We start from the raw sequence: 142,892 nt of genomic DNA, 5'->3' as shown, positions 1-142,892 counted from the left end.
AGATGAACACCTGACACAACCAGACAGAGAGGGAGGGGCGGTCAGCACACCCACCGATATGACTGTCACGTTCTGTCTGTGTTAGCTGAACCCTAATAACCTCATGGTGCTAAAAATAGCCCAACATCTTGAGTTCTACTGTAGGAACCAGGGTGTTAACGCCTGCTGAGTGCTCATTTCCTATTGCACCATGTGTTTCGTGTTTTGTGTGTGCATGTGTGACATTTTGCAGTCGCTCCTCCCTACCTGCGGTATGCTGAAGACCAGCGCCAGAGCCCAGGCCACCATGACAGGGGTATTCCAACGGGACACTGCTCCGCCTCGATAGGCTTGCAGCGGGCAGCAGATGGCATGGTGTCGGTCCACCGTCATGGCAACTATCATGTAGGAGGAGGCAAACATGCCCACAATTTGCAAGTACTTTATGGACCGGCAGAGCACGTCTGGCCCCTGGAACCTCTCCGTGATGTCCCACACCAACTGGGGAAGAACCTGAGAGGCAGTTTAGAATAAAGAAATAACTGTTTCGTCAAGTTATACTAAAAAGAAATACAGTTTGTTATGTTAGCCCTCAGACAGATGTGGAACAACTACGTTTTAGAAAGGCTGGAGGCTGGAATTACTCATTTAGTCTTGGTTTATAGGGCCTGATGGAGGCTGCATAGGCCAAAATGCGTCAGCAAGCATTATTATGTATGTGTGCCAAAAAAAAAAAAAAAAAAAAAAAAAAAATCTAATGAAATGTGAGTACTTTGTCATGCTACTTTTATTTTTAGGCACACTGTTTTTTTCCAAGTACAGCATTTTTTTGGGTTAAGTAATTCAAGTCCATTCGAGGACAGGCAAAGCGCACGTCCATCTACATTTTACAGAATTATACTGTTGACAAGGCTTAAGTCACTAACACATAATTGGGAAAATATTAATACTGACATCTTTACACTGTAGTGTGTGCATATCAAAAATGGTTAATAATAGTTTTTGCTCCTATGATGCTGCCGCCGCTACTAAAACCATGAACTGACCTGAAACAGAGCCACCACCAGGTCAGCCACACACAGGTTGACCATGAAAAGGTGCATGGGTGCGTTGTGTTTCCTCCTCCTCAGCAGCACCCACAGCACAAAGCTATTCCCCAGGGTGGTAAGGGCCAGCACCAACCCCAGCACTGCGATTTCGGCGCGGGCCAGGCCCAGGTCCCTCACCCTGGGCTGAGGCAGAGTGTGAGGTGTGGTGGCCGACACATTCTCAGCAAAGATCCCAAAGAAGGACCCCCCGCTATGAGAACTGTTGAGGGAGTTGAATTCGGAGAAGAATGAGGAGGAAGAGAGGTTGTTCCTTCCTGTGGCTGCCAGAGAGGAGAGGGCCAACCCGTCCCAGTCTGTTTCCCCGCTGATGCTTTCCATGCCTGCAAGACAAACAAAGTGTTAATTTGAGAATCCAATAAAATCGTTTGCTGTTTGTGGAGACTGAAAGTTAAAAAAAGAAGCTCTGCGCAAACGGTGACCCCTCAAAATGAGGTCACGAGACTACGTCGGATCAAATTTTACCAAGCCCTAATTTTATAAACAAACAATCCACTTGTTTAGGATTATCACAATATCAAAAGGCTTTGATTATCATGTCTGAGCTGTGCTGCAATCAAAACACTTTTTATTAAATTACTCCTACTGCCCCCACTTTGTCAGCGGGATCATTCCGGGCTTGAGGATGTACAGTTTGCCTTATCATAGCGCTGATAATCTTTGAAAAGCAAACAAACATTACATCTAAGCATATTTTTGATGATGCAAGACAACTATCACCCGAGAAAATTCTTGCTATGAATTGGCGAGATTGTTTCCTTAATTCACAGACACTCTGTTTTATGTGTAAGTTAAAAATACTTGGTGTTATTTCATTTACTTTGATCGAATGTCCAGGACAGAGACCGTATTTATCACAAGAAAATGTGTTTTGGTGCCATTTCCAAATTTTTTAATAAGTCTTCAATGTGCCTGTTTGTCCATCTGTCTACGTCTCGAGCTCTTTGACGCAAGTCCTGCCCGGTTTGTTTTCATTTTCATACTTTCTCAAGGTTGATTTGACAGCTTTTCCCTCTATCCCAAGAGTCTTAGTCCCTCACCTTCGCTCTCATAATCTCTCTTATCCCTCACTTAGCCCATACATTCCTGTTTTCCCTCTTTTTGTTCACTCTCTCTTGCTGTCTCTTACTCTCTTTCTCTGTCTCCCTCCCTCTTTCTTCTCCTATATACACTCACACTCACACACACACACACACACACACACGCACGCATTCTTCTCTTTTTGAACCACACGTTCTCTTGATCTCAATAAAATTCAAGTTTATTTTCCCACACTTATAAATAAATATCTTAAAAGAAAATATAATTGATATGAATGAAAATGACAATTTAAGAAACAGAGTCATGGGGCAGCCTTGGCCAAATAAACTACACATAGAAGACGGTCTGGGAGAAGGAAAAAAAAAAAAAAAAAAACGGGGAGGGGGATGGGGTGAGAATGATGGAAGGAGCATGGTGAGAGAGCGGCTACAGGAAAAACCCACCCAGAATAGGTGAAAGAATAGAGTTGTGGAAAGATGAAATGATAAGGCGGGGAAAGGGGATGTGGGCAAACAAAGCTTGAAGGAGGGCTGTGTGCTGCTGGTTACCATAGAGGGTGTGTGTTGATCGATACTAAAGTGGTATATCATTTAGATTAATGTGCATAGGAGTGGGCATGCGTTCATGTGTTATAATGAATGGAGGTTTGGAAATTTTCCAGTTCCCTCAAAATAGAAGCCAAAGTTAGTGATAGTGTAGTGTAATTGAGTGTGACTAAAAAGGTACAAGGGTGTTCTCACTACTCCATCGAGACTTAATGGCCAATTTGCTGGTAATCGCTTGCTTACTGCGGGGCGATCAAGATAACGCAGCAGAACATATTGTCGAGTGTTACGCCGCCGGCTTTGCCAGAGGAATGTATTTCGATGAATGCGTGACAAGCCAGGCCAGCTGGACCTCTCTAGGCTCAGCACGAAGGTAGACCGACAGGTGAAAGACAGACTGTCAAGTGACCCAGTGAATCGTTGGTTTGCTCCAAGCTCGCGCAACACTCCCATAGGTGGCAAAAACCTGCCCAAACTAAAAGCATTCCTCCAAAGCAGTGACAGTGGACGCTGATCCAAAGGTCTTGGATCAAACTTTCTAATTACGCCTCTCATTACCTGACATTTCAATTGAGGATGCAGACAAGGAGGCCTTCTCTCTTCCAGGAATCTCCTGGCCTCCTTTTGTCAGTGCCCGAGGAGCCCTGTGGCCTTCACTGTAATTATAATTCATGAGAGACTTCTTTATGCTCCTGCAGTTCTCTGCATCCCCTATGTAATTACATTATGTATATGTGCCCTTGTGACTAAACTGTGATGTTAAATCTGTGCGGCAAGTTCCTTACGACCCAATATGTGTCTGCAGATGTGGTCAAGAGTCCGCTGTTTAATGAATTGTTGATTTATTACACTGTAAAACCGCGGTCAACTCAAAATTAACCCACAGCAATAAATTAATAATGACCTAATACTATTTAATGTATTAATTAAAGGTAAAAGCTTTGGAGAAAATTCTTCGAGGATGTTCTAGGTTAAAGATTAACAACATGTAACGTCTTTCTTACAGCTTTCTTCAGTCTCCTGAACAGATTCACAAAGGTATCATAGCATCTTCTAAGTAACGTACTGGGATTTCTGTTTTAGTTCCTTGTTTTCCTATACTCCTGAAGGACCCTGAGAAATTTCTCCAAATATGTTCATGTCTCATTTGCATGGCTTGCGCATCCAAGAAATCAAGATGGATAGTCTTCAAATTGCTCAATGGCTCAACTACAGCAGACCCACACACAGCCTAAAATTTCTGGCACTGGTATATCCTTAGAGGAAATTCCTTGAACTGAAGTTACATAGAAAAGGTAAATAATGTCTGCAGACTTGCACTATATCAGTTTTAATATACTCCTGTACACTCGCAGGCTTTGAAAATACATTATGCTTTGTGCATTTCTCTTTCTCTAACAGCACATGCATTGCACAGCATTCCCAAATGTCTGAGCCACTTATTGTAAGGCACAAATTATTCTGTCTTCCTGTGCTTGATGGACTGTAGTCACTGCTCTTAGTAGTAAGTGCAGCACATTGCTTCCTCTCTTTACTTTAAAGCTGACATGCTGATTAATGACTGAGCCGATCCTTCCCTGCTTTCCTCTCCAGCACTAAATTGGTGCGAAACCACCCGTTTGTGTCCTCCTCGCCTTTCGCTCCTTTCCCCTACACCGGGCTATGTGAGCTGTGCCGCAGGGATGATCAAAACAGGTAGTTAAAGCACACAGGAAAACTTTACACCAGCCCGTAACATCTTTTATCATTTGCTGTTCACACATGTTTTGGTCATTCCCTCCAACACACTGCGTCATGCGCCAACTATGAAATCCAACCAGTCCCTGTATCTAATATTTATAACATTGTTTACCTACAAAACTCTTACAAAGACAAAAAAAAAAATTCCTTGGACAAATGAAACAGTTATTATTTTGTTTGAACAATGTGATTGATTATTTAGTTATCTGATTGTTTGCTCAATATGATTGATGATTCGAGAAAACTATCTTGGAATTGGAACGAAGCGAACATTGATCATGAATGTGATGTGATAATTTTTTTTTAATGTCTTTCAAGTACATTTCTGGCAATTTTGCTTCATTATCCGATATATCCAATATATTTCCAAAAAGCTTACAACATCAAATTTGGCAACGTGGTCTCACACAGCTTTGTGAAGAGTATGAACCAAGAGATACAGATTTTATGAACATGAAGTTCCTCTGCCACAAGAAGACAAACAATAGTAGGAATTGAATGTGTATTTTTTTTTTTTTTTTTTTACCTTGTGTTTATGCAAAGAGGTTGTTAAACTGAAGTTCAGGCTACTAAAACAACATAAGTTGAAAACCGTGGTTACGATTAGGCAACCAGAACAATTTGTAAAGGTTACTGTGAGGTTTTGCTTGTGGTTAAATTAAAAAAAAACAAAAAAAAAACTTGGCTAAAGCTGAGAATACTGTAGAAAATTTCCTTTCCTTTCAGCCCACTACTTCAAAACTGAAGGTAACAGTAGCTGCCCACTGCCTCTCCAACCCCCATGCCCTTATTTTCCACTGCATCGTTTCAATGTCAGACTACTGCCTGTTTCTAGTCGCCTCTCCTCAAACTTCTCCTTTCCTGCTGGGGGAATGGTTTCTCACAGTTTCTGTTCATGAAGCACGTTAATGGTGTTTTTTTTAGATCTTGTCCTCATTTCACAAAATTTTGTGAGCCCAGGCTGAATCTGATCACTTTCAGACTGAGGTGTGGCTGTCCATAAGTGCATGTCCGGACTGATGGACCTGGACCTGGCAGGGCAGGGTTAATCAGTGGCTTACATGAAACGGTGGTGACAGCAGCAGCGGCAGACAAACAGGTGATTAAGGGCTGGATGCAAATTCTGGAAAAATAATCCAAACCTAATTAAAGACCCATCACTGTCCTGCCTGTCTGCATGTCAGTCCCTTGATTAGTTCCTTTTGACCAGGTCTGACCCAGCCCTGATTAACGAGGACCTCCTTGTCCTCATAACCAACCCAACGTGCACTCCAACAATCTAATTTCTAATTTCTCCCTTTGCCGATCTGTTTTTTCCTCTTTTCTCATTTCCCCCTTACCTGTTATTTGCCTCCGATTTTTCACATCCACCCACCCACTCTTTTCTCCCCTTCCATCTTAACCACTCCACCATCTTCTCTGTCATTTAGGATTAAAACTGCAGAAGACACAGTTACTGATGTGCATGCAATTTTTTTTTTCTAATTGCAATTATCACCGTCATTGATTCATTCTGGCAGCAGGAAACAGGATCAGGATGGTCCTATCCAATCAGATTCCTAGCTGACTGAAGATAAACATATGAATCAAGCATGAGATAGACCATATAATATAGCCAAGCTCTGGTGCTCTATGCTGCTTCTCTTGGTATGGCAAGAGACTTTATTTACATAGCGATCAATAGAGCATTATTCAATAAAAGCCTGGGTGAGTCATGTGGTGCCACATGCTGTGCTGTGGACTTGTGCAGCACTTTATCTGCATGCCTAAGTAGATATGACCACTTGATAGACCCTTTCTTCTTCAAACCTCCTACACAGACACGTTAAATTAGATCGCCATCCACACACTGTCACTGACCATAAATTCACCATGTGAATGAATCGATTCAATATCAAATGGATACGCTGCATATATTTATCTCCGTCAATTTGTGCAGATGTGGAGGCACCTGCTGTACTCATTGAAAGTCAGATTTGCAGGTTTCTATGCATGAGCTACAAACTGTAGCATTCATTGATTTATTTGTCCCTTTCTCTGTGCGTCACTCCAGCCCCCGCTATATGCAGCCCATGTGAGTGGTAAAAGGTAAACACTTTGTTCTTTTGCCGTCTTGCCCAAAGAACACATTAAATGTTAATCATGTGGGACCACACCTCATTGCACACACTGATACAGTCATTACTCACACACATTTCAATACCACTCATGTCTGCTGCTGATTCAGTTTTGCACCCAAAGACCTTGCATTGAGACACAAAGTTTTTTCCTGCAGACAGATACTCAGACAGACAGACACTCGGATTTGAGTTGAAAAAAGGTCCAACTCTTCTTATCTGTGCTGATAGCGTCCGTTCACGAGCCCATTGACTGTTTTTCTTGTTATGTATCATTAACCAGCACACTGTCAACCAGCACGTGCTCTAATCTGAATTAGTCTGTGCTTTTCATGAATGAAGCTGTCCCCTTTGGATACGGTCAGAGCCACGCTACACATCAGCTAAATGAATCCCCGTTAGACACCACACTAAATAGAGCGTGAAGATGATGATGATGATGATTATGATTGCAATGGCGATCACTTTCCCTGATGGCAGCTCCAATCAAGGAAGCAATTTTAGGCATATCGAGCGTTGGGCCAAATCGAAAAAGAAGGAAAGTGTGTGGTCAATGGAAAATAAGGAAACAAAAACATTAAAAAAGAAAAGCACTTTGTATCAAGCTGCTCTGAATGAGAGTAATGATGATTCCATGCAGTGATTTGTTGATTGAATTGTCATACACTGCTGACATTTGCTTCAACGGTGTAGCTATTACACTAGTGGAAACTGACAAGCCAAACTGCTAAACCACATTACTACGGCAGGAATGCAGGCTTTCCATGAGAAGTGATGCCTCTGTTACTACAGCGATTAATCACTTCCTCATGTGTACGCTCGTATTCCTTGTATTTATACCTTGTTGTGTTTGAATATTTTACAAGTTAAGTTTTTTTTTTATTTCTTTAGTCATCAGCAAACAATCAGCTTTGAAGGTCTGGAATAGTGTGTACCATAAACACATGGACGGTCTATTAGTGCAGATTATATGGGAACACAAGTCTCCTTATTGCCATCTAAACAGCTTTAATTGGCTGTATAAAATGCGGGCAGAACATGCACATGCCCAGGCAGACAGGTGCACACACACGTGCGCACACACACACACACACACACACAAACAAACACACAGAGCTCACACAAAAGAAGAGCACTCCAAGTTGTGTACATACCTCCTTCCCCCATCATCTCTCACCTTGCCGTCAGTGCATGGTAAGCTTTTCCTCACGTGTGTCTTGTTCTCTAGGTGTGCCTTTCTCTCTTCTTCGTGACTGGGACAAAGCGGGAGAGCCACCACCATTACACCCCATTAACATTACATGCAAGAGCAGATCGCATTAACCACTTAGCACTTCCCTCAAGCAGTTCTTCTTCTTCTTCTTTTCCTTCTTCTTTTTTTTTTTTTTTTGAAGAAGAAGAAGTTCAAAGTTCTAGCACTGCATGCATTTTAAACTTTACAGTGCCATAAAAAAATCATTTACCAGTCTGTCCTGACGTATATATGTTTACCTAGATTTATATATGTTGAAACAGGACACAGATGCTAGGTAAGTGGCTTACATATACAAATATGACATTGCAAAATGCCCCATGCCTTATATTTGCCAATATATTAAATGTGATATTTGTAAATTTGAAATAAACAAATGACTGAATACAGAAAAAATACAAATTATAAAAGGGCACCACAGCGGCAACAATACTAATTTTCTTTTCATGCTGGCAAGAGAATTAGTCAAATTTTTCCAAAATGTGCAATATACTAAACATTTACACAATACATAGATTTACTTAAATCATATCTGCATTTTTCCTGAAGATCTGATCTGTTATACTTTTCATTTCAAAAGTTTTTAAATAATAATGTACGCCTTTACAGAGAAGAGGGATCCCTGTTTATTCCTTTTGATGTCATTTTTTTTTTTTTTTTTAACTTTCCATCATTACAAATAGATTTTTACCATAGGAAAAACAAGATCATGCAACTGTCACTATAATTACTGCAATAAAAATAAGAATTTAAAATAATGTGACCCTGATTATGAATCAATTTCTCTGTAAATTCTGACAAGATGGGATTAAGAAGAAGATAATGAGAAGCAGACGTAGGAATACATTCAGTGCATAGCTTCATTGGCAGATTTGTGTGTGTTTTTTTAACTTATGTGGTCAAATTGAGAGATTTCAGGGACAATGACCCAGATTGGTCTGTAAACAAGTCTAGCCAAACACAATTTGTGCTACTTTCAGTGCCTTCAGGAACACTACAAACATGCTCAATGATGCTAAAAACAGAATAAATGAATTAGATAAAATCAAATTATTATTATTATTTTTATTATTATTACTATTATTGTTGTTATTATTATTATTATCATTATTATTATTAGCATCAGCAGCAGCAAATAATGACCACACGCTGAATGAAAGCCACTTACTGAATTATATGAGCCTCCACAGTGGTGCAACAACGAGGTGTCAGATTCCCCCCAAAACATTTACATCCTCAGATCTGTCAAAGCCTCTCTGCTCAGTGTGCTTGTCAGACTCAGTTGACTTCTGAATGACTGCACAGCAGATAAAAATGTCGATCTGGCTGTGCCAAACCCAGGGGGGGCTTTTCTTGTCAGTGTGAGAAAGAAGTTCTGCGCAAGTCCTGAGTGTGCCTTGTGATGGTATGTCCTTTGCAGTGTAGTAGTTCACAAGTGTATGTCAGAGAAATCCATTTCATAGCCATGTGTGTGTCCCGGCTCCCTGTGCGTCATGTCAGGGCTCTTGCATTGCGCTGTGTCTCCAGTACCAACAGAAATGAATTTGAGCTCCGTCTGCTCTTACCGCCCCCTCCTTCCCCCTCTATCCCCTCCTCCTGGGTCAACTAGCCTGTCCTCTAGGACTGAGGGCGGAGCATGCAGACAGGAGTGGAGGGAGGGTGTATGGCTGTTATACATACCTATGAAGTGTAAGAGCAGGGAGAGAGAGAGAGAGAGAGAGAGAGGAGAGAGAGAGAGGAGAGAGAGATCTAGCTGTCATAGAAAAGCATGATGAAGCCTGTGTGTCTGCATGTGCACGTGTGTATGTTTGTGTGCATGCATATGTGTATGTGTTTGTGTGTGTGAGAGAGAGAGAGAAAGAGAGAGGGGTAGCGCCACCTCCCCTCATTGTAATGATTTATGCCTTGTATGTGTCACTGATACATCCCCTTGTGTTTTTATTCAATGCTCTCCGCTGTTTTGCGCCCTCTCGCCCGCCTTGGATCTCCTTTGTAGGTGAACATGAAAAAAAAAAAAAAACAAGTGATCTCTCTGGACTTCCTGTTGTCCTCTTGCCCTTCCACCTATCGAGGGATGGGCTATTGGCTGACTCAGCCTGGTCAACAGCAGTTCATGCCCTTGCAGAGCACATCAAGGAGTGAAGGTCAGCGCAAAAAAAAAAAAAAGAAAAAAGAAAAAAAGAAAAAAGAAAATCCCTGTCTCTCCATTTCAAGTCAGGATTCACAAGTCAAATCATCAGGATTCACACAAACACAGAAATGATGCTAGTGCACATGCGAGCTACGAATGATGTATGAATGCATTTGGAAATTTCTCACTCACAAACTACGCCTGAACACACACACACATCCAGGTGCACGGCAAGTGATTTTTTCAAATTTAACAAGAGAGATGATGGCAGGTAAATTATGATGCTTCCTCTCCCCTTTTTCCTGAAAAATTGTGTTTAACAAGGCAAAGGCTTTTCAGTAATATTGCCATTAATTAAATCCTTAGTACGGTTCCCATGCTCAGATGGGCCCAGGACAGGCATACACCCATACACACCCACTCAAACAGAGCCTGCTATACCCATGGGCTGTGTTCTGTCTGTCTAGTCCGAGGCCACTGATCCCTGCCCAGTGGAGAATGAGACTTGTCCCATGATGTCAGAAAGCCTGGCTGCCTTCCTCCAGCGGTTCTGCCAGGTCCACATCAGATGTCGCCCTCAATCGAGCCATTCTGTCCCGCCGCTGGGAAGGTGGGGCCCGAGCTCCCTGAGAATCACTGTAATGTGATTATCCTGGTTCCGCTGGTCCTAGAGGACATTTCGAAACAAAGCACTATAGAGGAGTGTAATTAATCCACAATCCGCCTTCTCGCTTAAACGGCTGCACATGACAACAGATGAGCAAGAGAAGGAGGGAGGGAAGGAGGGAGATATTGGGCTAGATGGAGACGGTAGTCATTAGATTGAAAATGAATGCATAACAGGGCAAACCTTGGATGGGTGACAGAGGGAGAATTAATATATTGCTCTTATTAGGTGTGAGTTGCCAGGTAATCAAAACACAGCCTGGTGAAAAAAAATGTCACCTTGTGCAACCTGTTTGATTCAGGTCATGGCACAGCACATTTAATTATCGTTTCCTGTCAACAGGTAGAGCAAGTCTTATGCACCGTGATCACACGCAAAACTGCAGTAAAGTGGGAAAAAATGTTGAAAGCATTAAACATCTCAATCCATCAAAAGCATCTCCTCTGAGATTTCTGGCTGGACATTCTCCCACATGTTGGGGCTTATTTCCAGCTCCTAGTATCATGGCCCAAAATAAAAATGACAGCTGTTTTCCTTTGAGAGGGAGTCTCTTTTGGAAAGACCTTTCAACTACTCCTCAGGAACCTCCTCATTCTAAAGGGTGTGCTGACAATTTGACAAATCTAACATCATTGCATGTGGTCAGTCATGGATCCTCTCGGAGGGAGAGGACAGTGACAGATATGGACAACAATGAACAAAATCCAAAATCAGTCACTCAGTCAAGCTTGTTTTTCAGTCCAAAGTCTTCCTCTCCAGAAACTGTTGGGGTCCACAAACACAGTTCAGCCTCCAAACACAGTTTGTGTTCACTCAGTGGGTCAAAAAGTCCACAAGAGGAATTTGTCTTTCTGTATGACAGGCTGAAGTAGGACATGGGCCTTGAGGTGAGAGATGTATGGGGCAGGGAACAACACCTGGTCTGACAGAGTTGGCACTGCAATGGTGAGGAACATCTGAGAGAATCATTAGCTGTCAACTATCCCATAAATCACAAAGACAGATGAGGAATTTTGGTTCCATTGTGTGCAAATCCATTCTAGTTGGCTAAATAAATAAGAAGAGATACTGCGGGAGATGATCCTGACAATAAAATGCAATTTTATTTGTATCAAAGGCCCAATGACTGTCATCATTCAGCACAGCTTGTTTTCCACAGCTTATTTTGCTTGCATTTATCACTTCTGTCATCACCCATCACAAATACTCCATCGTCTTCAAAGCCACTGAAACTGGGTGAAAACGTGAAGAGTCGGTGCCTTGCTCAAACACAGTTTTGAGAACAACAGGAGGCTGTTGGGATCACATATATGATCTATTAGTAAAACAAATGTCTTTGTAAACAAAAGGCAGCCCTGAGGCTGAAAAGTGCAGACGTCATGAATATGTATCTCATTTGCTTTATGTTCATTTAAAAAGATGGATTGTCCATGAGATAATCTGTTTATGAAATTTCAAAGCATTAAGCCTGGAGCGGCAAATTCATTCATCATACCAAGCCCTGCATATGGTCACAGTATGATAGCCATAGACACTTTTCACAGTGAAATACAGCTATTATCTCTGAGTGCTTTGTCATGCTAATGGATGTAGAAGACATAGATGAATAAAGTCGGAGGAAGACCTGTGATTTTCACCACCAAGCTGTACTGATGGAAGGACAGATCTGATGATCCACTGTCGTCCAGAAATACAGATGGATCACACAAAAGACAGGGAGTTACTCGCACACCACTGCTGCAGAAATGTGACCCACGGCTTCGTCCAACTATATTTTTTAAAGATTAAATCACTCATTTTTGTATGTGTGTGGATGCGTGGGGAAGAGAGAGGAGAAGGATTGGAATGTGAGAGAAAGGAAGGAAGAGAAAAAATGTGCCTGTGTGCATGTATTTCATATATATTGCTGCTTACAGTGTGCACGTGAGTGTGTGCCTACCACACGGGGGTCCGGAGAACAAGCCTCTTCCTTCAGATGACTTTTTCGGGCAATGGCTGTCCCTGTCAAGAATTGCTTCCTCCCTATTTTATTCTTGCAACCATCATCTGTTTCTTCTTCTTCTTCTCATCTTTGTGCCCCTTCGCATGGTTTATTGTTGTGTTTATTCTCAGGCTGCCAGAGCCCCCCTACCGCCAGATGACAATGATGGATTTTCTATGTGCACAGCAAACATACAAAAGGCTCAGATAAGGGGAGGATAAACAACAAAGTAAATATATCGACAGAACGACAAAGAGGAGACAACAAAAAGAACCAGGTAGAGAGAGACGCACAAGGCAGAGCAAATAATAAACTGAGGAAAATCAGTGCAAAACAGCCCCTAAGACAATTAAGGAAATAATGATCACAGTTTTTTTTTTTTTTTTTTTACTCAGCATTGAGATGTTTTTGAAATCTTTTGCATTGTTCGGCTGACGACTACCCTCTTTGAGGACGTGTGACATTGAACCAACAATTGAGGGCGACTGCAGCAAAAACAAACACTGCCTGGCAATCTTTTCTTTCCTCCTCTCTTCTGCACAGGGTATCTGTCCATCACTACCCCCCACACCCCACCCCTCCTGCATCTTCTCCATGGCAAACACAGTGAGAACAGGAAAAACGAGATGGGCTCTAATTCAAGCGTGAAAGATAGATGGAAGTCAGTGGACACATAAACAAAAAAAAAAGAAAAAAAAAAGTTAGATATCTGCATCCTCGAAAAGGAAAAACAGACGCCACAGGGAGAAAAAATTAAAAGGATTAAGCGGGGAGGAAGAGAGTCGTGTAGAGGGGAGGGGGAATACTATCTGTCATTGTTTAGTGAACAGAAAACGTAGAGCAGGCAGAACAGAGATATCAGCCTGGAATAACGAGTGTGGCTCAGGAGCATTTTGCCCGTGGAGTGATGAGCGTGATCATCCAGAAAAAAAAACAGAGTGTAAGCAAAACGTGATGGCAGCGGGAAGCCGTGTGGCCCTTGTGTGTACACAGTGCGTGGACTCGAGTGGGCCGTGTGGCGCGGGTTTCCGTACAGATGGAAGTTTGTTTAAAGTAGCTTGAGTGTGAGAAGTGAGTATGCAGATGGAGATGCAGATGTTGTGGGGCTGTTGTGAATAGGACTCTGTGCGCTTTGGGGGTCTCTGGGCTAAACTGGCAGCGACAAACCTGTTTCTTCCACTCACTCAATGTCAGCCAACACCCCCTACCGCATCTGGATGCACTACTTACAGTGTGTGTGTGTGTGTGTTTGTGCGTGTGAGCTTGTGGAAAAAGGGATGCTTACTTTATCCATGGGGGGAGGTTGAGAGGGGGTGAAGTTTTTTGATAAAAATAATATGTGTGACAAAATACTATGATGAATGAAGCATTGGGGGAATACAACGTTGCCTCGGCCAACAAATCATATTCTCCAAATGTAAGAAAATATGTTTTTTTGGTACAGACCCCAGCAAAAATCACATCATTATTATTGTAATAGTTTTTTTTTAAAATGAAAATGAAAATTATGATGTGAAAGCAATCATTGGAAAAAAAAAAAAAGACTTGTGCTCCACCAAAAATGTTGAGTCATGCAGCCAAAATCCAAAAAGACATCAGGAGGAGACGAAGAAGGTGCAACGATCTGCTTAAAAGTTAAACAACAACAACAAACTTTTATTAAAATCTACAAAATTCCATCGCACGTCATGGCGTTTCAATTTTAACAGTGAAAATGATCATGCCCACTGAAATTGCGAGTCATGTCACAATCACAATATCTGTCAAAATAATTGCGATATGAATTTTTTATGATTTCATTCGGCCTTAGTCTCCGTATGTGTATGCATTTGCATGTGTATGAATGAATGCATCAGTTTAAACAAAGCTTAACCAATCTGTAGTGTTTACACATCTGTGTGTGTGTGCGTGTGTGTGTGTGTGTGCGCGTGTGTGTGTGTGTGTGTGTGGTGTGTAGATATCTTTGTGTGTGTCTCATAATGTCACAAGTGAAGAACACAAGGAGAATTGAGTGAGCAGCTGAGAGAAACACCAGACGAGCTGCAGCTATTTGTTTAAATGGATTTGTCTGATCCCGTTACATCCTTCTGTAAGTCTGAAGAGATGGACGAAGTGGTAAAATGCTGCAGAAACAGAAGAGATGGATGAATAGTTAGGGCTGGGAAATTAAAAAAAAAAAAAATACACCAACAATAGAGGTGTATCAATCTCACTTCGTACATAAGGGCAGTCAAACAAACAGAAAGCCCGAGCAAAGCAAATGAGCTAGCAGGAACATTACCACAATGTTGACAGAGAAAACCAAACCTTCCCTCAACCCATTCTAATATATGGCAGCAACATAAACACTATCATGGCAATGTAAATGCAAGCTGGAGGTCATCTATAGTAAGCAGTTTTATTCGCAGTTTGCTGCGGGTACACACGGGCTTGAGGGTGCTGTGCTTTGTCTCAAAGTGAGCTGATGTTTATGTCACATCAAGACCCCAATGTCCCATATGGGAGGGGACTGTTCAAATTCAAGGTGCGTGCATGTCTGTCGGTGCACATGTGTGTATTTGCATGCACAGAAAGTATGTGCATGAGAACAGACGCCTGTGCCGTTGCGTGTGTCTTTCCTGTCTACATACCCGCTTATCATATACAGACCGCGTGTAGGAGAGTGCTGACGTCATTGCGTTAATGATGATTATGGTGATGATGTTTGTTTATCTGCAGAGGTGGAAAAAAGGTGGACAGGCTTGAATGAGCACAGTGTCAGGGGCTGCAGAAAGCCGAGCGTGAGCCAGGAAGAGAGAGGGAGCGAGGAAGACGGAAACTGGGGAAGAGGGGTGAATAGTTCTCTGTTTTGGGGAGTGGGAGAAAAGAGAGAGTTTCTTATAGCATGTTTACATGTCAGTGTAGTTCTTCATCTGATTGATTGTATCTGTGAGTGTGTGTGTGTGTGTGTGTATGTGTGTGTAGTAGTAGTGTAGTGGAAATCTGCAGTGTGATCGCTACTTTCTCAGTCCATGGCTGCCAGGTTTATCAGTGTGAATGTGAGTGTATCTGTGCGTGCGTATACATGCTTGTTTGTTAGGCTCGGTGTGCAAGTGTGAGTGCGTGCATAACCTGCACATGCATATATACACGTGTGCATGAATGTGTGTGTGTGTGTTGCTTGTGACTTTCAGTCTCTGAGTGTGTTTCCACCTTGAATGAAAAGGTTTCCTCTTGCAGTAATTTAAGTCGGACCATTATGCCTCTATGTGCTAAGTGTCACGCTATGTTGTGTTATGGTTGAACGCACTTTCATTTAGTAACTCACTGGACACTTTTAGTAATGTCTGGCTATGAAAAATGTCAGAGTGTGCTTATAGGCTTGCTCCTCTGCTTCTCACTATTCCACCATTGTGATTTATCATGGCGTAAACCTACAAACCACCTCCATGTGGCAGGTAGTGTAAATCCCAGCTTGGCGCGTCTCTGTCTTGGACTGGCAGATGCTGGTGGAGGTGTATTTCATAAGAGAATGAGGCAAATCTGATGTACTTAACGGAAATTAGGTAGGAAGCCACAGGTAATAACTCCAATTACCCAACTATATTTACAGCTGAGAAAAGTGGAGTCAGTGTTTTGTTGCTATGCTTAGTCTGTTTTCCTGCACTGCACTCAACATTGCAATGCAATCATCCACTGCACCAAATACACTTAATCAGTGACGTGCTGATATGAGGATGTTATCAGTAAATAGCACATCACCAGCAGAAACTTTCCAGTCCACTTTGAGGTATGCTTCAATGTGGGAATAACTGCTGTGAGTCCTAAAAGCTGATCTGAGCATTTCCTGGGTTTAAGCCGGCAAGAATCTGGCTGAATCAGGCTGGTTCTCATTACTTAGAAAGCAAAGATGGGGCGAAAAGAGCGAGCAGAGGGTTTCAGGGATGGATGGACTGAGGGAGAAGAGGAGAGCTGGAAAGATTCTCGTGGGCTACATACAGTAGAGTATATAATGGTGAATAGACAGGGTGTCTACTTTTTGTTTTTGCCTTGAGGAAGATTTTGTTTGACCATATTGTGGAAAATTGTGGACAATTTTGTAGGAAAAGTGACAAGGATGATCAAAAAGGAGAAAGAGACACAAGCACACATGCACATACATGCACACACACCTAGAAAGAGCGTGTTTAGGACGATTACACTAATATCCTGTTACAGTCAATGAAACATTAAGTGTGTCAGTCAGTGTGTCATAGTGCTTGTAAGGTGTCAGGTTAGTGCCCTTTGCGGAAACGCCCTCCTCAGCGGTGACAGCAGTGTGTGTGTAGGTACGTGCATATGTGATGATGTGTGTCCATGCGTGCCTACCTGTTTTGTTTTGTACAATCAAGCCTTCTCGCGTGTAAAATGAGTCTTAAAAGCCGATCAGTCTCACAGTGAAGGAACGCTCAGTGGCCAGGGGTGCTAATCTGATAGAGTAACTTTGTTAGACCTTGTCCAGGCACATACGCATTTAGCTCTTTTAAAGCATGGTAATTTTGTTTGGGCTAAACACAGTTATTAGCAGCATGATCAATTGTCAGTGACCTTTGGCAATCAGATAGTCCTGGTCCATATCAAGCGAGTCTGATGATGCCAATCTCTGCGCATAATACCACCGTGTTTGTTGTGTTCCCATAGCCTCTCAGAGAGCCTGACCCTACATTTCCCAGGGAGAGGGGATAGATAAGTCTGGGGAAAGGCTTTTCTGGCACCATCATGACCACTCTCAGGCCATATAATCCCTTGGTGTACCAATATTGTGTTCCCTCTCTCCAGGGAGAGAGGTGTCACTTGCAGCTAGGAGTTGGGATGTTGGAACGAGCTGTTTTGTCTCTTGCAGGACGGCGTAACGGACCTTGCATAAGCCGGGGTGTGCTGGCAACCCAACATGGCAGTGAGAGTCGTCTCCATCTGTAACCGCTCAGCACTGGGCTCCTGTGTTTATGGTGACAAGGATATGACAGGGCAGTAATGAAGCTGTGTCAACCGGCCAAATGCAGTGGATGTCGAGTCCCAGTGAGTGATGGCGGATTAGCTCTTCTCTCTTCCACTTCCTCCCCGTTGAGAGGATCTCAGAGCTGTGTTGACTCTTTGAGGTAGTCCACACATAGAGCATTACTGTAAGAAGCTGAACAATATTACTTTACTGTAGAATTTTACTGTATTAGGCAGTGGATTCATTTGCTCGGCGCATAGCAAACCATGAGCGGGTGGCCCTTGTACTGCATAGCTTCTCAACGGATGTTCTCAGTACAATAGGTCATATACTGTAGAGTAACATAAACAATCTATGCCGGCTCATAGGGTCATATGCTAGTCATCATGCAAACAATTAGCTTGAGCAGTTCCATGGAGACAAGCTTAGATCGTGTCACTTTATTGTTTTTAAACATTTTGCAAGATCGAAGACATGCTGAGGCAATGGGCGATGACAAAGTAAAGCCAAAGGCCTTCATTAACTTTTCATGGGAATTTAATGAGTGTAAATAATGAAAAGACCAACAGGGGGTAGAAAGACAACAAGAAAGAAACAAATTTAGAATGCAGTCTTTGTGTTTTGAAGCCCATGTCTTCTTTTACGAGTCATTTAGTGGAAAGGGGATTATGGCTGATTTCTGTATTGTATTTCCATGGAAAATTAACTGGTGATGCATGAGCTGACAGGGAGCGACAGCGTCACAACCTGGGTCCTATGATAGTTCTGACTCCCTGCCATTCTCTGTCACTCCACACTCAGTTTCCCTCTACTAAATTCCACCTGTTTCCTGGACTCTCTGGTGTTTTTTTTTTTTTGTTTTTTTTTTCTCAGCACTGTCTCTTCCTGACAAAACAAAACAAAAAATCCTCTCTGGGGAAACATAGGAAACCAAACCTTGTCTGTGGTATCTTTCTATTATTGTAAGTAATGGTCATTTAGCAGAGATGCACAAGGACAATGTGGTGGAGACGTTTGTCTGTGGTTAGCATGAAATAGCCAAAACACACAGTGTAAAAATCTGTGCTGCTCAAGTGCAACCTGAGATCAAACTGTGAACACTTTTTTCTTCAAGAATGCAATGATTGCTTGTCAACATTATAGCATGACGTCATGGCGTAATCTTTGGCTTATGTGTTAAATGGAAAAATGGGGCCATATGGTGAACACACATCTTCAGCTGAGCCCTGTACCGTGTTTGTGTAAGATTAGGCAATAGAGTGATAGGAAGCCATGGATAAGGCTGGTGGAACTGCTTTGAAGTGAGGCAAGGGAAGGGGCCAGGCAGGTATGTGCATTTTGAGGGGGTGCTGAAAGAAAAAAGCAGCTCAGCAGCGGTGAAAGAATGTGAAAAAAATGTACTATGAGTGGAGAAACTTCGCCATCACCCTCCAAGCCAAGAAGAACACTTGAGTCTTGAGGTTATGAATGCTGAGACTCACATGATTTATAAAAACAGATTTGTTTATCAGTTTATACCAGAGACATAAGGGCAAAACATGTCAAGAGTCTTCACTGGGCCTATTATCTCCCCCTCATTCCCTCGTGATTCCTTCAAAAGCTGGAAAGAAAAGTAGGACTCCATATTAGTTGAAATTACCCATCCCGAAACATGTCTTATGTGATAAAACCTAATAATGGGACTTCAGCTGAAAACCAAAAAATCAGCTGAACTGTTTAGCAGTTTCTGGAGTTATCCAAAGTCTGTTTCGGAGGAGCTTTGCATAGATGGAGTCACGAAAGAGAAGATGGAGGCCAGAGCATTGCTACACCCTCTTTTTCTGTCTTCTGTGTGTCCAGTGGCTTTGTCTTCAGAGCAGGGTCACAGCAGCTCTGTTACCACCTTGGCAATGGTAATGTTATTTATATAGCACATTTCATTACAAGTAAGTTCACTGTGCTTTATATTGAAGGCAAAATATAAAAATATAGTCATAAAGATGAGAACATAGATAATATAATAACATTACACGGTATAAGGATATAACCATGACTAAAGTGCAGAAAGTGGATCAGTGATGAATGCGCCCAGTGCACATCACATATACCATAAAACAATTAAAAACATGAAAACATCATCACTTGCTTGCTGCTCGGCATTAGACCCCTCGGCTGGCTCATCAGCAGTGTTGAACTCACCACTCACCCATTCGTCTCACAGCTGAACATTAGTGAACTCTTCTTTTCATTAGTGCAATTCTGATGCAACTTTTTAAAAAAATGTTTGCATTTTACTATTTGTTTTGTTCAGATTTTAAGGCATGTAACATCAGCATGATCAGCCACTGAAGTGATCATTTTGATTATTTCAAGTTTTGTTAAAACACCGTGAACATCAAACCCTCAGAAAGCCTTTATGAAGAGCCACTGAGACAAGAATCCTGCAGCATTGTCACAGTGAGGGGAGAAACGTAATCAAAGCTGTGTTTTCTGGTGGATTTGCAGAAATCTGGTTTCATAAAAACACACTTTACCTGGGGAGACTGGGGAGAGTAATGCAGACATGCAAGAGGGTGGGCTGGGGGTTCAGATAGAAATCAGGAGCTAGACACAGGAAAACATGAGAAAGAAAAAAAAAGGAATGAATAGAGAGAGAAATGGATATGCTTAAAGTTGCAGGCAGCTACCGTTAAGTAAAAGGCAAAGGAGATGGAAAAGGTCTGGACTTCTGCTCAGCTTTTTATCAACCACCTCACATTTCTCATTTTGGTAGTTTCAGAGGGATTGCATGGATCTTTTAGTGTGACATATTTACTTTCTTAATGGCAGTCTAGACATGCCGCTGGCAACAGGTAGGAGATAGTCCTGGCCAGGTCCAGCAGAAGCTCGCTCCCTGTGTACACAGAACTGAGTCACTGGACGTGGATGGGACCGGAGAGCAGACATTTATCAGATCACACTACATCAATGTTGCTGGGAAATATGCTCTGCTGTGGCAACTAATAGAATATACTGTGTTGGGATTGGAGTTGTGTGGTGGAGAGGTAGAAAGTGGGGGGTTGCCGAGATGGCAAAGTGCCAAGACACTCCAATTTCGGGGGAGTGAAGTTGTAATGACATCAGGGCAGTGTAATGCAGGTTGTCATGAGCGCAGCATGCTCGCCTTGATGTAATGAAGCTCTGGCACTGCCCCCTGAACTCACAGCAAGGGCACAGGAGGTAAAACATTTAATAGCAGGGGGTGGGAGAAACAGAGAGAGAGGGAGTGAGAGAGGGAGAACAGGAGACATATTGGCAAGGATGGAAGAATGGGTTCACATGGAACAAACAGCCCATCAATATCCAATCAATCACTGCTGTTTCCTTCTCTCCCTCCCTTCCTTTCTCTCTGGCCTGACTATACATCTGGCCAAAGTGCTGCGCTGTTTGACCCGAACTGATCCTCTCTGATGAGAAACTATATATCGACATCCTCAGTAGACGCAGCGAGCAAAACAAGCCTACCAATCTATCATAAATATAAAACCAAACAGAAATAGTGCACAGCCAGGCTCTCCTCACCCGGATCTGCCAAGAGTCCTCACACACGGCCCACTGCCCCCTCCCCATGCAACATTTTACCACTTTGGCCCTCTGACAGGGCAGAATACCAGGGCAGGGCATGTGAAGGGCTCTGCTCGTGTAGCACACATGCAGGTGGGATCAATTTCCCTGCCTGGGGCAAAGAACATGGCTCTGCTGGGAGCATATGCTTACACGCACACACAGATATGGCACACATGTATACATGCAAGCTTACATGGATATACATACACGCATGGGCACACATGCATGCATGCACATACACACACTCTTTACCTCTGCCTGGAGTCTCAGATCTCTTCTTGGGATCATACAGGGGCACTATGCGCACTTAGAAGGTAAGTGCTGGCGAAAAAAAAAATGATACATTGTTCTATGCATGCAAGCCTTTTTTTAAATATTGTTTTGAGTTCGGTGTGTCCTTGCAGCTACAAAGAGGTTCAGTGTCCCTGAGCAAGGCACTGAAACACTCCCAGGTCAAGGAATGTTGTCCTGAAGCTGACCCAGAACTCTGTCCTCACGGAGGGGGTGGCAAGCAAAAAGAAAATTTCCCTACAGGGATCAATAAAGAATAATCTTAATCTTAGAGGGGCTGCGGTGTTAAGAGGGATTTCGTGACTCACACAGAATCTCACTAGGTGGTATCCCTCTCTGATACACCATTAAGACCCAGCCCTCTGTAAAGGCTCTGTCTGCAGCTCTAGATAAAGAGGCAGACAGGAGTCTGATGCTCTGTGGGATCCATTCCTCTCATTATGAAAGGGAAGTGCTGAAATGTTGCTTCAGCTAAGCTACCCCTCAAACTCTTCCCCTCTGGTATTCAATCTACATCAACTATCTATCATCCTACTCTTCCTCCCCCTCTTACCAAACCATACCACCCTGCTCTACCTCAATCAGCCCAATGAGTCTTTTCCATCCTTGCCTCCCCCCCACTCATCTTCTCCCTTCTTCTGCTTTCTGCATCTACTCTGCCAGCCACTAATCTCTCCCTACTACTCCTAGGTAATTCTTCTCTGATTAGGCCTGTCACTGCTAAGGAGGACACTCAAAATTTGGTGAAAAACAGGCCAGGAAGACACACAGATCCCTAAAGAGACAGGCTGGGCTAAGTAATGGAGAGAATAGCTGACTGGTGACGTAGCTTAATGTAGCAAAGCCATTGCTGTGGGGGAAAATGTCCCATTAACAGAGAGCAGGGCTGGCTGACTGGATGCAGCTGTGCTTGGCAGAGACTGATCAGATGCATGTTGATCGATCACTATCACCTGCACTGTGCTGCGTAGTGGAAGAGTTGAGCTAATCAGCATGAGAGTGCTTGCACACATGTTCGCACACATAAGAAGTGGAAATTAGCCATGATATTTTGGGTTATACCGGATAAGTAGTGTGTGTGTGTGTGTGTGTGTGCGTGTGTGTGTGTGTGTGTTGAGAGGGGAATGGAGAAAGAGAGAAATCTGGGGAAATGAGTTGGAGCAAACCCAAAGTTGTGGCAGAGTTATGACAGCTAAGAAAACCACATGTTTAATATCAATCTCATACATTGTGGCTCACATCAATCCCTTCAATTAGCATTCATCATGGAAAGAAGGTTGGAAGACACGAAACATGGTGTTTCAGAGAGACATGAAAGGGCAATAAGAGGAAGAGGGATTTGGGAAAGTGAGGGAAAGAGGAAATACAGGTGGCGAGAGGGAGAAAAAGACATCTAAGCCACAGGGAGGCAGCCAGCAGCCACGTCTAGTGAGTGAGAAATAAATACAGGAACACCCAGCAGCCACATTATTAGGTCCACCTGTACAATCTAATGCAGTTCAGTGCAACAGCTCTGCCAATGTGAGAATGTGAGAATGTGTAAATTATATTAAGTTTTATTACTGAGGTTGTAGTTTGCAGAACTCTTGTACTGCACTATATGCACCTAATAATGTGGCCACTGAGTGTGTATGTGTGTATAATATTAGGAATGCCTGCTACTCTGGTGAAAAGGAATGATCAGGCAAAGGTAATAAGAGGTCATAGGTATCAACTAGCAGTGGATCAGGCATAGAGACTGCTGCATCCACAGTTTTGGACGTGGGTCCAGGTAAGGACTTGGGTCCAAAGTTAATAATTTGCCCGCTCCAGAGCCATTTGCAGTGCTTTCTAAAACTGTTGGCCTGAATCTGTGGTGGAGCTCCACATGTGCAGCTCAGTGCAGGCAGCACAGCAGGTTGATGCACTCAGCCTCTATAGGGGATAAAACAGGGGAGTGAATCATGACCCTTAGGTCAGGTAGATGGTGGAATCTTGCTAAATCTCCTTCTCTGCACAAACTTGTTGCAGAGCTCTGGCCATCTGACTCACGGCCTGGCTCCAGAGGAGGCTCGGGGGGATGGAGCTAAGGAGGAGCAGGGAGATAGAGAGGTGAGGGGTGACAAGAGGACGAGGGAAAGAGTGTGTGGCTCACTGTACAGTGATTAGAAGTGATGTGAGGAGTCAGGCGTCAGGGGTGTATGGTGAGGCAAACAAGCTGGGCAGGGTTGGGTTATGAGAAAAAGCTGGCCCTTAGAGGGGATCTCTTTCTGAAAATGCAGTGAAACTGACTGATTTTAAATAGTGTGGGGATGTACATGAGCCAACTTGGTGTCTCTTTGGAGTGAAAAGTCGAAACGAATGGAGAGGGAGTAGGACAGTTAAGACAGCCAAACTGTCAGACGCCAAGATACACACCTGAGTAACTCCCTGCACATTTCATACTGTGCACCACACACTTGTTGATTCCCCAGGACCACTAAATCTAAAAAGAAAAATAAAATAAAATAAAATAACGAACCCATTTCTCCACTCAATATGCAAATGGTCAAACAAAGGGAACAGCTCGTAACTTTCCCACAGATTCAGAGGCATAATGAACTGGCCAGTGTCATTACAATGGGACATGTCCCTGTGACCGCAACCCCTATCGGAACAAGAGAGGCGGACTGGGATTATTTGTACAGTATATGTGAGCAGGAGGTCACTGTTGAATGATGCAGTACGATGACGACAATCTGTTCCTCCTCCTGCGCCTGCGGGCTCAAAGAACAAGCCATGTTTGGACTATATGATATTCAGTTGACCGATTCTGACCATTTAGTTGATTTTGTGTAATAATGCTGAAAATGAATCTCCTCTGGTAGGACAATGAAGAATCTATCCATCCGTTTATCCATCTATCCTAATAATCAGGAACTGGAATGTATGACTTTGTTTTATACCGAGGATGATTTTGACAGAGAACAAAGAAAAGCATTTCAGTTTCACCTTGTGCTAAGACAACATTACTCTGAGGCCATCACTGGAAGATGACATGAGGGAAAAAAACAAAAACAACAATTATCTTAAAGTGATGTTCCATATTATGTGAAAAACGCTGTGCCAAAGATTCTTGCATCCTCAATTTCCCTGAAACTTCTCACACTAGTCAGTGCTGCAGTAGTATTTATATACTTGGTGAACCACAGTGATTATATTGTGCAATTTTCCCTTGTCAAACGGCACGTAATGGGACACACATGCAACTGTATTGCAGTTGGAGTGCCGGAGCATCAGCTGTGGGAGGTGTTGTTGCCACCTAGTGATTAAATGTAAAACAGCACTTTGTCATCCACCATGTCACACATGTTGATGAAGTGTGAAATTGCAAGATAAATGGATCAATGAGCTTTATTTTATTTATAGCAAAATAATCCTTATCCTCGACAGAAGGCCAAAAAAAGAGCTTGCTTCTTCGACAAAGCTGCAGAGAATCAGGATTAGCCCAAACTGATTTAAAGTGTAAGTTTGGTTTTATAAACTCCTTGTGGTAACTGTTTGTACACTGGATGTGAAATTTTGTTTTTTTATAGCCTCTTCAAAATATTAAATCCATTAAAGTTTAATGTATTAAAGAGGCTAATGTAAACTAATTAGTTTGAGAACTACAGCCCAAAAGAGAGGTTTAAATTAAGTTTAGCTACAGAAAAGAGTCACCCAAAATGAGTCAGATAATTGCTTTATTGATATTTGTGGTGCATATACCCACAGCTCTGATAAAATCAGCCATTTCATATCAAGATTTAAGAGCTCATGTCAGGCACGACTGAACCAAGGAGATAATAGTATATCCCTAGGATCAGAGCCATACTCAGGCCAAATGATCATCAACATAATCATGGTACCAGCATAAGCTCTGTTACTGTGCACCTGCTCCAATATACAGTATAAGTGAAGAAGCTACATAATCCCTGCCAATGTACAGTTGATATAATGTGAACATACAGGACAGCACAATATGTAACAAGCAAGTTGATGCTTAAATTACAGTATGACCCAAAAAACAAACAAACAAACAAAAAACAAAACCCAAAGCATTAAACTTAAAATGTACAATTGGATTGATTAAAAAGGCTGTAACACATAATCCTAAAACTTGAAATGATCAGATGATATTCCACTCAACACTGGGCCATGGACTGAGAAAATTCAACACGATGACTTTGTACAAATAATATATTATCTCCATGTTGGCATTTTCAAAAAGATATTTCATAACTGTTCATTTCTTGGTATTTAGGGCACAGCAAGATGTCTTTTTCATATTTTAAGACCGTTTGGCAACAGAGATTTAAACCGTGATCAGTTTTAGGCACTCGTGACTTAAGAGTCTTTTGCCCAAAATATAGTGGAAGTGATCAAAAGTAAACCGTGTTTAAATGAATACAGTATAAGTTATCATGTATGTTGAACACAGGCTTGAATAAAAGGCTGTTTGGTAGTGAACTGGTCAGTAAGCTGTGCCAACACAAAAAGGAACCGTTTCAATGTCATTTGACAGGAACCATCACCGTGGAGACAGACATGCATACAGACACCTGTTCAAACACACACATACACCTGTGATGTGGGTGTGTGTATGTGTTGTCCTCATCAGTGGTTTACAGCTCCGCAGTGAGCTGCCCCTTACTCTGGATGATCCTCATGACAGACTGGACCACTTCTAATGTGGTGCCCTGCCCCCCGATGTCGGCCGTGTGCAACTGCAAGAAAAGAAGAACGCTTACACCAAATGTACAGAAATTAAAGTCTGACAAATACCAAATGTGGATTTCAGGTTGGTGTACATGTTTGCCGTCCAACCCCTTCAACCTGATGTAGAGGCTGTGTTTCCTTCTCATCACATTACTACCTCAGCCTCCACATCCAAGGTTAACGTGTAATCGTTTTTCAGTGAGGCACAGTTTGTACTGTGTTTTCCTTGTCGCCAAGCACCATGCACCATGTGCCAGTAAAATGTTGCTTTCGTGGATAACTACAAAAATCAGTCACAGTCAGGGTGGCCAGTCGGTGTGGCAGATCAACCCTAATACTCGCTTTTTGAGACACGTGAACAACTTAATTACACACAGTCTTTGTTCTTTGCCTATTCTCAATTGTCCCTGCTCACCACTGTATAATCTCTACAACAGCAAACCAGGCCAATCAAAGTAATGCCTCTTCACCAAAGTGGCTGTTGTTTAGCTTCCTGTAAGACTGCTCTAAACAAAGAGGTAATAACTACACCTCTGTAGGCTTTTCCTCCTATTTTCCCACTGCCTGGAACGACAGCTACCATTATGTTACTATGAATTTAGCATTGTTCCCATGTGGGCACACAGGGCTTGTGTCAGGCAACTAAAAATAAAAATAAAAACTACGATTTCAACAGAAACAAACATCCACCGTATAAATGAACGAGCAAGTTTTAAATGACAACATTAAATCTCCTCACATAGCAACTAATTATGTGCATAAAATAGCACTGAAAACAGGTGGGGTGGCATATTTCTATGAAATATATATTAATTAACTTGGCCAATATAAATTATTCATGACAGATAAATATTTTGTTTACCAAGCAATGGCAGGTGAGCCAAAAAATGATTTCACACTGTACTTTCATAAACACACTGCGATCTAAGACAACTCAATTATATGCTATTTAAAATTGATGATCATGATTTGTGCTATTTATTTTCACTTGTGTGGGGGCTTTATAGTCTTAAAACTTATGCATTCAATCCATTTTCCAATGAGAGTAAAATAATAGCTATCACACACCATCTCTCAAACACGCTGCCGAAGCAAGTACCAGTCCACTGCTTTCAAGCTGAACAGACCAACTTTTTAAATTGAGCTCAGGGACTCTAATTAATGCCATGCCATACAGTGCAATATCAGATATCACACAGTGCAGCACTTCATAAAAACTTTTTTCCCTTAAGAAGACACAATACTACTCTTGTCAGTGTATTGTGATGCTCTTCAGGAAACGTGCCAGGCCTGCCGTCCAGGGCCTCTGAGCCCACGTCAGACAACAATGCCCAGTCAGCTGCATGGCACTCAGGTGGCTTAGGGCTATGGGTGATAAGGAAAGAAAACTTACCCTTGTTTCATTCATGGTGGTGAGGACTGCGTTCCGGATCAAACTGGCATAGTCGTAAAGCCTGAGGGCACATAGAAGAAACAGCTCAGATAAAGTCATTATAATGTGGGAGAATTAAACAGTTAAAGATCACCGCGCTCACACCTTCACATCTTAAACCACATCACAGAACTAAAAATTAAGAGGAGAAATATTCTGGCTGGGAGAGCTTACTTGAGGTGGTCCAGCATCATGCAGCTGGCCAGCAGCATGGCCGTGGGGTTAGCAATGTTCCTGTCGGCAATACTCTTCCCTGTGTTCCTTGTGGCCTGAGAAATGAAGAGAAACAGGAACAGAGTAGGAGAAACAAGACCAAGATTTAATAACACTGCCATGATGTATGAAGTCTTCATGGAAAAAAAAAAATGCACCATAAATTCCAAACCATAAATCGCCCACCACTCACTGTTTCAAAGACGGCATAGTCCCGACCATAGTTGGCCCCAGGCACCAGGCCAGGCCCTCCCACCAAGCCAGCACACACGTTGCTCACCACATTCCCGTAGAGATTGGGCATCACCATCACGTCAAACTGCTCTGGCTTGGATACCAGCTATGAAACAAACAGGGTGATAAGTGAAACATTCGAAGGAACATTTAAAAACTCCTCATAGTTGCATGATGACTCAAAACTGTTTCTTTAAATAGTAGACCGTCACCTGCATGGTGGTGTTGTCCACTATCATGCTATCGAACGTGATGTCTGGGTAGCCGGCGGCCACTTCTTTGCAGCACTGCAGGAACAAACCGTCACCAAGCTTCCTTTTGGTTGGGGAGAACAAACCACATTCAACATATCAGTTACTACGCAACTCAAAACATGACACATGACTGAGGAACTAAGAGACAGCCAGGACACGGCGGATAACCACAGACAAACTCACATGATGTTGGCCTTGTGAACAGCAGTGACCCTGCGGCGACCCTTGTCCCTGGCCAATCGGAAGGCATAGTCAGCGATCCTGAGTGAGTTGTTCCTGGTGATGATCTTGAGGCTTTCCACTACTCCCGATACGCTCTAAAGGAGAAAACAAGGAGACACGAGGAGGGTTGATTGACAAATGACAACCAACTATATTTAACGCTATAAACAAACACTGCTCCCGTAAAATAGTTGTGGCATACACAAGGACTCAGAGTAAAACTCAGTCAACACAGTCAACATGCTTTCAACATTAATCCTGGAATAAATAAAGAAAACACCCTTTATAAATGATGCTAAACATCAATATGCCACGCATTATTAACTGAGCTTAATAGAATTCAAGCTGGCGTCCAAGTGCAATGTCATCCAGTAGGAGGTGGTTGATGGTGTGAATAAGGTAGTAACATGGTTATGTGCTGTACATGAAGAAGAAACACAGGGCTGACAGCCAAAATGCAGAGTATAATTTAGCACTATGATCTGATTTGTTCATAAATACAATAATTTAGGGTAAACATTAGTCTTGGTGTATTTTTAACAGTGTGTGGATAGTGCCTTGTCCCCATTTCAAAAGGAGAATAAGAGGAGGACTGGAATCCAGGGGGAAAGAAAGACAGAGTGGTAAAGGTTTTTAGGGCACGAGTGTAAGTGTGTCCATGCAGACTGTAAAATCGATCTTTTGGTCTGTCTGACCTCATGCTCCAGACTGCTGTACTCCCCCTCTGTGTTCTCCCTGATGATCATGATGTCAATGTTCTTGTGTCGAGTCTGGACTCCAGGCAGGGACTGGCAGTGCATCACATTGGCATACAGGTCTAAACTGGTGCTGTGGACAGACACAGGTGCGTGCGCGCACACACACACACACACACACACACACACACGCACACACAAACACAAGAGGGAAAGAGCAAACACAAGAGAGAGAGAGAGATGTTTTATTAATTTTACTTGTTTGTGTATGTAACAAACTGTCATTGTAATATAACTTTGTCAGTAACGTAACCTCAATATTCAGGCCAATTAAGTTTATTTGAATTGAGCTATGATAGCAAAAGTGACGCCAGCCATTTGTCAACAAGGAGCCTTTATCCCAGGATGTTTGCCAAATGCTATTTAATTAAAACTCTTACCGAAGGAGATTATTTCTGGATTTGACAGAAGGCGGCATGGTGTGGTTGGTCTCGATGTTTCCTACCAGGATGGTTAAACAGTGTCACAGTTAAACAACGGAATCAGGTCTCATTTTTAACACAGACAGCCTACATTCTGCTCACAAATCTGACAACTGTTTTGCTCAAGGCTTTGAAGCCAACACGGAAACATTTTTACTCACCTTTTAGAGCAACTCCATTGCGACGGATGGCAGTGATGGCATTATTGATATCATCCAAAGTGTCCAAGGCAGAGTTGACATGCACCACCTCAAAGTCCACGGGTACACAACTGAACCTGTGGCATAATCCCACACCACAAAATCAGGAACCTACACTTTTGAAAATTATTTAACTAAAAGGCACGAATGCTAGTAGACGGTAGACGTGACTAACCTGAAAACCTCTCTGACATGATTAAGCAACTCTGGGCCAATTCCATCTCCAGGTATGAGGGTCACAGTGTGCCTGCCTCCATACTTTGCAGGAGGGGGCTGAAACATTGACAGATAAGACATTATTTACTTCAATCAACTTGAAAAAGAAGAAAATCAGTAATTAAGGGTGTCCAAGGGAAGTGTGAACAAGTTAGCGACATGGTTGTGTGGGGTGTAAGGTGGTATGCTGTTGACCATGCTCGAGTCGGCTACTTACAATGTTTTCTCCCTGTTGTTGAAGGTGGTCAGCAGGGAAAGTAGAAGAAGGAAAGTCAGTTTGATAGTTGGCAGGGAAAAGGACACCATAAATGGAAAAAAAGGAACAAATATCTGGATACCACCTAGAAGGGCTGGGCCATAAATAAGTCAAAGAGAGTAAAATGAGGGAAATACTGAACCCAATAGAGCACAAACCAACCCAGGGTTTAGTCATGCAGAATGGAAATGAACAGCTGTGTGGCAGAGGTGTCATGATGTCACTGAGCAGCTGTGATTTATTTGGCATAACTGGTACCATTTCATCCTTGGCATTGTCACTTTATCACACTGAGGGGTGAGAGGAGATGCATAGCCTTAGCTAAATACAAGCCTGTCAAATGAACACAACTAACGTGTCACCTCGTAACTCTGACAGCATTTTTTTTTTATCCTCGTTTATAGAGTATATATTGCTGCTGCTATTTATTTATCATCTGTTTATACTGTGAATTTGGACATTGCCCACATCTATGCACATTGTATACATCGATGCACACTGGTTTTATTGGTTTTTTGCACATTGTTTTTTTTTTGCACATTGGTACTTAGATCCTTAGATCTCGAGGGTCATCTTTATTCTTTATTTTTGATTTACTTATTCTTTATTTTTGATTTACTTAATCTTGTACTCTGTGGATACTGCTGGAAACTGTGAATTTCCTTCGGGATGAATAAAGTATCTAACTAACTAACATTCAAACACAGAGAGATGATCTGATTTACTTACAGTGTGTGAGGACTTCTCTCTGTAACTTGTCACCGATGGTCCAAACACCTGGAAAAATAAATAAATAAGAAAACAAGCCGCGTTGTCTTAAAGCCTCTTGAGACTAATGTTACGGTGAAAACGTTATGAAAACATAGTGACCTAGAGGGAAAAGATTTGATAGAGGTTTTTGCTAGCTAGCTAACTCAACTGTTTAGTTCACCAAATGACCTTGTGTTCAGGTAAAAAAAAAAACAATCCTGGAGTTTATTTTGAAACCTCACAACAACGTTTAAAGCCACTGTCCAGGCAGCTTGTCATCTCTTACTTTAGCCGCATGTTGCAGTCGTCCGCCCCAGAAAGGTTTAATGATTTTGGACATGGAGAGCACAGCACTGGGAGCGGCCATCTTGATGTGATACAGGATGTATACTGGCCGCGTGCACGCCACAGAGATTTTGAGCTCGTGCGAGAGCGGAGATATTTTTCCTTTTCATTTTTTTATGCAATATGTGTGTTATTTTAATATTTATGACCCAGTTGAATCGTTAAGGAGCAAGTGAGTGGCGTAAATGCAAATGTTATATTTTCATTAAAAAAAAAAAAAAAAAAAAAAATCAATATTCGTGTGCTCTCAGTGCGCAGACTCAATACATGACGTCATCGCTGCTGTTGAGGGGGACGGGGCCCGCCTTGGCGTTAATCCGGAAGATTAACAGAAAAAAAAACTGATTTCTTCCATGCGTATCGAAACGGGGACGATACAAACCATGTCTACGGTCGACTAAGAGTTGGACTGAGCCTGTCTTCCCATGGAAAGCTGATTGGTACCAGGCGCGGATCGATGAGGAAACAGCGGAAGAAATAAAGTCCCGGTTGGCAAGAGCAACGGCTCTTCATTACCGTTTAGTACGAGGGAAGTTGAGTGAACAATCACCTGCAGACTTGACAGCAGCGGTAGGTACGATTTGTCACTTCTTGTACCGAAGCATGTACAGGCAAAGTGCAGAAGGATTTAACCACAGTCATCCTTCGTGGCCTTGTCGCCAGTGAAATGGTTTCCTTCCCTCCGCTTCAATCCCCGACAGGCGTCATCTTCATGCAGAGCCACAGTCAGTGTTGCACGGCCAGTTTGTAAAAAAAAAAAAAAAAACTGTCACAAGAAAAACTTGTTTTAATCACTTCTCTCCAACTCCGCACAGGACTGCCAGCCGGTGAATCATGAGATTAACAGGTTGGTTAACATATTACTAAGTTTATCATGACATCAAACACCCAAGCAACGATGTGGACAATATGGAAAATTGAAACTTGGATTTTAATGCCAAATATCTCGATCGCAGTGTGATATACCATATGGCTATGGGATCACAAAAAAAATGGGTTCACTCTATTTTTAAGTGTTCCAAAAGTGAAGTTTAATCATTCTTTAAAAAACAAACAAACAAACAAACAAAAAACAAACAAACAAACAGTATACTAATATCAAATGTAGGTATAAAAATGCAGTTACTTCACAAAGTATTTTATTGATCAGAACAGACCAATCACTGTCTTTGCCTGCACTGAAATAAATAATAATAATAAAAAAAAAAATCAAACATTTTGCTGCAGTTTCTGCCCTGACACAATGCTTCAACAGTAGTTCAAATGCAACAACAGTGAAAATTGAGCCGCCTTCAAAAAACAGTATAATAATACCAACTGGATGTAGAAAATGCATTTACTTCACAAAGCATTTTATTGATGAGAAGGCTGACGCTAATCCTAAATTTGATATCGTCCATATTGTTCCCCTTTGAGATATTAATATTGCACATGTTCATATGAAGATAACAGTATGGTAAAGATATATTGTTCAGCGCTACACTCTAGTAGGACCGTATGTGGGCCATTTACAACCAGACGTGTGTTTTTCCTTGACAGGGCCACTGCGAGTGGTGGCTGTGCTGCTGCTGGTGGGGCTCACCTGGGTGTTGGCAAACACCATATTCGGAGGGGACAGCGGTTCATCTGTGCGACAGTTCTTCACTGGTACTGGGCATATTACTGTTGCATTGTGAAATCAGTTTGATGTAGCATATCGCTGGTATGTTCATTGATCAATCTGAATGTGAACCGCATCTTTGTTATTCTTTTTGTAGGTGCAAGCGAAGAGCCAACACCTGGTAAGTGGAAGAACCAATATGTGGTGATAGCGCTCCGTTGTCTTTATTTTTTATACAGGTACCGAAACACAGTTGTTTGGGATCATCTTCACTTTTATCATGGTTTACTAATCTAATGTATCATGTGTTCCACCAGAGCCCCGTCCTCGGAGATATAAATGTGGCCTTTCAGCTCCCTGTCCGCAGAAACACCTGGCTTTCCGCTTGGTGTCTGGTGCTGCCAATGTCATCGGTCCCAAAATCTGCCTGGAGGACAAGATGTGAGAATCAGTGCTCATTATTCAACGTTCATCTGCATCTTTGTCTCCCCTGCTGTCTCTGCTTTTTTTTTTTTTTTTTTTTTTTTTTTTTTGTTTGGTTTCACACACCATTCTTTCTTTCTCCATGCTGTCAAAAACAGGCTTCAAGTCTGTCTGGGGAGCTGAATGCAAGTATTCTCTGTCTGTCCCTCATCTCTTTGGTTCTGGCTTCAGTCTTGGTCCTTTGATATTTGTTGATACCCCTTCAGTGTGAGTGTGTAGATTAACTTCCCTGTGCGGTCTTTAAGTTCTTATGTTCTCCAGGTTGCTGCTTAACACTCTCATGTCTCTGTCTTGTAGGTTGGTGAGCAGTGTGAAGAACAATGTAGGCAGAGGAATCAACATCGCTTTGGTAAATGGTAAGAATGTCAGTCCCCACTCTTTGAGAGATTGATGCTTATTCGTGTGGTAACTGTAAAGGAATCACACATGTTGGCTTGCACACTTTTTATTATTTATATTCTGTACATACCTTTGCTCATCTGTAATATGATACATGTCATATATATATAACTCTATACTGTAGAAACTCCATTCAAATGTCTAAAATCCCAGTATGACATGGTTATCATGATGACATGTATAGTCTGAGTTATGAAATACATGGAAGTTAATAGACAGCAGCCAATTTGACATGAAGTTTTAGGGTAAGTTAGGCTAAGCTCTGTTACACCTAAATGGACCTGAACCTTAAATACTGTCATCAGTAACACCTGTGTTTATCCTACTATTTCATGTCAAATGCTGCTGTGATAAAGGTCCTATTGTATTTGTAAGTCAGCAGTTGTATACAGGAGAAACTCCACCCGTATATTTTAATACCCATTATAACATGCCGATTAAACATGCACGCTCTCATTGTGATGACATGTATAGTTTGAGTTATGAAAACAAGGAAGTCAGTGAAGCCTCATCTACTCCCATTGTACTCCCATCTGCTCCATTCATCTTTCTAAATGCTCAGTGTGACATGCTGATCAAACATGCACACCCTCATAACAATAAATAAACGCAAAACCGAACTAATCAGCTTGTCAGTCACATACAGTCACATGAATTGTCTTTAGGAAATGCTCGTTTTCTAGTTGATTTTGTTGTTTTGACACCTGACTGGTGGTTTTCTGTTCCCCAGGAGTGACCGGCGAGCTCTTGGACACTAAGTCCTTTGATATGTGGGCAGGAGGTAATCGAAACAAGCAGCTTATTTGATGCACACATTTCACATCTGGCACACATGACTCAGTCATAAGAAGCCATAAACGTAGTACTTATTTCATCTGCTTTTCATTCTCAGATGTTTCTGACTTGCTGAAGTTCCTCCGGCCGCTTCATGAGGGAACACTCGTGTTTGTGGCTTCCTTTGATGATGCTGCCACAAAGTAAGAATCCATTATCTGCTTTCAGCTCCACTCCAACACTCCTCTCTCCTTTATAGACATATCACAGCAATTTACTCAGATCCATTTTCAGCTTCTGGGATGGACTTCTGGATAATCTTTAAATGTTAATATTGCACTCTTGACACAGAGAAGCTAACCATAATCTCTGCCAGGTGGCAGTCTGGAGGAGATCATGCGTTTGGCTGTGTGTGTGTCATCATTCATGCTCTAGCTCACTTGATCATTGCTTTTCGTCTCTGTCTCTGTCTTGGTTGCGGTGATTCAAAACCTTTGCAGAATCTGTTTCATACCACCATTGAGTGGTAACTCCTCAGCTGGTTTTTCACCCGAAGTCCAAGCAACAGAGAAGGGGCGATATGCAAGTGGTGCTTCTATATTTTCCCTTGATCGTACAGTCGTAACTGTGCACAAGAAATATTGATAGGCTGATAGGCCCAGTTGTAGGCTGCTGAGTCTAATGATGCCTCCCACAAGAGTCTATGACAAACGCCCCACCAGGCTCTAAAACAAGCAGTTTATGAGCTAAGAGAGGGGGCGTGGCGAACTCACAGCAGTGAAAAAGGAGCAGTGCCTCTTGCAATGCTCAATGACAAACAGTTAATGTGTTATGAAAAGGGGGTGTGGCTGAGTTCAGTGATGCCTCCTAAATGTGCTTAAGGCAACTGGTTCATGACTTATGAAAGGGGATATGTGTGTAGGTGATGTGTGTGTGTATGTATGTGCATGTTTCGACAAAGTTTGCCTATGTTATGTTATGCACTCAACCCACTAATGTGAGGATGTCAGCTGATGAAGCTGGTTGCACATGTAACCATTGAAATAATTACTTGAACACATTTATTATTTGCATAATAAACATGTAGCTGTCAGTAGTCTGATATGTTAAACATCATCTGAAAAAAAAATCTGTTGAGATGTCTGTAAATGTAGGTCAGGCAATGGAAAAAAGTGTAGGAACCCTGGGATGAGACTGCTCAACATTTCTGAATAGGCAGCAAGAAAGAAGCAAGATTTGTTAGCAACTCTAAATTTTACATTTAACTGCAACTATTGATGTTCATTTGTTATTGAAAATGGCCAATGCCCTCCTTGAAACAAAATCAGCATCATCAAGACTGCCTGCGTCTCTCAAATGCCTTTTGGCTGGAAAATGTCAAGGGGGTGTAAAGTGGCTAAATCTCCAGGAGAAAAGACTAGAAAGTTCAATTCACATCTTGCTGAAGCCTAAGATTAGACTGTGGAGAAGCAGTAAGCACCAGCACTTCCTGACTGGGACTCACAACTTCAGTGCAACAGTGGATCAGACACTTGTAATACAGTTTGTGTTCAGCACAGTTTTAAACTGATAAATGTGTTAACCTGTATGCTGCTTGTTCAGAACAGCCTATCACACTACATGAACATCAACTCTGTGCTTTATCCTCATTATCATGGCAGGTTGAACGAGGAGGCTCGGCGGCTATTTGAAGAGCTTGGTAGCACGGCAGTGAAGGAGCTGGCCTTTAGAGACAGCTGGGTGTTTGTCGGGGCCAAGGGCATCGAGAATAAGAGCCCTTTTGAGCAGGTACATTGCCATTACTGATGCTGGTCACATGCTGGCAGTATGATTCATATACACAGATACTTACCTTCCAGGGTAGCAATCACATTGGTTGATTATTTTGAGACATAGTATTATTATTGTTGTTATTCATCAGTGGTAGTATTCAGTATTCATCCAGCAGACTGTATACAAGTCGCTAACAGATGGTGAGAACCTTATTTGAGGAGTGAGAACTCTGTTTATTCTGTTGACACCGAATGTTAATTCTCTTTTTATGTGTCTGTGCCTGTAAGCGTATGAAGAACAGCAAGAGCAGTAACAAGTATGAAGGTTGGCCTGAATCTCTGGAGATGGATGGCTGTATTCCCCTGCGCGCACCCCTGGAGGGTTAGTCAAGTCTGGCACTTCTTTATAAGCAAGCAGTACCTGGAGCTGAAGCAGTGGACCTGGATGACTGTTATAAAGCCAAGTAACTGTTGGATGATTGAAGCCATCCTAGACCTCGGCCAGCGATTTAGACTTTATTTCTCCTTTCCTGGCTGCATACAACATCATCTTGGGATTTGATATATTTAAAGAATGCTGGAACTTGTAATAAAGGATTTGTACACAAAGCCTGTGGAACGGTCCTGAGCTGAAGCGATGCTGGTGTGTAGTAACACGGACAATTTGTGTGGGGGATGGAAGGGAGACTTCAGTGGCCAAATGTTTGATGACCAAAATGCAATAGCGACTAGAGAATGAATAGAGCTGCAGTAGGTGTCCCAAAGTCATTGTAGAAAAACAAATGTTTTAACCTTCTGCAGGTCCGCTACTAGTGTTTCAGCTGCCCGTGCTCGAGCACAAGTGATATGAAACATAAAGTGTTTCTATGTTATTTGGCAGACAAGAGAGGACTCACTGCTTTCTCGCCAAGGCTATTGGAAACCTATATCAGATCTGCAGAAAAAAATATATTTGAGGTACTACAATAAAATAAATGTCCTACTAAGCAAGTGCTCTAATGAAGATCTTGTCTAGTGTGGTGATTTTATATTTATATGCATTAATATATTGTCATTTTGGATTATATACTTCATTGATATTGTTATACTTGGTGTTAGCTGCCATTGTTTCCTTAGAACTTGATGCAAAGCAGTCATTGCTTGACCCAATGTTTACAGAGTGACTCATTACACAGTTGAAACAGGATTGGCCTCGGACGTACTAAATCAATTAAGCTATTTATTTTGATGCATTCAGTGAAAGCACAACACTAGTGTCAGTGTGTGGGTTGTCTGTAACACCGCCCATGCTTTTAATGGTGTCTCAGGCCTATAATCATTTTTCCATTTATTCACTGATTGTTTTTTTTTTTTTTGTTTTTTTTAAGATACAGCCCTCGTGTTTTTGAATATGTAATATTTCCACTTTTGAATGTATCCATACGGCGTCTTGCAAGCCTAACTTGTAGGAAATGTTTTGTCTATTTTAGCTACCTTTGTTTTGGTTTGTCGATATGATCATGTTATCTTAAACTTACAAGTTTCCTCATTAAAATACCACATTTTTTTTAATCGTGATGATAAAAATGTTCATCAATAAAGAGTAATATCTTGACTGTGTTAGTTGTCTAAATATCTAAACATTTTGATTCCCATCAATCCCAAGTCAACTGCAATCTCTGAGGAAATTCACCAGGGGGCGACAGCAGTCAGTGTTATATCACAGGTTATTCAGTTCAAACTGCTCAAGGCATTTGCATCTGTAGGTTTATGACACGATGGGGGTAAAGGCTGCGGACTGAGTACTAACGATTTCTACAGTGATCTGAAAATGACAGCGTAGTTGTATGTGACTCGTTTAATTAGTATAATATGAGAATAATCACAGACACATTAAAAGTAATTTAAGCATTTCATTGAAATGTGTTATGCGCCTTCAAGTGCTGCCGGACATATCTCCACTCAGAGTTCACGAACCAATCGAGTGCAAAAAAGGAATGGGGAATCAAAAATATATTTGATACACGAATTGCTAATAAGTAATGGACTTTACTGAAGGACAAGTGACCCAAACCACGGAAACCATATCAAATACTGATGTTGAATGTCAATCCATCCGTCCATTAGGCTGTTGATCTGTATTTATTGAAAAAAAAAATGGCGTGTTTATATTTTCACTCCCTGTTTACATTTTAGTTGTCAGGTATCACAACTTTTGGCTCATCAATTATTTAAAACATCCATTTCATGCCTGATGGACATTTTCACCTCTTCACTGTGTTGCACAAAGCAGCGCTTTAATTATAAAGTAAAACAACATCTGCCATCAGACAACATTATGTCCTCTCAAACCATTTCAGGATTCTTATCATTTAAGTGTAATGTAATTTTACATAAACATATCCTACTCTATAGATATTTTGCAGATATATTTCATCATACATATAGTCTATGCAAAGTCTCAAAGGTGAAGGGTCTATAGATATTCTATTGATTAGTATATTTTATTTTATTACTATTATAGGGTATGCATGGATTTTTTTTCTTTTTGACATTTTTTTATTGATCCACTGTTTTATATATATATATATATATATATATATATATATATATATATATATATATATATATATATATATATATATATATATATATATATATATTTCTTCTTGAGAGGTATATTTTGTGTAGTGTACCATTGTCCCTGTGCAGTGTGTGGACAACCTGCTGCTGCAACACAAGAATTCCCCAATTATGGATCAATAAAGTACATTTGTCTGTCTGTTAGTCATTACCACCAGTCTGAACTTGAAATTAGGAATTTACGAGGAGGATTTTAAGGCAGCATCACAGTGACTCCGTGTTGCTGCCCCCTTGTGGCGGAGTCAGACCCGGTTTTGTTCGTCCTCGGGATGATGAGCCCTGTGGCAAGTGTATTCAGCATTCGGGGGGGGAAACGGCAAGCGCTTTCAGTACACTAGGACCACCAAATGGCCGTGTGAGTCGTACGTTTGTAAATGCTGTAAATAATTTATTATCATTAATATGATTCAAATTCGAGTGTAACTTAATGGCCAGGTGCACAAGTTTGAGTCGAGTAACCGTTGAGCGAGTGGAAAAATCTGTACACCAACGGCAAGCATCGTCTGAACTGGAGCACGTAACGTTCAGGCTACACCAAGTGCTTTCTGACAGACCAAGGCTCGACGACTCCAGCGAGATTTTCAAGGCGACAACACCACGACAAGCATGTGAAATGTAAAAAAAAAAAAAAAAAAAGAAAGAAAAATACAAGAACGCGCGTTTTTTTTTTAAAAGAAGCTCTTTGTACATGTATTTTTTAGGTGTAATATAATTTTTGTACGTAAAGCCCGATGTAAATCTTGTAATAACCTTTTGAATCGTCTTGTAAATAGCTAACGGAAAGAAAAAAAAAAAATACTCGGTCCCAGTGAGTTATGCTAGCCATCTAGGCTGACCAGTTGTTTTGTAATATATCTCGACCGACGACATGTGATGCTACGTTTGGGTGAGTAATGTTTGTTTTTATGCACAATTACAGCGCAACGACTAATTTGCTTGATATTACGGTGGAATAGCAGTGGTCTTGTTCTCACTGACACAATATCATTATGTTGTCCAGTCTGTTTAAGCAGCAACGTTACAAGCTTTCTGACCAGGCAACGTACTGTGAACGTCTCTCTGTGTTTACCCAGACTACACTTGCATCAACGTTGCATCTATTAAATAATATTATTGTTTTTTTTATGTAATATACGCTAACAGCAGTTATGTCAAGTGTAGATGGGCGGACTGACTGACAGGTCGTCAAACACCAAGTAGCCTATTTAGCCCGTCATTTGCGTGATTTGGCAGTTTGTCAAATGCCAGTGCTCCCCCGGCTCTGTGAGGCTGGGGGGGTTTGGGGTATTTTGATATGTGAAGGTGTCAGTCAGTATGAATTAGTTATCTCATGCCCTGCTGATTGTACCGTCTTTCTTCCACCGCTTGGCGTTTCTAAAGTCAGCTGAGCTGCCAGTTAGCCAATGGCTGAACATGGCCCATGCGTGCTCATCCACACAACACAGGGTTGTATATGCCGTGGCTATAAATAACATAAATTAATTGCATTTAGTTTTACAGCCAATGAGTATCGCACGACCAATCAGATCTTCACTTAATTCCCCGGGTCCCTCCCTCTGCATTATGCACGGTGTGTTTCAGAGAATCCAAAGCACATTAACAAAATCAAGCCTCCCCCTCCCATTTCTCCTGTTCTCAGTGCATCCTCAAGTACAGGTTATTGAATTAATGACACATAATAGACACATAATAGAATTAATGACACATAATGGCAGGCTCAGGCTTGCACAGCCGTGCCCTGTCTGCACCAGGAATAAAAGTAGTCAAATGTCACAATGAAAAAAAAAAGAAAGAAGGGGAAAAAGTCAAGTTAAAGTCCTGCATTTAAAAATTTACCAAGGGTTAGGTGACACTAGGTGTAACTATTCCGTATGAATGGGTATTCTTACTTTTAACAGTGCATCATTGCAATTTATTATGTTTTGCATGTGAAACATTCTAAACATTACTGTGCAAAGGAGAATGAAAAATGCAACATTTCCCTCTAATATAAAAGTGTAAAGCCTCACAAAATGGAAATGTTCAATTAAACTGCCAGTGTCTCAAATCTGTACATAAGTACAATATTGTAGCAAACGCATTTTGTTACTTTCCACCTCTGCCCTCTTCAGCCTCATCGGCACTGTCAAAACATTGCCTCTGATCGGCATGTTTTGACTGTCCCAATGGGAGAGATAATGGTGTGCTCACATTATGGAGGCTACTGCTTATTGTGAAAATGCTGCTAAACCTTGGAAATGATCTCAAGAGCAGAAACACTTTACTGAGCACTGATCTGCATCAGCACTGCGCTATCAACTCATGAACATTAAGCGGTGATCAGCCCAAGGATTTGACCATTTGAAGCAATAAAAAGGGCTCAGCTGTTGAGATGAGCTCCAGGAGCAGTAAGCCAGTAGTAAGGCGTTACTCTGATTAATCATTGGCTGATTAAGGAGTCCTCTCTCACCTGGATTAGATGGATCATTTAGTGAGAGACAGCTCTGCTAGCTTAGGGGAATGAAAAGGAATAGAAAGAGAGGGTTAGATAACACATATTCCTCTTTCTCTCTCTCTCTCTCCCTCTCTCTCACTCAATGAACAGTACTCTGTGTGTGCTACCTACACTCCACTCTCCCATGCTTGACCTGGATAGGACAAAAGTACTTGTTGTGTTTTCAGCCTTGAGTTGCCCTAATGGGAAGAGAACAATCGTTGTGTGTGATTCTAGTAGCCAGTATTTGATATTTTTCATCACATTTCAAAATGCCGCCTAGGCCAAAGATGCAAGGGAAGCAGTGCGGTCTGAATCAGATTATTTAATAATTTATTAGGAGAGTTAATCTTATATATTCAATGAGCTGCACCATGTTTTTCTATTAACTTGGGTCTCATTATCTTTCTCTTGTTCAGATACACATACTCTGTTTTCAGAACAAAGTGCAAACTTTTGATGGAAGACGTCACTTGTCACGTCAGTGTGATTTTTGAGATGTGATGATCAAGACCTGAGCCCACATTATTATGAGCCCACATTGCTGTGTACCCACACTTGGCCTGGAAATGTCTGTTTCACATCTATTTTGGAAATACTTTATTTAAATCTGTGCCTTCGTTAGTGATTCTGTTCTTCCCCATCTGCTTAGCACTCAGCATATATGCCATGACTAGACTGTAACAAGGCTGTGTGACCGCAATCTGAACCTGACTGCCTCCAAGTTTCATATGGTAGACCTGACAGTGCAGACTCAAGTCTGGTCTTTGAAGGTGTACACCTGCCACTTGATTTATCCTGGCATGACTGGATGACCGAATATGCACTCTCTGAACAAATGCAGCCTGTGTTTTTACTTGCCTGTGTGGTAAACAGTTGGACTACCTAATTCAAATGCACATATGCCATCTGTTTGAATTGTTAACACTTGACACTGATCCATTAGACATTTGGCCACCACCTCTCAGGCCTTGAGCCACCTCTACCCCGTCCCTTCAGTCCATCAGTCTCCTTCATCTCCTCTTTAAAAGTCTGTGGGACAAATGCCAAACTGAGAATGGAGCAGGTAACTCAAACTATTGTTTTAATCATGCATGGAGAAGTTGCTGTTACAGACAGGTATCGCAGGGCAGAATTTAATCTGTATAATGGCATAACCAAATATATCTCAACAGCCTGTGGACCAGTAGCACACCTGCATTTTGTCACTTGCGAGATGCTCCACCAGTATTCTTCCTGGCAGTAGTGATTGATACCTGAAAATTCAGACTGTCATAACAGTGCATAGTCTCCTGAGACTTTATAAACTGTTTTATTTTGGCCTGTAGACAGCGTGTGGCTGTGGTTTGGGGGTGTGCTCATGACAAATGAAGAGAGAGCGGGGCTTTAACTGGCTTACAGCAAACAGTCGCTCCTCAGTCTAGTGTCCCTGGGCCTTCTGCTCCCAGTCATGCAGTGCCACTGGACATACCAGTGGAAACTATTCCTATGCTAATGTAATCATCTCATGTATTCAACCTATTACAACAACTGAAAGCATTCTCTTCCCTCCATCTCTCTCCTCTTCTCCCCATGCACAACTGTAGTTGTTTTTGTTCAAGCAGAAATTTAGCTATAGTCACTGCTTTCATTCACACAAACATTGGCACATATTTTATCAGGCAAAATCCCCCACCCCAACCCCTTTTTTGTCTGTGCCACCCCCCTCTCTTTATCTCTCTCTTGTTCTCTTTCACACACACATTTTTCCCACCCCTTCTACTAGGCGGCCCCCCTCGTTCCATCTCTCCTTCACCATCCCTTTCTCTCTCCGCTCCCTGTTTCAAACTTTGGTGTCCGCTTGCTCCAACTAACTACAATCCCTTCCTGTCCCCCCAGCCACTTTTTATTCACACTTTTCAACTACATGTCCCCCTCAAACGCCACTGTCTGTCTAGCGACTCACACACACACACACACACACACACACACACACACACACACACACACACAGACAAACACACACATGCATGCACACACATACACATGCATGTGTGTGCGCACATACACACACACAGTCCCCTGGCTCTTCCTTTGTCTGCCTGCCTAATTCTCCAGCGGCTGTTCGGTCCCAGGGGATTAATGTGTGTATCCCCATGAAGTGAGGGATGAAAAAAGTGCAGGAGGCAGAAAGGGTTCGATGTGTTTGTTATGTTTGGAGTGTAGAGACTTTGCAGGACATGGGAGACTATGTGTGCGCTTATGATGAAAATGTAAATTATGTAGGGCTTTTTTTCCCACCAGTCACTAAAGTTTGAAGTCAGACAGCACAAAGTTTTAGTGAAAATAAATTTGAGCTTCATTGGTTTTGGGGGATAGAAATCACAGCTTTAGGAGTGCTGAAGCAAAGGTGTCACAGAGATTTTGCCTGTGCATTTCAGAAATGATTAGGCAGCTGCAGGTGTTCCACCCAATGTTAGAGAGGCCTGGAGGGCAGGCAGAGTGCAGCATGTCAGATGTTCAATTCTCATGTAGTGCTGCTAGAGAAATGAATGGACAATGATTCTGACATGTGAACTTGATGTCGGCTTCATGCTGGTTTCGTTTTGCTGCCGAAGCAAGCTGTCATCGTTTCAGCTGTTGGGTTGGTTTTGTTATCCTTAACTCTTATGCCCTTATGTGGTTTACCACGTTTGCCCACATGGGCAGTTGTTTGGTCATTTGGCTGGTGTCAGGAAATTCCTTTTGGCATTCTTTCATTGAAAGGGGACATGGGGTTTGGGTGCGAGTGAGGGTTTGCTTGTGGTGTGTTTGTGTGTGTGTGTGTGTGTGTATGTGTGTGTGTGTGTGTGTGTGTGTGTGTGTGCGTGTGTGTGTGTGTTTGTGTGTGTGTGTGTGTGTGTGTGTGTGTGTGTGTATGTATGTGTGTGAAAAACAGAAAGAGAGAGATAGTAAAAGAGAGAGAGAACTTGTATTTTTGAGGATCTATTAGCTTATACCTGTAGTAGTTTGTTGGTATGTATCTGATGTGTGCAAGTGTGTATGTGGGTGTGTGGTAGTTCTGTGGCGTGTGTGTGTGTGTGTGTGTGTGTGTGTGTGTGTGTGTGTGTTTGTGTGTGTATGTTTGGAAGGGAGACTGGGAGGGTGTGAGAGACAGCGATGAGGCTGAATGTGTTTGATGTACTGTGATAACTCTGTCCGGTATGTGGCTGTCATGGGAACTCCTTGCCCTGGGGACAGTAGCAAATAAGCTCTTGTTTAAAGGAGAACTTCCCTCCCTTTATCGCCTGTTGTTTTTCCCCCCTTGTCCCCCCACATCCTGTTAGCCTTTACCTTTTTAGACTCACTTTATGTCCCCTCTGGGTACCCCAACTCAGATCCTGCCCCCATAGCTCTGCCCATTATCTATTCAAATGAAAACAAAGACCACAAACTTGTGTGACAGGTATTCTCAGGTCATTTGCTGTTGCTTAACAGGAAACCATTAGCTGATGCATATTGCTTCTGTTGCTGCGACAGCACTTATGGCAGTGATTTCATATTTTATTTTGCTGGGATAAGGCTTGCAAAGTGTAGTGGAAGGCTACTTGCTTAATGCTTATTATAGGCAAGGCAGGCTTTATTTATATGGCATATTTACACCAACAAGTTTCATAATGGCAAAGTACAAGTGCTTTACACAAAGCTAAAAAACAAAAACAAAAAAAAGCTGTTGCTTCACCATACTGTGTCTTTCTAAGTCCATGTGTGTCTGTATCTTGGGAATGTTACAAAACTGGAATCCTTTCTTCTCATTCAGGCCCCTCCTAGCAGTTGGTCTAATATCGACCTATTGTGTTTCTAATTTGAATGACAGTTATTGGCATTGCGTGTCAGATTCTTTTGGTTTATGTCTGGAGAGAGACTGCGCTTGACATGAGTGTCAAGCGAGTGACCACATTATTAAAGAGATAAAAGCTGCTGTGAGCAGGATTCATGTGGGCTTTGCTCATTAGACCTGAAGAAAAAGTTTAGACCTGCTGCTGTGACTTTGAGTGAGCTGGTTTGGCAGCTCACTTGGCAGAGTGGGTGTCCATATAGTATGAAATTCACTCAGTGAAATCGAACATGTGCTGTGAATTGTGGGGAGGGAAGCAGTATGAAGCAAGTTTGCGGGCAGCAAAGAAAAGCCAAATAAGTTGATGCAAATTTAACTTACTAATTATCTGTCACAAGAACTAGAGATAAAATGATGTAAAAATTCAAAATCACAGTTATCGTGACCGACTATGTGGCTTTATGTGCACCAACTGTGTTTAAGGACATTAATTTGTTCAGCAACTAAATTAAACCATCAAATCAAATCAGCAGTTTATCTTTTACTTAATGATTATGTTTAACTGATATTTTTGAATCTATCAAATCTTGGAATCTATTAATGGTGTTATGGCTGCTTCCAGAGAGACCAAGAAGCAGCGACTTTTCTCGACACATACCATTAACATCACTGTGCATTCAGTTGTAAAGTAGTATGTAAAGCAAGTTAATATCCTAACCTGGCCTCCACCTAATGTATTGCTCCTCATTTACAGCACCATTATGCTCACAGAGACAGCCACATTCCCCCAGTGCAGCATTCAATGTTAGCATGTTTTAACACACTCTCTTCCGGTAAGGTAAAATGCTTCATTATAAATGGTGACACTGAACTTTATTGCATCCATAATTGTTAACTGAACTTTGTCTCTCAGATTTTGGCCCCTGAGTAATTTCAGCGGCAGGCACTGATGCAGTCACTCAGAGATTATTGGTTGTCATAATGAGAGAGACGAGATATAAGACCGAGGGACAGATGGAGAGTGATAGAGGAAAACGGAAGATAAAGATGTCACCTGACAGACTCTCACCAGTTCACCAGTTCGCACACACAAACACACACGCACACAGGTAAGTTACAGCATCACAGGGTGACAGTGGAAACCTGCTGTGGGCTTCTTCACCTTTTGCTATAAGAGGAAAATGCTGAGGGCCAATTAGAATCCAGTGTCCCTACAATCAAAGACTTGCGGAATGGATGTGCTGAGCAACAGTGTGGACAAACACCATTGCAACTTTAATTTGTGAGCCCTGTGTTGCACATCTATGACATTCACTCCAGTAGCATCCAACAATCCCTTTGCTTATGAATTATTTACACTGAACTGCCCCATAGTGCATCATTCATATTTAATGGTCAGGATCACATACTCCTAACTGCAGCTTTCCATTGACTAATGGAGCCATTGAACACAACTTGAGTTACAAGACTCTCATAAACATGTGTTTGATGATTGATAAAATCATGTCACTCTCAAGTGGGCTGAATGAGTATTCTGTCAGAGCTCTTTGGTTTAAACAACAAGGTTTAGCCCAAGAAAGCCCAAGAAGCTCTTTTGATTTTTATTAGCAGATATAATGGTTACTCCCCTCAATGGGTTTTAGAATTCTTGCCACATATGGGTACCAGTGGGACTGCCAGTGCTCACTGCTCAGTGTGAATTAACACGGTCCAATTAATCACCCTACAGGTCTTCTTTGGCCACCATTACTGAAAAAAACATTTATGGGCATTTCTACTTTCTGAGGTTTTACCCTGTATCTGATTTGTGGAAACTTTCATGTGCAAGTATGAGTTTTTAAACAGGATTTGTTAAAAGCAGACTCTTTGTTATAAAATTTATTGTACACTGAACATTATTCAATGTTAACAGCATTTTGCTGCTTGGTGTGCTTAATTGCAAGAAATCCAATTTTCAAAGCTATTAAGTTTGCAGACAATCAACACTTCACATCAAGTAGACTCAAGGGAAATGTCTATTAGCATAAAGCAGCAATGACTGGCCTTACAGAAATGTTCAGGGCAATCAGTTATAAGACTTCTTGTCTGAGGAATATTTCAACATTTTCCCATTATGAATAATGTCCAATGTGATTGTTATTTTACACATTGACTAGGCTGTTCAGACAAGTTGCCTTCAAAAAAAAAAGTTCTATGAGGGATCACAAACTTTCCTTTGATGCTGGTCCATTTTGCACCTCAAAAGCACAGTGGACACTAACTTTTCTATTGCAGCACATCACACCAAATACAAATAATCTCATTCTACTGTTCTTCTTAAAAGAGTTGAATATGACAACATGACAACTTCCTGCTTAGTAATGTCTTGTTTTGTCTTGTTTTATTTTCTTGCAGGATTTACTTGAAGATATTGACACACCATTTTGCAAGAGGAGGCCACAGCTATTCTTACAGTTGAAAAAACCCTGACTTTAGTGTGTGTATGTGAGAATTGGATGAAGTGTGGTTTGCTTCAGTTAGTATTGAGCCTAAGTGGACTATGTAGGAAATGGAGAAGAAGAAACTGAGGACAGAAACTAGTCTCAGACAGCTCTGGTCCCTTCCTTGTGTGGTTCTGTAAAACATCCAAGGAAAGGAGAGACAGAGGGACAAGAGAGGCAGAGGGATCACCAGTTTGGCTGAGATCGGCCCTAAGTCGCCTGCAGCACTGGAAGAACATCCTGACTGACTAGAAGGGGTGAGAGGGAGACCACAGAAAGAGAGAGAGACGGGGACTGACGGAGAATCAGAGGTTCGGAGGAGGAGGAGGAGGAGGAGGGGTAGGAGGAGTGGGAAAGGCCATTCCCTATGGCAACTGACCCTGGAGAACCCACAGGCACGGAGGACTCCTCGGATAAACCTGATGGACAGAGGGAGGAGGAGACGGAGCGGGAGGGCAGGGCCGGCCCAGAGAGGGAGAGGACACGCAGCACCCCCTCCGACTTCCCCTCCTCCCAGACTCAGGCGAGGAGAGCGGCAGAAGGAGAGGAAGGAGGACCCCGAGGAGGGGGAGGAGGCAGGGAGGCAGGTAAGGAGGGCGAGGAGAACCCAATTAGGCTGATGTCGTTCTCCACGCCCTCCTCACCAGCTGCTCACGGCCACAGCAAGCTGAGGAGGGAGAAGCGCTTCTTCAGGAAGAGTGTGGAGATTTGTGAGGAGGAGGACGAGGTGGAGGAACCGCCAGAGGCTCCCCACAGCGCCCCCCACCTGGAGTTGCGTTCCTCAGACTCAGTCTTCACCAGCAGTGTCCCGCAGCAGGGTGTTGCCTCAGCCTGTGCTGCCCTGGGCCACGACCCATCCTGCCCTAGCTCCAGCCAGGAGCCGGGCAAGGATGTCCCTACCTCCACATCCACCCAGAGGGGCAAGGAGAGGGACCGTGAGCAAGAGGAGGAGGCAGAGATGAAGGCTGTGGCCACCTCTCCGGGAGGCAGGTTCCTCAAATTTGACATTGAATTGGGCAGAGGAGCCTTCAAGACTGTGTACAAAGGCCTGGACACAGAGACCTGGGTGGAGGTAGCCTGGTGTGAACTTCAGGTGAGATTAAGTGTTCTGTAGTTGTGTTCACACCACAATGTCAAGCATCCATCCATCCATTCATTCATGCATTTCGATACCTGCTTAATCATTGGGGTTGGAGCCTGTCATACCATGCACTGGGCAAAAGGCAGGGAAGCACCCTGGACACGTTGCTACAATGTCAAACACATCTCTAAATGCTGCATTATGTTGCATTAGCTACTAAATAAATCTAAAATGGTCTTATGAATTGCAATCGCAGAGTATGTGTAACAGTTCTGACAGCTGAATAAAGCATCATCAGAAATATTTCATTTCAATAAATAGCTTTATTTCTAATCAACCTGCTGGGGAAATCTGTAAGCCCAGTGCTGCTTTTCTGAGGTGAACATTAGATGTGTCCCAGGAGCTCTCTCCATTCTGTGGAAATCTCAGCATGTTGTGTTCTTGCTATTCATACTGTGAGACTGCGGTTCAGTAGAGACTGGGTTGAAAAGGAGGACCATGTCTTGTTGTTGAGTGACAGCATACAGTGAGAAAGTAGGCTTTTCTAGGATTGTTATGAATAACGGAATCATGTGCTGTCAGAGCAAAATGTTGTTATAGGCTATCCTATTAGAAACAGCCTGAAGCCTGAATTATGAATCCATATGACACTTAAGGACTGTTCACTGGTAGAAGTAAATACGGACAGTATTATTTACAGTGTTGTGGCATAGTAAATGATGCAGGGGCTCTTAACAGTTGTTGACAAGTATCATCTTTAAGGGTCCGTTAAGTTTAGGTGTCTTCTGCTTAGTGGCAAGTTTAAATTATGTTCTCTCCCATAATGGTTAAATTATCCTACCGCCAACTTCAGAGCTGCCATCAGTCAATGGCTGCTCTTAAGTTGCTTTATTAAACAAGCTACCTATCAAGTAGTCACACGTAATCACAAGCCTTTTAAATGAGAGGTTAATGTGAGGTTAACGTTGTGTCACTAATTAGGCTTGTCTAAACGTGCACTGTGGTTGTAGGCTAGGCTACATGTCATAGCAAACACATAGGTCTATTCGTATCTACTGTGTAATGTAGTCTTGCAGAGCTGAGGTATGAAATAGCAATAAAAGGGAGGGTCTGAAAAGAATACATTTTATGAACACAGAACACTAAATCACACTGTAGCCACTGTAGATGTAATGACAGCAAACATTATACTTTGACACTGTGGTGAGAGGAAAGTTTAATGAAGGCTTGCTTTGAGAGTAATGTCCAAGTCTTTATATAGCCAGCTTAATTTATTGTGTTGAGAAGCAATGGGGGACATTGTCAGATGATGTGAATTGAACATGTGGTGGGAGACACACTTGTGGAGGAGAGAAGAAATGCATCTCCCTGACTCATGGCCCCACAATAGAGAGCAGTGTTGTGGTTAGCCAGCTGATTTGACTGCTAGCTTTGTGTGAGAAAAGTCAGTCATGTGTTTGGTTTGGACCTAATTCCAAAACAAGAGCCTTGACTAATCCTTGTGATCAGGCTCGGCCTATTGGACTAACAAGCAGTGACCATACCCCTGTCACTTTCCCTGGTTTTACTCCAGCAGCTAGTAAATCAGCCTCACATCAGCAGCTTGGCTCTGCCAAATATCACTAACTAAACCAGCCATACCTTCTGCTCATACCTTCATTAAAGGCAACAATCCCAGCTAAATGCCCAGTGAGCACTCTCTCTCACTGGGCTTTTATAAGTGCTCTACTGAGCTTGTACAAGTAGCCTGTCTCAATTTTGATAGCCATGGTATCATACAAATGCTTTGCCACCAGACAGATTTTTCACAGCACCACTTAAGGCACCACATTATACTTATGTCATGGTATAGGAGAGTGAACATAAATTAACTGATAAAACCTTTCTTGAAAATGAAAATCTACTAGGCTTAACATTATTAGCTTGGCGTTCCTATGGTGAATCTGTGATCTTTAGTTTGGTCTCCACAAATGCAATTGGACAAATTAAATCTCATGGAGGAAGGTGGATTTTAGGATTTAGAAACAATATGTGCATATTCTACCCTGTAAGTAGATTTCACTGTGTAAACAGGAGTGCTGTTTCTGAGACCAAAACAGACTGAGAGACTGAGAGATACACAAAGAAAGAAACCAGGGGCCGGACAAAAAAGAGCAACAGTGAAAGAAAGAGTGTGGAGAGAAACAGAGTGTGTGAGAAAGAGAGGAGAGACACAGAAGAGTTGATGATGAGAGGGAGAGAGAGACAGAGTGAGAGAATGATGAGCCAAACAGAGGATTACCATGGCATCCCTCCCAGAGAGCAGCCGTGTGGCTAATGCTAAGTTACCACATGCAGGGAGACACAGACACACACCCACATAGATAGACACATGCACACAAATTCATACACACAGGCACACACACACACACACACACACACACACACACACACACACACATACACACACACACACACACACACACACACACACACACACACACACACACACACACACACATACACGCGCGCACACACACACACACACACGTCTGGTCACATGTCAATAGATGGAACCAGTAGCACAGCGATGTTGTAATACAGTCTAGTCACTCAGGTCTGGTGATCTGTCCTATTTCCTCCAGCTTACAAATGTCTATTCTCAATGTCCAGGCAAAGTGGTATTAGGATGGACAATGGTGATTGGAATGATGATGATGAGATGTGATTGGCTCGTCGTAGTGATGATAGACTTGATAAAGCCATTAATTTGTCCTCCTGTGGCTAGAAGCACTGATTGACAATCTTCAGTAATCCAGTGCAATGTGAGTATATCATCATTCAGGATAAACACAATAATATTTTTTACACTGAATTTGTGAACTGGCAATATAGGCAAATGTGAGAAGAAATTTACTGTTTTCGCACTAGAGTGTTTTTGTCTCATAGCTCATTGACCCAGCCCAACTACATGGTTTGGATGTATGCCCACTGCATTAAAATGTCATCATTTCAAGCTGATAGTATTGCATTACATCACCACCTGGTGATTTTAGTGTGCAAACAACAGCCACCTCTGATTAAACTACAGGTACCAATAATCAAACAACAGCCACAGATAATAATTAGTGTTTGTATAATTGTGTCATATTGGTATAAAGTGATGGCAACATCATGGGATGGCCGTAAACAAACTATGTGGAAGTGCAAACACGCTTTCAGTTCACAAGCATTGATTAGGATGTATTGCTATACAACCTTTGATGCCATGATGCACTTGCTTTCCCCACTATCCTGGGAGACTGCTGCCCGAGAGCACCTAGTTTTTCTCCTCCTGCGCCTACAAAGAGGGGGAAGCCACTGTGGCATAGGGGATTAGCTGTCCAAATGCAGCTTGAAAAAGTGGGCAATAAAAGTTCACAATGTGGACACCCTCTCTCCTCTTTCCTCTCCCTTCCCTGAGAATTCCATGCCTTAAAGGGCAAGGCTATATATCCTCCTTGCCATCACTTGAGACTTAACTTTTGCCATCTATCACCTGACTATGTGTGTTTGTATGTCTCATGTGCATCTATGTGAGTATTAAATTTCTGTGTGAGTGTGTGTGTGTTTGTGTGTGTGTGTGTGTGCTGTTGCTCTCTGTTCACCTCTGCTACTGTATGTGTCTGTCTCTCCCTCCCTCTCTCTCTCTCTCTCCCAACCTCACCCTCCCTTTCTCCCACTCTCCACCCATGGCTCTTTGTCTGTGCGAGTGAGTATACAGAGTGATCCAGGGAGTTAATTACAGTGGGTGCCTGTCAGGCTGGAACAAAAACCCTGCACAGACAGCACAACTCGGGCGGCAGAAACCAGACTGGTTCAACCCAGTCCTCCCAGACTGGCCCAGCTCTGATCAGCTCAGCCCTACTCACAGGATTAGCAATATGCCATGATACTACCTCAAAGATTTGGCGATTTAATGTGTCCTCCTATTAAGAGGTTCCGGCGCTCTCAGATTCGTCAGTATTTATATTTGTAGATAAATGTTAGTTTAAGAATTTACCTGCTATAAACACTTTGCTGTGTTTCCTAAAAGACAAGGGCATCTAACATGGGCTACATTAGCAGTGGGGCTCAGTCTGTAGCCACTGTGGGGGGCAGTGGAGACCCCTTATTAGATTATAGCCAGGATTTGACACGATAATCCAGCCATTCATAAGGTATATAGATAAGTGGTTGGGAACAAATAAATATATGTCATACCAGAGATATAAGCTTGTTAATCTACCTGTCCTTTGATAGGAACAATTACTGTATGCTCTGATGAAGGTCATGTGGACCACAAGCTCAGCAATATGCATTTTTTTCCCCATCATACTCTTCAGCCCAGTGTAACAAGCAGCTACAATATGGGGAGATACTGGAAATTGTTTTTTTCTGGCCAGGAATGACCAGTTAGGTTAGGCTAATAGCAAACCAAAGACAAGCTATTGACAAGTGACTAAAATTAGTAGCAGAACATTGAATGGGCCACAGCAGAGCTGATTAGCCTGGGATACAATCAATTCAACCAAAATGACCAGACGTTCAACTAGGGCAGTGACAGATGTCCAGTATTCCTCATGCTGTCCTTAATACGTTGTTCTAACCACAAAGTGCAAGTCTTAATTGTATAGTGTGATTGTAATTAGGCACATCTGAAACACACAAGATTAGGTTGTTATGATGTGCGATTATCTAAAGTGATTTAAATCAACAGCTATTCAAGGTTGAAGGAGGAGCTCTCTTAATATACATGAAAGCAGGAAGAAAAGTATTCTTGCACTTTAATGAAAACATCAGTCACATGTTGTTACATATTTGGCATGCAGCCAGTTATGGCTCTAAAATGAATGAGAGGAATGTTTTAAATCATAATATGAAACAAGGCGCAAATGCATAATGAAAGATTTTACTCTTAATTATTGATCAGTATCGATCAGTTTTGATAAGTGGAGCAACCAGACCTGAGGTGTTGTGGATTATCTCAGCCTTCCATATTTTCCAACTGGGTAACTATACATTGCAGGGACTTACCAGTCTTTAACACTGCACAACACAAACACTTTTAAAATGCAGTGGGGCTTCAGCAAAAAACCTATGTATACATGGCTCACCTAAACAGGCACTGACTACAGTCAGCCATGATGGTTAGTGAACTTGGCCCACTGGCCTGGAGTGCTAATCCAGGGTCAGAGCCTGCCCTTTTCCAGCAGTCCATCTTGTTAGTCTGAGCTGTCATAGCTTACAGTAATCTAATCCAACCTCACAGCCACCTTGCATTTCCAAACACTGAAACACTTACTCCTACAGGGCCACACTAAGGCTCACTCTTACATATACATATATACACCTGTATCCCCCCCCCAACACACGCACGCACACACGCACACACACACACACACACACACACACACACACCCTTCCACCCACCAGATGTGAATGTTAGTGAAAATAAAGGTGGCCAGTTTAGTGTTGTGACATGATATTAATGTTTGCCAAGGAGAAGGCTCACGTGTCTGGGCCTCCTTGACCTCTGCTTCTTACTATCTACCAAATGTGCCTTGTAAGCCATATCCTGTCCGTTTCTCCTGGTGTTTTATGAAGCTACTTAACCCACAGTCTGACCTTCTGCTCCGCCAGGTGTCTGTTCCAAAACAGTCTCATGGTGTATGGCCAGCGTCAGTTGCTTTTAGGTCTTACTTGGTTTACCTAGTTGCTTACATCCCTGCCAGAGAGGCAGACATGTCACAAACACATTACATTACCAAACTAACAGAATGTATACTGTAGAAGAGCCAAGGGTACATCTGCTGTTGTGTAATGTCTTCGTCTCAAGTTCTTTTTGGGACCTGCATTGTTTACTGCCAAAGCTATTTATTCCGATGACTGCCCAAAAGGGCCATGACACAACCAACTGCTCTCATTAACAGCTCTGAGTCATTAGCCTAAATTAACACACATGTATTCATGTGTTATTATTATTTGTCACTTAAGCTTTTAGGTTTGCATGCTAGTGCAGTGAATGGTCTCATTCCATGTGTTTTATTCTACTTAAAACTAGCACATTGACTTAAAGGGACTGCAGAGAGGGAGAGAGACTAAGCTGGTCACAATGGAGCTCTTTCATGGCCTCACTAGCCCCCCTTTTCTCAGTTTCTGTCTCTTTGTTACTCTTGCTTTCTCCTTTCCATTTATCTGATGGTCAAGAGCCTGTTTTGTCCATTTTTTTTTGTCTGTGCTGGTTCCTTTTCATTTGATTGGACAGTTCCCTTTTTGTGATATGCTACTAGGGCTAATGCACAATAGCCTACAATACCTGATTACTGCCTTTGTTTTAAAGTGTTTCTTAAGGATTGCCATATTTGTTTACATTTTATCACATCTATGCCTAAGTGAGACCTCTTTTCTCTTTCATTATAACAGTAATTAACATATTTGGGTGTGTTTAGCAGCTTTGTGAATGGAAAGTGGTTTGTGACTTATTCATGATGCACTTAAGGAACACATGTTGCCTTTCATTTGAAGAACAGATGCTTTTTGTTATTATCTCCGCCAGGTGGCAGCCTGGAGGGTATCATGTGTTTAGTTGTGTGTCTCTCTGTGTGTCTGCAGCTGATCTTGCAAACTACTTGGCCTATTAGACTAATTGTTTTGTGCCCAGTTATGACTGTATGATGAAGAACCTCTCTTGGTTGCGGTGATTCAAAACCTATGAAAATATTTTGTTCTCAATATGTCCGGCACTTGTTGACAGTAATCTATTAACAAGTGGCAGTTAAAATAGATTAAATAGCCTGATGTTTCACAACTGTAAAAAATAACGTATAAAACAGCTGTCTCTCAGTGGGGTGTGGTTGGGTGTGTGTGTGTGTGTGTGTGTGTGTGTGTGAGAGAGAGAGAGAGAGAGAAAGAGAGGGAGAGGCCTTAGTAGTGATTTTGAATGTTGCAATTTTAATTCATACTCTTGTTGAAACACAGGTTCTGTGGAATGCCATATGACCTCTGGCAAAGAACTAGAATGAACATGGCTACTAGGTTCCTGAGGTCGTTTAAAGTGTGTAATAAAGTGAAACAGATACAGAAAGAATGTGAGAGCTAAACCTTAGCTTTTGGAGTTTTACAGTATATTTTCGATAGGCTTCTCTACCGTATCAAACAGTCATTTATTTGTAATTTCAAAAGTGTTTGACAGTCCAGTTTGCTGCTGAGTCTCTCCCAGGTTTTGGTCAGCACATAAGGTAAACTGTAGGTTGCATATCTGCACTCTACTGAGTACACTCTTTCAGTTGTGCTCGTATTTGTGTAATATTTGCTTGTTTGTGTGTGTGTGGGTGTGTGGGTGGGTGGGTGTGTGAGCCTGTCTAGACACAAATACAATCACTAACTCTGTCTGACCTTTGCTGACCTTAAGGTTGTCTGATGTGACACTCAGAAGGAGACACAATAGACATTGTGGAGGAGAGCAGACAGAGACTCACAGGCAAGCACTCTGTCTCATACAGAGCCAGACAGTCAACCAAAATGATGCTCTGACTGAGTGACACAGAGGACAGATGCACCCAAATAGAAGCAATACTCCCTGACAAACACAAATGCGCTAGAATGGAGACAAATGTAGACATAGGCAGAAGTAGAAGCAGGCAGCACTGAAAGGTAAGCATGCAAAGACAAACCTGAACTTAAACAGGTGCACATTTACATACAAACGTGTACATGCACATACATAGAATGTTAGGTAGATGTTGTAAAAGGAATGAAATGGAGAGGGCAGGACAAGGCCAGGCAGCTTATTTTTAGCCTTAATAGTGCAACGAAGAGCAGTCTTCTTGTTGATGCTATGTCTCTGTTCCAGGGAATACAAGGAAGTTAGGGGAGGGGTGGGGAGATGGCCTCCACCAGTACTTCCAGAAAAGGACATTGAACTAGTATAGACAGATCACAAAAGATCCCAGAAAAGATAGAAGCTGAGAGAAAGAGAAGCTGAGACAGAAAAATATAGCGTGGGAGAAAAAGACGAGGGGGAAGAGATAAAAGTAAACTGCGTTATATTAAAATCACATTATTCACACTGAAACATCTACAACACACCACCTCCCCTTGGACAGATTGTATAAACCAAAAGCTTAACATCAATTGAATCGATCAGTGGAAAGCCAGTGTTATGATGACTGCTATTTATAGGGAGTCCTGCTTGTGACACAGCAAAGGCTTGTGTCTTGCTCTTTCACAGGTATTAAGGTTGAAATGTTGTGTTTCTACGAGGAGCACGGCCATACATTATGTGATATTTTGCATTTGTTTGCTTTGTATAAATGGCCTTGTTAAAAGTTAGCTGTTGTATTAATGCAAGCCCATGGCCATGGCTTGTTAAAGTGTGTTTTCTACTCAGAGTGTTCAGTGACATTGAATAATGAATGTCAAGTCACAAAGTCAACAAAGGTCAAAAGACCACAGTCCTGAAATACATTATTATTTGTGCACATGACAACAGCAAATAACAGCTGTTCAGCTGTTACATGTGACATGATTAAAAAGGGCTTAAACCAAAAGAATCCAGTCACGATTTCCCTGACTGTAAAAATCTCATTTTGCTTTGAATATCAGCATAATGTATGGTGTTTTAATTGAAGATAAAATGGAATATTCTATGAACCCATTAATTGTATTTGGTAATTGTCATTTGTATTTAATATTCATAGCATCCATATCTATCTATCGATCTATTAATCTATATATAATCTATATATATATATATATATATATATATATATATATATATGTATATATATATATATATATAGAGAGAGAGAGAGAGAGAGAGAGAGAGAATAGATAGTTCTCCTTTTTCTACTGCTGAACATAATAACTGCTCTGCATTAACTATTTCTATGAGCTCTCAGTGAGGTATGGTGTTTTAATTGAAGATAAAATGGAATATTCTATGAACCCATTAATTGTATTTGGTAATTGTCATTTGTATTTAATATTCATAGCATCCATATCTATTTATCTATCTATCTATCTATCTATCTGTGTGTGTGTGTGTGTGTGTGTGTGTGTGTGTGTGTGTGTTAATATGTCTGTTTTGTTTGAAAACAGCAGAAAATGATGATGAGAGCTGTGTGGACAGGGTAGATAGTTCTCCTTTTTCTACTGTTGAACATAATAACTGCTCTGCATTAACTATTTCCATGAGCTCTCAGGGAGGCTTAAGTCTTCTTATGAATAGACTGTTTACCAGTGTTTAGCGGAAGGATTTGTCAATGGCCGCTTCTGCTCCTGTGCACTGCTGTCAGTGAGTGGGATTTCTGCAGCATCCATACCATCCGCCATACTGTGGCTGTGTGGCAGATGCGGCAGAAATGTGTTTTATAAAGCTTAGCTTGGGTGTTGTCTCAGCACTGCTGTAACTGTGTTTTGCTAGCACCATCTAGTGGTTGTAGATGTAGTACACAGTCATGAGTATGAAGTGTCAGGTTGCCTGGTGATGTGAGAGCTCCCAAGGGAGTTTTGTGCGGTCTGTCACTGACAGCCTACTATTGTAGCCATTGTTGTATTCATCTTGCCCATGACCTTGTTCATCTTATTGAAATGAATCAGGAAGATGCGATATGTATTCTCTTGAGTACTGTCACAAATACACATTTCAGTGTTTGATATTTCAATTTCAGTGGAGGCTTGCTGTTTGAGTGCCTTCATCCCACAGTTCATAGATGTGAATGTGAGTGTGTTTGTGTACATGTTAGCCCTGTGATGGACTGGTGAACTGTGTAAGGTGTTTCCCTGCTGTTTGCCCAGTGCAGATAGGAAAAAAAATGAATGAATGAATGTTTGATGTTTGGATTAACCAGCCACTAATAACTCTGGGGACACAAATGTATGCATGCAAACCATGTAACTCTCCCCTCAGGACCGCAAATTGACTAAGGCAGAACAGCAACGCTTCAAGGAAGAGGCAGAGATGCTCAAGGGGCTCCAGCACCCCAACATTGTCCGCTTCTATGATTCCTGGGAGTCTGTGCTCCGTGGCAAGAAGTGCATTGTACTGGTCACTGAACTCATGACCTCAGGAACACTCAAAACGTAAGCACACCCTCTGCATATCTATTGCTCCCCGTTCTCATGACATACTTTTAGGGCACAGATTGTTTACATTTTACTGTAATGAGGTACTTCACCCCTTTAAAAATAAAGTTGATTACTGAATACAAAGCTGATTACTGAAGATATAGCACAACTACAGGTATAGCACAATGTAATTTAGTTGAATATCTTCTCTGAGTGATGTCATTTGTAGCAAACTGGTCCCATAGATAGACAAAAGTCAGTTCAATTAATCTAAAACAGTTTTCCTCATATGTCATAATGAAAAATAGGAGCAGTACTTAAACTGCATCACCTACTGGAACTTATACTGCAATACAGCTGGAGAAAAAAAAATACAGGAAAACCTGCACCTTTTGCATTAATTATTGTTCACTGATATAATTCCTATTTTAAAAATATAACTTTTCAGTTAATAGTTTGTTCTATCCAATTAGAGGAACTGAAATCAAAATAAAGTGTTACTCTTAATTATCTAGTGAATTGAAATTGGTTGTAGAAATAAATTCATAAATTCATTATGATTATTACAATGTAATATTCTGAGTATTCTGAATGTCATGAGATTGAAGTGAAACGACAGGTCAGATTGTCAATTACCCTTCAAGTGAAGTGGCAGGTGACATTAACATGATGCATTAAAAGTTATATAGAATTTATATAATTGTTGGGACCCTTATATAGTTATTTTTGGTGATCTTACCCATCTGGTTCCTATATTATGTTTGTCATTGTCTGACTAAAATGTGCCTCTGTGTTAGACCACAAAATCATGCTTTTGCTGTCTCCATACAGTTACCTGAAGCGCTTTAAGGTGATGAAACCCAAAGTCCTGAGGAGCTGGTGTAGGCAGATCCTGAAGGGCCTTCACTTCCTCCATACCAGGACCCCTCCAATAGTCCACCGGGACCTCAAGTGTGACAATATCTTCATCACAGGACCTACAGGTTCAGTCAAGATAGGAGACCTGGGACTGGCCACACTTATGAGGACATCCTTTGCCAAGAGTGTCATAGGTGAGCTACATAAATACATAAATACATTTGAGAACAACACAAAGCATTATGAAGTTACAGCAGCAAACTGAGTCAGTGCTTCTAAATGCACATTGCACTGGACTCAGCACTGGTCTGATGTTCAGCCACAAGTTTCACAAGCAGCAGCCAAGGAGCATAGATTAGTATTGATGCAGTAACTCTAAAATCCATGTGGACAGCACTTACTGTAAATACAGTGTACAGAAAGCGAACCAAAGCAATTCACTATGAGTACCATTTTGTTCAATAAAGTGCAGGGAGCAGGAGCAGTGTTTACCAGGAAGGTCAGAGGTCTATATTGATTTTATTGATTTAGAAGGTTAAGTTCTCTATGTTATACCACAGTATATAAACTATAAACTGTAAACATTGATAGTGGTAATGTAGATTTTATTTATTTATTTTACTGGGATGCATTTGTGTGTTTTCAACAGGAACTCCAGAGTTCATGGCTCCAGAGATGTATGAAGAGCACTATGATGAGTCTGTGGATGTCTATGCCTTTGGGATGTGCATGCTGGAAATGGCTACTTCAGAATACCCTTACTCTGAGTGCCAGAATGCTGCTCAAATCTATCGCAAAGTCACAAGTGTGAGTCTCTTTGGCTGCATGGAAATCTGTGTTCTACAGGTGTAACGATTCACTCAGTTCACGATTCCATTTGACTCGCAGTGCAGGGTTCACAATTTGATATTCTCATGATTTTTGAACAAAAATATGATTGAAAAGATTATTATTATTATTATTATTATTATTATTAGTAGTAGTAGTAGTAGTAGTAGTATTTTATTTAAACAAATGGTAGACCCCTGCTGTAGAGAACTTGAACGGAGGTATAAAATTGTAAACAAACTGTGTTGTAACAGTTTTACAACATCATTAAAAAAATCAACTAAGTGATATCTTAAATCACAAACAATGTAAAATCACAGATGGGGCATCCTTAATCTCCAGGTGCTTTCCAGATCAGTGTTTCTTAGAGTCGATCTTGCTGAATACTGTGATCTTCAATTAAAAGCCAAGTCAATCACATCAAAACAGTTAGGCATTAAGCTAGAGGTGCCCACACTTTTTTGGCTTGTGAGCCACTTTACAAATGACCAGCTCAACATGATCTGCCAACCCCCCAAAAATAACCTATTGCTGAAAATACATAAAAAATGTACCTTGCATTTCTACATTTCTGCATGGACCCTCCACAGCACAATATATTTCAATACATGCAGGGTCCCTACCTTGTTCCGATGACTTGAACTGAATGGAGTCAGCTATCAGCTTCAGTGTAACGTGCACTGTAAGTTGTGCACGTTCCTTCCCTCGCTTCTCTGGTCGACCGGTCGATAGCGATCAATGTATTGGGCACCATGCTATTAACTAACCTATTTTAACCTCCGCTTATTGACATATTATGTCAGCTTCTGACACTTGTTACAGCTCTCCCCCGTTCTGCCTGCGGGAGAAAAGCAGCACCTTCCTGTTGCTGCTGCATTGATATAGCCGCTGTGAGGAGTTACCGGTTTGTTGTTTGTTAAACTGTGCACATAAGGAATTCAAGGTAGATGCCTTATTCTCCCTTAATACTGATCAGTGCTTGCATTCATTAGTACATCTTGCAGTTTGCATTGTTTTGCCATTACATAGTTTTGTCAGATGGTTTAATAAACTTAATTTAGCTCTCTACAATGTGCATTATGACATTTGACGATTCATATCACCACATTTTTGCATTGTGAAATAACATGACATGATATATTGTTACACCCCTACTGTGTACTGTTTTTATGTCAGAAATAAGTACAGATTGTGAAGCAGTGGTTCTCAACCTTTTTAGGGTCAAGGACCCTCAGATTGATACATATTAGGCTGTGGTAGTTTTTCCATAACTGTCTATGCTGTACATTGACAGATTAACAGTGAGGAGTGTAAAACATCTGAACTGAATAGTCACTCTTATACATTCTCTCATTGGGCTAACTTCTAGACAATGAAATAATAGCAAAATTAAAATATTCCCCATTTTCCCACATTTTTACCCTGGAACCCCTTCAGGGATCCCTGTGGGTCCCCACAATTCAGGTTGAGAACCAATGGTGTGGAATCTCAGTGCATTTGAGGCAATAGCTTTCAGCCCCAGTTAGTTATCAGTTTATTTAAATGAGTCTCAGCAGCCTGGCTCTGTAAGTGATCCACTGCCTTCATCTCTTCTGTACAACAATGTTATTTTGCTACAAAGCTTGATTGTAAATAGTAAGAATCTTACTTTTACCATATTATGCATCATTGTGCATTATGATAAATTATCTATAAATCTACTGTGTGGTCTGTGTTGTCTTAGTGAGAAAAAGTGAGTAAGATTTACCTACTGCACACTATATCACAGCAGTCCACGCATATTAATAGTTAGACCAATAAACCCTGTGTAGCATCATCAACTCATTTGCATAAGATGAGGATTATGGGACTTAAAACTGCAGCTGTGATGTAATTAAATTTTCATAATACAGCTTTTACATCACATTGCTAATTGCAGTATATAATCGTCAATAAAGAACAGAGTTGATTTGTACATGCGACTTTCTAAGACACAGGGACATAGAATGAAGTGCCTCAGTTGCAGTGGGCTTAGCTGAGTTTGGCTTCAGAGGCCATGGTAAAAATGCCTTAAATAATGATATATTATGTCTGTTGTTGTTCCCTCACCTTAATCTCAATTTTCTGGTTTGTTAAAATGCCAGTCCAAAAGATCTTTTTTCCTTCTTTCTGTGCAGGGTATAAAACCAGCCAGCTTTGATAAAGTCAATGACCCAGAGATTAAAGAGATCATCGAGGGCTGCATTCGTCAGAACAAGAGCCAGAGGTAAGCAATTTTTGCTCTCATAACATGACGCATGACATTGTCTCATGCAAGACTGCTCATAAAACTTCATGGTGCCTCTGTTTTCTGTTTTCTGTTTCTTTTTTTTTTTTTTTTTTTTTTGATAGACTCTCCATCCGAGACCTCCTTACCCATGCATTCTTTGGAGAGGACACAGGGGTGCGCGTGGAGCTGGCAGAGGAGGACACTGGCTTACAGGACTGTCTAGCTCTACGGATTTGGGTGGAGGAGCCCAAGAAGCTGAAGGGCAAGCACAAGGACAATGAGGCCATTGAGTTCAGCTATGACCTGGAGAATGATAGTGCTGAGGAGGTGGCTCTGGAGATGGTGAGACACAGGGCCAGTTGAGTCCTGACTAGCAGAAAGGGGTTCTTGAATACTGCGTTGGGATAAGGTAGATTGAGAAAAGGTTTTCAAGCATAAGACCCTAAAGGATAGTAGAGAGAAAGAAATCCCACAGCTCATTTATCAGGCATTCCGAGCTAGTTTCTCATAACCCACATTCCCTCCTGCCTTTAATTTATCAACCACCTATTTCTGTCTTTCTTTCTCCCCTGCTCTCTCTGTTCCTCTCTCTTTCACTCTCTATCTGCTTCTTATCACAGGTGAAGTCAGGCTTCTTCCATGAGAGTGATGCAAAGGTGGTGGGCAAATCCATCCGGGACCGAGTTAATCAGATCAAGAAGTCGCGTGAGCGTCGTCAACAGCAGCTGCTCCAACAGCAGGGTTTTGAGGAGAGAGGGGACTCCACCCTCACCTCCTACACCTGTTCCCATCCATCCTGCCCCTCCTCTTTGGGGCCAGGGGCAGCAGGGCAGACCGGAGGAGGAGGGCAGGAGCCTGAGGAGCTGCCAGAGGCAGATCAGCATGTCACGCAGCAGCATATTCTCAGCACGACAACCCTCAACCTGCCAGGTAGAGAAAGCTCCTTTATCACATGTTACATAAGCCAGAAGATTAGAGGAGATTAATACTGTCATTGAATAGGACATGATCATTACATCCTAAATCAGGAGTTCATATGTGGCGTTTTGCCTGCTCCTGTGTGTCTTGGGGCAGTTCTATTGGAGTTGAAGTTCAGAACCTCATTCTATCTTTCATTTACATTGATCAGTTTCCTACTGGTTAACACAGCTGTTAGTCAAGTACCATGTAATATACTCCAAGCAGTTGGTACACTCATACTTCAGTAATTTCTCATCCCGACCGACCATAAGAGAACAGGGGATGTTATTCATATTATATCGTCTTCCCAACTCATTTTAGAATGGGGGGGGGGCTTTTTAAGCTGGACTGGTTGGCCAACTCTGTCTTAAATGATGAGGAGGAATGAACCTAAAATCAATCCAGACATTAAATATTGTGACTTCAACAAATTTATAGTGTTGAGTTTTTTTCACGATCCTGATTTAATTTGTCGGTTTGTCTTTCTTTCAGAGCGTGAGAGCATTGGGTCAGCTAGCTGTGAATCTTATGCAAGTGGACAGAGCCAGGCATACTCTCAGCAAGGGGAATCATATACCCACCCCCAAACTATTCTCCAGTCTGCTGTGTCTGTAAGTCTAAATATTTCTATTTTGGCCATAAAATACATCACAGTGATTCACTGACCGTTGGAATTCATTTTATTGTTAAATCATGTTTTTTTCTTTTCTATATTCTTGCGCTGCAGGGTACTACGGCTGTGGGTCACCCCCAAATGCTCCCTATTGGTCAGAGTGGCGGTGGTCTTAATGTGCCTCAGAGTGGTGGTATCTCGAGCACGTCTGTAGGCCAAAGTGGAGGGGCACCTGTTGGTCCAACGTTTATTCAGCCCAGTCCCATGGCAACACAGGTCTCACCAAATGTACCTCAACCATTTTCCCAGGTGAGTAGACCCATTCAGCTGATATTAGTAACTTGTATTAAAATCAGAGGCATACAAGACACTTTATCTAGAGCTAATACATTACTACTACTTGAACTAGAATTGAGGTCACACTGCCTTTCTACATTTTGTTTTTCCCCCTTCAAGTAACTATCTTACCAAACTACAAATCGTCCTCGTAATCCTCTCAGAGTGATTGTGTGATTTAATACTGCATAAAATGAAATGTGTTGATTATTAATGCCCCTTGCCAAAGCTTACTCTTACCTTATTTTTCTGCTACTGTCTTTCCCTCTTCTTTCAACATCCCACATCATTCTGTCATAATCACTGAAGACACAGCCCTACCATTCAGATGGATCACAAATTGCCACTCCCCATGGGTCAATGGCCCCCTCACAATCATACATACCCCCAGTTTCTCCACAAGCACCCATTAATGTCCTCACTGCGCCACTCTCAATTAGTGATCCTGCTGGACTAGTGGGGACCATTGTGCCCCTCGCTCAGCAGAGCCAACCCACTGCCACTCCCATACAGCTCACTGACATCATCCCCCAGACAGCACCCCAGCAAACACAGCATGTCATGATCCCTCAGCAAACTATTGTTCAACAACAACAGATTGGGTTGGAACCGCAGACCAACACCCTGCAGCAGCAGCAGCAAATGGAGGCTCAGGCCGCTCTGCTCCAACAGCAACAAGCTAATGCCATTCCGCAGCCCCAGGCTACATCGGCTACCATACAGCCACCGATTGAACAGAATCAACAGAACCTTTCAACTACGGCTGTCCAGCAACATCCACCTGAGCCTCAGAAGCAGATCTATGTACAGCAGCCCATACTGCATGTCCAGCCACATTCTCAGCAGACAGTTTTACCAACACAAACAGGTATGGAGCAGCAAGCCATGTCATTACCACAGCCAGGGGAAAACCCTCAGACTCTTAAACAGCAACCACAAATGGATCCTCTTGAGCAGACTGTGATCCAACAACAACAACAACAACATCATCAACTACAACTACAGCAACAACAACAACTGCAGCAGCAGCAAGCTCTATTACGACAACAACAGCAGCAGCAGCAACAACAACAACAACAACAACAGTTGGAGCAGCAGCAACAAGCTTTACTGCTTGAGCAACAACAGGCGTATATCCAACAGCAGCTTGACCAGCAGCAGCAAAAAGTGCTGCTTCAACAGCAGCAACAACAGGTCCAATTACAACTGGAGCAACAACAAGCACTCATGCAAAAGCAAATTTTGGATCAGCAGCAACAGCAAACTCTTCTGCAACACCAACAGCAACAGGAGCAGCAGCAGCAACAAGCTCTTCTACAACAGCAACAACAGGAGAAACACACATTTCTACAGCAACAATTGGAGCAACAACAACAACAACAGACTCTTCTACAGAAACATCAGCAACTGGAGCAACAGCAGCAGACCCAGTTGCATCAACAAATTGAACAACAGCAGTCTGGAGTACAAAAACAGCCACAGATGCCACAGCAAATTGAACAACAGCAGCAACAAGTTGTGCTGCAACAGCAGACCCAGTTACAACAGAAGATGGAACAATTGCAGCAGCAAGTCTTACTCCAGCAACAAATGGAACAACAACAACAGCAAGCACTATTACAACAACATTTACAACAGCAAGTTATTTTACAACAGCAGCAACAGCAAGCTCTTCTACAGAAACAGCAACAAGAGCAGCAGCAAGCCCAACTCAAGCAGCAACTGGAACAGCAGCAGCAACAAGCTTTGATGCAGCAACAGTTGGATCATCAACGCCAACAACAAGCACTGTTACAGCAACAACAAGCAGAGAGACTGCACCAACAGGCCCTGATACAGCAGCAACAGATTCAAGAGCAACAGCAGCAACAAGCAGCCATAATTCAACTTCAGCAAACTGAGAAACAAGAGACTGTCCCTATTCTACAAAGCAACAGTGAGCAGCAGGCATTGATTCCACAGCAATCAGCTGATACACAGACGGTGTGTATCCCACAGCTAAACACTGCTCAGTTTCCTCCTCACACCACTCTCAATCAGCAGCAAGTGGTAGAGCAACAGCAGCAAGGACCACCAGTCCAACAACAGCAAGCCTACATCACCCAGCCACAGCATCACATCTCTGTAATGGAATCTCACATCCCAATTGGAGTTCCAGCCAGCTCGGAGGTGATTCAGCTGCAAACTCAAATTTCCTCCCAGGCCCAGGTGCCAGTGGCCATTCCTACCACGCAGATCCCTATCCAGACACCTGCTGTGATCCAGGCCCAAGTCTTTACCCAGCATGGTCAAAGTGAAGCTTATCCCCAAAGCCAAGGCCAGATCCCAGTTCAACTCACAGGCCCACCTGCAGCCCCAGTAGCTCAGACTGTGATTGAGGCCCAAGTACCTCCTCAAGTGGCCACCATCCTGGGACAGACACAACCCATCCAAACCCAACAAGTTCCTTTACAGACCACTCATCCGATCCCTGTTGCTCCCACACAGAGCCAAGTGGCTTCTCAGCCATTAATCCAGAGCCAGCCCCTGTGCCCAATTAATCAGGCTCAGCCACCACAGGGGCAGAACCCAAATGTTGACACTCAGATGGTGGGCCAGCAGAGTCAAGCCCATGTCCAACCTCCAGCTGTGATTGCTTCAATTCCCTGTCAGATTCAACATGAAGCGCCAGTTCAACAGAGTGCTCAAATACAAGGCTTGTTACAGTCCCAGCTCCAGCCACAGAACCAAGTCCAGCCTCATAGCCAAGTGTGTGCCCAGGCTGCTTCTGGCCTTTTGGCTCCCCAGTATGTCCCAACACCTCAACCCACCCACCAAATCATGCCGTCAGTACAACCTGATGTCACCCACATTACCCAGCAGCAGCAACAGCCTCCAATACTGCAGTATCAGCAGATGATTCTGTCTCCTGGCTCCGTTGGGACTGTTGGACCTATCACAGCTGCTCCTAGCTCAGTAGCTGACCCAGGAACCTTCACCCCTGCCTCTCATCCTATGCAGCAGACCAGACAAGCCTATGTTCAGGGCCAAACAACGCTACAGACAGTTGTCCAGGCCCAGCAGCAGCCCACAGGAAGCACAGCGGCACCTTCGGTCATTCAGTCAAGCTCCCAGCCTCCTGTGCCTCAGCCTGTTGAGCAATACCAGCAACAGCTGCAGCAGCTTTCACAAGTGCAACAAGTAATAGCACCACCTCCACAGCAACAGCCACCTCTACAGACCCCGCTACCAGCACAGACCGCCCCAGCTACCATTCAGAAACCACATCTTATCCAGCAGACTTTGATACCCCTTGATGACAGTCAGCTACCCCCTCAATGTCAGATTGCTCCACATCTGGTGCCCCAACCTTCTGCACAGATAGTCCCCAGTAATGTGGTCCAGTCTCAGACGCAGCCCAAAGTCCTGCCCCTCTATAGTCAGGTAGTGGCAGGCCCACCTCCATCCCCTCAGCACCACACCAAGCAGATGCTGCCAGCTCACACACACACACAGACCAATGTCCAGGCCCAAACACACACCCAGACACAGACACATGCTCAGACACAGGCTCACTCTCACACTCAGACACACACTGAGACACCTGTAACTGAACAGCCTGTGCTGCCCCATGCTGTCTTTCCTGCCCAACAAATGCCCCCTAGCCCCTCTCATACCTCCTGCCCCCCAGCATCACTAGCATCTCTTTCATCCCTACAATCCTTCCATCCTGCTGCTGGCCCTGCTCCAGAGCTGCCCACATCCCCACCAGAGGCTCAGATAACCTTACCAGGGCAGGCTGACTCTGTACCCACCTCCCCTCCTCCTGTCACCACTCTACAGTCGCTTGAATCTAATGCCCCCTTGCTGCCCCAAACCTCGCTGCAAGACTGTGAGCCTCCCCTGCTGGGTATTGCTCAGGTACAGGAAGCACACACCATTGGGATAGAAGTCTTTTGAGAAGACATGTTAGCTATAATGATAATTTATTTCATTTCGCTGGAATGCCAGTGGATAAAAGTGAATAATGGCAAAGTATTTATTTAAAAAAAAAAGTTTTGTGTTGAATCACTGTACAGTATGTTTTCAAAAGTGTATATTGTTACTAATTGTAAGATTCTGTGTTGCTCTGTTGTTACTTAAATTGTATCATATAGCTAATGGTTTGATTTATGTGTTGTTTCCTTATACCTGTTTGTGTTCTGTCTGTGTTCATGTGACTTTACAGGACAGTTCAAATCTGTTCAGCGCAGAACGTCATTCTTCGTCAGGGTATGCCTTATATTACCACTCTCTGGTCTTAGCTCTGATTCAGAGTTGACACAATTGTTTATAAACCTATGTCCATAAGGCAAGACAAAAGCTATATGAGACAAGATACTTGTATTCTGACTCATGCCATGCAGGCACATAGGTTCCCAGGTTTCTGATATAATCAGTTACTGTGGATTTGTGCACTGAGTGTGACAGTCACCTTTCCTTTTAACAGAGCCATTTTCCTTTAATTTTGAGAAATTGAAAATTATATTTCCAATTATATGATAGCCTTTTTATGGATAGTATTGTCTGGACTTACATCATTGCATTGCTCTCTTGTTAGGCTTATAATAGACATATCTTTGTTTTTTATTCAATTTGATTTTAGTAGCAAGTGCTATCATTTAGGAACAGCTTGAGGCCTAAGAGGCTTCCCGTTCTGAACATAGTATTAGTTTTGCTGAATAAAATGAAGCTGTTGTCTTTGAAGTTAATATTGAATGCAAGCCTAATCAAAAATACACAGTGGCTGCTGTACCTACGCCGCCTTTACTCCAGAGGAGACATAACGATGATATGATAGAAAACAACAAATGTTCCAAGTCAGAGCCCTGGAGATTTTGGGGAGCACCTTTTTGAGGAAACTGCTTGAAAGATGAGATGAGGAGCTTTATTGCATAAGATTGAAGTCAGAATGCCAACTAGCATATTTTTGAAGATAGTATCTTGCTACCTGTGCTTATCTTAACTCTGAATATGAGCCCCCATGATGGTAAACAGTCTCTCATATTATACAGTGAGCAGTGTTTACCAAATAGCCATATGTACTAAATTTTTTGTATACAGGCAGGATTTCTGTGGGTCCTTAAAAATACTTAAATGCAATAATCTCAATTCAAGGCATAGAAAAGTCTTTAAATATCTTAAATACGTATTTCTTAGGTCTTAAAAACAGACTGGATGATGAAGTTACTTTTATCCTTTCAGATTTTTTTTTTTTTTTTTTGATGTAACTGATTTGTTACCCACTAGTATGACTTGCAGTTTGCATTGTGTTGCCGTTTGTTTTGTCAGTGTTGTTGTATTTATTTTCTTGTTTTTTTTTTTTGGCTGTCTCTGGCAAGACTGTGATGTGGATGGACCAATGGCATGAGCACACAGAGTGTAGGCAGTGCTCGTGGGAGTAGTAGTACCATGTAGTATCACATTGAAATGCTTTAATTATTACAGTTGCCTCTGTAAACTACAGTGATGTTTTGTTGTTGTTGTTTTTGTTGTTTTTAAAGAAAATGCCACCTGCCAGTGTGGCTAATAATAGTGATGGTGTTGCACACCACTGCTGAATTCTGCTTGCATTTGGGGTGTGGGCGGGTGTTAATGTCAAGCCTTGCTTCCCAACATTAATTCTAAGCAGCTTATAATACATAATTAAAACTACTAATGTCATCAAAGTAGTTATTTAAGTAAAAATACAATCATTTATTTTCTTATCAATTGAATAGTGGGATTTTATGCAAATAACTACATAGATGACAATAACGAAGTGAAGAGACAACACTTAGAATTTTGAGTGGTTTACACTGATTTTGGGATGGTGCAAATCAGAAAAACAAAAAGCTGCTGAGAAAAGCCATGAGTTATCTATCCACACCTATGTCGCAATATTGTTTCATGCCAGTTTTCTTTATTCTGCATACTTTGGCCCACATGGCTGTGAAATAGGTCTTAAATTGCATTCTAAGTGGACGTAAAAAGGTCTTAAAGTCTAAAATTAACTTGGTGGACCCTGCAGGAACCCTGTTAGGTCATGGTGTTTTTTTGAGCAACTATGAATCGGTGAACAGCACAAGATCTTTCTGTTACTACATGATCTCTACACTACCACCCTAGTGGCCAGTTTACCATTGTTACGTCTTTTACTTGTCCCCTAGGTCTGCTCCAGCCAATGGAGAAGATGCTCTGCAGCTCTTGGCCAATGGGAAACTCGAGAAACTGAAGTCTCAGAGGAGACCATCCTGTCAGAGGCCTGAGAAAGCTTCACACCAGTTTCAACTGAGCATGCTCCAGGTGTGATAAACACAGTGAATCATGTTACTAAATGCATGTTTGTACATGTAACAATAGTTATACTTTGAACAGGCTAAATTTCTAATGTTCTTTCTTGTACTTCACAGGTTTCCAGCAGTGGGGACAATATGGTAGAATGCCAGCTGGAGACCCATAGCAACAAGATGGTGACATTCAAGTTTGACATTGAGGGGGATGCACCTGAGGACATTGCAGATTACATGGTAGAATACTCATATGCAGAGTAACATTCTGCATTATTTATTCAAAAACAACTACTCTATCACTATATCACTACTACATTTTAGTAAATGCTCTTTGGTCACATTTTGTTCATAGGTGGAGGAGGACTTTGTCCTTGAGTTGGAAAAAGAGAAATTTGTTGAGGAGTTGAGAGCCATTGTAAAGAAAGCCCAAGAAATTCTTCAAACACATTCACAGGTCTGCTGCTTTGTAGATGTAACACCTATCCCCTTCTCTTTCATCTTATTTTATTGTATTTGATATAGGTGTACTTGTATATGAACATGAATATTTTTTTCTCTGCTAGACTGGATCTATTGACCAGTTACATGTGAGCACTCCAACTGGCTCTGCAAGTGAGTTTACGTAGCTCTATCTCTGTGTAATGCTCAGAAGAAACAAAATGTGTCACTAGAGTGTGAAATTACTCAGTCTTTCCTTGCCATATCTGCCAATTATCCTTGTGCTTATCTAGTGGACTCAGTGCCCCAGTCCTCTCCAGTTGGTCGTTGGCGTTTCTTCATTAACCAGACCATCCGCCACAGAGATTCTCAGTCCAACCAGGGAGCTGCCACACCACCACCCATTGGCGAAACAAGGGTACCTCAGTCCCCTAAAACAGACAAAGGTAAGATCTTCCCAAATGATCTTTAATGCCATGTCTAATTAACATGTCTTTGAGTGGACAGCATAACAGAAACTAACATTGTGTCCCTTTCTTTGGCGGCTGTAGAAGGTGAGGGATTCCAGAGATCAGAGTCCTTGACTGGAATGGCCTCTCCTTCCTGCCCTACCTTATCTGCCACCTCTCCTCCTGTCTCCACTGTCTCAGCCCCGGCCTCTATGTCCCCCCCGGTCACTGCTGCCCCTGCTCCTGACACCACTGCCTCTGACAGTGTCTCTGCACCAGCTTCCACTCTTATAGCCTCTGTCCCTGCTGCTGTCTCTGCTGGACTTGAACTGCCAGCCCTCATCTCAGCTTCTGTTGACCAAATCCCAAGTGTCCCTTCATCCATGACCACTCTAGCAACTGCTGCAGTAAACCTTCCCACCCTGGCCACTGCCCTTACTGCTGTGTCTCCCATCACTACTGTCGGTCTGTCTGATGTCCTCACATCTCCCGGGACTAGTGGTAGCTCTAATGTAGGTCAAAGCATAGGGGATGCAGGTCTAACTGCTCTTGGACAGTGTGTGGCAGCAGGGGAACACTCTTCCACCTCTGTTCATTCCCCTCCTCCTGCTGCTACAGTGACCTCTCCCTTGGTCAGCCATGTTGGCCTGGAGCAGCAACAGACACTGGCGCAGATGGCCAGACAAGCTCCATCACAACCACAGGCACAGTTACACCCAACATTACAGCAGCAGGTTCCACCAACTCAACATCAACTACAGACAGCGAAGCTGGAACAAGTACCACTGGCACAACAAATTCAGCAGGTGCCACCACCCCAAGAACCACAACCGCAGCAGCAAGTGTTCCAAGAACAAATTCAGCTGCAGCAGGAGCAAGCACTGCAGCAATCCCTCCAGCAGTTACAACAACAGCAACTAATTCAGCAACAAATACCACTTCAACAACAGCCAACTGAGGTGCAGATGTTGCCTCACTCAGGTCAAACAGAGTTGCTACAGCAATCTGTGCCTCTCCAACAGTCTCTGCCACCAGCAGAAGTGCTGTCAGTGCCCCTGCAGCAGACCCAACAAATGCCTGTCCAACAGCAAGCACCACAATATAATCCTCAGTTATTGCAACAGCCTCAACTACAACAGTTACAGCAACAAGCTGTGGTACCACAAGCGGCTGGAGTGCCTCAGCAGCAGGCCCATATTGACCAGCAACAGCAGAAACAGTTAGGGCTGCAACAGACAATACACTTACAGCAACAGCAAATACTACAACAGCAGCAACAGTTGTTTATGAGTGCTGCGGCTTTAAAGCCAGATAAAACTCAAATGCTCCCCCTGTCAATCAGTCAACAATTTGTTCCACAGCAGGCATCACTAAACCTTAGCCTTGCCCCACAGCAACAGATTCAACAACAACAAACTCAAATCTCATTAGAGCAGACCCAACAACGTATACAGTCACAGCAATTGCTTCAACAAATTCAGCATCAACAGGAGGTGGTTAAAACCATGGAGACACCTCAGAAACAGCAACAAATTCCACTGCAGAAACAGTCCTCGTTCCAGCAGTCAGAGTCAGAACTGTCTACAGGAGAGGCCAGTGTCACAGAGGACACCGGCAGCCACTCTGCCCCACTGCACCCTTCCTCTGACTCCTCCCTGCCCCCTCTCCCCCTGGGTGCCCCTGAAACCTCCTTACCCCCTCTCACCCTTACAATGACACCATCCCCTGCTCAGCCTTCCTCAGTAGCCGAGTCAGACAGTGAGGGGCCCCCCAAAATTGAATTTGTAGACAATCGTATGAAGACGCTGGATGAGAAGCTGAGGAACCTGTTGTATCAGGAGTACAGCAGTGGAGCAGTGCTGGCTGGGGGTGCTGCTGCAACCTCCACTGCAGCCCCTGCCACAGCATCAGCAGCCTCCACGTCGGCAGGAGGGGACGAGTCATCTGAGCCACACTCGCTCCACCCCTTGTCTTTCCCACCACCTGCCTCCTCCTCAGACACCTCCCCACACTCCTCATCCTCCACTACTTCCTCTACCACCTCCCGTTCCTCCTCCACCTCCCCTGACCTTGAGGGGGATAGAGGAGGAGAAGAGGCTTTCTCAGAGGTGCCTGCCTCTGCTGAATTGGGCCCAGTGGAGCAGCAGCCTGCTCCGTCTCTCCCTTCTACCTCCACCTCCTCCATCCCCCCGAACTCCCTCTTGCCTCCCAATCAGGATGACTCTGTTGTGCCCCACCACCCACCAGTGCCAGGAGAACCAACTATTCTTGTGAGTGAATGCTACTGATTTAATTGCTAATAAATTTTATTAAAATATTGCATTTCACTCTATTGGATGTATTTACTATTTACAAACGCTGTGAATTTCCATCGCTGGATAAATGTTTCTCCTGTGATATTTGTCATGTTTCTGCGTCGCTCTTCTTTTCTGAGTGCCTCAACTCTATGTAGCCACTGGCAACAGTCACTGTGGCTTATTCCCTCTCCCTTCACCCCTATTTCTAGGCTGTTCCCCCACACTCTGACACCAGTACCGCAGGTGATGCATCGTGGCCCCCCAATCAGCTCCCGATCCCCCTCCGGCACGGACAGCAGCAGCACAATGCAGGAGGTGGATATTTTGGCCTAAACCTGACATGTCCTAGTATCAGAAATCCTGTTAGCAAGAAATCCTGGACTCGCAAATTCAAAAACTGGGCGTGCAAACTGCGCCACTCCGCCAGCTTGTTCAAGAAGCCCAGAGTCCAGCAAGGTAGCGTCTTCTTAGCGAGCGAGCGCGAGAGAGAATGGGGTGTTGGGGCATGGTCTTGAACCTAATGTCTAATCCTAGTGTTAACATAGAAACATAACTTTCTGAACTGACAGGAATTAATAGCTGTTAATGTTAAAAGATATTAATGTTTATGGCTAAATGATTTTGTTTTTGTATATTGTAATGTGACTGTAGTCCCTGTGTAATGTCAATGTCGATATCACTACATGCATTATTGTTTTTTAAATTTTTTGATTTTGCTGGTTGCTTTTTACTACATTTAATTTTCTTGGCAATCTTTCTTTTTGCATGGGTTACTCACCCAGGGTCACGAAAAGTGGAGAATAGAGAAGGGTGGGAGAGTGTAGAAAGAGGTTGGCATCAGAAGTGATGCCCATCCCAGTGCAGATGAGCTCTGGAGTAAAGTCCAGCTGTGCCCAGGACATGTCCCTTCATAAGACCCTTCCCCAGGCCACAGGCACTGCCATCAGCAACCATCTCACCCTACCTTCACCTGCTGGCACAGAGTAGACAGCACCATGCACCTCAGCATGACGGCTCATTATTACAGACTCACGTCAGTACACTGATGAGATAGATGCTCAGTCGTTGTGTGATCAGTTGTCACTCAGAGCACAACTATGCTTTGTATGACACTGCATCAGTGTATACAGCACTGCTCCATGAGACCTTCATAATATACTGAAAATGCAACACTATTTTTGAAAGCTGTTTGTTCCATTTACACAATCTGTATGTGACATCCAGATCATGATGAAGGTCATAATTTCTACTATATATTCTGCACATTTTCCAGGTCTTACAAGTTACTCTTTTGGACCTGGCTAGGGTGTTTGTAAGGGTTTTGTAAAGCTTTATCATTTTGTTTTACTGAGCTAACCTTCTTGCATGTGTTTATGTTTATGTTTATGTTTATGTGTGTATCAGTAGTTGAGATCCCTGTAAGGACATTTCTACTAGAGCATATGCATGGACATATGTGTGTTATGTTCAACATGTGTGTCTACATAGTATTGGATCATTATCTGTAAGTAGCACCCATACCAGGCTGCACATTTCCAAGTTGACCTTAAATGGTGCAGCAAAGCCCATATACATACTATACTTATGTAGTGCTCTTAAATTTCAACACACATTGAACAGTGTGGATCTGAGTACAGATTTCAAATGTGATGTTAGGCTCTGTTATCTGGTATATGAGTAGGATAATGGTGAGTCAGTGAGATGTGAGTGGATGTGTGGGTGGGTGGGGGTACATTTTTATAAACATTGTCATTCCATAATATGCTTTTTCTATTTAATTGCTATAATTTTGTGTTTAATTAAACAAGTATTTACCACCCCTCCCCACACCCCTATAACACATTTGTTTTAAGCATGTGCTTTGCTGTCGTAATGACTAAAAATTCATTATTGAATTTATTACTTCTAATGTAGAAAAATATTACTGCAATAATTTTCATTATAATTTTTATGTACTCTCATAGCCCTGCATGAAAGATATATAAGTCACAAGGTTGTTGAGAATATTGGTGGGTTATTTTTAACACTGTGTTTTTGTGTCTATGTGTCTGTGTGTGTCTGTGTGCTTTCATTTGTTTTCCATATGTCCCTCTGGAATTTACATTTTTCTGTGTCTGTGCCTCTGTCTGTGTGTATCTTGCCATTTATGTGTGCCTTATACCTGTGTCTCTGTGTTCTTGTCTTTGGGTCCATGTCTCTCCCGTATTTGTTTTTCATCCCCCATCTCTTTATCAGATGGTCACTCCAGCAATCAGGCTGTGAGAGAGGAGAAGGAGGCTGCCCCCTTAAATCCACCTCAGTCACGCAAAGGACGATTTCAGGTAGGGACAGTACTTAGAATTTTGTCCTTTCACTCACTATTTTAAACCTTTGAAACAGTTGACTAATGGCTCCCACCTCCTCTGCCATCAGGTTACTCCAGTGCCTCAGCTTCCTGACTCCTCTCCTCCCAAAGGGGCACCCTCAGGTGAGGGAAGTGGTCACAGGAAAGTGGGGCGCTTTTCTGTGACCCAGGCTGAAACTAGGAAAGAGGATAGGCTGACTGACAGTTCCCCAGTGTCTCCTGATTTGGAGAGGGAGAGGAGGAGAACTCGAGGGAAGGAAGGAGAGAAAGATGAGGGCAAGAGGACCCCAGCATTGTCCCATCCATCCCGAGGCCATGGGCACAGTCACTCACCCCTGGGCAGCAGTGATGATGATGAAAGCGAGCTCGAAGATGAAGACCTTAGGAGAGAACTTCACAAACTCCGAGAGAAGTGAGATGAGGGGAAAAATTAAACAGTATCCTCCAAATTGTTTGCCCCAGACTGTTTCAGATTTCCTTTTAACTCTTAACTTTTATTCTGTTACCTGTCTACATATTAAATGTCCCCTTTGTATTCTGAAATTGTTATTTCTTATCATTAATTTTATGCTTTGCCAAACTGCCAAAATCCTTATCCTTGCCCTCTCTGCCATATTCTGTATCTCCCTCTCCATAGGCATATCAAAGAGGTGGTTTCTCTTCAGGCCCAGCAGAACAGAGAGCTACAGGAACTATACAGACAGCTACGTTCCCTCAAAGACCACAGGCAGACTCTGCCTCTCCCACTCCCACGAACTCCTCCTCTTCCCACAGCACCTCCAGCCCTCTCCCCTCGGAGGCCCCGCCCCGCCAAAGTCAAGCTTCGGCCCCGGCCTCACTCTCACATGGACAACAACGGAGTTGCACATCCTGGTAACTTTTTCTCAGTTCTCTCTGTCCATCTATCAGTCTCTCTTGCTCTCTTTCTCGCTGTCTCCCTCTCTCTCTCTCTCTCTCTCTCTCTCTTTCTGTGTGTGTGTGTGTGTGTGTGTGTGTGTGTGTGTGTGTGTGTGTGTGTGTGTACCTGGTATTGCTAATGTTGTGGGGACATAAATCTGTTTACACAGTCACGTTGTGGGGACTCGCCTCCCTTATGGGGACAAAAAGCAAGTCCCCATAAGGGAGCACCATTAATTTTAGACTGAAGACTTGATTTAAAGCTAAGATAACTTTAGGGTTAGGTTAAGGTTAGGGTTAGGGTTAGGGTTAGGCAGGTAGTGGTTAGGGTTAAGGTTAGGATAAATCTCCAGGAAATGAATGTAAGTCAATGTAATGTCCCCAGAAGTGATGGAAACCAACATGTGTGTGTGTGTGTGTGTGTGTGTGTGTAACTGCTTTGTTGTGGCTCTCCTCCAGGGATTCAGCAGTCCAGTAGTTTTTCAGGGGGTGAACAGAGTAGACTGCCTTTGTACTGCAACCCAGAGCACTGCACCTCCCTGTCCACTAGAAGAGGTGGGGTTTATCACTCATGCATGGACTCAAGCCAACACATAGTCAGTGATGATAAGTAGAATGAATTGTACCTTCATTTCTCTACAGATCACAGTCCTCCCAGAAAGAGCACATTCACAGATGAATTACACAAACTGGTTGATGACTGGACTAAGGAGACAGTGGGCCCTGCTCCTCCCAAGCCCTCACTTAATCAGATCAAGCAGATTCAGCAGGTGCAAGATTTGGGAGGCTGGAGCCAGCCAGCTGAGGTACATTTGTACACTGTGCACTTCATGCACTGTTTTTCAAACAACATATCCCTATCATACAGTATAAAAACAATACAGATTGGTGATAAACTGGTAATATGATCAAAGGTATTGTGATTATTTCATCATACTCATAACTGTATTCCATGCAGGTGGCTCCACCTGGTTGGTTTCCGGTGGCCCCAATGAATCCCCAGACATCCCCCACTCCTGCCAGCCTGCCTGTGGCAGCCCAGTCTCATTACACATCAGGGGGGAGCTTGACCACCCTGCGCTCTCCGGGACCACCACCACAAACACATATAGGTCAAGTCCCACAGCTGCAGCAAAGTTTACACCTCCATCAGTCTCTCCCTCTCCAGCAGATGTCTTATCAGCAGTCCCCACTTCGGCAGCAGATACCACAGCCCCGGATGCAAACTCCCTTGCTTTCTCAGTCGCAGCCCATACAGCCACAGACACAGCCCATCACGCAGCTGCCTCACTCACCACCTCAGAGCCAACCTCTGTTGCCTTCCCAAATGCCCACATCACCAATACCCTTGACTGGGTCTCTGCTGCCTGGCACTGGCACCATGGCGCCTACAGATAGTGGCGCTACCACTGGGGGGACATTTTGCTCCTGTTCCTCCTCCTCCTCCTCCTCCTCCTCTTCCTCCTCCTGCTCTACTGCTGCTCTGCCTTCCAGTGCCAAACTTCACCCAACACCCCCCACCTCCACTCTTCCTCTGGGACAGCAATGAAACCAAGGCGAAGAGTGAGGCTGATAAGAAGGAGTGATGGAAAAAACAAGTTGGAGCAAGATGTAAAGCAAATCAATATGGAATATTGGTTGTGTGTATGCAAAAGAGGTGTGACCACAGTGAGCATATGGATTTCAGTGTGTTTGTGGATAAGATGGGGAGTGAATGTGAGAAATGGTAGATTCTAGTATGTACAGACAGAGGGTAATATGGAACACAGGGACAAGGGGTTATGAAAAACAGTATGTTTGGGTGTTGAGATGTACAAATTCTGTAATGTGTGAGTGCGTGCATTTATGAGTGTGTGTGTTTGTGCTTTCATGCATTTGTCCAAGTATATGTCCGTTATGTGTTTTGACACAAATTATCAGTCATGTTTTTGTTTTAATCCAACTCAGTTGGACTTGAACTCTTGCTAAGCAAAGACATGAAGGAGACACAAAACTTTTTGACAGAATATTGACATTTTGTTTCATTTGTCAGTGCTTACAGTGAAAGGACTATCAATTTTAAAAGTGCAATTAGTAATTGTCATCGAAACTGATCAGCATTTGTTGTAGTGATTTGTCTGTAAGGCATAAAGTATTTTTGTAGAAGCACGTTGACAAAAAACAGACTCATAGAATTAGCAGACCTTTAAAAGTATAGGCCTATAGCACAAAGTGTTTCAATGGGCAGTGAACCATAACACAATTAAAACAACAGCATGTAACACAGTAGAGCATGGTTAAATTATTTGGCTATCATCACTACCACAATGCCACCAATAACACTGTTATGCAGTGTAGTGCACAGGCACAGCATGTACTTATTTTATATTATTTTACATGAAGTAGTAGTGGTAAAATAGAAATTATTTGAATTAACCTGAGTCACATTATATAAATTGAGATTAGTTATTTTTTGCAATGTGCTGGTAAATTGAAATATGTCATCAATGTTCAGTGGACTCTTGTCTTGAAGTTAACTGAATATTCACGTGACCCAAGACTGCATGACTCTGGCTACACTGACTTGCCTGAAAGTGAAATCTGCACACACTTTTATTTATGAATCTCACCTCTGCTGTGTGCAGCCAGCTGAGGTAATTCATGAGTCATAAGTAAATTGGTTTTCAGTATGGTAGGCTTTTAAGTATTTTTGCTTTCAGTTACAACACTGCATAGCAAGGTGTCATACTGAGGAGGAAGATGAAAAGAAAAACTGCCAATTTGTCATGAAATGGGGAGACCATATTCCCATTTTGCCTTTTAGAATTACTGCATTTTTTGTGTGTGAGAGAGTGTATTTTTTGTGTGTGACAAAGCTTTGTAATACTGCTGCACTGCATCATAAATTGCATCCCTGTTGCTTTCATTCAAAGCGGCCTCTCACATTAAATGTCACTGTACCCAATTTAAAATGTTTACTCTGAGCCCATTTTTTGGGCTTGTCTCCTAAAAGAAGAAGAAGAAACAGAAGAAGAAGAAGAAGAAAAAAAAATAACAAGGGAGTGCTTGGATCTATACAGGTCTTAAGTTTGTTGTCAAACACTTGTGAAATCATCACTTGGCTATTTGTCAAGTTTGTTTGGCATTGTACTGATTCTTCTTTTCAAACTATTTTGTCTTTGATCATAGGCTGTTAAAGTGTGAATGATTCTTTTATAAGCTCAACTGTGGACTGTAAATGTGCTTTATGCACAGTGCAAAAGGTTTACTTAATTGAAAAATAATCCATTCCTCTATTTCTGAATCCACTTAAATAATAGATGCAGGGATACAAAGAGATACATATACAGATGTTTTATTGGGTTATCAGTGCACTTAGCCATACACACATTTGACCATTAATGGTCAGGCATTGATACATTTTTGAAACCTTACTTGGTACAATAAGTAGTCTGTAGTCAAAGCAGCATTTCTGTTTTATTGAAATTTATGAATTGAGAGATTTTGTGCCACAGCAAAGAGGAGATTGTACAGGTTGTGAAAAACTGCTAAATGTGAGTCAAAGACACACTTAAAATATGAAAAGTTCGGGGGGAACAGTTTGTGCTAAAGGGTATGGTTGTTCAGAAGGAAATTTTTTTGCATAATCTATTGCATAATCTAGAATTTAACATGGTTTTCAGTATTTATGTTGTTTTTCCAGACAACCCACATTTTCACAGAGATGTAGTTCATTTTAGTGAAGGTGAGTTACTGTGCTGTCATGTCCAATACTAACATGTTGACCACATGCCACAGCTTAATGATCATGAGTCATGATAGGAAATGTGGAGCTGGCCCTGTCCTTGAAGTGTTACCAAAATGTTATCTAAAAGAAAAAAAGATTATTTTTGTATTTTGAAATGGGGGTTGTACAAATTGTAAAATTGTGTTCTCATCATTATAAATCGGAGGTTATTTGAAACTAGAAAACATTGATTCTCAACCCTGTTAACATGGGACTCCCCTTCTTCCATGTGGGCATACCTATCTGGATGAATTTGGGCAGGGGTGATTTTTAGGTGTATATTGAGACATTTTGGTCTATTAAGAAATGTTAATTAATTGTTTCAACATGATACTTGATAGAAAAATTCAAAAGAAAAATGCTTAAATGAATACATACATAAATAAATGAATAAATAAATAAATAAACAAATGGGGAGTCTCAAAATGACATGACTGAGAACCAATGATAAAAGGATATTTAAGCAGAGAAACCTAGAAAATTAAAAATATGTTGCTGGTGATTTAGCCTTTGTAAATTGTAACTAATTCAACTGTTGATTTTATTTATGTTTTGTAACTAATCGAAATAAATGATGGAGTTAAACATCAAACTTAAAATGTTTTGTTTGTTTTTTTCATTCCACAATTTATGTTGTGATGCATGAAACATTTACTTATTGAGAAGAAAGGCGTGTGGGCGTGGTACGTTACGTTTTGTGTTTGTACAACTGTCTGCCGTCTTAACACTCTGCAACGTTTTGTGTTTCTGAACGCGGCTCGAAATGTCACTTGCCGCAACTTTATTGTTCCTTGAACAGCAGTCAGCGACGAACAGCCGTCTGGCGCTGCTGCCTTTGAAATGGCGTTGATGCGTCTAAACACTTACTTATTTGTGGTTATTGCCCTCATTTAGGTGCTTTTGGTTGTTTTTCCTCTCTAACGTCAACTTTTGGACGTGACTTACACTTCTGGACATTGTAGTGTTGTTAAACAAAAATGTGCTAGAGCTGTTTGTTTGTAATTTACGCTGCATTATAAGGCCGCAGCTAGCCCCGAGCTGTCGTAGGGATTTCAGCAGCTTATGAGCGCTCGGCCCTGCAGCAGCCACATTTCGGTAAGTTGCTAATGCCCGATTTAGGCAGCCAGCTTGTTAAAACGACGCCTTTTGGATTTAGAAAACATGTGCAGGTGCTTGCCATAGGCTTAAAAACATTTAATAATGTCTAAAGTTGAATTGTGTAAAAACATTTTTGTAAATATCGTGTGGGTAACGTTAGCATAGCTGGCTAACAGCTAGCTTAGCTTACTTGCTAAAAGCAACAACATCCAGGCCCAGGGGATAGCATGTTTACAAATAGCCAGCTAAGACTAGCTAATTGGCTAGCGTTGAGAGTAAGTCTATTAAGAATGGAATAATGTAAAGTAAGAGAAGCAAATCACATAGATTTCTGTTTTGGAAACGATATAAGTTAACTTATCGCTCCAGCGTTTCTTTGACAAAGGTGGTAATAACGCTACTTGTTGAAAGTTATGTTGATATTAAGTGTAAGTGTAAACGTCGCTCAGACAGAGTTAACTGAGCTTGTATTTTAAGTAAGGCTAACAGGAGTAGCATAGCCTATGACCTAAGTCGCTTTTATAATTTCTTTCTGCACCGAGGTTCACTAGGTGTTCCTTTTTTGTTGCTGAGGTGTCTAATAGAAACAGCAGTATTAGCATGTAGTGTTTAAACTGCCATGTAAGTCTTTGCTGTCCTGTTTCAACAGGTTCCCCGGTGAATGCTGTTTGCCATGTGTGTCAGGAACAGGCATCTGGCAGCCAAGTGAATCACTGACAGATCAGCTCATCAGTGACGTTACCCTGTTTCTTTATTTTGGCTCTTTACTAAATTAGTTCATTAGATTGTTCCTCCCTTTGGAATCTGATTGGGACTGCTGCAAGTGATTTGGTTTATCAGACAGTGGGAAGCTTGGTTCCCAACATAAACATACACACACACACACACACACAGTATGGCATCAGTACCAGTGTACTGCTTATGTCGCCTACCATATGATGTCACCCGCTTTATGATCGAGTGTGACATTTGTCAAGACTGGTTCCATGGAAGGTGAGTGTTTTTCAAATTTAACATTACACTGAATATTGATTGCTTACATTGTGTGGTATGACCCAAATGATCTGTTTGTGATATATTGTAACTTATACCATGGTCTGGGTGAACACTCTTTTCTGACTGGCTGGCAGGTGTGCGTTAACCCTGCGCACCGCACTCATAGTTAGGCTCAAGTTTAATCAGTGATGTAAAATCATCCACTATCCAACTTGTAACACAGCTTACTTGTTATCAACTGCAGCAAGCACAGCTGAGTTATTGACTTGATGACCAGGAAGGAGAACACACCAGTGGGATTTTTCATATTGTTTTCGCCTCTTTCCTTTATATTGTTGGTAAATGACCATGGTATAAGCGTGATAATCAACGAGTAGGTGTGCATTACATAGTTTAAAGGCACTTTGTGGAGGCAGCCACAAAGTCGTTTCTTTTCCTCCACGTCATGCCTTTAAACCGTTTAACATACACCTACTCGTTGATTATCTCTTACATATTTGATATTCTCACAAAGTTCCTGTTGTTAGAAATGGCAAAGGACTGAGCATTAGGCTATGTGTTCTCTAATATCCTATCTGGCTACAAACAGTCAACAATACATAATTAACTGAACATGAATTTGCTCTATGTACTTCTGTTGATACATTAAAAATGTTTTCTCCATGCAGTTGTGTTGGAGTGGAGGAGGATAAAGCAGCAGAAATTGATCTGTATCACTGCCCCAACTGTCAGGTCACCCATGGGCCATCTGTTAGTAAGTACAAATCCTTGCGGGTTATCCTGATGCTTTTATATTTCCTTGCTAGTTTACATTGGACGCCAACCAGATCTTCTAATAATTTACCTACCTAAATGCTTGTTTTGTTGATCACTCATCTGTTTTTGTTTCACACAGCACTACAGTTGTTGATGCTTGTGTTCTTTCTCTCCTCTCAGTGCGTAAGCGTCGTGGTGGGAATAAGCAGACAGATGGAGGTCCTGCTGGAGGAAGAGATCCTAGTCGGCCCGTCAAAACGGGTAGCCCTCAGTTTGTCAGGGAGCTACGGAGCCGCACCTTCCCAAGGTAAATCTCTGCCGGTCATCATGTACGTTACTGTAAAGGATTCTCTTTTAAGATGTCCAAAAGTGGTTTTGTGATCACAGTCAAAGCTCATGTGCGTATTTGTGTGTGCTTGTGTGACAGTGCGGATGAGGTGCTGTTGAAGCCTTCGGGGGCTCAGCTGACAGTGGAGTTTCTTGAGGAGCGTTCATTCAGTGTTCCTGTCATGGTATTGAGGCGGGACGGACTAGGCATGAACCTGCCCCCATCATCATTCAGCGTCAGCGACGTAGAGCACTACATTGGTAAAGTTTTTCATTTATATCGGTAATTCTCCAAGCTTGAATGCATTCTGTTCTGAAGGATTTACAGGTTAATGCATATTTAGGGGATTAAAGTTTTCCAGGTTTTTTGTGTAGCATGACTTTTTGATGACTGAGGTTGTATCATGCACTTATTTCTAATGCACACTGATTCTGTGCTAATTGTAGGTGCAGACAAAGAAATTGATGTGATTGATGTATCTCGCCAATGTGACCTGAAGATGCGATTGGGAGACTTTGTGGAGTACTACAACAGCCCCAACAGAGACCGAGTTCTCAATGTAATTAGCCTGGAGTTCTCTGAGACCAGGTACACAGAAAGATATTTACTCTGTTGGCCAGTTTGTTTTGTGTATTTACTTTGTTGGTCTTGAGTCCAATGTTAGTTATCTCGAGCAGAGTTATTCAAAATTTGGTGTGTAAAAATGAGAAGTTCATGCTGTAGGGAAACTCTTGCTGTGAAAGATGTTTTGGAGACTGAGGAAACGCTTGACTGTTCTCAGGCTCTCAAACCTGGTGGAAACTCCAAAGATAGTGAGGAAACTGTCATGGGTGGAGAACCTCTGGCCTGAGGAGTCTGTGTTTGAGCGGCCCAATGTACAGAAGTACTGCCTGATGGGGGTGAAGGATAGCTACACAGATTTCCACATTGACTTTGGAGGAACGTCAGTATGGTACCATGTCCTGAGGGTGAGTTAAAATATTTCTGGTTAACTTGTTGGACCATAGCTTAATAGATCACCCACAGCGTAAATCATTAAAAAAAATGGAATACCTGTTGGCTATTGTTGTGACCATTTCTACAGATGTCGTAATTTCAGAAATGTATTTGTGTGTGTGTCTTCAGGGTGAGAAAATCTTCTACCTGATTTCTCCCACGCCAGCCAACTTGGCCCTGTTTGAGCGCTGGAGCTCCTCATCCAATCAGAATGAGATGTTTTTTGGAGACCAAGTTGATATGTGTTACAAGTGCTCTGTCAAGCAAGGAAACACCCTGTTTATCCCAACGGGTAAGCTGCAATGTCTTTTTTTTTTTTTTTTTTTTTTTTTTTTTTTGGTCTGGTAGTTGGGGGAAAGAGTGCTGTTAGCACACAGCTGTAGTTATAGTAATCATAAAATTTTCTACATGTACTGGAGAAACCTGCTGGTTTGCTGTCACTTCAGTCTGCTAGATCTGCCATGCGGCAGGTGTCATTCATAATGTGTAATTGCATCAGTAATCACACTGAATGATGTTTTGTTAAAGTATGCGAGGTACTTGTTGCCATCCAGCCAGTAGGAACAAACCTAGCTGTTATGTATGGAGATTGGAGCCCTCTGGAAGAAAAAGGAACACAGGCGAACTTAAGGCTATACTAGTTATTGTTTATTCCTCTTTAATTGTTATATTCTCAGACTCCTTAATAAATGATACTTGTTTCCCTTAAAGGCAAATACCATTGAATTTATTAATTCAAATGTGTTACACTTTAGTGTTGAAACCGTTTAGGCCTAATTAATATTTCTGCATACAGTAAGTGTTGAATCACACATGAGACAAAGATGACATGCTAAATAATAACAATAGCATATTCAATAGTATAAGGTGATGTATTATTTTTTGGCTGGTTGGAAAAATAAAAATTATAGCGGGTATGTTTTTTTTCCCCATCTTCCAGTCACCTTGGCAGGTAAGCCAAAAACTTAATTTTGGATTGTGACCATGTCTGTGTCTTTAAGGGTGGATTCATGCTGTGCTCACCCCAGTGGACTGCCTGGCTTTTGGAGGAAACTTTCTACACAGTCTCAACATTGACATGCAGCTACGGTTAGTTGACTCAGGCTCCATTCAAACAAATTACGTCTACTCTCCACATTGAGGAGCTAATTTTTAGTCCTATCTATATAGGAACTAACATCCAGACGATGGCATTAAGCATTGATCTCTGACTTGCCATGTGCTGTATTATTGTTTTCTTCAGAGCGTATGAAATAGAAAAGAGGTTAAGTACAGCTGACCTCTTCAGATTCCCCAACTTTGAGACTGTGTGCTGGTATGTTGGAAAGCACCTACTCGACACATTCAGAGGTAAGGCATTTTAAAAGATAGTTGCCTCTTAAACTTCTTTGGCCTTGTTTGGTTGTTCTGAAGCTTCTCTTGCACTTCGCTACACTAAAGACTCTTATATTGTCAAGGAATGGAGGCCTAGTAGCGCTGCTTGTTTTCCCAGATGGTTTAGGGAAATGGTCTCACGACTACAACTGGAGAGGCTTAGAGGCAACAAACATGGATGTAATGAAAATTTGAGTACATGGGATCCTAATATAAGACACATGAACTCTCCCGTTTGTTAGCTGAAGTGCCTGTTTTGTGATATCCTGTTTTGCTATTCTATGCTTTCACTTTCATGATTAGCTGATATAGGCTGGAATGTAGGCTTTTTTGTGGTTGTTATCGTCTTTGATTTTTGTTGCGTTTTTGAATATGAGGTGTGTGTGTTTGTAAGTCTGTTTGTGGGTGTTGTTTGTGTGTGTGTGTGTGTGAGAGAGAGAGAGAGAGAGAGAGATGAAAATGTATGTATTAAAATATTTTTAAAAAATGCCTTTTCTGTGTCTTCTTGTGAAATACTTTATTAGCTTTTTATGTCATTGTGTTATTACTATTGTGTCGTTGCTATTATTCTTACATTATCACATGATTAACAGTACAGTGTTGCCTTACAGGTTTGAGAGAAAACCGCAGGCATCCCGCCACTTACTTGGTTCATGGAGCGAAGGCTCTGAATAATGCCTTCCGCACCTGGACCCGCAAAGAGGTCAGGCATTAATTATCACATCATGGAGACTCAGTGATTAATTTCTTTCCCTCTCTCTTCTATCTGTTTTCTCTTTACCTACATGTATGTTTCCTTATTTTGCTCTTTTTTTAAAACCAAGACTTGTTTGCTTTGGCACAGTGAAAATTTATGGTGCTACACGGGAGAAAAAAATTGCTGGAGTAGGAGCAGAGATGCAATAATAAAAATGGTCTAGAAGCACAGCATGTCAGTTTAAAGTAATGGTTATTTATTTTGCAAACAGCCAATGACACATTCATTAGACAACAATCAACAAGACAGTGCAGCATTAGAAATGCAGCACGTTAATGTTTGAAAACATTGAAAAGTTTTGTTATAATTTTGATGTTGCAAAACCAGCTATGATAGATGATGTTTTCCTCACTGGCAGGCTTTAGCTGAGCACGAAGTGGAGATTCCAGAAACCATCAAGACTCAGCAGCTTGTGAAGGACCTGGCCAAGGAGATCCGTCTGGTTGAGGTAAATAGGATAAGCTCGAGTTCACGCTGTGTTGTTACTGTTTTGATTGGAAACCTTGTTGCATCGCTGAATATGTAAATAAATAAATATTTTTTGTGTAGATTGATAGATAAAACTGTACACTTTCTTTCCATAGGACATCTTCCAGCAAAACATCGGCCGTACTGGACCTCAGTACCCTGGGTCCCCACTCTCCAAAGCTCCTCTGGCTGCTTCTCAGAATTCAGGCCGTCCCCCTGGGAAAAAGAGAGGTCCCAAACCCAAGGAGGGGATAGGGGGTGTTGGGCCCCCAGGAACCAAGAAGAAGGGTCAGAAGGGTCTACTAAAGGCAGAGGCTGGAGAACTTGATCTCCTTGAGATCCACACTAAACACACACTCAAGAAATTCCAACCTGGGAAGTCCAAAAACAAGAACAAGGTACAAAGTCATCAGATAAGAGGAGACAATAGGAGTGCTTCTCAAGCAATTTATTGTTTTTTTTCCCTCCCCAACTTAATTTTTGATCACAGTTCTTATCTATCTGTCTTTCCAGTTAGAGCTGCCACTAGAGGAGTTTGAAGGGAAGCTTAATAAAAGCAAGCTGAAGCTGGTGCTGACCAATGGAAAAATTCAAGGGTAAGCTTGGATTTGCTGCTGGATTCAGCACCTCTGCACATCTTAATATTTGTCTTTTATGATGTCACTTTCTTTCCAGTGGTAGTGGTGCATATCCACCTTTTTCTCTGATTTTAGCAAGAAGGAGGGTCGTTCAGGCAGCAGTAATGGAGCAGGAAGTGCAGGAAACTATAAACATCTAGCCATGGAGGGATCGAGTCTGTCTGACTTGGAGTCCGAGGATGAGCTGCAGATTGATGAGACGCCCCCTCCACGACGCAAACCTGCAGGATCTGGCAAGAAGAAGAAACTAAGTGGTGAGGAATGTATTTTACACAACAGAATTATGAAGGCTGGATTTCATTCAGGAGCTGTTGCATCGGAATACGTTTCTGCAGTTCTGTCCCCCAGCTAGATAAGTCTGGAAGAATGCAGTGATAGTTTTTTTTTAATGAACACTAAAGGCTGTGTGGTAGATCTTATTTGACTCCATGGTATGAACCCTGCAGAAGTCATCATTCTACTGTAACTTTACTGACTGCCAATAATGTGCCCTCAGGTCTTCCCAGGAAGCTCCCTAGAGCAAAGCCCTGCTCTGACCCCAATCGAGTCAGGGAGCCAGGAGAGGTGGACTTTGACATTGAGGTGAGATTATTTGGGATGCACCACTCAGGTTTTCTGCAGCTGATTCTGATTACAGTGTTTATGCCTGTTAATAGTGTGATTGGTGCATTATTGGTGCTGTGGCCAATTTAAAAAATATATTTTGTTATAGCTCGCCTGTTAAACTACAAAGAAATCATAGGTTTTATCCATACATAGCAGCACAGAAACATGCCCACAGAGACAGGCTTTGTGTGTGTTTTTGTGTGTAAAGCCTTTGGGTCTCTGCTCTTTGGGCAGCACAGAGCCCCACGAGCCATGCATAAGGGAATACATTTGGCCTCATTTATGAAACTATTACATTTTATTAATATTTTTTTCTTTAAATGGACTGCATTTCTCTACTGCTTTTCTAGTCTATCAACCACTCAAAGCGCTTTACAGTGTCCGCCTCACATTCACTCATTCTCGCACACATTGACACTGATGGCAAAGGCTGCTGTTGCAAAGTGCCAAGCTGTCCATTAGGAGCGGTTTGGGGTTCAGTCTCTTCATGGGGTTTTATTTAAGTAAGTCCTTTTGGAAGAATCATTTTCAAGTAGTCTCTGTTCTACAGAGACTTTATTGAATGTGCATTTCATGAATGAGGCCTGTAACCCATTGTGCACTTATACACCAGGCAGTATGGTATAAGTCACAAGCATGGACAGGCTCTTTGTGATGCCTGTGGATGTTTACATACTGGGGAATTAGCTAAGTGTTGTGGATAAGTCAACACATGATTGAAAAAATTTGTTCTGTGACTTTTTAGTTAAAAAAACACTGTGCTGTAATGACCCCTCCCACACTTGTAGTTCATTAGGTCATAATCTGGGTTTCCATCAGTTGCCAACAGTACTATGTTTCCTATATTTGTCCATCTGTCTTCAGGAGGATTACACCACAGATGAGGAGGCATTGGCTGCTCATGGAGTGAAGGGTGGTGCTGGTGGTATTCTGGACCTGCTGAAGGCCAGCAAGCAAGTGGCAGGCTTGGACTCTGCAGCACTCAGGTTAGGTCTTGATAATGCCTATTGACTCTGGGATTCATTATTCAAATTCAGGAAGGAAGGAAGTTGGTAATGAAATTTTACAATATGTGTGCCCTAGTTCTGTTTCACCATGATGGGTGTTATGTATTTGACATGCATCTCTTGACCTCTAGATTTTAAATGGTTAGGGCAATAGGTGAAAATACAGTTTGGAACGAGAAATGTTTCACTGAGTTGTTTGAAGTATTGTAGGCCTTTGAAACCTGCATAGTTTATCTGTTAGTTATGGCTCTGAACACTGTTTTGGGGGGTATTTTTGATTTGATGAATGATTTCTCAACCATGTCCTCTCTCTCCCTCAGTGAGGAAGCTCCAGCCTCTCCAAGTACTCGTGATGCCATCCAAGGCATGCTCTCCATGGCTAATCCACCTTCCTCATCCTCGTCCTCCTCCTCCTCATCTCCACTGTCTATCTCTGGAGGACTGACTGAGGGGCTGGGGGTGGTCAAGGAGAAGGGAGGGAGGGCTGTGTGGGTGACTGGAGGGGTCAAAAAGACAGGAAGTCCAGAGAAGAAGCCTGCCATCCAGCAGCGGCCTGGGAAACGGCCAATTAAACGGCCGGCCCGTCACCTTAGTGACGAGGAGAGTCCAGATGAGCAAGAGACTCTGGGCACTTGTTTTAAAGATTCAGATTATGGTGAGCAGCACACATTCACTTAGACCTGCTGCTGATCAAAAGCACCTTTCAAAAGTACACACAAATGCTATTCATGGTGCTGAGGTTTACAAATTATTGTCATCAAGCAAATGTTTGATTAATTGAATTTGTGTTGTTCAGTTTACCCGTCCTTGGAGTCTGATGAGGAGGACCATGCCAGCAAGGCCAAGATGAAGCGTAAGAAAAACTGGGATGATACACCTTGGAGCCCCAAAGGTACCTGTCTTGGTTATAACAAAATACTGTCAGATTTACTTTGTAACTTTCTGATAGTTGATCCTCTAACAGTCGCTTTGCATTCGTAGCTCGGGTGATGCCCACTCTTCCAAAACAAGAGCGGCCGGCCAGAGAAGGGGCTAGAGTAGCATCAGTGGAAACAGGCCTTGCAGCAGCAGCTGCCAAGTTGGCACAACAAGTAAGTTGGGGACCAAAGTATTGGTTCATTGGGTTAGACATGAAACAGGGTGCTCAGTGTGTGATATTAGATGAGCAGAAGTTGCTTCTACTCTCTCAGCTAAAGATTTTGGCATTTATTTCTTCTGTTAATTATAATTCAGGAGCAGCAGAAGCCTGCTAAAAGGAAGTATACCAAAAAGCAGCGTCCCCCTGCTCCTGTAGCCCCTCCTCCCCCTGTTCAGACTGAGCCAGCCCCAGCCTCCCCACCACCTGCCCCGGAGTCTGCAGACTTCAGTCCAGACAGGAGGATGGAGTACTACTCTGCCAGTCTGTTAGACCATGAATACACAGCAGGACCAGGACCCTTTGGACCAGGGGGCCCCAGAGGCAGTGGAGCCATGGCCCCAGGTGTATTCCTCACTTCAAGGCGACCTTCCCTCTCTCCTCAGAACAGCAGTACTTACTCCCCCTCTGGTGCGTCTCCTGCAGGGTTAGCCAGCCAGGGCACCCCAGGAGCTGGTCAAGGTAAGCATAGACCAACAGTTAATTGCACATGGTTGCAAACGTATGTGACAGCACATTTTCTCATTTACTTTCCCCTTTCTTTTTATCAGGGAAACGTCCAAAGAAAGGACTGGCAACTGCAAAACAGAGACTTGGAAAAATTCTGAAAATTCACCGCAACGGCAAACTTCTCTTGTGAGAGATGATGGAAATGTGGCTGAAGATTTTAAAAGGCTTTTATCATAGAAGGTGTGAAAGAAGTGGCTGCTTCAAGAGATTGTGACTTATATTTTGTACTCTAGCTAAAGCTCTTTAGTATTGTTTATGACATCTTCCCAGATCTTGTCCAATATCACTTCCCCTGTTCAGCTACTTGGACATTGTGCTTCCACTTACTCATGTCTGCATATACCTGTTTTCAGAAGCACATTACCTAGGTTATCTACAGCAGAAGAAACTGGTTTGCTAAAACTAACATGGTAAGGCACCCTTAATGCATAATTGTATTCACATGGCATTGGCAAAAAGAAATGCTTAAACAGATTTCAAAATGACAGGAGTGGGCATCACATTTAACTGGTAAGGCTGGCTCAAATGACAGTGATGAGCTCTAAAATCTCCTATTATTTAGTTTATTTTTGGTGTCTATGTAGAGTTTGTACTGTCCATTATCAGTTTGTAAAGGGAAAGAACATGTTTTCTAGCCAGGTATAATGCAGTGTCTTTGTTTTGATTGTACAGGGTTTCCTGTTGGTTGGAAATGTATTCCCCTGCGGTTGTATTTAGTTGTCATTTTACCTCAGTCAATAGATTCTTGAGGGGAATTATCAGTTCAAAGCAACACCAGTCTCTGCATAGATGAAAGAGTTTAGCAAAAAATCATGTGCAGATGCGCCCGGTATGCAACATTTATCAATTCATTTTGAAGAATTTTTTGCTTGTGTCACTCACAATAACCTTCACATAGTGTAACACCTAAATAGGAAGTGCTAAAACAATGCCAAAAGATTGACATCATACTATTTTATTTATTCAGATCATATTTATTTAACATGGCGACATCTTGCCATCTCATTTATTTGCTTTCAGTGTTAGTATGTTTTTACCACCTCACATTTTGGAAACTCAGCTTGTCACCCCTCCCCATCTAATTTAGATTGTCAGCCACGTAAGACTTGTATAAAAAATTTTATCTTCATTGCTTTGTTAGAATTTTTTTACATTTTTACGTTTCATTTAAGCCATTGTAAATATTTGTAATTTATATAGCTACCTGGGAAAGGCAGTAAAATGTTCTGAGATGAAGAGACTAGCCTCTTACAGTTTACTATAATTTGAGCCCCAAGTCTTGGCAGCAAGAGCTTCCTTGGGCCAGATCTAGAGAAGTGCTTTCTTTCTAAAGAATGTTGTAGCAACAAAACACGGGCAGAAGTCTAGAATTAACTATGATAAACATTGAAGGTGGAGAATATGGACTTATATGTAAATATATGTTGTAATTTAATTTCTTTTATAGTTCAAAAAACTTTGTTTGAAATCTTTCTTAACATAACTTGTACATGATGCATTGCTGTATTTGGAAAATATATGAAATAGTTAATGTTTTTTATATTTGTACGCAGTAATTTTGTCATGCTTAGTTTGTCATGTTGTATTGTCAGTGTAACAATGGAGGTGTTGTGCTGGAAAAAAACTGCCCATGTTTGATTTCATCCATTTAGTTATATATTAAGTATTGTTGATATTCACTCTTGTGTCAGTGTACTGTGTTAAAAATGTGTTTAAATGCGACCTGGAACAGATAAAATATACCTTTGGGCAAAGTTTCTTTTTTTCAAATGAATTCATTTGAATGACCCATACCAAATCATCTGAAATGTGATCTTGGGGGCAGTGTTGTATAAAAAGAATGGTTACTTTTTCTTTCTTTCTTTCTTTTCTTTTTTTTTTTTTTTTAAACTGAGCTTTAATCCGTAGGAGCCCACAGTTTTCCATGGATTCACTAACTTTTCACAAAGTCTGTTTGAACGAAGCTGGCATCATACAGATCTAACAATATTCCATTGTATTAAACACATCTATAGACTATAAATCAATCTGACTTGTTCCCATGAAATCTTTTTGGTACTTTGTGGCAGATACGATGTAAGGATCTTTCTTTTCTTTCTTTCTTTTTTTTTTTTTAATGTTTCGAATGATTGGTGTGGACCACACAGTTATCTCAGGGTTTCTCCCCTTTTTGTGCTAATTATTGTAGTATTAATTTCTTATCTGAGCATTACTTCCATAGCTCGAGTTATTTTAACTGTAACTTTTCCCATTGAAATCGGGATCAAAATGCTTTTTGTCATAAAATTGTCGGATCTTTATCCCCTAATTTTCAGTAAAGTTGAATACACTTTCATATTAAGCTGAATTAAAGTATATTTTTCAAAGACTGGAGAATTGTGCTGTGTGCTTTCGTGTGCACATATATTATCATCATGGAGGCAGAGAATATTAGTTGATAGATTTACAGAAATTTAGATATGCCCTCCTTTTTTTTTTTTTTTTTTTTTTTTTAGTTATTTTGTTTCAGTTTTTCTTTCTTTTTTGTCTTTTCTTTTTCTTTTTCTTTTTTTTTTTTTTTAATAAGGGAGTGCCCAGAATAACGCAGCGGCAGTTATTCTCGCGATATCAAAAACTGCCCTACTTGCTAGTGCAAGATGGAGAAGTGAATGTAACAGGCATCCGAGGTAAGCCAAAAGACTCATTCTGGAGCATGGACCCTGTTGTTAGCCGACGAGAGGCGTACATTTATCGCTTTTAACAACCGCCGTGTACGACTGGCAACCGAAATCGGGATTTAAGACCGTAAAACGAGTGTCTTTTTGAGGGTAAAGTCCGGACCTTCCACTGTGTAAACCGCCATTTTTAATTTAGCCATGATCCCATCGATAGAAAGAGCATTGTGCTGTGCTCTCGTTGCTAGCTAGCGAGCTAGCTCCCGCGAAACCCACAAACATACACGACACACATTCATGTTGACTGTGACTATGTGCGCCTCTGAATGACTGCAAGTCCGGCCGGCGTGCTTTCAAAAATACCTACGGGAATGTTCAGCTGGGTAATGAGACAAAAGCCCCGTGAGAGTTGCCTACAGTGAGTTGTCAGCTGCTTATTTGTCTTTTGTAGCCCGCTAACTGTTAGCAGTTCACGCTAAATTGGGACAGAAGTAACTAACGTTAGCCGTAACTGCTAATTAGCTAACGTCATCTAGCTATCAACTCGGCTAACATTAGCTTTACTTTGACTTAGCTTGGTAACTAATACTGAGGGTGAGAGGACAGCATGAGCCATTTTGATACAAAAAAAACCCTGTACGTAAACTAGTTGACTTGTATCAAAAAACCTAGGCTAACTAAGGTGACAGCTAACGTTGTGGCGATGTTGTGTTTTCTGAGGCAGATTGTCTTAATTCCCCGTCACTAGCTAGGTCCACTTTGGGTGATAGTTCATAGTCACTAAGAAGTCTGGACAGCGGAACGCAATGAAATACATTTCAAACAACAATTAATCAGTCAATCAGTTATTTATTAATGACCTCACGACTGAATTAATAAATAAATGATTGATTAATTGTTGTATCGTATGTCGCACCATATCGTCAGTCTTTGCTGTCAGTCAGTCTTTCCTGAGACAAGATGGACTTCCCCACTGTGAACCAGAACCAAATTTCTTCTAACTTAGTGAAGCTGCACTTCAGCATGAAGCTTCAACTCTAGTGCCTTTCAGACCTTAGTCCTGTGTTAATCAGTGACTGCTGTTGTGCCATGAAAACAGGACGAAGGACATTAAAATGCTTAATGTTCTGTTTGACTATAATGCATTGTTTTTATTAATTTGTACTAGTCCCTAGTGGGGCATACTAACCTGGACTTGTATCAACACTGGGCTGTAAAGGACTATTTTGAAGCACAAACAAACTGAAAAACTATCTGTGTTTATATCACTGGTTTTGGAGCTTGTTTCCTTTGTCTGAATGTCTGAGCAGTTGCCATCAAATTCTTAATCTTTGTCTTGAGGCAGCAGAATTAGGTTTATGTAACATAATATATCCTCTTTTATTTCATTAAGAATATAATTAATTCAGTCACTGATACACAAGAAACGTTATTAATTTCCAGAAATGTCTGCTATCAAATGAGTGTGATCATAATGTGAGTGTTATGACCAGTCATAGCCATTTATTACTGATTTGTCACTGTTCATACCCCATGTCTCATGTGACCAAGGCACGCATGGGCATGGCACAAAGTAAACACAAGTCTGAGCTGAGCAGGCCAGTGGCATGTCAGACAAACAACCTGAACCTCATATCAGAGAATACAAAGTGGGTGATGATGAGCTGATGGTCTCTATCCAGTGTTGCCATACTTGATGCTAATAGTGAAATTTCTTAGTTACAAAAATGCATCATAAACCTGGTATCAAACAAGCACTGTGCTGTGTAAACCTCACCTTTGGATTGTGGCTGCACCTCAACGTCTTATGAGCAGTTGAGAAAACCTTACGAATCATGACAGAATCTATTATAAAGAACGCGTGAAGGCCAAGGCTGTTGCAGCAGGAGATGTCCCCTGTTTACACAAATGACTGTTGGACGTCTATTGTACTAAACAGCATCTATCCATCTGGCGCCTGCCAGAACAGTGAAAAATCAGCAATAACCCAAAGGTAAAGCACATGCCTATTATTTGAAAATATGAATAAGAAGTACATTAAAAAAATGAAAGTGATTTATTCAGACTTTCATCTGCTGCTGCAAGAACTTAATGCTCCAGTGATTTTTTTTTATTTTTTATTTTTTTTATATGGATTGAAGGAGAAAGGTAAATGTTCAATATCTCAATGTACTTGATCTTTGCATGCATAATAAGGGTATTTATGAGGGTGATCACAATATTTGACAGTATAATTGGGACTATCACAGTTGCCGTAATGGTTTTTGGCCTTCTAAATAAGTCTCAGGACTAAATCTTTTTAAATATATGGAAGGAATTACAGTTTCAGTTTCACAATATGTATTGCACATCCGATTAGAAATGATAATTTAATAAATATTTGTACACATAAATGCATACATATGTGTATGTATGTTGTTCTGGGTCCTCATATATTCAGGCAAAGGAAATCAAGAAACCAAGTTATGACACCAGCAATTTTGATGAGCATTTTATTGCTCGTCAGCATGTGCTATTTGTCTAAATTTTCTTATTTTGTTACAACTGATTTGATTTTTTTTTTTTTTTTTTAATTCTTTCAGATTGTTTTAAGAGACTACAAAGCTAGCCAAGGAGGAGAATGATGGAGCTATTGAACCAAAGCAGTTTGTGGTATGTACTGCTAATGTCCCTACTATATTAATTAAGGCTGATTTGGTTAAATGCATTGGACTAAGTAATGGGTGTATTGTATCTGCCACCAATATTTGATATCAAGCTGACACTATCCTACAAGAGTATCAACAAATTATCAAGCAATGAAATTAAATGTTAGAAATCAGATTTAAATCTTGGAAAGAAAAGTACTTGATTTTCTGCCTGTTTTCTATACAAAAGGTTTTCAGAGATCTCTAATGGACAAAATGGATAGAATCTATTGGATCTTAACAAATTTTTCTGTTGACCAAAAGAAAAGAAAGAAAGACAGAACTACCCCATATTGTGTTGTAAATTTAATTAATCGGGTTGTGCAACACTGAAGGTTTAGGTGTTTGTGTCAGCAGTGGAGACTGATTGGCACATTGAAAGGTGTGTAAAGATTTTTCAGCACACCAAAGTATCAGAGTTTTTCAGACGCTTTAGTGAATCATTGGAGTGACACTGCTGCATGCCTCTGGTGTAGTGTTTACAATATATGTTTACAATAAAACATAGTGAAATTGAGCAGTCATTCACCGCCGGATTCAATGGGATGTCACAGTGGTAATAGCTAATGATCACAGCTTTCCAATCACTTTGTTAAATACTCTCAGCTTTTTCCCTTACAGTAAATTATGACCAAATGCTAACATCAGCTCTTGCAGTTCTGAAACTGTAGGACACAGTACATCTGTTTGATGTTAGGCTTGCAAAACATTTTATTAAGCAGAATAACAATGGCATATTGGTGCAGAACAAGATATAAACTAAGTATACTATAAACAGCAAAAGAAGAAACAATGTTGAAGCTGAAAACGTTCAGAATATGCTGGACATGGTCCATTTAAGTAAATAAATAAACAAAACAAAACAAAAACGCTTCAGTTCCCAGTAGGCTAATATAGGTACATGTGTTTGCATTTTGGTATAATGGGGATTACTGTGCTGGACAACGAATGATTTTATTTTCGGAAATCAACATCAGCAGGTCTGACTTTACATCATAGATGTAGGCAAATGTGTTACCCTGCAACACCCAAGTTGGAGGTTTCTTGTTATTCTGTTTACTGCCTGCATTTTTTCTACATGTAGCATTCAGAATAAAAACCGACAGGCCAAACTACTTCTCGAAAATGTCAATACACTCCATCCCCTTCAAAAGTCCCAAACAAAACAAAACCAAAACACCTTTTAACACTTCCTCAGTGTCAGGTATGCCATTGGAGCCACTGCGTGTTCCACTGAAGGGCAATATTGCTTAATTTTAAAACAATTACATGAAAAACGACTTTGTATTTTATTTGCACAGTGTTTTACATCTGCTGAACTAAACTAAGAGTTTTGGAGATAAGTAAGTGTCTATTCTAATTGTTGATGCCTACGTTTGTGCCCTGCATACACTCTAGGCTTTTAGTGTTTTTGTATGTAATGCTACAACCATAGTGGCAAGTAGAATATCAAAAGCATGATCAATATATAAAATATTTAATATGCACTGTTAACCATCAGCCTGGATACTTCTAATCTTCTGATGACCATAACTAAAATGGCTTCCCCACGGGCAGGGTGACAGCTGATCTACCTGATTATGTATATTGATGGGGGGGGGGAAAATTAGAGGTTTATGAAGATCAGACAGATTTGTTACTGATACTGTTTCCTTACATTTACCATGGAGGCTGTCATCTCAAGGCTCGTGTTAATCGTGTTAATCATTAAAAATGCTGAGGTGAGATTGATCCCCATAAATTCCCTAGAGTCACACTGCATCGGTAAATAGAGGCTACTCATTCTTAGCAGTAACGTTTTGCACTTTTGCACACTACCCGTAGTCTTGATGATTGTGCCAAACAGCCAGTGCTTACATGCTACGGATACACGCGCGCATACTCCAGGAAAAAAAAAGAAAAAAAGAAATGAACATGATCTAGCAGAGAGATGAACCCACCTATGTCCCGAGCCGGTAGCTACTCACTATTGCCTGAAACGAAAACTGAAAAACACCAACTCGCAGTGTCACGTTAGACTCGTCTGAGAATGATTCAGCGAGTTGTTATGCGTTTGTGCTTGCTACTCAACTAGCTAGCTTGTTAGCTAGCCAGCCAACGCGTGCTACGACTGTCTAAGCTGAAACGCCGGGGTAAGAATCGAGCCTCACCAAAGTGTCTGAATAACAAGTATTTGACTCACACTCAATCGTATGGTGCCGGCCACCGAGCTGTGTTTACGGCGTCGGCTGAACTGAGAGCAAAGGTGCAAGGGGTGGAGAGTGCGGGCTTGTGGTGCGGCCTGTAATGCAGCCCCGAGCTAAATTAGTCAACAGTCAGGTCAGGACAGCGTGGTGAGTCTGTGGAGTCTGGACTGACAGCAGTGGCACAATGGCTACACACATTAGATTTTTTTCCGTTGTAGATTTTTGCCTTGTAGCGAAGTAAGTTAGAGCACATGCTGTGTTTCGGGGTTATCCGTCATTGGTGTTTTTAATGGCTCGTGTGGTGTTCAGTTTCGTTTAAGTATTTTCGGAGAAAACCGTCTGCAACCAGTAGCTCCCTAGCTAGCAGAACTGTTAGCTGTTGAATCGCTAATAGCAACTCCCCCGGCCAAAGTTATCCATCGAATGCTTTGGTTGTTGAGGTGTTAAGCCGTGTCTTGTTTTGTCAGTCGTGTTGCCTGCCAGTTCCTCAGCCGGCCAAGTTTTTAATTTCTGGCAAGTAGCGTAGTGAAATGTACTGCTGGTGAGTGGCTAATATAAATATCCCGCTAGCAAGGGGGCTAACGTTAGCTTGCTAGCTACAACTTTAACCTGTCAGTGTCAAGTCAGTGGAGTTGCTGATAGCCAACCATTCAGTGAGCTAACGATAGCGGTTTGTTTTCGTGGGACATCGAATTTCAAGTACTTGTAATGTTAAATATTTGACGCTGTCATTTTGGGCCCAGCCTACATTACTTAACTTTAAACTGTATGTAATGTTAGCTGGTTAGCCACCAGTTCACTGGCTTTGACTGTTTGACGATAAACGAACCTCGCATAATGAGCAGTATTAATGTAACTGAGTATCACTTGTTAGCCCATTATTGTACATGATCATGAGGTAGCGTTAGCTATTAATAAAGTCTAAATAGTTTTTTCGCCATTTTGAATAGCTTTACGCGCTAGGTGACTGCCTTGTCACAAATCAGGAACTGTAATTGGTTGTCCCTCTTGTGTCATACCTAACAGTATGCATGTGTGTTTATTCCTTGGGCAACATTGTGAAGCTGCGTTATTGCTGTTATACTTGTGTTGATTTTTTTTTTTTTTTTTTTTTGTATTTGTCATTTTGATGCCTTTGAACCCTTGTCCAGAATTTATATGCTATTGCACAACTTTCTTTATACTTTATTTTGAATATGTGTTGTGGTTTGAGGTGTCTCATGTTGAGCTGTCAATATTTACTTTTAATACGCTGCACCATAAGTTATTGTAATCTGTTATTTTGCAGGTAACGTGAATGGAACATGCTGTTAAGTGGGTTAAGTCACCAACTTACTTACTGTAAGTGTCATATTTTAAGTTGGATGTAAATAGCTAAAGAAATATTACCATTAATGTCACATTATACAGTTACTCTAACTGCAGTATTAATTTTTTTTATACATTTTGAACCGTAATGACTTTATATAGCATTGAAATTCAGCATATCACATCGTTTCAGAAATAGCAGCATGACTTACAGTTTCTCCACAGGAGCAACAAATAGATAGTATTGACAATGAAGGTCGACAGAAGCAAGTTAAAGAAAACCCCCACAGAAGCTGTGAGTATGCATAATACTGGCTCTATAATCAGTCCTATATTCGCTAGGTGGTCCTTGTATTCTACCTGGCTGCCCTTAACACTCTCTTTATCTCTCTGTACCACACAGCCTGCAGACTGCAGGACACTTATAGAGAAGCTCAAGGCATGCAACGATGAGCAACTGCTGGTCGAGCTGCAGCATATTAAAACCTGGAATATTGGCAAGGTAAGCCGATGTTGTGGGAGGGGGAACCTATTAATTTGCTGGAAATTTGGTCTTTTGAGAGGCGTATTTCAGACAGAGGAAATCAGGGAATTCGCCAAATTCTCTGAGGAAATCAGGAAGCATCAGGGCAATTTGCAAATGTGTCCACATACAAAATATACCAAAATGTATTTTAAAGTGATTCACACATTTATTGCATTAAGTTTATTTATAAAGCACTTATATCAGAGATCGTTAATTAAAGACAAGACAATTAGAACAATAAATAAAAACAAAACCTTTCAACCTTATGAGTGGTTCATGCTTCATTTGTAAACATTTATGAAGGAACATATGCTGTCAGAATGTTCTAAATGCTGTCATAATGACTGGGCATGTTGAAGTTTACTGTGAGGTTGTGTATATCCTGAGAGTTGAAACAATGTAATGGCACCATAGCCTATTTGTGCAGGATTGGCTGAACAGTGGAAACCAAATTAGTTAGTGATTCTTGTTGGAATTTTGAGAGCTAAATTTTCATACAGTGTAACGCAAGTGCTGGAGTTCAGGTGCAAGGTCATCTTGAGGAGAGCAAGTGTGAATGCCACAACTTATTTGTGGCCTTCCCATGTCTAGCTGTGTACAAAGCACAAACCAGTTTTCAGACTGTCAATAGGAAAAAGTTTTTGAGTTTTTCATCAGGTCTGCTGTGGAAACTGTTGAATATTTGGTGTGGTCTTGCTATCATCTGTCTTAAAAAGTTTTTACATAGGAAGTGCCTCTGTGTTTTGGAGAAAATCTGTGAGCTTTGTTTGGAATATAGTTCTCTTAATTTTCTGGGTCAGTGTGTAAATTGACTTGTCCTCAACAGTGTGAACTGTATCACTGGGTGGACCTGCTGGACCGCTTTGATGGCATTCTGTGTGACGCGGGCCAGACGGTTGAGAGCATGACATGGCTGCTGGTGTGTGACCGTCCAGAGAACGGGCAGCTCAAAGCCCTGCTGTTAGCAGTGCTCAACTTCACTGCTCTGCTCATTGAGTATAGCTTCTCCAGGCATCTGTACAGCTCCATAGAGGTAAGCTGGAGCACAGTACAGCTATATTGCCTTGCTCCATTTTGATGCGTGCACCTGTTAAAGTGAAGAAAATAAACTGGCCCATTAACATGAACCTTGTAATTTCCCCCCTTACAGCACTTAACCACCTTGTTAGCGTCATGTGACATGCAGGTGGTCCTGTCTGTGCTGAACCTACTCTATGTGTTCAGCAAGCGGTCCAACTACATCACAAGACTAGGCTCTGACAAGAGGACTCCTCTACTGGCCCGTCTGCAACACCTGGCTGAGGTCTGGTGAACTCGACTATTTTCTTATTGCCATATAGTCAGTTGTCCCTTCCAAGTGAGCAGTATTGTTCAGTGTTTTTGTTCTCTCCTATAGAGCTGGGGAGGAAAGGAGAATGGCTTTGGTCTTGCTGAGTGCTGCAGAGATCTGCCTATGACAGTAAGCCTTTGTCACTGTAATATTCAGCAAATGCCTCAAACAACTTATTGCCTTGTTTTGGAATGATTCGTTTTCATAATTTTAGCTGTCAAATACAACTAATCTTGTACTTCTCATAAATGTCTTCATTCTGCCCCCCTCTCTTTGGCACATGAACAGAAGTACCCTCCCAGTGCCACCACATTGCACTTTGAGTTTTATGCTGAACCAGGCCCTGAGGTCAAGGTAGAGAGGAAGGTAAGCAAAACACTTATCCATGCACTCCATAATACCAATGACAGATCTGCTTAATTTTAGCTAATTTTACCATTTGTTGGCCTTTTTTGTTTCTGCAGCAGACAAGTAGTAACACACTACACTATATTCACATCGAGCAGCTTGACAAGGTAATGTCAAATTGTCATGTTCTGTCATAGCAAATAATGGATCTAATGACAACTGGATGCTTCTGCTGACACGTCTGCTGTATGTTGTTGTACTGTGTGTGTCTCAGATTTCAGAGAGCCCGTCTGAGATCATGGAGTCGCTGACAGTGATGTACAACATCCCTAAAGACAAGCAGACCCTGCTCTTCACACACATTCGACTGGCCCATGGCTTCTCCAATCACAAGAAGAGGCTGCAGGCTGTGCAGGCCCGACTGCATGCTATCTCTATACTGGGTGAGTAGAAACATTCCTCCTACTATAATGACAGGGGGTTTACATCGAGTTTAAGCTGACGTTATTGCTCTGTTTCTTTCTAGTGTACTCAAATGCACTCCAGGAGTCAGCCAACAGTATTCTGTATAATGGCTTGATAGAGGAGCTGGTTGATGTACTTCAGATTACAGACAAACAGCTTGTGGTAAGAAGGCAACTCTCTGTGAGAAAGTGCTTCATCACTGTGTCATTACATGTGCAGTCTGAACATTAGCAGTAGTATGTGTGAAAACCACATCAACATTCAATGCTGTCATGTCAGACCAAGATTTCCTTCCGTCATATATTTCCCATGTCTTGTTGCATACATTTTATCAAGTCCTGAGTCTATAATTTTTATTTAATGAATATCTGATGTTCTTTTTCCTCAGGATATAAAGGCAGCATCTTTGCGCACTTTAACTTCAATTGTTCATCTGGAGAGGACACCCAAGCTTTCCAACATTATCGACTGCACTGGCACTGCCTCTTACCATGGTTTCTTACCTGTGTTGGTGCGCAACTGTATACAAGCAATGATTGGTGAGGAAGGAAACTTCAGCTCAATTCTCCAGTGGATATCACTGAAAAAACAAGCCAGTTCTATTCAAAAGGAAGCAAATTTTAACTTGTGACACTTATTTCCCAGACCCTCTGATGGAGCCCTACCCACACCAATTTGCCACTGCGCTCTTCTCCTTCCTCTACCACCTAGCCAGCTATGATGCTGGAGGGGAGGCACTGGTCTCATGTGGCATGATGGAAGCCCTGCTCAAAGTATGTCTATATTTTACTTATAAATTGCTACCAGTGGTAATCCTTTTGTATTAAAAAACATTCATTTTAATCTGCTTCATGTCTTCTTTCACTTGTCTAGGTGATCAAGTTCCTTGGTGACGAACAGGACCAGATCACCTTTGTGACACGAGCAGTGCGGGTTGTAGACCTCATCACCAACCTGGACATGGCTGCCTTTCAGTCCCACAGCGGCCTTTCCATCTTCATCTGCCGACTAGAGGTTGGTTATGCACTCTCACAGCATCTGACACAGCACTCCAAGCTAGAGTCACTGGAACCTGCGCCAAAGCTCTGGACTCACTCACCCCTCTCTCCATCTATCTTTCTGTGTGCAGCATGAGGTGGACTTGTCGAGGAAAGAGTGCCCTTTTGTCATAAAGCCAAAGATCCAGAGGCCCAGTGCGGCTGTGGAGTCTGAGGACATGGACACAGACATGGACAGTGAGTCATTATTCCTTTTGCCCTCCAGAACATTCTTATGTTTTGGAAGGCGCACAAAAAATTAAAATTTAAGCTTAGTAGGGCTGTATGTCATTATAGGTATCTTCAAAACTCAGCCACTGTTTTTGATTTGACCAACATTTTGTTTGCTCAGTGTCAGAAGTTGCCATGGAAAGCAGCCCTGGCCCATCAACATCTTCTGGTTCCAGACCAGAGGTGGACCACCGAGCACAGAGCAGCACTGCCAACCCACCACGTGCAGGTGCATGTGCGCACACACACACACACACACACACACGCACACGCAAACACACACACACAGTCTTGCATACAAACAAAATTAGTATACTGTATCATTTTCTCTCCTCATAGGTATGCAGTGTATCCCACAGAGGGCAGCTCTGTTGAAGTCAATGCTTAACTTCTTGAAGAAAGCCATCCAGGACCCTGCCTTTTCTGATGGTATCCGCCATGGTGAGCTATTGGCATCCTCTCGCTTCTGTACCCCCATACATTTCATTATGCAAATTTTTGCAGTGTAGGCTCTGGATGTATGTTGGCTAACTTCTGTCTCTGTGCGTGTACACCCTCTCTTTCCTTTTCTCTCACAAGTAATGGATGGGTCCTTGCCTACCTCACTCAAGCACATCATCAGTAATGCAGAATATTATGGCCCTTCGCTCTTCCTGTTAGGTGAGTATATAGGACCATATCAGCAAAGGTCCATATAAAACACTTTCTTGACCAAGTTCAGTTCTAGCACTAATTTTCAGAGTTGCTCCGCATAAAAGGAGTTATGATATATTGTTGCCTGTTGTGCACGGAAAGGGACCAAAATATAACATCCTGATATCACTTTTATGAAGGCTATTGAAACCCTGTCAATTTAGATGTTGTGATTTTAAATGTATCCTGTTTTCCCTTTGTCTGTTTTCCTCCCTCCCTTGTCTCTCCCTACGGCGTCTAGCAACGGAGGTTGTGACGGTGTTTGTGTTCCAGGAGCCGTCCCTGCTCTCCTCCCTACAGGATAACGGTCTCACTGATGTCATGCTGCATGCCCTTCTCATCAAAGACGTGAGTCTGCCAGAACCCCCCCCACACACACACACACACACACACACACTCCCTCCCCTCGTGCTGTGTTTCTTTCTCGGTGTCTCTTTATCGCCCTCTTTGTTCTCTCTCTTTGACAGTTCATTCTATCCCACATGTTTTTTCTTACCACCCCAACACACACACATTTGATATGTTTAATTGTCATATTCTCTTTCATTTGGCTCTCTGTACTGCATTACCAGTGGCCTATTCGTTGGCATCTGCCTTTCCATCTTTACTTTGATTTCTCCCCTTGATTTTGTAATTCCTCTGTCCAACACTTACTGAAGTTATTACTTTGTTTCTCTTTGACACTTATGTTCTGATCTTCATGATCTTCATTGTCTTAACCTTTTGGCTCCCCTGCTCTTCTCCCTCAGTTAACCCATTCACTCTCACCCACCCACCCCACCCCCTTTCTGCCTATTCTCTCTCTCACAGTGTTTCTCTCTGCAGGTTCCTGCTACCCGTGAGGTGTTGGGTTCCCTCCCTAATGTGTTCAGTGCCCTGTGTCTGAATGCAAGAGGCTTGCACTCCTTCGTTCAGTGCCAACCCTTTGAGCGCCTCTTCAAGGTGCTTTTGTCACCTGACTACCTGCCTGCCATGCGACGGCGGCGCAGCTCTGACCCATTGGGTGAGATGGACTGTGTGTGTATCTTCATGCCATAGTGCTGTGGAACCTGTTTGAGGTAATGTGGCTAAGATGATCTATGTGTGCTTACAGGTGACACTGCGTCAAACTTGGGCAGTGCAGTGGATGAGCTCATGAGGCACCAACCCACTCTGAAGACTGATGCCACCACTGCCATCATTAAGGTAGAGTACCTAATATTATTCATTTATTTATTCATTTATTGTATATATATTTAAAAAACAATAGAAATGGCTTACGCTGGTCAGATGATCAGTTGGCAGTCTGACAAGGTAATTAATGATGAATTTACATTACAGTTGCTGGAGGAAATCTGCAACCTAGGCCGAGCCCCTGAGTATATATGCCAGAAGCCGTCTATCCAGAAGGCAGATGGCACTGTGGCTGTGCCCCCAGCGCGCTCTAGCCACGCTGCTGAGGAGGCCTCAAGTGAAGATGAGGAGGAGGAGGAGGCCCTCCACACGTTCAGCCAGCAGCAGGGGGAGCCAGAGAGCAACAGACAGTCAGTGCCACTTGAACTGTATGACGCTGAGTTCATAACACAGTAGAGTAGAACAACCAGTCATTACTGAGTTTTAGTTTTCAGTTAATTTATCTAAAATCAAATATTTTATTTGATAGTTGTAATTTTGATCATTTATGATTTCTTACAGGGTGGTTGGCACTGAAGAGCGGATACCCATTCCACTAATGGATTATATTTTGAATGTGGTGAGTGTTAATGATTTGATAATTTTTTTCTTAATTGTTAAATTAACAGAGTTGTAAGTAAAAGTGCACTTAAATTATCAGTTGAGCCTTTAATTTGGGATGCATGTGGTTTTCAGATGAAGTTTGTGGAGTCTATACTGAGCAACAACACCACCGATGACCACTGTCAGGAGTTTGTCAATCAGAAGGGGCTGCTACCCCTAGTCTCTATCCTGGGCCTGCCCAACTTGCCCATAGACTTCCCTACCTCTGCTGCTTGCCAAGCTGTAGCTGGTGTCTGCAAGTCTATACTGGTGAGATAAAATATAGATCATCAGTGCGTTTCTCACTTTGGTTTGCTGTATTGAGAATGAAACAGTCTCCCCCTCTCTTTCCCACTAGACCCTTTCTCATGAGCCCAAGGTGCTCCAGGAGGGTCTTTGCCAGCTGGACAGTATCCTGACTGCCCTGGAGCCTCTCCATCGCCCTATTGAGGTGCCCGGGGGATCTGTCCTGCTCAGAGAGCTGGCCAATGCTGGCCATGTCACCGATGCTACACTGTCAGCCCGTGCTACACCACTCCTACATGCTCTTACCGCAGCGCATGCCTACATTCTGATGTTTGTCCATACATGCAGGGTAGGACAGGTAAATGGATGTTTTCTTTGAAGTACTAAATACTTTTAGTCAGTATATTTATGCTTTACTGCAATTACTATAGTTTTTTATCCACAAAGTAACTCACCTGACTAATTTTGGTTATAGATTCAGTTTTGCTTCTCAACCTGTTCAGGGTCAATTTCTCTTTTGCTTTAAGAAGAGCTTTTATTTGGATAATTATGTCATGATATATGGACAATTGTGCTGTACTTGTCTGTTACATTACCTTTCATACTATTCATATTGGCTCTACAGATAAATTAATGTAAAGGAGAATTTGATCCTTGCTCTTGGTTCTTTGATAATTGGTTTCTGGGTCCCTGAATGTGTTTGTTCCTTGTCCTTTTGAGCAGAGTGAGATCAGGGCCATCTCAGTCAACCAGTGGGGCTCCCAGTTGGGTCTCAGTGTCCTTAACAAGCTGAGCCAGCTCTACTGTTCTCTGGTGTGGGAGAGCACTGTGCTGCTGTCCCTTTGCACACCCAACAGGTGAGTCTCTTTACTGCTTTCCTCATTCTTTTCACTCTGCATTCAGCTGTAAACCACTCATGTTTGTGTCCAACAGTCTGCCTCCAGGTTGTGAGTTTGGCCAGGCTGACATGCAGAAATTGGTGCCCAAGGAGGAGAAGCCATCTGGCAGTAATGTAGCAGCCACAGCCTCTGGCTCCAGGAGAGCTGGTAATGAATCCATTTGACTTTATCCAACCAAAACTACAGTCTCCATCCATACTCCTGGTTGAGTTCTAACATTTGTCACTGTCCCAACGTTTTTTTCCTCCACTTTCCATAGCTGAGTCTGAAGCAGTATCTGTTGATTCATCAGCTGGGGGCCTGCTGGAGGGCATGGGCCTAGACGGGGACAGTCTAGCCCCCATGGAGACAGATGAGCCCACTGCCACTGACCCTAAAGCCAAGTCCAAACTTACCCCAGCAATGGCAACCCGCATTAAACAGATTAAGCCACTACTCTCTGGTGAGTAGATACACCTGTATAGAATCGGTGCTCCTTGGTTTATATAACTTGAGACGTGCAGAATTTGGAAAATATTTGGGAACTCACTGTCATTGGTGTGCTTGCTTCAGCAAAGCAACAAATATCAGGATGTAGGTGTGCGGTGGATGCCAATCTTATTAAATACAATAAGGCAAGAGCTTGTAGCATCATTGCCACTGTCACCAGATTCAGGTTGGGTGAAATTTCAGACGTTTGGGGTTGACACCTGACCATCTTTGGTGTTAGACGGATTACATTAATAAATGACTCTTGTTGGGAGGTTTTTATTGCACTTACACTAACGTAACAAGTTGTTGTCAACTAGAGTAACATCGTCACCTTACCAGTTTCTCTTCTGCTCCATTCATAGACTTTTCTGTGTGTGAGTGTTTGGAGGTGCTAAGCTGCACCCTGGGTGAAAAACAGAACAGAAGAAGATTCAGTTTGAAGATTCAATTAATTTCAGTCTGTTCACCAAAATGATTTGGTCATTAGTCTGTTCAATGGTCCTGCCACCAACTATGTGCTTATGTTGCCTCTTAACACTGAGACATTCAGTGTTTAAGTAACCAAACTAAACCTAAAGACATTACAACCCGAGCCTCAATGTAATAATGGTAAAACAGTAATGCTAGATTAATTCTGTGCCTTCAACTATCATTTTTAGTTACAAGAGGTCCACATTAAAAAATTACTTGTTTTGCAGCAATTTCATTACTTGCCGCTGTGAGATTTGATTTGATTTGCCGACCAGTTCTCAGCCTAGTGACTGTCTGAGCACTGCCTCTTCTGTGTACATTGTGCTTTGTAGCTCATCTCATTCGGAGAGCATATGCATTCTCGTTTGACAGTGTTGGGTAGACTGAAACAATTCAAACTGCGTGATTTTGTTCACTCTGTAAACAAGTGAAAATCCGCAGCGCTTTCGTTCTCGTTCACTGAATGGGATTGATTCACTGATGGAGGCTGATTTTTAAAAAAGCGCGACTAGATGATCCATTTTGTGAATTGTGTGACCTCTTGCACACATTCATTTGCAAAGGGAAAAAAACCTTGCCAGTTAAAGCTGGACATCTTCCTGTTGAAAGCTAAATGTAATTGGGTGCTTAGGTGTGCTTGTTGTCAACCTCTGAGTGTCCTTGTGTGCTTTGGAGTTCTTTAGTTCAGAGAAGAGAAGACAAGCTATCGTGGCCAGAAATGACAGGAAAATGCAGTAGATACTCACACTGAGCTGAAAAAAGGAAAGCACATAATTTAGGTAAATAACATAGAACGTTTTGTTTCTCTTAGGGGAGGCGGGCCGTGCCCCCATGTTGGTGGAAACATGAACTACCTCTCCACCGTTTAAGCTATCAGCACCATACAAAATTTAAAATGTTCACCATATTCCAACTTAAGCTGCTTATAGTCAGCTTTTTGGTGGTATTTAGTTTTTTCACTCAATTTTTAAATGTCCCTTTTTTTTTGGCCCTGTTAAATCCAGCCATTTTCAGGAATTTTCAGCTGATTCAGAACATTTTCTCATCTTTCATACATTCAAATATGAATTCCATTCAAAATTGTAAAATGTTCATTGTACTTGCCACAGTATTGGTGCTCTTCATTTTTTTGATAGCTGTTATACTTAAAAAAAAAAAAAAATCTCTTTCACACACTACTTAAGACAGTGGGTGATGGTCTGAATTCTTGTGACTCATTCATTTACACTTGCCACCATGTGTTCAAGTTTGATGAGGTAATGTGGCTCCAAAGAGGGATGGTTTTGACAATTTGACCCTTTTTTTGTAGCTTTCAGTCGGCTCCCTAATGAGTGCAGCTCTGACTATTTCCATGGTCTATGCTGCTGTTCTTTCTCAGTTCAACAGTGACGGGACTTCCACTGGTGGCTCAGTGGTTAGTACAGCCCCCTCACATTAAGCAGGCCCTGGGTTTGAATCCTGTCCAGAGCAGGACCTCATACATAGGACGGTTTAAACGCAGAAGATGAATTTCTCCACAACAATAAATAAAGAATAATTGAAGTTGACTCACAACTTCAGCCCCTTCTATTACAACCACTTCCTCTGTTTTTTAGCTTTTCTTTGACCTTATGCCTTGTTATCTACTCTTTCTCATTCTATCACCTATTACTACAAGCTAGAGCAAGCACATGCAAATTTTCTCCTGAAAATTTAGCTTTTTCTTGTTTAATAACTATCACCTCTGTTATTCAGCATTGGACAGTTGTTACAATTATTGGCTTTGCAGTAACAGTTTTATGTTTTCTCCCTCTCAAAAAAACCCTCTCCGTGTTTTCTTCCAGCCTCATCCCGCCTTGGCAGGGCTCTGGCTGAGCTTTTTGGCCTGCTGGTCAAATTGTGTGTGGGCTCCCCAGTGCGCCAACGGCGCTCTCACCATGCCACAAGCACAGGCACTACCCCCACGCCTGCTGCCAGGGCCACAGCCTCCTCCCTCACCAAGCTCCTCACCAAGGGTCTGAGTTGGCAGCCCCCACCCTACACACCCACCCCACGCTTTAGGTAACAATATTTCAGCCCTATTACCTGTTGGCATTGTTAATATCTCGATTGTTTACAGAGAGCAAAGGTGGTTTGTGTGTTTCTCGTTGCAGGCTGACTTTCTTCATCTGCTCAGTTGGCTTCACATCTCCCATGCTGTTCGATGAGAGGAAGTACCCATACCATCTCATGCTGCAAAAGTTTTTCTGTTCAGGAGGACATGATGCCCTATTTGAGTGAGTCTACTGCCAAACACTCTGCAGTGACATCAAGATTCAGGACAATATTCTGTCTTAGTTAGCTTGTAAATACCCATAATACACCAAATGTTTTTGATCAACAGTTGTATTGACCTTGTTGGTCCCTCTCTGTGCAGAACATTTAATTGGGCCCTGTCCATGGGTGGTAAGGTGCCTGTGTCTGAGGGGCTGGAGCATGCTGATCTGCCAGATGGCACAGGGGAGTTTCTGGATGCCTGGCTAATGCTGGTTGAGAAAATGGTGAACCCTAGCACTGTGCTAGACTCCCCCCACTCACTGCCAGCTAAAGTGCCTGGAGTCACCCCCACCATGCCCCAGTTCAGCGCACTGCGGTTCCTCATTGTCACCCAGAAGGTAAGTAGTAGACACTGACTGTATCTCTAGGGGATTTATATGAGCATGCTCATGGTTTATGAGCAAGTTACTTAGAGGAGTGGGGGACATGACATGCATGTGTTTGGTCTTATATTGTTGCAACACTCTCTCCTTCCTTAAGGCGGCATTCAACTGCATCCGCAGCCTATGGAACAGGAAGCCCCTAAAGGTGTATGGTGGCAGGATGGCTGAGTCCATGTTGGCCATCCTCTGCCACATCCTGAGAGGGGAGCCTGTTATCCAGGAGCGCTTGGCCAAGGAAAGGGAGGGCACGGTGCGTCCAGAGGAGGAGGGGGCCTCCACAGGGTCTGTGGCCCCCAGCGGAGCCCCTGGACCTGCCGCAACAGCTGGAGAGGGACCGCCAGTGGCAGGAACAGCTTCTGGAGGATCAGCAGGAGGATCTACTGATGACTGTGCCACCACCGCTCCCCGTCGTGAGCCTCAGGTCAACCAGGCTCAGCTCACACAGGTATGGGGGGAAGTTGGCAAATTGTTGCACATTAAGTGTCCTGTATTTTCACATTATTATACCATCACTTGGGGTCTGGTCTTTGAGATGAGTGCAGAGTGAAGATTTTATTCACCTAATATTTTTTCTTTGTTTCTGGACTTCGGTGGTTTGGTATTGTTTGTAGTTTGACAGCTTGTTGTACTTGCCAGCTGTTATTTGTTCATGCAGCCCTCTCAATATTGCCAGCTTACTGCATCATTACTGCAGGTAGTATTGACAGCACAGGTTAATTGCATAATTGGATGCCTTAGGTGGCCATGTAAGCAAGAAACTAAAACAGAGCTGCTGTGTTTACCGGTCTTCTCCCCCCTATTCTGCATGAACTGAATCCTGGGCCACCATTTTGTAACAGGGAAGAGGCAGAGGGAGAGGGAGGCACCCACAGGTCCGCCAGCAACAGCTCCAGCAGGTATAAGAGCCATCAGGGAGAGGGGGAGAAATGAAAGCAGAGGTGGAGAGAGGGAGGGAGCAAAGATTAGAGTGGAGACTGTGAAAAGGGAGGATTAATTTAGCAAGAAAAGGACTGACATTTTTTTAATCAGTGGGATTCAAATATTTTTGAGGTTGAGTAACAGGACAGTGGTAGAAGGGGTAGAGGTTTGATAAGTTGCTATGTGGGTCAGAGTGTGTTTTCTCAAGCATTGTAATATCTTTGGCATCTTCTTGTCCTTTGACTTTTTTCCAGCCCATATCCACTGGGTTTCATCATCCTCAGTTCTTTTCATTCATCCCTCACTCTTGACCACCTCTTTTCTTACTCATGTAATGTTACTGCTCTCTCTTCTGTGTCCTATGTCGCTCTAGCTGATGGACATGGGTTTCTCTAGAGAGCACGCAATGGAAGCCCTGCTTAACACCAGTACCATGGAGCAAGCCACAGAGTACCTGCTTACACACCCTCCTCCTCTTAGTGGAGCTGTCAGGGTAAGGCTACATAAACACACACCTTATCTATTCCTATCCTACACAAGCCAAAAGCAGGTAGCTAATAGTGTTGCTCATGCCTGGTGTCTCTAGGACCTTACAATGTCTGAAGAGGACCAGATGATGAGGGCCATTGCCATGTCACTGGGGCAAGAGGTCAGCATGGAGCAGCGCTCAGACTCACCTGAGGTGTGCAGTTCCCACAGCTCACGTTACATACAGAAACAAACATGCACTCTGAACCACGTGTTGGTGAATGAAACCTTGTGAGTGAATAACAGCACCAAGGCGACCAGCTATTCACATTTTCTGTCTCTTTCCCTCCGTCACCCTCAGGAGGCAGCTCGTCGACGTGAGGAAGATGACAGGCGAGCCAGGGAGCGGGCAGAAGAGGAGGAGGCCCGCTGCTTGGAGCGCTTCATGGAGGCTGAACCACTGGACCCCCAGGAGCTGCATGCCTTCACTGACTCTATGCTGCCTGGCTGTTTCCATCTGTTGGATGAGCTGCCTGATACAGTCTATCGGCTCTGTGACCTGCTGATGACAGCAATCAAGAGGAGCGGCCCAGAATTCAGAGACCTCATGCTTGGCCAAGTTGTCCACCAGGTCAGTGGATGGTTACATGTCACGTTTCTCAAATGATAGTGTGTGGCTTTGTGTTTCTAATATTTAAGTATAAGAAGGCTAGTCCCTGATGTACTGGGTCCTAATAATAATAATAATGATGTTGTTGTGTAGAACATGAATGCTTGTACCAGCTTGATGGTGTATACATTGTGTGTAGGTGTGGGATGCAGCAGATGTACTGATCAAAGCGGCTGTGCCCCTGACCACCAGTGACACAAAGACAGTGTCTGAGTGGACCAGACAGATGGCCACACTGCCCCAGGCCTCTAAACTGGCAACTCGAATTCTGCTGCTCACATTGCTTTTTGAGGTAAAAACACAAACGCAATTATCAGTGTTATAATACTCACTGAGAATGAAATCTCTCTATCACAATGGTTCAAGAACTCACGTCACATTTGTGCTGTTTTTCTTCTGTTCCTGAAGGAGCTGAAACTGTTTTGTGCCATAGTGGTGGAGAACAGTGGGATTCTCGATTTGCTGATTAAGCTACTTGAGGTGGTGCAGCCCTGTTTGCAGGCTGCCAAAGAACAGAAGGATATCCAGACACCAAAGTGAGCCCTGCACTGCCCTACGCACCACTCTTAAAATGCACAACAGACACATTGGGATTCTAGTAGAATCAAGGATAATTTTTCACATGGCACACTAGCACTAATATCAAAACCTGCAGTACTTTTTCATAAGTCATGTAATATTGCTTTTGTCCTGTTTTTTTGCAGATGGATTACCCCAGTACTGTTGATCATTGATTTCTATGAGAAGATGGCAGTCTCCTCCAAGCGCAGAGCACAAATGAACAAGGTAGAAATCAACCTAGTAAAGTAGTATCACAGTAAAGTAGTAAATTAAAATCATTAAACTCGTGGCTATTCCACTTGAACTCAGTATATACTGTTATTAGGTACGGCTAACTACTAGCACTGGAATAGGCAATGATGTGCAAATATGAAATCCCAAAAGTAAACACATTTTCATTCAAGCCATAGGGCAGCCATGAGCAGGTTTCAATTAAAACTTCCATACTCTAAACTAATAGAATTACGACTGCAGAGAAAGAAGCAGGGCTGTAGAACAATCAAAAGTCAAACTGTGCTCTATAGTTTAAGTGAATAAAAGCCATTATGCCCCTCTACATGACTAATTATCTAAAGGAGTGAGCTGTTTGCCTATGCATGAATTGTTTTTTTCCGGAGGAGTGAGCTGTATGTGTAAATGGGAAGGTATAACTGATAAAGTGGATGCGAAGTGTTTTTTGATTAACTCAGCCTGGACAAAATCAAATATCCTATATTTTTACTACAATGTCTTGATGATATTGTAGTAATGATCATCGTTTCTTCAAAGAAAAAAACTAAAATAAAATAAACATTAGCAATATGGGTATGATGACTTAGCAGGTAGAGGCAAATAATACAACATGTAGCACAGTTAAATAAGTTCAGAAAATTGCAATCTTTACAGTAATCCAGTCTGCAAAACCAGGAAAAGATAAAACTTAGGTTGTATCACAATATTATGAAATCCTAGACAATGTATAATCTTATATCGCAATATTGATATAATAACAGTATATTGGCCAGCCCTATAGCTAACTATATATTTTTTCTCTGTGCTCTCTCCGTCTGCCTACAGTACCTACAGCCTAACGGTAATAACTGGCGATGGTTTGATGACCGCTCAGGCCGCTGGTGCAGTTACAGTGCATCCAACAATAGTACCATTGATTCGGCGTGGAGGGCAGGGGAGAGCAGTGTCCGGTTCACAGCTGGACGCAGGAGATACACTGTGCAGTTCAACACAATGGTGCAGGTATAAACAAACAGCATCGTCTTTTTTGTTCTTTGTTTCAGTTCTATAAGAACACTCTAAAAACGAAGAAAATCATATGTCCTCTTACTTAAATTGTATGTTTAAGTAAAGATTACTGGACTACTCTATCTGATGAACCATTCCATCTTTTCTGCGTGGCAGGTGAATGAGGAGACAGGTAACAGGAGGCCAGTCATGCTGACTGTCCAGAGAGTGCCTCGCATACCAAAGCCTGCCAAGACTGGCAGCATAACTGATTCTGAGAGAGAGGAGGGAGACAGGAGCAAGGCAGAGGAGACACAGACTGACTCAGGTAATATAACCACAGTCACTAAATATGTCAAAATGAGCATACATCTTTGAATTTGTATTTTGAAATAACCTGTGTAACTGTTTAAAAAAAAAACAGATTCTGTGGCAGCAGTGGAGATGGGCGCCCCAAAGGATGATTCTAGCCAGCTGAAGGAGACATCTTCTGGCCCCTCATCCTCCCTGGAGACTGACCACTCCCTGGGTTCTGATATTGTGGTGCAAGGCCTAACTGAGGACATGACCACTGTTCTGATCCGAGCCTGTGTCAGCATGATTAGTGTGCCAGTTGACCCAGACACCCTCCATGCCACACTGCGTCTCTGTCTGCGCTTGACACGTACTCACCACTATGCTATGATGTTTGCCGAGCTGAAGAGCACACGGATGATCCTAGGATTGACGCAGGGCTCAGGCTTCAATGGCTTCACCCCACTTGTTACCCTGCTGTTCAGACACATCATAGAGGATCCAGCCACACTAAGGCACACCATGGAGAAGGTTAGAGGGATTTCCGTTTGGTCTTAAAATGCATTCACAGTGTGTTGAAATAATGTGAGCATGTTGTCTTTCATCAGTACTAGTGATTGCTAAAATATATATATATATATATATATATATATATATATATATATATATATATATATATATATATTTATATTTATATTTACCTGACAATTTGACCCTTTAGGTGGTGAGGTCAGCAGTGACCAGTGGAGCAGGTAGCACCACCTCAGGTGTGGTGTCAGGAAGCCTTGGTTCCAGGGAGATAAACTACATTTTGCGTGTCCTTGGCCCTGCTGCCTGCCGTAACCCTGATTGCTTTACTGAAACTGCCAACAGTTGTGTCCGCATTGCTCTTCCTGCACCCCGTGGAGCTGGCACAGGTGAATTTGCAAGCTTAGACTTGAGATTTAAATTTTGAAAATATTCCAAACCTTCCAAATAGAAGTGTTTGGGCTTGTGGATGTTTTTCCCCACAGTCCTCATTCTCCAATCCAATCCTTTCTCCCCAGCCTCTGATGATGAGTTTGAGAACCTGCGAATCAAGGGGCCTAATGCTGTGCAGCTGGTGAAGACCACTCCTCTTAAACTGTCCCCTCTGCCCCCTATCCCTGACACCATCAAGGAGGTCATCTATGACATGCTCAATGCTCTTGCTGCCTACCATGCACCTGAAGAGCGTAAGACATAGTTAAAATGTTGAACATTGTCATGTCATATTTCTCATGTCAGTGTCATGTTTTCAGGTTCATATTTTCTGTAAATTGAATATGTCGCATGTGTATGTGGTACAGCTGAGCGTCCAGAGGAACGTGCAGTGACAGTGCCCGGGGGTCAGGACCTGTGCCAGATCCTACAGGATGTTGGTGATGATGTTTACCATCAGTACAGACTCACTCGGCAGGGCAGCGACTTTGACTCCCAGTCTGCCTTCCATATCAATGTGAGTCTCTCTGATGAGTTGTGCCCATTTGTGTTGCTCCTGTATGTAGTGTACATAGTAGTCAGTCATAATGGAAATTTATCCCTCCCTCACAGGCTCAAGTGTTCGCTGCTGATGGAGGTGTGGCTGAGTCTTCCCAGTCTGGCACTCCACAAGGAGAGGGTGAGAATGATTCTGTCAACATTGACGATTCAAATTTCTTCATTAAAATGATTTTAAACAAAAAAAAAAATGTCCATCACACCATATCTGTTTGGCCCTACTATTTTGTTATATTTTTACTGTCTTCACCCAATTCAGCCTCAACACCTGAAGAAATGCGGGAGGAAAAGAAGGAGCAGGAAGGAGAAAAGGGTGCCAGCTCAGAGGAGGCTAAAGCAGCTAAAGTAAAGGCTAGCAAACCTCTGATGCCAACCTCCACCATCCTAAGACTGCTGGCTGAGCTAGTGCGCTCATATGTAGGAATTGCCACTCTGATTGCCTCTTACTGTTACACTGCTGGACAGTCTGAGCTCATTAAGGAGGTGAGTGGTTCAATAAAACTTCACTAGCCTTTCGAATATATTGTCAATGGGTTAGTTTTATCATTGATTTTTTTTTTTTTTTCTTTTTGCATTATGAGAAGTAATATTGATGTGTTTCTACCGACTTCCTTGTATATGTCTTGCAGGATTGCAGTGTTCTGGCTTTTGTGCTTGATCACTTGCTGCCCCACACCCAGAATTCAGAGGACAAGGACACCCCAGCTTTGGCACGCCTTTTCCTAGCCAGCCTGGCTGCTGCCGGCACAGGCACTGATGCTCAGGTGGCACTGGTCAATGAGGTGAAGGCTGCTCTCAGTAGGGCACTAGCAATGGCAGAAGGTGCTGAAAAACATGCCAGGTAAGGTGGACCTGCCACTGTGGCTGGGTGAAAGAAACAGCTTACCAAAAAGTCACAATTCTGTTTGTTCCAACTCAGTTCTGTCAGTTCTGTAACACCTAATATTTCTACTGATATTAGTAAACCCTGTTAATTCATAGAAGAGTAGATTTTGTTTTTAATTAGTTTAAGAAAATTTGTTCCTTTTAAGTTTCATTGTAGTTATTATTTTGTTTATATTGAAAATTAGATATTACAAATACTGTAGTAACAAGTTAATGCATGTACCTGAGTAGGCACCGCTCATGTTTTTCAGCAGTCACCTGCTAAATCTGAGAGAGCTCTGTCTCCAAATGTGTGTTATTAAAGTTAATTTCACAAGATCACAAAGAGCAGAGCACTTCCTTTTTGTTTACTTTTTACTAGAATTGTCTCATTCAGCACACTACAGCACACAGTGTATTGTTAACGTAAACGTCTTATAAAGGCAAGACGGCAAAGCTGTCAACAATTGTGAATTAGCCATATGAAAAATTCAGTACAAGCTCAATTGTTTTGTTGTTTCTTTATTCTGCACCTCAGGCTTCAAGCAGTGATGTGCATCATCAGCACCATCATGGAGTCGTGTCCTTCCACCTCAAGTTTCTACAGCACTGCAGCAGCCAAGACACAGCACAATGGCATGAATAACATCATTCGCCTGTTTCTGAAAAAAGGCCTGGTCAACGACTTGGCCCGTGTGCCTCACAGCTTGGATTTGTCCAGGTACACCATACTCAGTTTGACTGGAAATTAATTTTTGGTAAAATTCAGAATATAAAATAAATAAATGGTACCATTCATCTTTGTGTGTTCAGTCCCAACATGGCCAACACAGTGAATGCTGCCCTGAAGCCTCTGGAGACTCTGTCCCGTATTGTAAACCAGCCCAGCAGTTTGTTCGGGGGCAAGGGAGGCTCGAGCAAAAACAAAGCTGAACATGACACAGTGGGCACAGCCAGGGACAGCAACAGCAACACTCAGGACCAAGGTATCCGTGAAAGGCACCTTAGATGCGTATATACTCTTATATCCAGTTATTTCAGATATGTCCTTTGCTGATATGTGGTCTATATTATCAGGTGAGTCTGGTGAGGCTGAGCCAGTGGAGGGCAGCCATAGAGTGCAGGGCACAGACAGTGACCTGATGGATGGAGAGACAGAGGGAGACACAGTGGTCATTGCTGGTCAGCCAGAGGTCCTCAGTACGCAGGCGATGCAGGTAACTGGATTGTATTACACCTCTGTGTTCAAATGGTATTGCACCCCATTACCCTAACACAAATTATCCTCAGTGTGTTCACTGTTGCTCCTCAATTTCTTGGTTTGTAGGTAGAGAATGAGTTAGTGGATCTGATTGATGAGCTGCTGGAGAGAGATGCTGGTACTGTCAACAGCACCATTATAGGTAAGCTACATCCCTTGATTCCCAGATTCACTGGTCTAAGAGAGGACTGTGAGGTCAGACAGGACACATGGAGGGAAGCATAATACTATTGTCTAATTTGTTGCCTGTCTTGTCAATCAGTGGGACGCAGCGGCGAGGATGAATCGCAGGAGGATGTGTTGATGGATGAGGCTCCCTCCAATATTAGCCAGGCATCCACTCTGCAGGCCAACCGGGAAGGTAAGATGGCATAATAGAACTTGGTGTGTTGATCATACAAAATAACCTCACAGTTGTTACCAATTGTTCATTTTGACTCTTACATTTACTTACGTTCTGCAAGTAAGGGCTGGTTGTGTTTCTTTCTGCCGTCAGACTCTATGAATATTCTGGAACCAGAAGATGAGGAGCACACACAGGAGGAAGATTCTAGTGGCAGCAATGATGACGAGGACAGCCAGGATGAAGAGGAGGAGGAGGAGGAGGAAGAAGAGGAGGACCAGGTATGTCGGATGAAGACGGAGTTCAGTAAACAAGTCTTGGGTAGGATTTAGCCTCAGCACAGCTCGGGTGGGGATTTGGATTTGTCTTACAGCTATGACTTTCTCTCCAGGATGACGAAGAAGGAGATGAGGATGATGATGATGAAGGTTCAGAGATGGAGCTGGATGAAGACTTTCCTGACATCAATGCTGCACCCCACATCCGCTTCGAGAGGTTTGACAGAGATGATGACCTCATCATAGAGTTTGACAACATGTTCTCCACCACTGGTGAGCAAGCTCTAGTTCTCCTTATTACTAGTGTTTCAAGAGAAACGAGGCTAATAACAAGAGATTCCTAAAACTGCACAAAATAAATTTAAGATTTTCAGGTTCTTCTGTTACTGTAAACAATAACGACCCAGGCTTGTACCTGAGCTGTCCCCTTAATGTCGGCCTGCTGTTTTCTGTTGTGTTCTTCCATCAGCTGACATCCCTCCCTCCCCAGGCAACATCCCCAGCTCCCACCCACTGATGGTGCGCCATGCTGACCATGGTTCTCTTACCCTGGGGGCAGCAGGCACCAGCAGCCGCCTGGCACAGGGCATGGGTCGCAGCCAGCGAACGCTGCGACAGCTCACTGCCAATACTGGACACACCATCCACGTCCATTACCCTGGCAACCGCCAGCCCAACCCCCCACTCATCCTGCAGAGGTGATGGCATGCTCTTTTGGAGGCTGTGTTCGATACAATGTAATGCCAGCATCTGTTTTACCGAAGGTCTGTTAACTTGAAAGCTGATGAATATGTCTGTTCCTCTTTTACCTCCCCCCCTTAGACTGTTGGGCCCAAGTGCTGCAGCAGACATCTTACAGTTGTCCAGCTCTCTGCCTCTGCAGTCTCGGGGCCGCGCCCGCCTTTTGGTAGGGAATGAAGATGTGCACATCATTGCTCGCTCTGATGATGAGTTGTTGGATGACTTCTTTCATGAGCAGAGCAGCACTGGGGGACAAGCAGGTAAGAATCACTTAAGGATGATAAATAATCAGGGCTTAAGGCTGACCTTTCAGGAGCATATTTGTGTATGCAGCTCTATAACTTAGAGCAGTTATTTTAAAACTGTGGGTCCCAGCATGGAGACAGGTGCATCCTTGAATGGCTGCATCAACACATTATCAATAGCAGATGATGGAAAGTTATAATGCACTGCAGGCGCTATTTGTACACCCATCACTGACCACGATGCCCTGGGAAAAGCCACAAGAATTGTAGCAGTCTGTAGAATTGGAGCAGTCTTCCTAGCTAGCTGACAACATGGACAATTTTTTGAACCGATGAGCAGCCAGTGTGTTGCCTAAAAACAATTAGGCTATGAAGGCAAATAAAAAAGGATGATGCATCATACATACAGTTTTACAGCATGTCAAGGACCTGATAGTGTGTTTATCACCTGGAAAAGTTTGCGATACTTTTGGTAACGCGATTCATTCATGTAATGTTAAAAAAATTATAATTATTGATTAGCTCACTGAATATAATTCAGTGGTTTGCAGTCAGATATATTGAAATACATAAGGCTGTCCCTAGTAGGTTTTTTTTCTTATTTTACCATTTTAATTCTTGTAGTTAATTCTCCACCTTGTTTTATTGTTTACTCACAAATTACTTTATTTTGCTTACCTTACTTTTCCCTCCAGCTCTCTTTACCACACACACACACACAGACGCCCTAAACTTTTCGGTCTCTCAGCTTGCCTCTCTTTGTCTGTCTCTCTCCCTGTCTGCTCTGACTTTTAGCAGAGTCTCCCACACAACTCATGTCTTGGATTTTTTTCATCCACAATTCAGCAGAAGATGAGCCGCGTATGGAGGCGGCTTGTCGTTAATGACATATATCGAAGTGATCAAAGCCAGCATGGCACTGAATGACATTTCCTTTACCCGGTACTCTGTAGTAACAATTTAATGGCGCTGATGCTTTAATAGCACTGTTGCTTGCATATTTTCTCTCATTGTGTGACAGTTGTTATTCCGTTGGCTGCCACAGGATGGAACGGGGAGGGGCTGTTCCTGTTTGGTTTGCACCAGCAAAAATAATTGCATGGACCCATGGAAATTTCATTGAATTTGAACAGTCATAACCCTTTTACATTTTAACTTTTTGAACAAAAAAAATCTATTTGAGCCACCCTTATAAACTTTATGTATGGGGAAACACTTGCACAGGCGCCCCTAATTTTATTTTACTTTATTTTTTTAATGCATTCTTTGTCATTTTTATTTGCATGTCCAAGTCACACTGTCAAGTCCTGTTAGTATAAACATGAAGGAATTTACTTTGTTAGATTTGTACCAGGTTTATTTCCTAAATGTTCTGTTCTGTCCCTTTAGGCACCCTCTCTAGCATTCCCACTGCTTTAACAAGATGGACAGATGAGTGTAAAGTGCTGGATGCTGAGAGCATGCATGACTGTGTAGCAGGTAAGCTTTTTAAGACTTAAGTTATGGAGTGTGCATCTCTCCTTCAGAGACTGATTTGATACATTTCCCTATACAGAATTATCAATTCAGTGCACTTTTGATGCATTTTAAGCAGGCATGTTGTATTGAATTGATGCACTTGAACTTGAAGCCCTGTTTTGGTCTTTATAAAGTGTGGGACTGTTAAGTGCTTTGAGACTGTAAACAGCGATTAAATAGCTATAAATAAATTGAACTTGGATGCCCGACACTGTATTTTGGTGATCGGTTTCCTGCATGAAAACTCCAGAATCACATTTCTGAGCTGAATTAAACTGTTTAGATGCATCACTTGTAACTGGCCTGTAGCCACTGACAGTTTCTGTCTGGCCACTGCTTCCTGCTTCCTTTGCAGATGCATTAATTCAGTGAAATATTATATCCCCAGACCATGATTAAGTCATTCTAACACACCAAAACTTGCCAATACTGCAACTGGAGCCCAACCAATAATTATCCTCCTATATTGGCCTCTCACAGATATATCGGTAGTGGTGCATATGTGCCGATATGAAAACTTTTTTCACAGAACACAATGGAGAAAAAGATGCTTTCGGCATTTTAGAAATGAATATTTGATCTTTCTTAATTCAAGTAGTGTGTGTGTGTGTGTGTGTGTGTGTGTGTGTGTGTGTTATAGTCAGTGAACTGATGTCATTTTGGACCTCTAAGTTTGTTGTATAAAGTATGAGTTTAAGTAGAAAATATCCTTTCACCATTACATATCTTTGTCACAAGTGTTTGATAATCACATGTGAGGACTCATTGCAACTCAAGACAACTACAACCCACGACTCATTCCTGATGTCTTCATCTGCTTTTAGTGGTGAAGGTACCCATCCTGCAGCATCTAGAGAGTCTGCGAGATGAGGAGCTTGAAGAGCGCCGGGAGAAGAGGAGGAGACAACTGGCTGAGGAGGAGGAGGCTAAGCAGAATGAGAGGAGGGCATCTGGAGCAGAAGAGGCCAGGGAGCAGAGTCTGCAGGTCAGGAGATACATATGCTTGTGGGCAATGCGGAAGGAGGACAATTTAAACAAATGTGTTAATTTTGTGGCTGTATTCTGTATTCTTTTTTGGTGACTGTAACTTTTTTTGTCAACAGGGTTCTGGATTGGGAACAGTGAACGGTACAGAGAACACTGCAGGTACTGTCATCTTGTATTTTTTTTTTACTTTGTATCTGTGTACTCATTGGTGAAATACCTAGACTCTGAACCTTTTTGTCTGGAATCAACTCCATCTCGGTGGTGGGCATCCAGAGGCAAACAACCAACAGAGCGTGCTGTGGGATGAGGTAGTAGTTTGTATAGTTTTAGGATCACACCAGATCTGGGAGATAACTATACAGTCTACTGTCTTTCTTATGGTATCGCCATAGCAGCTTGGAATCCTCATCTGCTACAGTGGATATCCGGTCTCCATTACATATCCACTGTACATCCACTGGATATCCATGTTAATTTCAGAGCGGCTCAATGGATTATCACATTGAAAATCTGAGTACTTATTGCTGCCAGTGAAGTACCTGATGCTACCTATTTACACTCTTAGTCCTGGTACAATACAATGTTGTCTTATGTGTTTTTACTCGAAACCATGTTGTATTTTTCTGGTTGTACTGTGGTGAGGTAGTAAGTTGTGTTGTTGTTGGGGATCAGGATTGTGCACCCCGTTCAGGAGATAACTATACAACTTACTGCCTTCCTCAGTGTAAGCCTTTGACTTCATATTTGTGCTTCTGTTGAAACTAATCATCAGCCTATTATTTGTCCTGTGCAGGTTGGCACACACTTTGTTACAATATTTTACTTTTGAACAGCACCACTTTGAAAGAGTTTGGAAACCATTTTTATTTTCCCACATAATTTATTAATCTATTGTTCATTCTGGATGTCAGATCACTGTGTTACCTTAGGAAATGTTAATTTTTTTTTTTTATTTGATAAGCACATAAAATGTAATTGTTTGTTTTGTTATGTTAGTTGTCAGGACTTTTAATGTGTGTGTGTGTGCGCTTGTGTTTTAAACTATTGCTTAGCAAATGACAAAGTAAACTGAGCACTGACTACAACGGGGTCAGTGCAGCCTCTCTCTCACACATATCCCCACACCAGTGTTGCAGTCAGTCAAACTGGCAGTGACAAAGAAGGGCTTTTCACACTGCAGTGTGAGCATTTTACATGCATGTGCGGGTAAAAATTGCTGTGTGTGAAATGCATAAAAAACACAGGGGCACCTGTGTGACTGTGATGGTAATATTTTTTCTCAGCAATGGTGACCTTTGTCAGAGTTTCCTAAAGCTTAATGGCTACAATATCATCATTTTGATTTTTGCATGGTTTACATTCACTTGGGTTTACAGTCACTGTTTTTTGTTTTGTTTTGTTTTGGGTTTTTTTTCCTGTGATGCTTTCAGCATGGCAGTGAAAAAAGTTAGTCTGGTGCTCTGACAGAGACATTATTAAAGATACATGGTAATAGCAAGTGATGATATAGGGATGATATCATAACCTGAATATTCAAATGTGTATCATATGGTTTCCACACAGTGTGAATTTATTTATTTAACAAATAAATAAATAAACGTTTAGGACCAGAAAGCTTTGAAATTGTTAATAATCAAAAATTAAATATCATTGTATATAGCTTTTGTCACTGCCTTCCCACATTACTTATTCTCTCCATGTGGCTGTTGCAGAGGGTGAGCAGGCCCAGGGTAGCACTGTGTCATGTCTGGACCCACCCAGAGTCTCGGAGGGCTTTCTCACTGCTCCCCCATCAGGAGAGGTCACTCCTACCACCCCTGCTCCACACGAGCAAGCCCTAGTTTCCCTGGAGACCGCCATCAGCCAGCAGGTCCACCAGCCAATTGCTGATCTGCTGCTGGCTGAGTCACATGCCAACTCACTGGCCGCTCTGGCAGGGGCAGGTCTTCCACCCTTGTCTGCAGCAGATAGGCCCAACAGTGAAGTGGAGGCATCCCAGATGGAAATGTCCCCGGCGCCTACAATCGGTGAGAGAGGAGGAGGAGGAGGAGGTGTTGGTGGTGGAGGAGGAGGAGCGTTGGATGAAGTCAGGGAAGGTAGACTAACTTTGAAAACTCTCCTTATACAGACTGGCCAGCAGTAAGGGCACACATCTGTTTTGACAATGATGTTGTTGACCATGCTGGTAGCCAACATCTGTCATAAAATTTTCTGAACAGTGTACATAATAACCCACATTGTCACCCATATTTTGTGACATCCACACAATTGAGATGGTGTTTTTTGATCAACTTTATCCCCCGACCCCTGTTCTCCATTGTGTTCTTCAGCCTCCCTAAGTCCTGACATTGTGGAGACCTCAGAGCCTGCGGCAGTAGGTGTGTCACAGTTGGAGGGTTCACCCATGGATACCAGCAGCCCAGCCTCTGCCACACAGGAAGAAGCTGCCCCCAACCCTGTTCAGACAGCCCACCTGTCTCAGGAACTGTCTGGCAGTGGGGACAGTGGGTTGACGGACAGGCAGACAGATGCAGATACAGGGTGAGTATCTGTGCCATACATTTTTGTGTTGGGTGGTAACGTATCAGGGGCTGGGGGTCTGTTGTCTTTTTTTTTTTTGACAATATTCACATAAATATGAGGCTGATACGCAACCCAGCCCAGACCCTTTGCTGTGTGATGTCCCCTCTCTGCCCGGTCTTTGCTGTTTCTCTCCATTGTGACTGTCCAGTAAAGCAGAAATGCCCCAAAAAATAATGGTAAAAAAAGAAAAAAATTTAGTCTGACATGGAATTTGCTCAATCACTCATGTAAACCAAAAATATTTGAACATTTACAATACATTAATTGAAATGCAACAGTTCCATCATCATGTTTTTTTTCTCCTGGCATCATGCCCAAGACGTGGAGCTGACCTGGCGCCAGAATGAAAAAGGGGCTTTTTTTGTTCCATTCCATTTTTCTCTGTGTCATGAGGGCAACCATCTGACCTTCCTCTGACCATGTGACATGCATTCATGTGTACTGAAGGTAGCTAGCTACCTGCCCATCACCTCAACACTGATCAGCAGAGAACAGGTGGATTTTGTCAGTGCTTTAATAGCAACTTCCCAGGCTGTATTTTTACACCTGGCTGGCTAATATTGAGACGGAGGTGTCCATGTGACTGAGTCAGATGAGTCAAGCATGCACCAATGCCCCTTTCATGCTTGTGTTGACAAATTTGACCACCACTGACAGTGTTTGTATTGTAAAACGTGTTCTGAACTTCTTAAATCTTCTTGTCCCTCATAAATTCTCCCATGTTATAATAGTGATTTAAAAAAAACAAACAAGAATTAATTTAAAACAAAACTTATAATATACATTCATTGTTGTGGATGTAAATGAATTCTGTAAACCTAATTTTTTGCAATTGCAGTTAAATAGTAACAATTTAGATCTGATGGTAAAGGCTTTGAATATCTGAATTTTGATTTTAGGTAACTCTTAAAGTGCTTTAATTTTACTCTTTAAAAGCTGTTTGAAGCCTGTGATTAATAAACTGCTTCTTCCTTTCCATTTTAGCTCCACTTCTGTCTCATCCCCCGGGGAGACGATGCCAAGGAGTGACAGCGCTGACAGCCAGTCTCAGGCCATCCAGGAAGAGCCGCTCCCATCCACAAGTAATGAGGAGGAGGACCCTCTGGCTGGTAAAATGACTTTCATTACTTTGGTTTTTCTCTACTTGATTTTTTTTCCCCCCAGTAAGTTTTATGTCCTGTCATTTTTTAATTTTGTCTGTCACCGCAGGTATCAGTCTGCCAGAGGGTGTGGATCCTTCCTTCCTGGCAGCTCTTCCTGAGGACATTCGTCGAGAAGTGCTGCAGAATCAGCTGGGCATCAGGCCCCCCTCCCGCCCCCCTGCCGCCTCCACCCTACCCTCCACTACTGCACCTGTGCTTGGAGGACCAGGGGTTACAGAGGTTAGCCCTGAGTTCCTGGCAGCCCTCCCACCTGCCATCCAGGAAGAGGTGAGAGAACTTAATTTACACAATCAACAATTATAGTATACAGGATGTTTTTCCCCGTGTGGGTGGCTTTTAAGCAAGTATTGGTTTCCAATTAAATTAGTTAAAAGGGTCAATTATAAGCTGTTACTTTGCACTAAGAATTGAATTGGTTTCAAAGGTGCTGGCACAGCAACGGGCAGAGCAGCAGCGCAGGGAGCTAGCCCAGCAGCCTCCTCAGGGAGACACCCCCCTGGACCCAGTCACCTTCATCCAGACCCTGCCCTCAGAGCTCCGACGTAGTGTCCTTGAGGACATGGAGGACAGCGTGCTGGCTGTCATGCCCCCAGACATAGCTGCAGAAGCAGCCGCGCTGCGCAGAGAGCAGGAGGCCCGCCAGAGGCAGCTGATGCATGAGAGGCTGTTTGGTCATAGCTCATCTTCGGCCCTGTCAGCTATACTGCGCTCACCGGCCTTCACCAGTCGGTTAGGGAGCAACCGCGGTGTCCAGTATACGCGACTGGCCGTGCAGAGAGGAGGCACATTTCAGATGGGGGGAGGAACCAACCACAGCAGGTGAGATGAGGGTGTTTTTTTTGTTTGTTTGTTTCTGTTTCTTAATTACACGTGATAGCTATTAGTTGGAAATGTCAGACAGAAGTGCACATCCCAATATTTCATTATTTGTTGTTTGTTGGTGTTCGCAGACCATCCAGTTCCAGTGTGGACTCATTGCTGCGTCTGCGTGGTCGACTGCTGCTGGACCATGAAGCCTTGTCCTGCCTACTCGTGTTACTGTTTGTGGATGAACCTAAGCTCAACACCAGCCGTTTGCACCGCGTCCTCAGGAACCTGTGTTACCACTCACAGACTCGAGGCTGGGTCATCCGCAGCCTGCTGTCCATCCTCCAACGCAGCAGTGAGAGTGAGGTGTGTGTGGAGACGTCACGCCTTGAAGATTCGCGTGGCAAGAGGAGTACCCAAGGGGGCTGTGGAGGAAAAGGCTCAGCAGCCTCTTCCTCCCTCTCCTCTTCATCCTCATCCTCTTCTCTAGAGCTACTGAACAGAGTGGAATCTCGCAGCTCCAGCCAGCTGTCCTGGCTCTCTGTTTCTATGGACGCAGCCCTGGGCTGCCGGACGAACATTTTCCAGATCCAGCGAGCGTCGGGCAGGAAGCATGCGGACCGACACTCAACTGGGGGGTCAACAGGACCCGGGGCACTAGGTGGAGGAGTGTCAGGGACTGCAGCAGGAGTCACATGTGCTGGAGGTGGAGGTTCCACTGTTCACATCCACCCACAGGCTGCTCCAGTGGTCTGTCGCCATGTACTGGACACACTGATTCAGCTAGCCAAGGTGAGTCTTCCAGTCTTTACGTAGATTTCTATGATGAAACATGTAAATCCTCAAACCAGGATCTCAGTGATTGGAGTAATATCTGTTTGCTTGTTTATCCCTACAGGTATTCCCCAGCCACTTCACCCAGCAGCGTTGTAAGGATCTGTCATCGTCCTCCTCCGATCTGGACTCTCGTCTGTGTTCAGGCTCCACCGGTGGAGGAGGTGGAGGTGGGGGCTCCAGGTCAGGGTCCCAGTCCATGAACAACCCCAGCTCCAATCCCCCCAACACACAAAACTCCCTAGGCTCGTGTGCCTCTACTCCCCAGTCCCTGGGAATTTCTACCGACTTTTGGGACCTGCTGGTCAAGTTGGACAACATGAATGTGAGCCGCAAGGGCAAAGCCTCCATGAAAACTGTGCCTCTTGGGGGCAGTGCAGAGGCTGAAGGTGCCCAGTTTAGCTTGGAGGCCTCCCCTCTTGGCCAGCTGATGAACATGCTGTCCCATCCCGTAATCCGACGTAGCTCCCTGCTCACTGAGAAGCTTCTGCGTTTGCTCTCTCTTATATCCATTGCCCTGCCTGACAACAAGGCCACTGAGGTGCCAGCTGGACACCCTACTCAACAGGCTGCCAACCCCAGTACGGCTACCAGCTCAGGGGCTGCAGCCTCAGTCACGACCCAGGGTTCAGCATTGGCAGGCTCTGCCCAGGCCACAACGGCAGGCTCTGGGGTCTCAGCAGGAGCTACATCCCAGGGCTCATCCTCAGGGACTGGCCTGGCAGGCTCCCAGACATCATCTTCTACAGCCGCCTCTGTTCCCACATCCACTGGAACCACCTCCACAGGTACAGGGTTCTGTTCTTTTCCACAGATGATGAAGTGGCATCATCTGTTAATTTGACCTACCCAATGTAACAATGGTTTCATTAATGGCAATGCAATGTGTTTGGGATGTGTTACCAAAACAGGGAAGCAAAGAGGCACTGCTAGCAGTGTTGAGAGTGACAACAAGATGGCTTCCACTGGACTTACTGAGAAGCAGTTACAACTCTCTGTTGAGGTATGTGGAAATAGTTGTTTTTCATAGGGTGATTAATGAGCAACTCCCCAATACAACAGTTTTTGGGATGCAAATTGCTTTTTAGTGCAGGCTATATAGTTATGAATACAACACCAACTGTCATTAATGTCAACATTTGTGTGTGAATGTGCAGATACCATATTTAATTAACTGTCTTAGTTGGCCCTGAAGTGGTTACAATCAGCAGTCAGTTTTTAGTTGGAGATTGGAGATAAACTGTGCTCAAGAACTCGGTTGCAAACGTTACTTCCCCAGTCCATCAGGCCATGCACATACCCTTCTTAACAATTTGGCCTAAACTTAAAATTATGCTGTGGGGACAGCAACATGATTCTTGAATAGCAAGCCACCATGTCATTTTATTTTATCATTTTATAAAAGTAAAGCAAAGTAAAGTAAAAGTAAAGCAATATAAAGACGTGAGGTCTTTAATGGTGTAAGTGATTTTTTTTTTTAAAAGGTTGTGTGAAATCAAATTGAATTGTCTATGAATAACCTCTGTGTTTTGATCTGCAGTCTTTTTCTCCCTTAACAGCAGACGAACTTGTTCTAGTGATAGTAGTCTTTCAAGATTGAATCAGTAATTCCTCAAGACGTGCTCACAACTCTCTCTTTCTCTTTTGAAGGTGTTGACCTCTCACTCATGTTCAGAGGAGGGTCTGGAAGATGCAGCCAATATCCTGCTGCAGCTGTCCAGAGGAGACAGCGCGACCAGAGACACTGTGCTCAGACTGCTGCTCAGTGGAGCTAGACACCTTGGATATACTCTCTGCAAACAGATCGGTCAGTGCTGTGCATCTACAAAGATGCCAGTTCTCATGCTGATGCAAATATTCACTTTTCTACCTCACACATATGAACCTATCCTCCTTTTCACAGGCACATTATTGGCTGAGCTTAGAGAGTACAACTTGGAGCAGCAGAGACGGGCACGGGCTGATGCCCAGTCCCCAGATGCCCCTCCTGAGGATTCCTCCCTCTCAGCCAGGCTCAAGGGCAAGATGACCAGCAGGTTGGTCTTAGGTGGTTAGTTTGGCCACAGACTTGCACATAGACTTGATGGATGGCTTGCACAGCTGGTAGGGTGTGTGTATACATATATTTTTCATTTTCTCTTTTTTTTTAACTACATTTGTCTTGTGTTGTTTCTTCCTGTGCTTATCGGGGTGCAGGTTTGATGGGGCGGAGAGTGTGGTGATTGTGGCTGCCCAGAAGCGCACACTCGGGGGACGTGAGTTGCAGCTGCCCTGCATGAGCTCCCTAACCTCCAAGACATCAACACAAAAGTTTTTCTTAAGAGTTCTTCAGGTCATTATCCAGCTCCGTGAGGACACACGTCGTGCCAACAAGAAAGCCAAACAGACAGGACGGTTAGGTAGGACAGTACTGACACAGTATGCTGGCACAAACGATAAAATAAAAATTAAATAGATTTCCAAACTATGTGTATTAATTTATATATAATTCACCTCCCCATTGCTCCCTCTATCCATGGCCAGGCTCCACGAGTCTGGGCTCAGCTAGCAGCATCCAGGCTGCAGTGCGTCAGCTAGAGGCCGAGGCTGACGCCATCATCCAGATGGTGAGAGAGGGCCAGCGAGCACGCCGGCTCCAACAGGCCCCCCCACCTACCACCTCCTCTGCCTCTGCCGCTGCCACTGCCGGATCCTCCGTGGCGGTGCCCCATGCCCCCGCTGGCGCTGCTCCCCCTGCCGGCACGGCTGACGCTGCCACGGTTAGCATGGGCTGCACTGACAGCAGGCAAACTGCTACTTACACAACGCACACGTTTTGAAGACATTGGAAAACTAGACCTATACAATGACTCTCTTATCAGTTGACCATAATTATCATACTTCACAGGCTACTGTGATGGTCATTCGAGCATATGCTGTGAAATGGCCTTTAGCTACTAGTATGCATTATGTCTATATTGGCACACACTGGAAAATAACAAGCCTACCCACAACTTGTAATGCATGTCAGTCTTATTTTAAGGTGAAAAACATTGGCAGTAAATAATCTCCTAAGCTACTGTATTACATCTGTACTGCTATAGACATAATGCAGATTGCAAGCAGCCTAAAGCTTGCTGTTTCACGTGTCAACGTGTTGACAACATCCACACTGCTGACATAATAAACACTGACAACCCCAACAGAAAGATGGACCAGTGATTCACTGCATTCTGTATTAATGTCTTGTGTAGTGACATGTTCAGCCACTGTTGAAATGGTCTACGGTGTGAATGTGCTGCCTGCTCCAAACTGATCTGTTAAAGTAATGACGATTACTGTTTGCTGGCTGACATGGCTTGATGCTTTTTGGCCCTACCTCCCTACTCGGTCCCTGTTTCTCCTCTCTCCTCCGGTTCATGTGAATGTCGTTATGCATGGCAGTGTCAGTCAAGATGGTTAGGTTCAATAAGTTGCCATCTAATTAATCTTAATTTCTTATGTTTTTTTTTTTCTTGTATCGATCCCCTGTTCATCCTCTCTGACCCTCCTGTCCTCCCTGGTTTATGTCCTCTAGTCTGAGGTGCAGTCAGTGTCAGAAGCCCAGGCAGCCCAGAGAGATGACTCTCCAATGGATGTGGACCAGCCATCCCCTCTGGAGCCGGACCCTGCACCTCTGGGTACATCCGCTTGCACTACATGCCACACTTAGATTCATTATTTATGTGAGCTGCAAATGGCAACCCTATTCAATCTATTTTTATTTTTTGTTGTTGTTGTTGTTTTGTTTTTGCTCTGTTAACTATTGGGGATGTAACTATCCATCAGTCTGGATCAATGTATCCATTAAATGATCAGTATCATTAATGCAAAAGCAAAAACATCAATCCATATCTTTTTCAAGATTACGCCTTTACTTTGAAGTTCCCACAAACTGTGCGAGGGCAGACCAGACACAGCACAGCTCACAATTGGAAGCACCAGTTTCAACATCTAGTCTGTTTACTCTGTGTGCCATGAGTGAATTTCACAAGAAAAATACTGAAATTATATTGTAGATGGTAAAATATGGATCAGATGCTTGCCAGCCCTTCCAATTTTCCAGCCCCTTTCCTGCTCTCCTTGTGGAGTTTCATTTTCCATGATTTTTCTGCCACAAAATGATGAAATTTCAAAATCTGCCCAGCCGCTATTTATGCTAGAAAGACTAGGCCATCACTGCTGTTTCTGAACAGTCCACAGAATACAATAGAACAGAATCTAGATGGTTACCGTATGGGCAGATCTCCCCTCTACTTCCATTTCCACAGAAAACACACGGTTTTCTGTCAGAGGTAAAACAGTTTAATGTCTACAGCTACAATAATTAATTAACATTAATTATTATACAATATAGGATTAACACACAAGGTGCAAGACAAAACCCTTTTGCCTCACATAGTGCAGCGAAGACACTGACAGCTGACTACAAGTATACATACTACATACAAGTATGTGTAGATTAAAAGCCATAGAATGGGATAATTGGTAGCAGTAAGTGATGCAAGTCTGTATTGTAATGTTCTTCAAGATGAGGAAGGAAACAGCCAACTGGAGAGTGAGGAGAGGCTTCCAGACCTCCCTCTGCTCAGTGAGCAGCTGCTACTGGATGAGCTGTGGGACATGCTCGGGGAGTGCCTAAAAGAGCTTGAGGAGTCCCATGACCAGCACGCTGTACTGGGTAGGTGGAATCCCTCTTTAGCAGTGCCTTTTGAAAAAAATCTGCTAACTATTTAAGCATTGAAATCAATGTGCTATGGGATTTAAGTTGACATTTAACTTGTTACTGTTTTGTCAGTGTCAAGGCAGTCATACTGTTTTTGTCTCCCAAGTTCTCCAACCGGCTGTGGAGGCCTTCTTCCTAGTCCACGCCACAGAGCGGGAGAGCAAACCCCCGGTGAGAGACACCCGAGAGAGTCAGCTGTCCCACATTAAAGATGAGCCTCCGCCACTGTCCCCAGCACCCCTCACACCTGCCACACCCTCCTCTCTGGACCCATTCTTTTCCAGGGAACCTTCCTCCATGCACATCTCCTCAAACCTGCCCCCCGACACCCAGAAGTTCCTCCGCTTTGCTGGTGAGTTCGGCAGATCTGAATGACATGGCTTTGTTTGAAGATGTAGCACAGAATGTAACGTTCCTCCATCCTCTCTCTCATTCAGAAACTCACCGCACAGTGCTTAACCAGATTCTGCGCCAGTCCACTACCCACCTGGCTGATGGGCCCTTTGCAGTGCTGGTGGACTACATCCGCATCTTGGACTTTGATGTCAAGAGGAAGTAGGGGAGATTCTCTTATGATTTTGTCTTATCTGCTAATATTGGCTTATTCAGTCACTGACCCTCAGCTCCTTTCACTCACTCTTCTCAACAGGTACTTCCGCCAAGAGCTGGAGCGGCTGGACGAAGGCCTGAGGAAGGAGGACATGGCTGTACATGTCAGGAGAGACCATGTGTTTGAGGACTCCTACAGGGAGCTTCACCGCAAGAGCCCAGAGGACATGAAGAATAGGCTGTGAGGCTCCATTGCCCTAAAGTTAGTTTAGATTCCCACTCCTTCGGAGGCCCTGACTCATATTTCTCTCCCCTCTCTTTTACAGGTACATTGTGTTCGAAGGGGAGGAAGGCCAGGATGCAGGAGGGCTGCTGAGGGAATGGTACATGATCATCTCTCGGGAGATGTTCAACCCCATGTACGCCCTGTTCCGCACCTCACCGGGCGACCGCGTCACCTATACCATCAACCCCTCATCTCACTGCAACCCCAACCATCTCAGCTACTTCAAGTTTGTGGGCCGTGTGGTAGCCAAGGCAGTCTATGACAACCGGCTGTTGGAGTGCTACTTTACCCGCAGCTTCTACAAGCACATCCTGGGCAAGAGTGTCAGGTATTGGAGCCACTGGCAGTTAGAGCTAAGCAGCCTAATTAGTAAAAGATGTGTTCCAAATGTGCTAAAAATTCCCACCAGCTGCTCCTTATTTAATGTAATATCAAGTCCTGTGATAAACAGAGAGCTTTTTAGCTTTTTAGTTTTTTTCTACTGTATTTATCTGTATACACTTACATGAATACAGAATGCAGTAAATCACATCTTATGTGTATATACATATTATTGCTACTGTAAAGGGGCATTACATCACAAAACATAAACCAGGCAAATCTTTGTTTTTAATATATGTATAATTTATATTTTCATTTGACTGCATTCCCAGGTACACCGACATGGAGAGTGAAGACTACCCGTTCTTCCAGGGCTTGGTGTACTTGTTGGAGAATGATGTGTCCACACTGGGCTATGAGCTCACATTCAGCACCGAGGTTGGTCTTCGTTCTCCAGTTTCCCCAATTAGCTTCAAGTGGAAAATTGATTCTCAAGCTGTGTCCTCTCCTAAACTGCTGAAATTGGTGTTGGACCTTGAGGGCTTGAATCTCACATGTTTTATGTTCTCATCCTTTCATCTAGTTAGCAAAGTACCAATTATACTATAAATGACTCTTTTGCAACACTTAGTCTGATGGACTTAAATTGCTGTTAATGGAGGCCAACTGTGACCCGCAGTGTAATGGTGAGCGGAAGTTGTCACCATAGGACAAGCAGCACTGAAACACCCCTCTTTCTTGTGTGTGTGTGTTTATGTGTATAGGTCCAGGAGTTTGGGGTGTGTGAAGTGAGGGACCTCAAGCCCAATGGAGCCAATATCCTGGTCACAGAGGAAAACAAGAAGGAATATGTGCACCTGGTCTGCCAGATGAAGATGACAGGTGCCATTATTAGTTATTAGTTTTTCAGCCAAACTTAATTGTCCACTATAGTTTCTATAAATAATGGAGAAGCAGTAGTTACTCAGCGTAATCCACAAAATTGATTAATTGATGTAGATTCAAGCAACATGTCTAATCATTATTATTTCAGGCTGTATGCATGAAAGTTAAGTCTAGTTATGGTCAGTGTTGGAAAGTACAAAGAAGCCCTTTGAGATAACGTTGTTTGAAAAGTCAAACTGACTGACATGCAACACAGAAGCTGAAAGATGTTTCCCTTTTAGAAAATGGCTGAATATGCAACCAAATATGCTAGTCAGTCGCAGGAAAAATAAAAAAAAACCTTAGAATGCAAGTTTCAAAACAGACGTTACAGACAAGTTACACTCCTGCATAACATGCTGATAGCTCTGGATAGTTATCGATTGTTTACTTACCTAATCTCAAAACCATGCAAAACACAGGTATATAAAAGCCAAAGGTCCGTTTCAAAGAAATAGAATTTGCCATTTTCTTGGATATCAAATTAAGTTATTTAGTAAATTTGAATTAAGTATTCAGATACATAATGTTACGAAAGAATATTAGGATTACTGAATGGTCTTTGAGCATATACTTGTGCTAATTTGTAGGTGCGATCCGGAAGCAGCTGGCAGCCTTCCTGGAGGGCTTCTACGAGATCATCCCAAAGAGGCTGATCTCCATCTTCACTGAGCAGGAGCTGGAGCTGCTCATTTCTGGCCTGCCCACGATTGACATCGATGACCTAAAGGCCAACACAGAATATCACAAATACCAGTCCAGCTCTATTCAGGTATGCATGTGTGAACACTCTTCAGTGTAAAACATTTATTATGGAAGGTACTGATTCATGGAGTGGCTCATGTAGTGGCTTTGACATGGGTATGTTGTGAGAAAATAGGAAAACGTCAAGTGTCATTTTAGTATTCATTTGTTATGTTCACCCAGTGGAAAACATGGAAGCAAGGCTCTTTTTTTTTTTTTTTTTTTTAATTTACCTGTCAAAGTTTTAATTATTGTTCATTTGCCCCCCTTTTTTGTTCATTTTCACTTACAGATCCAGTGGTTCTGGAGGGCCTTACGTTCTTTTGACCAGGCAGACCGAGCCAAGTTCCTACAGTTTGTTACAGGCACATCCAAGGTGCCTCTGCAGGGTTTTGCTGCTCTGGAGGGCATGAACGGCATCCAGAAGTTCCAGATCCACCGTGATGATCGCTCCACTGACCGACTGCCGTCTGCTCATACCTGGTAAAGATGTAGATGGACCACTAGATAGGATTGAATTACACACAGCAGTCATGAATGGAAAGTTTGGAAAATGTCATGTTTGTTCTAATGTGTTCTTTTTCTCCCCTCAGCTTTAACCAGCTGGACCTCCCAGCCTATGAGAGCTATGAAAAGCTGAGACATATGCTGCTGTTGGCCATTCAAGAATGCTCAGAGGGATTCGGACTGGCATAAACAATGAGACTCTTTACACACACAGACATGCATACAAACACTTGATTTAGACTTGCCTACTCTTTACACATTCATACTGATAACCCATAAATGCACGCACACACCACACATGCACACAGTCCACAATCACAGACATTACTGGATTACCTGTTGAATGGCCTAGACTTACTGGTTTCTAATCCATATAAAGAAACAGATAAACCAGCAAGTGAAATGAACTGATTGACATTGCCTACTACACACAGAGCCTCATGTTGACACAACTGTGTCTCCCTTCCCAATTTAATGGCAAACGCGAGAGCGGATTCAGAGGATAAACATGGACTAATATAAGAGACATTTTCTCCATTTAGTTTGATTTCTCTGTACAAAAGGTTTGGGAGTTTATTATGTTTAATCTTTTTTGTTCTTCTCTGGCTGTGTAAAAAGAAAAAAGAGAAGGTTGTGTGTGTGTGAACAGGATGGTTATAAAACCTTTGGGGAAAAAATGTTGGTTGTTTCTTGTTGCAAATTTGTGACCTCACAAGCCTTGAAGATGGGGAACATTTTTATGGGGGGTTAAAGATCAACTTGAGAAGTTTTGGAGATATTCACGAAAATGCACTTTTCAAAAGTTTTGTGGCATTTTTAAGGAAGGATGGTACAAAAATGAAGAGAACAACTGAAGGAGATACAGACATTAACCATAAATTCTAGAGTATTTTTGGCTATTAAATCGCTGACCCAGCCTTGAGCCTTTGAATCAGAGTGGAATAACTACATGAATAAATGCATATAATTGAGTCCATTGTCTCTTTTAACAATGTTTCAACCATCACTTGCAGTGAATTCATTTCCCATCTAAATCAAATCTGCCAAGTGTGTAATCACACCAATATATCATTGAATTATGATTGAGAGAAATATTTAATAGAAAATACTTAGATAAACAATACGGAGATTGTCCATCTAATCAGCCGAACTGAATTCCCAGCACTTGTGGTCACAACTGAAATTGATCACCCATGAAATTTACATTGACATTGATCCCAACGATGGATCGACCAGTGTCCACCGTGATGTCACCCCACGCTGCCCTGCATTTTGACAACAGGATTTAGCCACAGAGACGACATCTCATTATGCAAATACAAATGCCATCCTAGAGGTTTTTTTTTTTTTTCCTCATATGTTGCCTTGGGTTTAAATTGATCAGCTAAACCATTAACATGAGTTCAGGGCCACAGTGTTACCATTTACCGTGTTGACACTGACCTAGTGCTGCTTCCAGGCTCAAGTGTTTCTTTACCCTTGATTGTGTTGCACAGCCTGCGGTGTCCCTTCTCAGCCACTGTGTCATCACTCAGGAACTGAAGCTGACATTGGGAACACTGACTTAGAGTCCTTGTCATGGTAAGGGCTCCCAAGTGTGAATTTGTTCCGAGGGTGTTGCAATGTTCATTTGCTCCTGCTTATTCAACACATGGGTAGAAATGAACAGCCTTGTTTTTTTTGTTTTTTTTTTGATCATGTATGTCCTGGTTGAGTCGTGTGGTCAGCCTCTTTTTTTTTTTTTTTTTTCTGACAGTAAATCAGCTGTCATCACCAGTGTCAGACTGGGAGGCTGACGTGTTCCCTTAATGTGGACATAGAGTTCTTATAAAGGGCTTGAGATTATTCCTAGCCAACAGTTCAAATGGAAACACCCTATCCTCTCTGTTGTGAGTTATTTTCCTCATGGTGCCCCGATGTGCTCTATTTGAGGAAATCTATAACAGTGCTCTAGTGCGGTGTGCAGCTACAGAATACCTTTGCTTGTTTCTTCCTTTCCTGGGTCTCCCCTCTCTATTTACCTCCCTGCTCCTTCACTAAAGCCTTTCGTGTCTGCAGGTTGCACCTGTCACTCCTGCTTTCTCTTAATCCCCTGCTGTGTATCCATCCGTTTACCTGCCTTTGCGTGCTGAATTTGTTCCACATGAGGACCCACTACAAAGGAGGAAATCGAATCTCTCCCCCCAGTGTTGCTTTTCTTCACCCTTCCACCCCCAACCAGAGCACACACTCGCACACTGGGAAGCTGCACACCGGTAGCCCAATAGGAGCACTCATGTCTGATTTTGAGTGCACTGAAGCGTGATAAATGAAATTACAGTGATGCTATGCAGGGATTCCAGGCCCCACTGTAAGCCCTGGCTTTAGATTGGCTAGGGAGGTTTTTGCCCCCACCCCGTTCCTGTGTGAGGCACAGATGCAATTTTGTGCTGGCCACGCTTAATTTACACATACTGTGGGCATCAGTTGCTCTTTTGAGACTTTGATTCTCAATTAAAAAAAGAAAAATAATTAGCCCATGCAGGGAAACTGTCTGAAGGATTTCACAATAGGCTTTTTCACAGATGGGTTTACTTGTGTTTTACTGAGAGAATTTTCCATTTCCTATTTACTTTGAAGGAATTACAAAGAAACACTGGCTAGCTATACAGTATTTGTGTCACTGCTACTAAATGAGATATCAGTGGTGCTGCCAAATGAGCAACTGCAGTCTTCAAGCTAAAATTTGTTTTGCACCGTGTTGCTGGCTCCACTAGGTGGGGATCATGGGACTGAGCAGAGTGTACACGATGCACACACACACACACACACAGACCGCACGCTCCATGTCAGTGCATTTGGTTTCCAGCAAAGTCACTCAACCCTGTGATGTATTCCATTTCATGCTCCGGGCACATTTTAGGGGTGACTGGTGCAAGAATTGCAATTATTTATCTGTGTGTTTGGAACCACTCACGCCTCCAGTCTGAACGGGGAAACGCGGCGTGACCGATTCACAATCAGTTGGACAACTCCAGCTTTTTTCTTTCCTCTAACAAAAATAAATAAATGATCTGTGAGTTGCTTAATAGGGAGAAAAATTGAACCTAAGAACCTGGATGTTTGGATTAAACAGATAAACTGGAGGTCATGGACATGTAACAGGGTGCAGCCATGATTATTAATCCTCTCTTATCAATGACTGTTGACAGATAGTGGACTGAAGAGGAAACGGAGGCCAGTGGAGTTCATTAATAATGACTACTTTGTGTATGAGCCAGAGAGCTTTCACCCTAATACATTGCACTGCTGCTGCCTCAGTGTTTCTGGAATAAATCACAATATTACAGCCCTCACAGAGCAAAATGATAAAAGGCTCCTTTAGCATCAAGTCCAAATGGGCAAGGGGACAGAATCAGTTCATTAGAGTAATTGGTTTAATGTTTCTAATTGGCTGGAGAGATATTTATTCTGGAGGGTATTGCTGACAGTGATTAACCCTTTCCTGGACAGAAGCATCACCCGCTCCCATTCCTCCCCACTGAGGACTCTGTGATCGTCCACTAAGAGAGACAGAGTGGAAACATTTGAGACCCTCGGTGGTGGCTGCAGCGCTGAGACCAGTGGCTACTCATCATAAGACATATTTGGTTCATTTACATAACAGACCAGACACAACAGTATCACTATTTATAATGGGATCACAACACTCACATCTCATTGTTTGTTTGCCTTAGTGTCGTTTATTTGTTGTTGAATTTCTAGGTCGTTTCCCAGTGTAAAATTCTGCCATCACAGGTTTAAGTTGACTAGTCAAACTAGTGCTGGTCTCACAGATTAGTTTCCCTCTATAGGAAAATCTCATCTAATACTGTGAACCCTGTGCTGTGACTGCACAGTGTAAAAATAAATAAGTAAAAAAAAAAAAATAAAAAGGGAGAAAGATCAAGTCAAAGCGGACAGGAGCGGCCCTCAGTTTTGACAGCAGTGTGACACGCTGTGAAGGGCGTTATGTGCTGTGAATCTGTCGGGTTTGTCATCACCTCCTGATTAGGCTGCTATTTCTGCCCTGCCTGTGAGGATGAGCAGCAGAAAAAGCCTTTCAACTTAGTCTCCATAGAGGAGCTCATTCCCACACAATGAGAAAACGCCGTCACTCGAGCCAAATACAGTATAAAATACTGTGTGTCACTGCTAACTGTTATTGTTATGGTGTATTTTGCCTGGAGGGGAGGAGCAGTAAGCCAGCAGGGGCAAGATGGGCTCAGGTAGATATGTACGCCGGCTGTGCTTGGGGGTCACACACACACTGACACACACTCAGAGACATCCGACTATAGATGCAAAGCACAAGTGACAATGTATGTTCACTGTAAAGGTCATAGTATTTATTACCTCTGTGTTTAGAGGTATCTGTGGTCACTATCTGTTTACCACATTACATCTGCAACCGTCCATTCTTCATGGCACAGCAGCAGAAACCTTGTGGCATTTTAGAGAGTCTAGAAAGTCTCTGCAAGAAATCCAGCCTCGATGCAAGTCATCCACTGTGATTATCTGCTGAAAATGATCAGCTGTTAAGAGACAAGCTGCTTCAAGAAGGATTGTGGAATACATGCTCTGACGGCATCATTTAAAATACCTCTGTGTGTGTGTGTGTGTGTGTGTGTGTGCGCTGTCTGGACAGGTGTGTCTGTTCACCTGCCCAGGGACTACAGATGGAAATTAAACAGTAGCTAAATTTAATCCAAAGTACCTTTTCCCTGTGTTGGAGATTAATGGATTTCGTACGTGCTCCCTGATATAGATAGATTTAACGAACTGAACTCATAAATCTCATTTAGCACAGGAGTGGTTCCCATTCAAACTGGCGATGTGCCGTCTCTTCCTGGTGACATTTTCATGACGACCCCGCTACGCTACAATAAAATAAGCAAATCACGGGATGATGTAATTCACGCACGGTGCATTGTAATTCGAGCGAAAGGACAGTAAAGGGTCATTTCTATTTTTAGAGGAGAAATCAAGCCTTTGAAGAGAGATTGTAAACTAGTTAAGGTCATTCATCCATTAGCTTAAAAAAAAAAAATGGCTCCCAGCTTGTGCAATAACAAATTTGATGCCAAACCTTGCTTTGAATATCAATGATGAGCATTTGAGAATCTATAAATTTCAAGCTCCCCTCGACTGTTGCCACTGTGTTCGACGTCTGGCAGCAACAGCAGCCCGTGTCCTAACATTTGACAGACTGTTACCACTGCACATTTGTCCGAGGGTGACTCATAGCTGGTAGTTAACATGCTTAATGAGATGTGTGTGGCTGAGTCAAAGTGCTGGTCATATCTGGCAGAGGGGCGACTCTAAGCATGGCGGGAAACTGAATCAGAGGCATTTCACTTCAATTAGGGAGTGATTAACGCCGGGTCAGAGACGGCTGGCTGACCTTCCAGCCAACTAATGACTTTAAATGGATCAATGGACCAACCTAGCACCAGCCACATCAGCAACCCAGAAACACTGCAGTCGGTTGCCTCGCCCTCCAGGAACGGCCGGCGTGAAGATTTGTCCAAACGACCTCTCTGACTGTCCATTTCTTCCTTTTTTTTTGCCTGACATCTCTCTGTAAAACCATCA

At 42.6% G+C, this 142,892-nt stretch overlaps 6 protein-coding genes across 19 annotated transcripts in view; 4 read left to right on the top strand and 2 right to left on the bottom strand.

Annotated features, from left to right (window-relative positions):
- Positions 1-1,406, bottom strand: part of avpr2aa (arginine vasopressin receptor 2a, duplicate a) — a 5,948-nt gene extending 4,542 nt beyond the window's left edge. Inside the window, exons 1-3 of the mRNA XM_030055721.1 lie at positions 1,026-1,406; positions 247-492; positions 1-10 (exon numbers count right to left, since the gene is read on the bottom strand). The exon at positions 1-10 is cut by the window's left edge and continues 137 nt beyond it. Of these exons, the coding sequence (XP_029911581.1) occupies positions 1-10; positions 247-492; positions 1,026-1,406 (637 nt within the window). The remainder of the gene's footprint in view (positions 11-246; positions 493-1,025) is intronic.
- A 23,669-nt stretch (positions 1,407-25,075) lies between these two features.
- idh3g (isocitrate dehydrogenase (NAD(+)) 3 non-catalytic subunit gamma) lies at positions 25,076-31,491 on the bottom strand. 2 transcript variants are annotated; one of them, XM_030055381.1, is made up of 13 exons: positions 31,349-31,491; positions 31,042-31,089; positions 30,274-30,285; positions 30,016-30,113; positions 29,802-29,917; positions 29,599-29,659; positions 29,159-29,291; positions 28,425-28,558; positions 28,200-28,302; positions 27,947-28,093; positions 27,715-27,809; positions 27,502-27,562; positions 25,076-26,116 (listed from the first exon to the last, which is right to left on the bottom strand). In XM_030055381.1, the coding sequence occupies exons 1-13, from the start codon at positions 31,427-31,429 to the stop codon at positions 26,015-26,017; spliced, it is 1,191 nt and encodes a 396-aa protein (XP_029911241.1). In that variant the 5' UTR covers positions 31,430-31,491; the 3' UTR covers positions 25,076-26,014. The 2 variants fall into 2 exon arrangements, with proteins under 2 accessions (XP_029911241.1, XP_029911242.1); XM_030055382.1 differs by lacking the exon at positions 30,274-30,285.
- Positions 31,492-31,668: 177 nt separating this feature from the next.
- On the top strand, positions 31,669-38,029 carry fam3a (FAM3 metabolism regulating signaling molecule A). Of its 2 annotated transcripts, none has more exons than XM_030055384.1 (10): positions 31,669-31,981; positions 32,223-32,254; positions 32,947-33,054; positions 33,165-33,188; positions 33,325-33,448; positions 33,788-33,846; positions 34,620-34,670; positions 34,782-34,866; positions 36,325-36,451; positions 36,724-38,029. In XM_030055384.1, the coding sequence occupies exons 2-10, from the start codon at positions 32,242-32,244 to the stop codon at positions 36,820-36,822; spliced, it is 690 nt and encodes a 229-aa protein (XP_029911244.1). In that variant the 5' UTR covers positions 31,669-31,981; positions 32,223-32,241; the 3' UTR covers positions 36,823-38,029. The 2 variants fall into 2 exon arrangements, with proteins under 2 accessions (XP_029911244.1, XP_029911243.1); XM_030055383.1 differs by having other exon boundaries at positions 31,670-31,977.
- Positions 38,030-39,336: 1,307 nt separating this feature from the next.
- On the top strand, positions 39,337-81,871 carry wnk3 (WNK lysine deficient protein kinase 3). 4 transcript variants are annotated; one of them, XM_030055982.1, is made up of 25 exons: positions 39,337-39,943; positions 47,721-48,899; positions 58,798-58,970; positions 59,787-60,007; positions 60,463-60,620; positions 62,798-62,886; positions 63,012-63,231; positions 63,510-63,819; positions 64,342-64,460; positions 64,577-64,771; positions 65,108-68,698; positions 69,006-69,049; positions 70,966-71,101; positions 71,209-71,325; positions 71,441-71,542; positions 71,652-71,700; positions 71,820-71,972; positions 72,078-74,245; positions 74,482-74,587; positions 76,508-76,593; positions 76,685-77,028; positions 77,254-77,489; positions 77,973-78,068; positions 78,156-78,319; positions 78,472-81,871. In XM_030055982.1, the coding sequence occupies exons 2-25, from the start codon at positions 48,174-48,176 to the stop codon at positions 79,060-79,062; spliced, it is 10,194 nt and encodes a 3,397-aa protein (XP_029911842.1). In that variant the 5' UTR covers positions 39,337-39,943; positions 47,721-48,173; the 3' UTR covers positions 79,063-81,871. The 4 variants fall into 4 exon arrangements, with proteins under 4 accessions (XP_029911842.1, XP_029911840.1, XP_029911843.1 ...); XM_030055980.1 differs by having other exon boundaries at positions 74,482-74,728; XM_030055983.1 differs by lacking the exon at positions 65,108-68,698 and having other exon boundaries at positions 74,482-74,728.
- A 190-nt stretch (positions 81,872-82,061) lies between these two features.
- On the top strand, positions 82,062-94,319 carry phf8 (PHD finger protein 8). Its single transcript, XM_030055984.1, has 22 exons — positions 82,062-82,374; positions 83,027-83,370; positions 84,042-84,127; positions 84,310-84,436; positions 84,557-84,717; positions 84,904-85,045; positions 85,239-85,425; positions 85,583-85,745; positions 86,455-86,542; positions 86,697-86,803; positions 87,439-87,530; positions 87,943-88,032; positions 88,169-88,450; positions 88,566-88,648; positions 88,766-88,944; positions 89,187-89,272; positions 90,161-90,282; positions 90,624-90,958; positions 91,100-91,195; positions 91,285-91,394; positions 91,537-91,900; positions 91,990-94,319. The coding sequence occupies exons 2-22, from the start codon at positions 83,273-83,275 to the stop codon at positions 92,076-92,078; spliced, it is 3,087 nt and encodes a 1,028-aa protein (XP_029911844.1). The 5' UTR covers positions 82,062-82,374; positions 83,027-83,272; the 3' UTR covers positions 92,079-94,319.
- Positions 94,320-94,556: 237 nt separating this feature from the next.
- huwe1 (HECT, UBA and WWE domain containing E3 ubiquitin protein ligase 1) lies at positions 94,557-138,250 on the top strand. Of its 9 annotated transcripts, none has more exons than XM_030056341.1 (84): positions 94,557-94,614; positions 97,185-97,254; positions 100,764-100,816; positions 101,009-101,078; positions 101,187-101,285; positions 102,136-102,342; positions 102,460-102,612; positions 102,706-102,768; positions 102,928-103,005; positions 103,104-103,154; positions 103,262-103,430; positions 103,514-103,614; positions 103,841-103,991; positions 104,098-104,225; positions 104,326-104,466; positions 104,582-104,687; positions 104,842-104,949; positions 105,060-105,161; positions 105,300-105,380; positions 105,655-105,761; positions 106,239-106,416; positions 106,507-106,598; positions 106,734-106,936; positions 107,088-107,145; positions 107,262-107,438; positions 107,527-107,772; positions 108,138-108,271; positions 108,348-108,460; positions 108,573-108,755; positions 111,079-111,295; positions 111,388-111,510; positions 111,651-111,888; positions 112,031-112,378; positions 112,773-112,829; positions 113,225-113,344; positions 113,438-113,533; positions 113,681-113,950; positions 114,129-114,281; positions 114,398-114,525; positions 114,694-114,775; positions 115,607-115,783; positions 115,946-116,096; positions 116,193-116,593; positions 116,784-116,979; positions 117,109-117,276; positions 117,391-117,539; positions 117,635-117,701; positions 117,840-118,063; positions 118,210-118,421; positions 118,983-119,165; positions 119,258-119,430; positions 119,522-119,661; positions 119,772-119,847; positions 119,968-120,066; positions 120,202-120,329; positions 120,440-120,599; positions 120,796-121,024; positions 121,149-121,327; positions 122,702-122,791; positions 123,655-123,815; positions 123,934-123,976; positions 125,530-125,913; positions 126,148-126,358; positions 127,385-127,509; positions 127,610-127,830; positions 127,988-128,382; positions 128,514-129,162; positions 129,269-129,992; positions 130,116-130,207; positions 130,855-131,011; positions 131,108-131,240; positions 131,401-131,603; positions 131,728-131,963; positions 132,761-132,863; positions 133,754-133,903; positions 134,055-134,300; positions 134,386-134,503; positions 134,598-134,738; positions 134,824-135,111; positions 135,437-135,542; positions 135,869-135,986; positions 136,619-136,800; positions 137,065-137,255; positions 137,366-138,250. In XM_030056341.1, exons 4-84 carry the CDS (start codon positions 101,034-101,036, stop codon positions 137,466-137,468), a joined length of 13,788 nt encoding a protein of 4,595 aa, XP_029912201.1. In that variant the 5' UTR covers positions 94,557-94,614; positions 97,185-97,254; positions 100,764-100,816; positions 101,009-101,033; the 3' UTR covers positions 137,469-138,250. The 9 variants fall into 9 exon arrangements, with proteins under 9 accessions (XP_029912201.1, XP_029912198.1, XP_029912199.1 ...); XM_030056338.1 differs by having other exon boundaries at positions 106,734-106,954; XM_030056339.1 differs by having other exon boundaries at positions 106,224-106,416.
- Positions 138,251-142,892: the final 4,642 nt, after the last annotated feature.

The sequence above is a fragment of the Myripristis murdjan genome, chromosome 7 (assembly GCF_902150065.1).
Source record: "Myripristis murdjan chromosome 7, fMyrMur1.1, whole genome shotgun sequence".
Classification (NCBI taxonomy): Eukaryota; Metazoa; Chordata; class Actinopteri; order Holocentriformes; family Holocentridae; genus Myripristis; species Myripristis murdjan.
This window is presented reverse-complemented; position numbering and strand designations above follow the sequence as displayed.

Bases quoted from the DNA above. Each gene is read 5' to 3' on its own strand.
- idh3g (XM_030055381.1), bottom strand. From the start codon at position 31,429: ATGGCCGCTCCCAGTGCTGTGCTCTCCATGTCCAAAATCATTAAACCT. The intron at 28,559-29,158 runs GTCAGACAGACC...TTTCTCCTTTAG, and splicing joins ACAGCAGTCTGGAGCATGAG to AGCGTATCGGGAGTAGTGGA. The intron at 26,117-27,501 runs GTAAGTTTTCTT...CTTTTCTTGCAG, and splicing joins CCACCATGAATGAAACAAGG to TTGCACACGGCCGACATCGG.
- fam3a (XM_030055384.1), top strand. The intron at 33,055-33,164 runs GTACTGGGCATA...TTCTTTTTGTAG, and splicing joins TGTGCGACAGTTCTTCACTG to GTGCAAGCGAAGAGCCAACA. The intron at 33,189-33,324 runs GTAAGTGGAAGA...GTGTTCCACCAG, and splicing joins AAGCGAAGAGCCAACACCTG to AGCCCCGTCCTCGGAGATAT.
- wnk3 (XM_030055980.1), top strand. From the start codon at position 48,174: ATGGCAACTGACCCTGGAGAACCCACAGGCACGGAGGACTCCTCGGAT. The intron at 63,232-63,509 runs GTGAGACACAGG...TTCTTATCACAG, and splicing joins AGGAGGTGGCTCTGGAGATG to GTGAAGTCAGGCTTCTTCCA. The intron at 71,701-71,819 runs GTGAGTTTACGT...GTGCTTATCTAG, and splicing joins CACTCCAACTGGCTCTGCAA to TGGACTCAGTGCCCCAGTCC.
- phf8 (XM_030055984.1), top strand. From the start codon at position 83,273: ATGGCATCAGTACCAGTGTACTGCTTATGTCGCCTACCATATGATGTC. The intron at 88,649-88,765 runs GTAAGCTTGGAT...CTCTGATTTTAG, and splicing joins ACCAATGGAAAAATTCAAGG to CAAGAAGGAGGGTCGTTCAG. The intron at 91,395-91,536 runs GTAAGTTGGGGA...ATTATAATTCAG, and splicing joins CTGCCAAGTTGGCACAACAA to GAGCAGCAGAAGCCTGCTAA.
- huwe1 (XM_030056335.1), top strand. From the start codon at position 101,034: ATGAAGGTCGACAGAAGCAAGTTAAAGAAAACCCCCACAGAAGCT. The intron at 102,769-102,927 runs GTAAGCCTTTGT...GCACATGAACAG, and splicing joins GCAGAGATCTGCCTATGACA to AAGTACCCTCCCAGTGCCAC. The intron at 131,012-131,107 runs GTCAGTGCTGTG...TCCTTTTCACAG, and splicing joins TACTCTCTGCAAACAGATCG to GCACATTATTGGCTGAGCTT.